The sequence below is a fragment of the Labeo rohita genome, chromosome 13 (assembly GCF_022985175.1).
Source record: "Labeo rohita strain BAU-BD-2019 chromosome 13, IGBB_LRoh.1.0, whole genome shotgun sequence".
Classification (NCBI taxonomy): domain Eukaryota; kingdom Metazoa; phylum Chordata; class Actinopteri; order Cypriniformes; family Cyprinidae; genus Labeo; species Labeo rohita.
In genome coordinates this window covers 28,341,875-28,486,053 of record NC_066881.1, presented here as the reverse complement: position 1 = coordinate 28,486,053, position 144,179 = coordinate 28,341,875, and the positions used below count along the sequence as shown (strand labels likewise).

General features: G+C 35.1%; 3 protein-coding genes across 5 annotated transcripts; all 3 read right to left on the bottom strand.

Moving 5' to 3' along the window:
• Positions 1-31,468: 31,468 nt before the first annotated feature.
• Positions 31,469-34,030, bottom strand: dkk1a (dickkopf WNT signaling pathway inhibitor 1a). The gene is made up of 4 exons (XM_051125243.1): positions 33,692-34,030; positions 33,425-33,566; positions 33,175-33,333; positions 31,469-32,355 (listed from the first exon to the last, which is right to left on the bottom strand). The coding sequence occupies exons 1-4, from the start codon at positions 33,908-33,910 to the stop codon at positions 32,105-32,107; spliced, it is 771 nt and encodes a 256-aa protein (XP_050981200.1). The 5' UTR covers positions 33,911-34,030; the 3' UTR covers positions 31,469-32,104.
• A 3,480-nt stretch (positions 34,031-37,510) lies between these two features.
• On the bottom strand, positions 37,511-109,002 carry prkg1a (protein kinase cGMP-dependent 1a). Of its 3 annotated transcripts, none has more exons than XM_051125233.1 (18): positions 108,314-109,002; positions 94,707-94,873; positions 84,622-84,735; positions 69,065-69,170; positions 65,539-65,602; positions 58,871-58,948; positions 58,685-58,779; positions 49,748-49,813; positions 49,091-49,165; positions 43,408-43,504; positions 43,087-43,226; positions 41,455-41,544; positions 41,222-41,363; positions 39,984-40,147; positions 39,730-39,852; positions 39,586-39,648; positions 39,436-39,502; positions 37,511-38,651 (listed from the first exon to the last, which is right to left on the bottom strand). In XM_051125233.1, the coding sequence occupies exons 1-18, from the start codon at positions 108,565-108,567 to the stop codon at positions 38,553-38,555; spliced, it is 2,004 nt and encodes a 667-aa protein (XP_050981190.1). In that variant the 5' UTR covers positions 108,568-109,002; the 3' UTR covers positions 37,511-38,552. The 3 variants fall into 3 exon arrangements, with proteins under 3 accessions (XP_050981190.1, XP_050981189.1, XP_050981191.1); XM_051125232.1 differs by lacking the exon at positions 108,314-109,002 and adding an exon at positions 103,252-103,821; XM_051125234.1 differs by lacking the exons at positions 58,685-58,779; positions 58,871-58,948; positions 65,539-65,602; ... (2 more) ...; positions 94,707-94,873; positions 108,314-109,002 and adding an exon at positions 51,594-51,895.
• A 19,720-nt stretch (positions 109,003-128,722) lies between these two features.
• Positions 128,723-131,666, bottom strand: nkx1.2la (NK1 transcription factor related 2-like,a). The gene is made up of 2 exons (XM_051125242.1): positions 131,435-131,666; positions 128,723-129,315 (listed from the first exon to the last, which is right to left on the bottom strand). Exons 1-2 carry the CDS (start codon positions 131,664-131,666, stop codon positions 128,723-128,725), a joined length of 825 nt encoding a protein of 274 aa, XP_050981199.1.
• Positions 131,667-144,179: the final 12,513 nt, after the last annotated feature.

Sequence of the window (144,179 nt, the reverse complement as noted above, 5' to 3'; positions counted from 1 at the left end):
CCAGGTTTTGTTTATGTGCTGTAAATTAGAAAAAAAATACCTAATTGGTTAATAATATGCTTAAACTTTCAGCTCTCGTGTGTGTGTGTGTGTGTGTGTGTGTGTGTGTGTGTAAGACAAACCTTTCCAGCTGTGCTTACTGTCACTCTTTCATCTCTATTTCCTTAGTCTTCCTTCATATTTCTCTCTCTCTCGCTCTCTTTCTCGCTCTCTTTCTCTCTCTCCGTCTCTCTGATGCGGATGGTGCCGGAGGGTCTGTCTGCAGGCCTCGTGATGCCACACAGACTGAGGGGAGAGTTTCCGCTGTGGCATTTGCACTCTGAATCTGTAGGAAAGCCGCCACTGCTCTCGTCTTTATGACTACAGTTAAATGTCCACTAAATGATGTCTCAGCCAGTAAAAATAGCTTTATGAAGATGTCTGGAGAAAGGCTTGGGCTTTTGAATATAGTATTTTTGAGTGCCTGTCATTGCATGCATCAGTTGTTTATTGCTGGAATGTGTTTACTGGTGACAATGTGTCTGTAATGATTTGTCTTTTTAATTTGTATCCATTGCATGTGCTCTGACATAAAACAATTTTTAGGCCAGAAAAGTATTGCCACAAAGCCGCTTACACCGCACTCTTTTGTAACTTAATACTTTATTTTGGTGCATTGATCTATTTAATTACTTAGTATATGAAACCATGATCCGCACTCACATAAAATGGTCTTCTTTTAGCATTTTATTTAAACGTTAAAAGAAGACTATTTTTGTGGGATCATGGTTTCATAGGCCTGAATAGCATGCAATTACAATATGCAACACAAACATGAATTAAAAAATACTACAAAATACTTTTTTTTTATTTTTTTCCCCTCCCTCCCTGAGATAATTGGATGTCACTGTCTGAACTTATATTATTTTGTTCAATTAAAAAAAAAAATCAAGATCAAGATGAGTTACCAGTATTTTGATCCATTTTCCTAGAAGAGAAGGCTATATATTTCGAATTAGCTTCAATTGTTAATTTAAAAGACTTACATTTTTGTAGCATTTCAAGTTCAGCAAGTTGAACATGAATTCAACAATGTGAGGTAATTCATAATGAATGAACATGAATTAACATGCAAGTTGATTTGGGTGAGGTCATCTGAAAACAGTGTTGCTTACTGTTACAATTTCATAATGTGCACTGTTTTGCATAATATAAAAAAAAAAGTATGCAGGATACTGACTGTGCATTATGTAACCAGTAGTCTAACCTATTTTTCTAGTTATATGCAGTGCAATAGTGTTAAGACGTCTAGTGCATATCCCATAAGAAATTGCCAATTATTAGCGCTTAAAATATCAGTTGTACATTTATATACTGCTTTTGTTTTCATTCGACTTAGCTGACACAATTAATGATTCCCTGCCGTTGGTCTCAATTACACAAGGCCACTAAAATGACGACAAATTAGCTGCAGGCAGCTTAACACAAAGAGAGAGCGAGGCATGTGAAATCCATTATCATGAGCTCTCTGTGGTTTGTCCTGTGAGGAGTCTGGCTGCACTCTCTTCCATTATCGCTATGATGAAACGTCTTTCAACTTTCCCAGATCCCAAATCACTCACGCTGCCTTCCTTCTTGGTTTCTTCCCCCTTCTTTTTTCGCCTCCCTAATTGTGAGGTTTCCTCAAATCCTTCTGCTTTCATTGAATTTCTCTTCAGGGATCAATAAAGCATTTGTATTCTATTATTGTGTGAATTACACAGATCGTGGCTTATTCAAACACCGTCTAAGAGCTTAAGTCGACAGTTCTGCTTCATCTGAAAATGAAATCGCACACGACACGGCTGGAAATTGGCCATGATTAGATATTAACAAAAAGTAATAGGTTTTTATCATGCTGCGTGGTTACTGCACTGTTCTAGGTGCTTGATAGGTGTCTAGGTGCACCTCTCTATGAATTAATATGTCTTTCAGTGTCGTTGGGGTTTTTAGTTCATCTTGTTGTCTATAATGTGATAGCGGAAGCTCCGGTGTGAATATGCCAGTCTCTTTGTTTTGTACTTCTAATTCTTCTGCTAATCTAAAGCCATACGCTGGAACGCCACTCTCTCGTAAACGCGTCTACGACAGTTAGCGGAAGCTAGAGATTATGGGTTATAAAGTTTTAAATATGGATATTTTTCCTACACAAATGCATTGATTCACTTCGAAAGGCTGTTATTAACTCCTGGAGCCATGGTGGAGCACTTTTTATGATGGATGGATGCACTTTATTGGGCTTCAAAATCTCAACACCCATTCACTGCCATTATAAAGCTTGGAAGAGCCAGGACACTTTTTAAAAGAAGAAAGTCATATACACCTAGTATAGCTTGAGGGTAAGTAAATCATGGAGTAATTTTAAATTTTGGGTGAACTGTCCCTTTAAGAGTATAAGGGGTTTCTTCAGATCCCAACTTCTAAGTATGAGCAAGACTAATAGTGATGTTAGCAAGCACTACTAACTTAAATTCGGGTATGCTGAGAATGCTCAGAGCTTCTGCTGAATATTTAGGACAAAGATCAGGTTGTTCTGGTCACTCAACACACCCCAGATGGCACTGATGCTGCATTGTGTGTAGAGTTAAGCATCAGTCGGTTGTTTGCCAAGGGTCACGGCGGGCGCTTTCAACACACACTGGTGAGGGGACTTGTGCGTGACAGGAAATGATCATTGACTTTTCAAAGCGAAAGTTAGAGCCACTACACTGAGATGAAAGGAGGGACGCTCATATGGATGCAGGTGATTCTGTCCTTGTGGAAGCACTTTTTCTAGATGAGTGTTGTCTAGTGAAAGTTTTGATCTAGCTTTGTGGGAAAGTCTCTTTAATATCGGAATTGTTTTTCCGAGGCAAGATTAAAAAAGCAACTTTTTTTTTTTCTTTTTTTGTTTCAAGTGTAGTGACACATCTATAGAATTGATGCAACCTGCTGTCCCACAACCAAAAAACACATTTAAAAGCATTCAAGTATTCAAAACTTATGTTTATTAAGATCCTTCTATTATCTATTGAAACCCACAATAATATTAAAAATATTAGTGCGCTTAATAAATAAATAAATGTTGTTTGTCGGGATGTTTGTCGAAAATGAAGTATACTGAATTATTAACTATGTTATGATAGTTTTTGGCTCAATGTGTGTTCAAACAAATGAATTCTTAACTTTAAAATTGGTATGATCAACTTTTTGCCTTTTACAAAGAAAAAAATGGATTCAAAATACAAGAAATCAGTTAAATTACGCTTGAAATATTGTTTTCAATTTAATTATGGATTTACCTCTGAAAACATTTTAACAGGTCAATATAACTCTTCTAGTTAAACTCTTTCGGAAGTGAAAAATCTGAGCAGAGAACAAATATTTCAAAACTTTGTGAAAATGCAATATAAGAATTAACTGCACAATTACTACAAATGTGTAGATTGGATATTATACAATTTGCGTACATACAGTTGTGTGTGTTTTTTTTTTTTTTTTTGCAAAATCTGTTTGCAGAACATTGGTAAATGTGACTATATTTTTTCATTTTGTCTCTCTTGTATACTTCCATTAACTGATGAAATGTACATCTTTAACAGAATATAAGTGCTTTTGGATAGAGCATCTGCAAAATACATAAAGGTAAATGCAAACACGTGCTTCTGAGTTGTAAAAGAGCAACTTCTGAGCAATAAAACGTTCCCCTGGGTTTAAGTGATTTAATGGTGTTAATGTGATTGAGGTTTGCGAACAGGTGACGATAAAGATCGACTGTGTTTTCCCTTGAGTGCTGTGAATCGCAGCATTGTTCTCTGGTAATGTAATCTACTGATGTAAAAGCTATTGTCTTGTAAATGGCACTCGAGCATAATGAGCTGTTATCAAATTCTCTATAAAGTGTAAATGTTGTTTTTTTAATGATGTGTTAACTGGAAAGGGTGTTGATGATTAAAATGAGAACCACATGCTGTTGATGTGGTGGGTGCAGCAGGTTACATAAAAGAAAGGACAGGAAGACTGACAAGGTAAACAGCCCTGACGTCATGGGATTTCCAATGAGGTTAATGTATCGTGCTTCGACTTGATGGTTTTCAGTTTATTTTTCTTTCAGATCAGTGTAAAATTTTTTTTTTAAAAATGGATTGCTTTTTGTTACTCCAATTTTTTTTTTTTTTTGCTGAAGTATTTATATTTTAATATTTGCATTAACTTTTATAATTCCATTTAATTTCATTTTAATATTAAGTTTTAGTCATTTATTTTTTTCCTTGTTTGTTAAATTTGTTCATTTCACTTTCTCGTTTTTATTTAAATTAATTATTTTGTCTAATAATTATATCATATTTTATTTCAGCTTTATTTCAAATACAAAACGCAGATTTTTAATAGCTGTAGTTTTAGTTAACAGTATCGACACTGCTTGGAAGAGATGAAAACAGACATAAATGAGACAGTTGCTGACATAATGTGCACACTGTAAAAAAAAAAAAAAACCTGTAACATTTACAGTAAAAAAACAACGGCAGCTGAGGTTGCCAGAATTTTACTGTTAAAAATACGGTAGCAATGTTTTTACTTTTACGGTTTTAACTTACCGTAATTTCATTAACTGATATAATGTTAATATACCTACTGAACTACTGAAATCTGTTTTGTACCTTTGAAAGTCACATGACAAGCCAAAGCCCATCGCAAGCAGATTTTAAATATTGAAATACATAGAAGGTGCAAAGTGTCATTCACACAAACACTAAACACCATCACGGTAACCCACATAAAATTGAAATAAAGAAATAAAAATTCATTTAACAACATTAGATGTAACATACACTCCTAATGTACAAAACTGGTAAGAAAAAACTAAGAAACCGTTATTTCAATTTCAAAAAACCCCATCAAATTTGAAATGTAACACAGGGAATTACAGTTATTAACCGTAAATTATACCTTCTTTTTTACTTCCAAAAATGGCATGTTACTGTAAAATTACATGCAATCTCCAATATGTTTTTTCACTAGTAGGGGAAATAACTTTTAACCATCTAATAGTTTTTTCACTGTAGCATTTTTACAGTCTTTTACCGTTAAAAAAGTCCACTTCCAGAACAACAATTTACAGATAATGTACTCACCCCTTTGTCATCCAAGATGTTCATGTCTTTCTTTCTTTCAGTTAGGGTATGTCAAAAAACTCAGATCATATTTTCTGCCTCAACTTCAAAAATCATTTCAAAATCATCCTACATCGCTGCGGAAGTTCCCAGTCTTTGCAACGTGAACATGCAAAGAAGATCAAACACCCTTAACAAAAAAGGTAAAACAGCGAGATATATATATATATATATATATATATATATATATATATATATATATATTTATATAGGACAATTTTGAAGTTGAGGGAGAAAATTTGAGTTTTTTGACATACCCTAACCGTCTTGAGTCAGAATACACAGAGTTCAGGGAGAGCAAGACAAGATGAGCATTTGAGATTAAAAAGTATTTAAATTGTATTTTTTTTTTTTTTTTTTATGAAAATAACCAATCGTTTCGCTAGATAAGACCCTTCTTCCTCGGCTGGAATCATTTACAACTGCATTTGGGATCGTTTGAAGCCACATTTAAACTGCATTTTGGAAGTTCAAACTCGGGGCACCATATCAGTCCATTATATGGAGAAAAATCCTGAAATGTTTTTCTCAAAAAACATCTTTGTTTACAAGGGGGTGACATCTAGGATGACATTATCTGTAAATTGTTGTTCTGGAAGTGGACTTGCTGTTAAATTGACGGTCATTATTATTATTTGTTTTTTTTTTACAGTGCAGTAAGTGTACTGATCTATTAAATGTGATGCTATCTGTAAAATCCAGGCTAAAGTCTCAAAATCTAATTATAAGATACAAGAAGACCCTACAAGATACATGATTTCTGGGATCTTTTTTTTTTTCAGAACAAAAAATCGAATCTCCATTTGTTCTTGTGTTATCTCATGTTGTAAAGAGAAAACAGTTGAGCACAAAAGGTTCTTTCCTAAGGGTAGTCTGTTGATAGATCTGTCCACCATCAATTTGGTGTAAATTAGCCGTTCTGATTGAATCTGGATGTGACGGTATATTTATCCTTTCACTGAACCAGGCATTGTTGTTGATTAGGTTGGCAGAAAAGCATGATGGGACGGGGTCTGCCGTGGCCTCCCTCGGGCTGTCGGTTCCGCTGGCTGACTGGAGCATGTGTGATCCCGCAGGGTCAAAAGGGCACGATTTAAATGAAAACTTTAAATAACTGCCAGGCTCTGTCATTACAAAGTATTACTGGCCATGTGCGAGCGGGGCCCGAGCCACAGTAATGACTACATCTCCTTCATGTGCCTCTGCCTCAGAGGAGACAGTACTGGCCTTTAATAGAACTTCTGTAATTACACTGCGTCAGGAGAGAAATGCCGTGCTAACAATCACATCCTCCAGAGAAACATGGAAATCATCCTGTGTTTCTAAATAACTGAACATATTATCTGTTTTCTGCACTCTTTAAAATGGTTGCAGAATATTAACTCTCCCAACTAGGGCTGTTCATTTCAGAAATTTTTGGAATCGATTCAAATTTCAAATATGTGAATTCCGGAACACGTTACTGGATCTGGAATGAACTCTGGAATTCCTTCCTCGTTTTTTTTTTTTTTTATTTATTTATTTATTTTTTTTGAAGGTGCAGTATGTAATATTGACAGCTAGCAGTTGAAATTGGTACTGCAGTCCAAATTCAAAATATTGTTTCTCCCGCCCCCTCCATAGACGTGACACTCAAGTAAATTGTCAGAGTGAGGACAATAAAGACCAAAGTATACTTCATTTTTTACGCATACGTGAGGGACAGCATGACACGAATTTCTTCATCAAGAGTATGCGTACAACCCAAATTACGTACTTCGTACGTGCAGGTCGCACATACGTATTTACGTTATTTTCCATTATTCTATGGTCTGTCAGAATACTGGATTCTGATTGGCTGGCAGGTATGTAGTAAAACCATTTAATGCACAAGTATTTCCAAGTCAGTTTAATCACTTTTCTAAATTAATGCACTGCTTTAACTGATGCACACAAACGCGCACAGAAAGAGAGAGAGAGGTCGGAGATCGCATTGCACTGCTCACACACATAAGCTCATTGTCAACGCTTCCCTGTGATTTTTATTAGTAAAATAGCCTAGATACTAGATCGCTACATTATATTCCTCAGCAACGAGGTGGTAAAATTGCCGTTTTTAAATTAAAGGGTTACTCCACCCCAAAATGTACATTTTGTCATTAACCACTACTGGTTGTTCTAAACCAGTAAAAGCTTCGTTCGTCTTTGGAACACAATTCAAGATATTTTGGATAAACCAGGAGGCTTTTGACTGTCCCATTGACTGCCAAGTAAATGCCACTGTCAGTGCCCAGAAACGTCTAAAAGACATTGTCAAAATAGTCCATCTGCCATCAGTGGTTCAATCTGAATTTTATGAGGCGACGAGAATACTTTTTGCACACAAAGAAAATAAAAAAAGTCAGAAGCGGGACTCAACACCTATTGTGGACAACGAGCATGGCAATTTCACCCATTATGATAAATCTTTGAGCTTGTCTAATTTATTCTTTTTATATACCTTAGGCACCTAAAACAAATTCACGTTTGTGCCTCAGTAGGTGAAAACTTGTGTAAAGTATGTTTGCATGTTGTTAGTCAAATGCTATTCGACATGCAGGATAAAAAAAATGGAAGGTAATAATCAGCATTATATGCAGTTTAACATATGGATTTGTTTTAATCTTTCAGGCACCTAGTTGTTAGAAATACTGATGCAACAACATCAATACACAATGATGTGACAAAAAAAGAGAGACTGCAAACACTTTTTTTTTTTGCAAATTAAAATTGCAAATTACTTAATTCCGAACATTGGATTTGATTTCTGATTCCCAGCACCTTGGAATTGAGAGGCAGTTTTTTCCCCCCGATCCTACTCTCAATTTCATATATCCAATTACAGATGTTGAATTTCTGTCAATGGAGCCTAAAGTTGGACTACTGACCTTATGTTTTACCAAATGAGGCTAGTGCATTACTAATATGAATATGAAACCTTTCAGTCTTCTTGTTTGCAACAGAAAATCTTTGCAGTTTCTACTTTATGGGTCGTTTTTGTGTAACAATAACAATTGATTTTTATTTAATAATTGCAATTCTAAAATATTCAAAAAATGTATGTAGATTAGAGCTAATATTTTTCTTCTTCATATTTCATTGTGTAAAGTTGAGTAGCCAGTTTAATTTGAATAATGTGTTTCACAATGCATATTGTTTCAAAGCAGCTTAGAAGCAGCTTTAATGCCCACCCTGATCCAGCCAAAGAGGATTGTCGGAAGTAAAAACCTTGTTAAAAAGCCTTGAGAGGAACCAGAGTCAGTCCATCTGGTAAGGGGCACATTACAATAAATGTATGCTCATGTGCCAAATATATCTAATAATAGTTATGTAATATACATATAGCTTTTTATTATAGTATTAGTATTAGCCATATTATCAAGTGACAGCTGGTTTTGTGCTAAAATACCATTGGATGCATGCCTTTGACGTAAAAAACTAAGAAGGGAAATCTCTCATCCCTTCTAAAAGCTGATAAGCCTTTTTTTTTGTTTGCATAACTATGCACAATTATATGGTTAGTTGCATTTTATTATGCGCCTTATTTTTCGCTGCTGTCCACAACCCTGTCAGAACAGATTTGGGACACATTTTTGGGTCACAACCCGCCAGCTGAAAACAAATAGCGTAGTTGGAATGGAGCACAGCGGGAGCCATAAGTGCCGCTCTGAGACACAACGGCAGTGGATTAAAGAAGGCATGAGCCAAAGAAGCATTTGAGCCAAAGTCTCTCGCATGTTTTGCAGCGCTGCGGTCGGCCCACAGAGCCATCCAGACCAACTTTACATTAGCATGAGTGACTGATGTGTTCAGCTTTCTGACACAATGGCAGTGGTTATTTCTCAGGCATGGGGTTTGTTAAGATGCGAGATCGCTTTTGCTGTCATCGGTATGGGTTAAACTCAACTATTTATGATGTGGGAAGTGCATTATGTCAAATCTTAGATATATTTGGGTTTGGTCAGTTCTTTATCAGTGCTGTCTGTTGGTTGACAGCAAGATGGGCAGAAATTAGTCATGGCTTGTGGCGGAAATGCCACTAAAAGTGACAAAAAATGCCTCCAATATTTAAAATGTGGAGTAAAAAATACCCCATAGTGCACTGTATAATGTTACATGGTGATAGCTATTTATTTAAAAGATCTTAGCAGAGTGTTACAAAAACTTGTGCATCAGCTGAAATTGTTCCAATTTGGAATTTGTTTCAGTTAATTGATTTAATTGAACCATTTCAATTAAATAGATATGGCGTGTGTTTTATTGTTGTTTGAATGCTAAAATGTCCTCATAAAGATACAAATGCTTCTGAAAATCAGTTCCAGGTGGCAAATTGGTGGTAAAAAGAGCTTCTGACAGTGCAGCAAGAATTTTTGTGTGAGGGCGTCAGATCAGGTGCCCTCAGCTTTAATATTTGGACTTACACACACATTCAATTATATTCTCCTTCTGTTGCGTGAAGTTCTGTTTGTTGTTGAAATTGAAAGTGGCATGCTTCACTGGCTATCAGGACAGAGGGCTCTCTCTCCGTCTCTCATACACACACTCAATTCCCAGTGAAGGAAGCCATTTCTCTAAATGAGTGTGACTCGCTGCTGTTTCATATCCTCCCTGATAAGGAGAAAAACAAAAGGGTCTTTTATTCTGATGCAGAGGCTTCAAACAGCATCATCCATGCCTTTAGATAAAAGACACTACAGCATCACTTTTTAAGTGCATTTCTGCTGCCTCATTTTCAGTGAGACTGAGGGAGAAAGACAGAAATGACACATACGTCAGCTTTATCTTCAGTCATTACAAAATCTTTCCTTCTAGTATGTTTTGTACAATTTATATATATCAGTATAATTACCCTAGTATATGAGACATTAACGCAATGCGTAATTCAGAATACGGGTAAAACACATTTATATGAACACGGTACATTTCATATTTCAGTTCTTTCTAGTCCTTGAATCTGATTGGCTGAGAAGAGTGCAATATTCTAGTAATATCAGAACCATTTGTAGCACTCCGCTTGTGGTTTTTCTTACAGCGAGTGTCATGGTTGATGCCCAAATCCACTATAATTGTAAAAATAATACTTTTTGGTATAACGGAATGTAGTTTTAAGAGTTGTTTTTTTTTTTTTTTTTTTTTTTAAGACAAGAATGTACTTGTTTAGACTTCAAATATGCAGTTTGTTAATAAAGATAACGTCTATTTGAAAATTTGCTTTACTGTTTTTGGAGATGCGAGCTCTATGGCATCAACAGCAGTACAGTGCACATGAACTTGTCAAGAGCAGCCTCAACTCAGGCAAATCTCTTGGAATTTGCTGCTGGCTCTGATGAATCTATAGTGGTTAAACATGAGATCTAATTCATTTTGGGTTAATCCAATGGGCAGTCTTTGGTCTCATTAATCTGTTATTTGTTCCAGAGCAAATAGTTTTGGCTGAGGGCAAAATCTCATCACGTTATATTTGATGTAAATTTAATGCTGCATATCAGAGCGCTGCCTATGTAATTTTGACTAAATTGCCTAGAAACTTTTATGAAGGCTGTTGTTGTTTATTAAACATTATTCAGTAAATAATATTTTATATTAATGATAGTGGTGTTTAATAATAGTATTTAGCATTGCGTGTTCGTGGTGGTAATTTTAGTTACATTATTCCGCCATTAGATGGCGACGAGAGTTTTTATGAGTGAGTCAGCAGTAAAGATTTTTATATTGAAAGAGACTGAAACAGGGTTGTAAACAAGGAAGTTGTTTTTACTTTCAACAACTACTTGTAAGACGCAGCCAACAAATGCACTGAGCAGCGCCGTCAGAAATCACCCTTAACAGATGAAAGGATAGTACGACAAAGATATTGTGTGCCTCAGTGGATGTTCAAACAAATGTTTTATTGTGAATATGAGACTGAGCTGAAAAATGAATGCTGTATCAGATGCAGGTAATCACACTCGCTCAGTCAATGTCTCTCTCATAATACTCTACATAATACAGTGAACTTTTAATACAATAATACAATAAGCTTTCAATTAAGCAACTCAGAGTTCAACAAAATGAGATCTGAATCCATGGTAGAGGAAGTCGTTCGCACATAGTTTATCTTATTTTTCTTTTTTTTTAATTTTTGAAACCGTAATTATATTCCAACTTGTATTTAAAATAATTTAGCTTGAGATGGCAATTTACTGCCACTTAAACACCTGATTTGTCTGATTCATTTTTAAATCTTGCAAAATGTTCTATATGAATTATCTTGTAAAACTGGCAAAGGCGCCTATTTCATAGCCCAATTCAATTCATCACCCAGTTTCTGTTAATTTTTTCTGCTCAGCATCACGCTCTAAGTGAAAGTCTAAATACAGCGTATGTCAGATAAATGCTTTTCTGCGTTACCACATTTGTAAATGCGTTCCAGAGTGCGGTTCTGGGAAAGGTCCACATCACACTGGTATGCTCGAAATTATCCTGGTAATTGGTGTGTGAAAATGAGAGGGGAGAAAACGAGCGAGGGCAGGTCACATTCTGATTTCCAGAAATGCTGATTCGAAGCCCAGAGTGAAAACATTGACTTAGCAGTTTTCATAATGTCAGTTTACGCAGCGCGCGCACACACATGCACACACCGCATGGGGCCGAGGGAACAAATTTAAAGTACATAAACTCGACTGTAAATCACATGCAGAGAGAAAGAAACACAATGCCGGAGCGCTGGCATTTGCCATCATTTTAGAAAGCAGCTTTGTGGCTTTCTTGGATAACTAACAACTAAGTGTTCAGTAAAAAATACTGCCCTGGTATTCAGACCCAAACAATTAGTGTTGAACTGAGGCAGCTGTAGTGGTCTGGATGGGTCCCAAACAGGACTGCAGGAGAAATGTTTGCTCCTCTTCGAAAGGTTAAAGTGTGTGTAAATATGTTTGCGTGAACATGACACCTGTAAACAGGCGAGGTGACGAGTGCGACGTTTACATGTTCCACATTATGAGATATGTGAATGCAGCTGCTCTCTTAATGTGCGATACCAGGCGCTCTTTGTGATAAGTTGTCCTCAGAATCTCTGCTAGCTCAATAGAGCAGCATTATTATTCATAAACCCTTCAAAAATGAGCTATACGGTTCTCATATATATGGTTTCCATTAAAATGTCCTGGATGCTTGTGGTGCACAAGTCAGAAGCTGAAAACCACTTAGCAGAGCAAAACAAATCCAACATTTCTACCCAGACAGAGTTACTGGCAGCTGAGGGACCATCAGTGGCATATTAGTAATTACCCTCCAACAGAACGGACGACATCGGGTGACCACACATCAGAATTCTGTTCGCTCAGCTGTTGGACGATTATAGAAGAAAACCACAACTTTCACACCTCTGAACTCAGAGATTATTCTGTCCGTTTCAGTGTATGCGAAAAACTTTATGGTGCTTCACAGTAGCCTCATAAAATACTTAGGCTACTCTTAAATTTATATTAGTCTATATATATATATATAATATTTAAAGGTGCAGAAAGTGATTTCTGAGAAACACTATTGAAATTTGATTGGACCAAGCGCCAAACAGACTTCTAGCGTATCACCAGTAATGGGTGTGTCCACTCATGATGGGGAGGTGCCTGTGTTACATAGCATGTTAATTTGGGGGTGGAGTTATTAAGATAGAGGTGTGATCCTTTTGGGTAGGGGTGTTTTTGTTTTGGTGATTTCAAATATCAACAGTGTTGATTACTGCACCTTTAAAGGAGTAGTTTACTTCCAGAACTAAAATTTACAGATAATATACTCATCCTGTTGTCATCCAAGATGTTCATGTCTTTCTGTCGTCAGTTGTAAAGAAATAATGTTTATTTATTTATTTATTTTTTTTTTTAGGAAAACATTTTAGAATTGTACTCAATATATTGGACTTCTGTGGTGCCAGTGAGTTATGCACTTCCAAAATGCAGTTTAAATGCAGCTTCAAAGGGCTCTAAATGATCCCAGTCGAAGAAGAAGAGTCTTATCCAGCAGAACGATTGGTCATTTTCTAAAAAAAAAATATATATATATATACTTTTTAGTCTCAAATGCTCATCTTATCTAGCTCTGCGTGTGCTCTGTGCATTCTGGTTCAGTACAGTTAGGATATGTCAAAAAACTCATGTCATTTTCTCCTCCAACGTCAAAATTGTCCTACGTTGCTGCAGAAATATTGACCCATTGTTGACAAAGTGAACGTCTAAGGAGGGTCAAACGCCCTTTACAAATAAATGTTAAAACAGCAGTGTTCATTGATTTTGAATTTGGAGGAGAAAATGAGATAGGAGTTTTTCAACATACCCTAACTGTCTTGAACGGCACTGCACAGAGTATGCATGCAAGCTGCACTGAAACTGCATTTTGGAAGTTCAAACTCGCAGGCACCATAGAAATCCACTATATGGAGATAATTCCTGAAATGTTTTCCTTTAAAAAAAACAAAACAATTTCTTTACGTCTGAAGAAAGAAAGACGCGAACCCGGTGAGTTCATTGTCTGTACATTTTTGTTCTAGAAGTGAACCACTCCTTTAACTAATCTGTCACAAGGTGTTTTTCAGTGTACTGTATTTATACGTTCAGTTGCCCTAAACCATGAGTATAGTTTGTCACATTACAGGTCAACTGAAGTGCCTTGAAACGCACAGTGTTATTCAATGTGTTGACGTCATTTAAACTGAAACAGAAAGACAGGCCTGACATATCGAGCAGCTCCATCCCAATTTTTAAATAGCCAATTAGCGTTTTGTTTGTATCCCAGCTTGGACCAGAGCTGTTGAGCTCAGTAAAGCCGCATTTGAAAGCCTAATAGATTACTCATTTAGATTCAATATGAAACTGTTACTAAATCAAAACTGATTATAATCATGCTGAGGATGTGTAGTTTGAAAACTGGTGTTCTCTCTTCTATTCGTCTGTTAATCTCAGGGATGTAAGTTAGATAAGAATATCTCCGATTGAGCGACTGAGGTGTTGTGTTGCTGGATGTAATAATGAACATAGTGGTCATCATTTACTCCCGACATCTGAGCCGCTGAAGATGCAGTAGATTACATTTGTTTGTGAAGGGAATGCGTCTCCCGATCTACATATATCTGTCTATGTTTGCGCGAATCATTCATGATCCAGCTTCACTTACAGCAGAAGTGAGTATAGAGGGTTTTTCTTTGCAATCGCCTTTCCTAATAATGTGCTAGTTAGCAAGTTTAGCAGCTAAATGCGCCTAAATGTGGCTAAAGTAAACAGGCTCGTCAATCCACAGAGAGAAGAGAGAGGCGGGGCGAGCAGAGCTCATTTGCATTTAAAGCAGCCTTGACCAGAATGAGATGTTTTTGCAGAGCTGATTTTGACATGATAAAAAGGGTGTTGTTTTACACAACCATTGAGAATTTTTAACCAAAGTATATTATAGACTTTTCATTAAGACCTTAAAGAATCATATCAACTTGTGGAAAATGGGCATCCGATGACCCCTTTAAGAAATGTGCATTTTACACAAGTAAAGTTAATTTTATATATATCGTTTTAGGAAGTCTCAAGCGATATGTCAGTAAATATGTTAACAGACTTGAACTATACTTCGTATAAAATAAATGCACATTAAATCTATTACTTTTTCACTAGGGAAGGCTTGGAATAAAGTGCTTACATTGTATCACACAGGCTTTTATTTATTTATTTATTTCCCCCCCCTGCCTTTTTAGAGCTTGGCCATCTTCCTTCCCTTCTGTTAGATGAAGACGAGAGAGTGAATATGTGATGTGAATAGGAGGCTGCTGCCGACTAAAATAATGACATATTTCCAACTAAAATATTGAATAGAGGGTGGGGTTTTATTTTGGCACACCTCCCTGCCATCTCTCGCTCACAGCAAACTGTTCCAGGGGAGTGGTTAAGGATATTCTGCACAAGCGTTCAAAATTACGTCATCAGAGAGGGAACGCCATTCCAGAGTGGATTCAAATTTTTTTAGATTTTGATTCAATTTTACGATTTTTTTTTTTTTTTCCCCTCAGTGGATTAACTTGGATTAATTGTTCACCTCAAGACTAGCAATGTGTGAGTAAAGTAGGTAGTTTGCTGATACAATAGCTCTCAGTTTTAGCCAATAGCTACTTTTTAACTGGCTTATCTGTTCTCCCTGTTTGAAAAGTCCTCCAAATTATTGTTTAGTTATTTTATTTTGGTTTGGTTTATCATTTGGATACTGCTGAAACCGCTTGAAATTTCATGTTTTTAATATTAATAATATTATTAATTTAAAAATATACAAATATATATTTTAATTTAAATATCTACATATATCAGTGGCTTGAAAGCACTGCTGTAAACATTCATCTTGATTTTTATCTTTATTCAAGTCTTGTTCCTGACTGAATTATAGTCGGAAGGTACCAGTTAGCAGAAAAGTCTTTTCATTTTTATTTATAAGTACCCTAAATTATTGTTTGGTTATATTTTTCTAGTTTATCGTTTATATTTGTCTTTTTTAAGTCTTTGATAAAATGTATTAATTTAATTTTTAGTAAAACTATTCTAAAAACGTGCAACAGACCAGCATGAGCATGCTGAAAAACGATGGTTTGGGATGTTTTCTTCAGCAGGGGTGTGTACTGTTATTTTACGTTATTTTGTTTAAAGCGTCTTCTCTTTTCTTATCGCTCACCCCCCCCAATATCATTCTATTCTGGACATGTACATCATGATCAGTCGTGTCTGATGCTCTAGGGAAGAGCAAAAAACAGAACCAATCTGTCTGGCAAGTGTTTCCATATGGACACTGAGAGGGGTGCATTCCTGTGGAAATGAAGGCAGTTCCTTTCATCACAAAGACATGATCGATTCATGATAAGGATGCCAGGAGCACTACAAAGTGAGGGAAGAGAGAAAGAGCGCGAGAGATAAAGAAACAGAGGAAGGGAGGGATGAGGAAAGATTAAAAAAAGCAGGCTTGAAGTATGTAGACAGAGGGACAGTGAGAGAGAATAAGTGGAGGATTGAGGAGATACTTGAGGGAAGGATGCAGAGAGCGAGAGAACAGGAAGAAAGAAATTGGCAGTGTAAAGAGAGGGCACACAGATGTGAATTAAAACATTATGCAGCAAGTTTCCCTCTAATCAGGAGATGCCATCAGGCCCTGAGGTCACTTCCTTTGAGGCCAGCTTCTCTCTGTCCAGTGATCATCACTTTATCAGGAAGGAATGCAAATTGCAGTAAAGATCTACAATGGCACTGCTGTGGTATGGTAATCACGGACAGCAGCGTGTCATGAGCGTTCCTCGGGATCAACAGAGCTTTTCACGACAACCCCAAACACCACAGCCTCACTGGTGGAAATTAGTAAATTCATGGCTGAATATACTTCATTCTTAGATGGGGTGTTTTTTTTAGAATTAAAAACCAATGGTAAATTCTTTTAAAATGCGTATTTTGTCTGAGAAGCCCATACACATTTGTGTGGTTAATTTACGTCCACTACCATTCAAAAGTTTGGGGTTGGTAAGATATCTTTTATATGTTTTCAAAAGGCATCTGGTTTTTAAGTCCAGGGTTGTTTTTGATGTCCGCGGGTTGCAGTAACCCCAATAACGTCATATTTAGCCCCTGGAATATGAATTTACCAGAGGAACCCCCAAAAAATAATGTGTATTTTACACCCCGGAATGCAATTTTTAACGACGGACCCCCGCTAAACACGATAGTTTAGGGCTAGTTTTGAGTAGCAATTAGGTGGGTTTTGTTGTGAAAACCTGGCAATCCTGGCTACTGTTGAGAAAGCATGCACCTTTACATAAAAGAATAATACAGTGCTCCAGTCCGTTCCTAAAATAATTACATAAAAACATTTATGCAAGCGAATCATGCCCAGAGCTAAAGCTTAGCTGCTAAACTGTGAACACTTAACAAAACCATAATGGTGGATACGTTAGCTGAGTGCTAACATGACTACTGAAACAATACAGTTTGTAAACCAAAATGTCTACATTCTTTATTATTACACAAAGTAATTAGAACAATGTTAGTATACATTAATCGACACATTCTTAGGAAATAGTGGGTTCACAGCGAATTATCAGAACTATTTCGGTAAGACAGTAATATTGTGGTTTACCTGGAAACCTAAAGCTGTGCTAGGTATACATCACAAAAAAATTACACTCAATTGAAAACGTACACATAACGTATCAATCGTATTTACAGGTTGTGGTTTGGAGATGCTTGTTATTCCAAATAAAGAAGATTAGAAGCCAACAAAGATAAAAGGCAAGATTAGAAAAGCATTTCTCGGTAAAATAAGCACACAACAAAAGGTTCGACTTGTATTGCTGTGGTATCGTGGAAAAAAATAATTTTAACCACTCATTCTTCACATCGTCGTCTTTCATCAAAAAAATTATTTTGACAGCGCACATGATGTAAACACTAACTAGCGGAAGTGTTTGTGGGTGGGTCAGAGTTCTTGTATTTTGCAAGCAGGCAGAATTATGCTAATGTATTACCTAGTGGCATAGATCGGTAACAGGCAGGTGATTTGAAAATATGATGACTCGTTAAGGCAATTCAGAGCGACGACTTTTTTTTGAGAGACAATATTTTAATTTATAATGCACTTTTTTTGATGAACAACTTTGCAGCCTGTTTACATTGAAGTTACAAACTGCGAAAAATATATTTTTCGAAAACCCATATGAACCACTCTTTAATGCCCTCAGTAGTTCATTTTAAATAGTCCTGTGGTGTGACAAGTAATCCATGTAATAGCTTTATGTTAGGTTATAAAAACTGCACATGCTAGCAATTATACCGTATAATATTGTATAAAATGCCGTTTTAATGATTTATAGCTTGCCACGTTGCAGTATACTCCTACCTGAAACGGCTTGATATGTCATGTTCATGATTACTAAGATGCAGAATTATTTAAATATCACCTTAGCTTGAAAGCACTGCTGGGGTTTTATGTAAACATTAAACATTCATATTTCTTCATGTCAGCAGATTATTTTTATATATCAAACATGATGAGAAATTAGTATGCTAATGTGCATAGTCGGAAAAATTTCTTCAATATTTCCTCAAGCTTTCTGTAGTGATGCCATAGAACCATTTTGGGTCCCCAAAGAACCTTCCAGTGAAAAGTTTTTAAAAGAATCATTTTTGTTTAATCTGAAGAACATTTTAATAATTTATAGAACCTTTTTTCACTATATAGAACCCTTTTTTTGCAGTGGAAATATTCTGATGATTGTTCATAAAACATCAAATGCCAATAAATAACCTTTATTTTTAAGAGTGTACAGAGGGAAATATAATCCATATGACATTATGAAGGGAGAAAGTGAATTTGGGATTGATACAGCACCTAAATTGGGGCCAAACGGTTCTAGCCTGCCCTGATTTGTGTGTTGTTGCTCTGTAAATGTATGGGCCACACTTAACGTGTCACGAAAGATATATAATTCAGCCACCCAGGGTGACAGAACACACACAGGCAACAAAACCTCAACACGGAGGGACACACACAGACCTCCGCCTCAACCCCCACATAGCATTAGACATTTACCCATCACATCCAGTTAGAAGACGCAGCCAGACAACAGCTGGTGCTCCTGGATCTCTGGGAATTTTCTCAAAGGAAGTTCAGCCACATTTCTGCATTATTTACTGGGTCCCATCTTGAGGCCAGTTCTGGGAATAAGCATCTGACTGTACTTTCTGGGAAGTCATATTTCTGTGTTTTCTTGGTCAAATACCTCAGTGTTTGGACAGGAAGCTCTCCTTTTGATGGGTTTTCTCAATGTCTGACCCATATTTAATGACTTCTAGCTATGATTGAAGTGAAATGCCCTCTTGAACGTGTCTCTAGACTCATATGAACTCGTGGCGCCTCTAATAGTCTCTGATCACTCCTGACAAGGGCTGTTAGCCAGGTATTTCCAAAGCAGGTGTGAATGAGCAAATGTTTTTACAGCATGATGAGATGGCGATGGCCTCTCAGCAGATAAACTCCTTTGATTTAACCTCTCGCTTCACCCCTTGAATGAGCGAAAGTAATCCAATCGGCTCCTCGCGGAGATCAAAGCCGGCTTGTGCCTGTCATTCTCCTTACTGCTCAGACATGCCAAACAAAAGGCAGCTAATTTTGTGGCCGGAGCCGAGCGTTATGATGTCATGAAGGTATTAAATGTGATGAGTGATGAGAGAGTGCAATGTTCCTAATTAAACCTCATCAGTCCACACTGTAATTACTTAACAAATGGCAGGCCGTTAGGTGATGTAGGTGCACAATCAATTGAATTGATTATGATGAAGAACATGTGATTGGTGTTTTGTGTGTGGTTGCTTTCTATGCGGTCACACTCGGGCCTTCACAGATTTAGATGAGTTAGTTTCTTCATCAGAGCTGATTTGAAGAAATTTAGCATTGCATCACTTGCTCATCAATGCATCCTCTGCAGTGAATGGGTGCCGTCAGAAATGAGTCCAAGCAGCTGATAAAAACATTACAATAATCCACTTAACTCCAGTCCTTCAATTAATTTCTTGTTAGGTGAAAAGCTGTGTGTGTTTGTAAGAAATCCATTATTAAGATGTTTTAACTTTTAAACCACCGCTTCTGGCCAGAATATGAGTCCATAATCTATAATAATGCTTCTTCCAGTGAGAAAGTCCATCCACTGTTGTCCTTTCGCTACAAAATCCACCCACAATTTTTTTTTTGGACCGTTTTTGCTTGTTAACGGTGCTTGATGTTTGCATATTTCTTTCCTGATTCATATGAGACTGTTTTCACTAAAGAAAGTATTATTATGGATAGAGGATTCGCAGTTCATTTTGCATTCTCTTATCTACCTACTAGGAAAAACAAAAGGCATCTTTTCTGCTGGCAAGTATCAATCTATATCACTGATGACACATGGAATTTGAGGACAGATGAATTTTATTATAATCAATCATGTGTTCCTTGCTCAGTTAAATGCCTGGATGAAGTTTTGGATGGTATGTGAATTTTTCACATATTTTTGTAACTGCTAAAATGATGCATATTTAAAGATGCACTTAAACCAACAGCGTCATGTATCTAATTGCAGATTTATGTTAAGTTTTATGTCAAAATCAGAGTAGACAGAGGAATGCAGTGTAATTTAAATCAGTTCCAAAGCTCTGTTCCAAAACATTGTGAGCCGTCTACCTACATACATTGCATATATATTTTACAGGTCCCACAAATTCTTTGGTTTTCCAGCATTTTTGTGTATTTGAACCTTTTTCCAACAATGACTGTATGACTTTGAGATACATCTTTTCACACTGAGGACAACTGAAGCACTCATACACAACTATTAGAGAAGGTTCAAACGCTCACTGATGCTCCAGAAGGAAGCACAATGCATTAAGAGATTTATGCATTCAAACTGAAAAGTTCTTGAATTTGAAGGTCAAGGTAAATTGAACTTTTTTTTGTCTCCTGGGAAACATCTGAAGGGCAGTACTAAATGGAAAAAAAAAAAGAGATTTAGGCAAAATAAGAAAAATCTCCATTCAGTTCAAAAGTTTTCACCCCCCGGCTCTTAATGCATTGTTTTTTTCCTTCTGGAGCATCAGTGAGCGTTTGAACATATGTGTTTCATGTAATATTTATATTTTATTTTATTCAAGCTTTATTTCAGTTGCCAAAAACAATTTTAAGTTTTAGTTTAGATAACATTTATTAGACAAGCTAAAGAACACCTTATTCCAAAACACATCTTAAGGTGGATTTTCCAGCTAGGAATTATGTCTTATAATTCAATTTAAGTAATTATAACAGAAGATACAAAACTTTTTTTTTTTTTTTTGCTCCATGTCCCCCTTTTTGGGGGACATTTCTTTTTCTGCTGCCTCATTCTTCCTCAGAGAGAGAAAAACATGCTCATTATCTTCAAAATTGGCACATCTATTCTTGTACTGTTGTGAAATTGACGTAAATTGCGGTTAGGAAACAGTCTTTCTTTGATTCATTCCATTCCGATCAAGATATTTCAAAATACAAAGTCTACATCATAAACCCCAGCTAAAAACAGAATTATCTCAATCAGGATGGAGTTTCCTGTCTTACATTTGTATATATATTCCCATCACGACATCTGAGCATATCTCTTCATTACTTCAGCTTAGCATCACACCTCGGCATCTGCGCCCGTGTAGGCAGCAGACAGCAGGGCAGCTCACTAGGTTTTGGAACAGAGCTGCTATGTGAACTTAAGCTGAATTGTGTGGGTTTTTTTAAAGCTGGGATGGGCTCTTAAAACACTAAATGTTGCCCTGCTCTTGGCCAAGCCGAAACAAATGTGAAAGCGTGCTAATTCACAACAGGCCTGGCATCGGCGGACCCCGGGAGTTCTTCATTTGTTCTGTTTTGTCTGGCAACAACTCCAGACGCAGAATATTGTTTTATTATTTCGGTAAACAATGGGCAGATTGTTGCAGGGAATAAAGAGGCCAACACAACCGTAGGCAATGCACCAGACTCACCTGAGGACAGCAGGTGGGTCAGCGGGTATGTTAGAACCCTGGGAATAAATCCAGGATGGATGCAGCGGCTCCAGAAAGTATTTGAGCACTCAATATACGCTGAAGTATTGGAGTTTTATTGCTTTGGATAATAAAATAACCAGCTGTTCCCAAAATGCTTTTTAGAGTTTTCCAGGAAAAACATGTCACAAAAAAACATGTTTGTTAGTCTTTAAATGCTAAAACAGTATTTTTATATATATATATATATTTTTTTATATATAAAAATACTGCATTAACAACTATTTTGAAACTTACACCAAACATAATTTTATTTGACTACACTATTATGATACAGAATGTCATGGATTATGCCTTAAAGGAGAACTCCACTTCCAGAACAACAATTCACAAATAATTTACTCACCCCCTTGTCATCCAAGATGTTCATGTCTTTCTGTCTTCAGTCGTGAAAAAATTATGGTTTTTGAGGAAAGCATTTCAGGATTTTTCTCCATATAATGGACTTCATTGGTGCCCCGATTTTTAAACTTCCGAAGTGTTGTTTAAATGCAGCTTCAAAGGGCTCTAAACGATCCCAGACGAGGAAGAAGGGTCTTATTTAGCAAAACAATCTGTCATTTTTTTTTTTTTTGGAAAATAAAAATGTTTATACTTTTTAAGCACAAAAGCTTGTGTAGCACAAGCTCTGGGATGCACGTTCACGACGCTACATACTATTGAATCACGTCGAAAGGTCACGTGGAACGTAGTGACCAAAATTGGGGCACCAATCAAGTCCATTATATGGAGAAAAATCCTGAAATGTTTTCCTCGAAAAAAAACTTAATTCCTTTACGACTGAAGACTGAAAAACATAAACATCTTGGATGACAAGGGGGTGAGTAAATTATTTGTAAATTGTTACAAGTGGACTTCTCCTTTAATATCACAATTAAAGGAGTCTGCCATCAAAAGTCAGTGATCTCAGTTGTAAAGAAACAAGACTTCAGCTCAAATATTGAAGTCCAAATATGATAAAATATCAAACTTTTAAATGACTGATCCCAAAATAATTTCCAGTTGATGTATATATGAAGTCACATACTGTAGGTGAAGGTCATCACATTGAGCATGAGCATTATATTTTTAATACAATATTTACTGTTTTATCATTTAAATAAGTGTTATTTTGTGGTGTTTTGCATGGAAAGTGCATGCTTTTTACATAAATGGCTCTTGGTTTACTATTCGTTATGTAACAAAATTACATTCACACATTTAAGTCTGGCTGAAGTGAAATACTTTTTGTTTTCATTTTCAGTCTGTTGTTTTATCATTTAAAACATGTTTTTGTAGTATCTTTTGCATGGAAAGTGCTCCTTTTTTTTTTTTTAAAGACACCTTGGTTTATTATTTGTTATGTAATACAATGGTGTTCACACATTTTAAAAAAAAAGTGTGTTTTTGTGGTCATGTAAATTTCAAAATCTTCAGATTTTGGTAGATGCTTCATAGTTTTAATATTCAGGTGTATACATAAAAAGAGAGTGTTGTTGTGTTTTATGGTACATGACAGGAGAAATTAATAAGTGTGTTTGCGTGTGTGGATGCATCAGACAGTGACGCCAGCATGGATCAAACCAGCAGTCGGCTGTCGTCCCAGCACAAGCTCCAGTGTCTGTCTGTCTGCCTCCTGGATGCCACATGAGGGTTTTGTATCACAGACTCCCCACCAGACTTACATTCCACCATGACGACTACACAGCGTGCAGGGTGAGTTGCAAGGGATGATGGGTAATAATGACTTGCTACACTGACACCCTTAGGATAGAAAACGTCACAAATTACATCTCATTAAATGATTAGTTCACTTTCAAAATAAAAATTTCTTGATAATTTATTCACCCCCATGTCATCCAAGATGTTCATGTCATTCTTTCTTCAGTCAAAAAGAAATTAAGGTTTTTGAGGAAAACATTCCAGGATTCTTCTATATATAGTGGACTTCAGTGGTGGCCAACGGGTTGAAAGTCCAAATTGCAGTTTCAATGCAGCTTCAAACAGCTCTACATGATCCCAGTCTAAGAATAAGGGTCTTGTCTAGCAATTAAAAACAATTTTTATACTTTTTAACCACAAATGCTCATCTTGCACTAACTCAACTCAATGCATTACATAGTAACGTGTGACGTAGGCGGAAGCACCGACCTAGTGTTTCCCTTTTAAAAAGGTAAAACAAAGATATTAGACGTTTTTGAAGGTGGAGGAGAAAAGAAGATGGAGTTTTTAACCCTATTTTCGCCCTTCCCAATGTGATTACATAATGCATGAAGACATGAACGAGCATCATAGAGCTGGTGCAAGACGAGCATTTGTGGTTAAAAAGTGTATACATTTTTATTTATTTTTTTAAGAAAATGTCAGATTGTTTGGCTAGATAAGACACTTATTCCTCGGCTGGGATCGTGTAAAGCCCTTTGAAGCTGCGTTGAAACTGCAATTTGGACCTTCAACCTGTTGATCCCCATTGAAGTCCACTATATGGAGAAAAATCCTGAAATGTTTTCCTCAAACGCCTTCATTTCTTTTTGACTGTACAAAGAAGACATCAATGTCTTGGATGACATGGGGGTGAGTAAATTATCAGGAAGTTTTTATTCTGGAACTAATCCTTTAGCATTGCAGTTGTGTGCAATGACATTAAATGGAGTGCAAATGAAAAAGTCAACCAATTTTCAGATGTTTCTTCTGGATAATATATCCCGGTATAATTGTAATGCCTCCTCTGAAGTCTTAAACTTTGCTAGGATCTGCTAGAATACTGCCATCAAAAGTCAAAGATCCCAATTGCCCTGTATATCGATTCTTACACTGTAAAAATGTCCTGTTAAATTAATTATAAAAACTGTCAGCTGTGCTTGCTAGAAATTCATAGTACAAAACACTGTGACTGTGTTTTTGGTATTACTGGATGGCTTATTAGGGCCCATATTTTATACTGTATCACTTAGCCATATTTCATTGAGTGATATTGTCAACATGTTTTCACCCTCATATCATTTCGAACCCATAAGACTTTGGTTAATCTTCAGAATGCAAATTCAGATGTTTTTAATGACACCTGAGAGGATTCTGTCCCTCCATTGAAAGTCCAGGTAACCAAAAAGGTCATAAAGGCATAGTAAAATGCATCTGTGTAAATAAAGCAATTTAAACTAATTCTTGTTACGAAAAAAGATTTAAAGGGATGGTTCATCTGAAAATGAATGTTCTGTCATTAATTACTCGCCCTCATGCCGTTCCAAACCCATAAGACCTTCACTCATCTTCGGAACACAAATTAAGATATTGTTGATGAAATCCAAGAGCTTTTTGTCCTTGCATAAACAGCAACGCAACTACCATGTTCAAGGCCCAGAAAGGTAGTAAGGACATCATTAAAATAGTCCATATCATGTGGTTCAACTGTAATGTTATGAAGCTACAAGAATACTTTTTATGCGCAAAGAAAACAAAAATAATGACTTTATTCAGCAATTTCTTATCTTCCGTGTCAGTCTTCAATGCGCATTCACTAGAGTAACACAGATGTGTGTGTTATGCTGCTGACGCAGGAGCCGGCATTTGTAGAAAGTCATTATTTTTGTTTTCCTTGCGCACAGAAATACTCTTGTTGTTTCATAACATAATGGTTAAACCACTGATGTCACATGGACTATTTTAACAATGTCCTTACTAGATTTCTGGGCCTTGAATGTGGTAGCTGCGTTGCTGTCTATGCAGGGTCTGAAAACTCAGATTTCAATAAAAATATCTTAATTTTTGTCATGAAGAAGAACAAAGGTCTTACAGGTTTGGAATGACATGAGGGTAATTAATGACAGAATCTTCATTTCCCTTTAATTTAGGCTTTTATTTAAATCTAAATTATGATTGATATACATACGATAAACACAGTGCATCACACTCTAGAACAAACCTCCTTGGTTTCAGAGATAAACTAAAGCCATTGATGACAAAATTTGTTTTCTACTAATATGTACTTTCCCAGGTTGCTCATGAGTATACCTGAGGCTCTGAGCTGTTTATTGTTCACTCATAACAAAAGTCTTTTTAATTGTTTGTTTTGATAGGTTAGCTCAGCTAGCTGCGGAATGAAATGAGTTTAATTAGCGATGCCAGTTCCGTCTTTGCGCAACCGCTTTCCTCTGACCGTCACAGAGGCGGCGGCACAAAGATGAATGGAGCATATTGTTTAAAAGCAGATCAGCCGGGTGTAAAGAATGACACCCGTTCTGAGACTGTTTAGATAAGCGTGGTAAAAACACACTTGTGCCAGGTGAGAAGCTGCTTTGAAGTCTCTAATGAACACGGACATTCCCACCGAGAACAAGGCTCGCTTCTTCTGTCAAACATTGTTTTTGTGCTGCAACCAATAACATTGAATTGCTGTGCACCTGTGCCAAAGAAATCAACCGTGAATCAATTATTCAGAGATATGTGAGAAGTTTGTTGCAACATTATCTCTGAAATCAACCATCATCTTTGTAATTTCGGCAGCGCTGTATGGAGACGACAAAAACAACCCACCCATGTTTCGCGGTCGGAGAGGTGATGCAATTCTGTTTTGCACTCCAACGCTTGCGAAAAACGTGCGCTGCACAGATGAATGAGATAATTGTCGTCGTGCAGACGTTGAGTATGATGCTGTTGGCAGTCAAGATCTCTGCTTCGGCTCAGTTTCGGAGGGCTGGAGTTTAACTGGCGTATTTAGGAGCAGATCCCTCCCCTCTACGCCATCACCACAAACACACACACACTCATACATACACACACATGCCTGTGGCCAGCAGAGGTTTGTGGTCAGCCCAATAACGAGCGGTTCAGCGTAAACACGGTTTCTAGACTGCCCCAAACCCCACAACCCTCTGCTGCTGAAATATTACTCACAAAGCTGTCACCGTCTGTGTGTGTGTGTGTGCATGTGTGTTTGTGTTCATACAAAGCGCTAGACTTGCTAAATGACATATGAAAATATTTAAAATGCACAGCGCTGAGCAAAAACAGATTTCTTCAAATGCCAGTTTTGTTTGTGAGCTAAAAAAAAATAACGGTCTTGACTCAGCTGTTGTGTGCTGGATTTATTTGTTTGTTGTTGAGCCTAAAAAGCTGTGTGAGGTCATCAGAAAACTGTAATTTTATACAAGACTTTTACTGTACTTGCATGACATCTTGCTTTAATTAAATATAAATAAATGAATAAGTAAATAAATAATATGTGACCCTGGACCACAAAACCACTCTTTAGTATAGACAACAATACATTGTATGGGTCGAAGTTATCGATTTTTCTTTTATGCCAAAAATCAATAGGATATTAAGTAAAGATCATGTTCCATGAAGATATTTTGTGAATTTCCTACCGTAAATATATCAAAATGTATGTTTTGATTAGTAATATGCATTGCAGAGAATTTTGGACAACGTTAAAGGCGATTTTCTGAATTTTTATTTCTTTATTTATTTATTGCACCCTCAGATTCCAGATTTTCAAATATTTTTCTATTGTCCTGTCAAAAAATGGACCCCAATGGCTGATTTTGTGGTCCAGGGACACATTTAATTACACGTATTAATTTTAGATCTATTTTAATTATATGTCATATAGAATTTTATTTGTAATGTTTTATCTTCATGCTATTAATATTTATTTAAATATTTTTTAATAATAATTTATTATTTAAAAACAATTTTTAAAACAAAACTGCACTACACTGCATTAAATAAATGAATAAATAAAACTGGATATCTTTTTTCCTGTGTTTCTGGAAATAATGAAAATAAAAATAAATCAGTGGGTTTGGAACAACATGGTGGTGAATAAATAATGGATTAACAATTTTTGTGTGAACGGAGTGTATCCAAACAGTAAAAATATGTATTGCACACAAAGATGTTCACGTTCACACACAGTTGGCAAGCTGTACTGCAGTGTAACTGAATGCTCTTCTGCGGTTTTGTTTGGACTTGTTTCTGAGTAATTTGCTCATTTGGCTGAGATAGGAGGTGAGTAACTTTGACAGTTACTCAGAAGAACAGCTCTGAAAACCAAAACTACACATTGTGAGAGTGGACATGATTTGTGTGTGTGTGTGTGTGTGTGTGTGTGTGGAGGCTGCCTTCTCCTCTAGTCTCCATGCGCACAGTTAAAATAGTTAGTTTTCGTGAGCCCTCGAATCTGTGACGCCTGACATCATTAAACAGATCTCCCTGTCTGTAATTTTCAGCCACAGTGTCTGTCACCAGAGAGAGAGAGACAGACTGGAGGAGAGAGACAGCAGGGTCAAGGGATGGAGAGAAAGGTTACGTTTAACCGTAAGAGCATGAAGGAGTGGAAAATTCACTTTTTTATGATCCTGCTAATGAAGAGTCTTGTTCTGACATTTGCCAGCTGCTGTGGAGATGTGAACAGCATCTTGTGATTTGATTTGTAAAAAGCAGCCCCAAAAAGACATTGGCAAATGCCACACTTAAAAATGAATGAATGCTGTTGTATTATGTTACAAAATCTAATAGTGATACTTTTTTTCTTCTCTGATTTGTTTCTTTAACAGTTCACTCAAAAATGATTCTGTCATCATTCAATCACCCTCATAATTTTTTTTTTCTTCCATTGAAAAATGAAAAACTTTGGAGGAATGTAGTTACTTGCTCTTTTCTGTGCAACTGCACTGAAGGACAACAAAAAAATGGACATAAAAGTACTCCATAAAACGTATGAAAGCATATCCTTGTGTGAGGAACAGACTGAAAATTTAAGTTATTTACTAATCTTGACATCCGTTGTAGCTCTCTAGCAGGTTCACAAGTGTTTATTACAGGGTTCGGACAAGGTCCTTGAAGTACTTGAATTTGACTTTTTTCGAAATTTAAGGCCTGTAAAACCCTTGAAAATAGCAATATTCTTGAAGAGGTACTGGAAAAAGTACTTGAATTATTTAAAGACAATGTATCTATGACGTGTTTAATTTTTTTTATACATCTTTAATATCTTTTCACACAAAATTTCAATTAAACTATAAAAAAAAAAAAATAGTAATAAAAAAAAATGAATACAACAAAACTAGCGAGCTAAGCTAGTAGTAGTACTGACAATATTGTATAAACATGGCTGAAGATGTGAAAAGAGGAACAGATGAACCAAGCCACTCTGATTGATTCAAACTTGTGACTTCATTTTAAGATTCACTAGCAAAAAAAAAAAAAAACAGATCAAATTAAAAGAACCAATCATTTTTTAATTTCGACATTGCTTGTAATAAAAAAAGGGCGTAGTGATGGGTGAAACTGAGTTTTTCGAAACTCCGAATCAGTTAAACCATTGCGTCGCCAATTGGGTCACGTATCATGACTAATTTGATTCAAATCGGGACTTCAGATCGCAGGTTCACAAATCTTTTGCTTCACATCAGAACTTTGGAGAAGTTGAATCATTTGATTCAGATTGAGACTTTAGTGTAGGTTCGTTGATCATTTGACTCAGTTTGGGACGTCGGAGTGTGTATCGCAAATTATTTGGTTTAGATTGGCACTTTGGAGCAGGTTTGTGAATCTTTTGCTTCACATCGGAACTTTACAGCGTGGATCGCATATCATTTGATTCAGATTGAGACTTTGTGCAGGTTCATGAATCATTTGATTCAGTTTGGGACGTCGGAGTGTGTATCGCAAATCATTTGATTTAGATTGGAACTTCAAAGCAGGTTCACAGATCTTTTGCTTCACATCGGAACTTTAGAGTGTGGATCGCGAATCATTTGATTCAGATTGAGACTTTGTGCAGGTTTTTGAATCATTTAATTCAGTTTGGGACTTCGGAGTGCATATCGCAACTTATTTGATTTAGATTGGAATTTCGGAGCAGGTTTGCGAATCTTTTGCTTCACATCAGAACTTTGGAGTACGAATCGCAAATAATTTGATTTAGATCAGAACTTTGCATATCACAAGTCTTTTGATTCAAATCGGGACTTTGGAGTGCATATCATGAGTCTTTTGATTTAGATTTGGAACTGCGGAGCAGGTTCGCGAATATTTAGCTTCACGTCGGAACTTGGATCACGGATCATTTGATTCAGATTGAGACTTCGGTGCAGGTTCGCAAATAATTTGATTCAATTTGGGATTTCAGAGTGCATATCGCAAATTATTTGAGTTAGATTGGAACTTCGGAGCATGTTTGCAAATCTTTTGCTTCACATGGGAACATTGGATCGGGGATCGTGATTCATTTGATTCATATTGAGACTTTGGTGCAGGTTTGTAAATCATTTGATTCAGTTTGGGACTTTGGAGTGTGTATCACAAATTCTTTGATTTAGATCAGGACTTCGGAGCATGTTTGCTAATTATTTGTATAGATCGGATCTTTGCATATCTCAAAACAAAGAAAAAAGAAAAGAAAATTTGTCTACACAAATACAAATTCCTTAAGAAAATTAACTGTGGATTTAATTTCAAAGAGAAGATATTGTTTAATAAGCAAGATCTCTGATTGAAGTCCTTGAAAATGCTTAACGTAGTGTTTAAAGTCCTTGAAAAGTCTGTAATTTCAGCTTAGAGTATCTGTATGAACCCTGTTATGAGAAAATGAGCTATGTCTGATTCATGAACAAATTGTCATGTTAAGAATGATCTGTGTTTTTCAGTGCTTGTTCATTTGAACTGTGTGGAAAAAAGCAAGCACATTATTCAAAAAGCCAATTTGGAATGACATAAGTGTGAGTAAATATTGACAGAAAGGTTATACTTGAGTGAACTATCCCTTTAAGTACACTGTGTTTCAGTCATGATTATACCTCCCTGAATAGCTTCAGATCGATCAACTATATTGATCAGGTGCAAAACATCAATGGCATCAACTACAGATGGCACTAATAAAGTTGCTTATCGTCGTGAATCCTGAACACGCTCTATACTGCTCTATACATGCTGTGTGCGTGCCAAACAGGCTACATAATAAAGTAATTAAAGGGTCAGATATCTCTATGATTAACCTGCAATTCAGGCCTGACTGCAGGACTAATTAGAAGTTAGCCAGACACACCAAAGGTTGTTGCTGCTGATCCTCTTGTACTTCCTCGGGATTCTTCTTGTTTGATATCCTCCTGTCGGCTTTGTACTTCCCTGCTGTTTGGGCCCATTCAGGCTTTCATGTGGTCAGGTGTTTTTCTGCAGACAGGGATATGGCTACACAGAGGATTGCCGCTCTTCAGCAGAACTCAGAGCTTGTTTATTTGCCATGATAGCTTCCGCTAGGGAGTCACAAAGCAGGCAACTGCATGAGGAACATGTGGTAGAGAAGATTTTTATGTTAAGAGCAATGCACATCCCATCCACCTGACCTCAGCCCACATGCTTCAAGTCATATATATGTATATATATACACTAAGATGTGTTGTCATGCAGCACATAAAAAAAGTGCACAGTTAAAATTAAAATTAAAATGAAATTTATGGTTGCCTATGCAGAAAGTGTACATAGGTTGTCCAAAGACTTCCATTTTAAGTGCACTTGATCTTGTTTTTCTGGTTATTTTTACAAACTAGACTACAAGTTGAAATTCTTTTCAATGGCAGTCGACAATCATGCAAACATAGACAGCTTTTGTTTTATACCTCAGCTCTGTGCATTGAATTAGGACACTTCTTCACATTAACGTTTAGATTTATTAATTTAGGAAACGTTTTTATCCAAAGTGACTTTGCTACATAGAATACATTGCGTATTTTGTCACGATGAAGTTCTAGATGATGCTAGAAGCATAACCTGCTGAATAAAGCAAACAGTGTATGTCATTAGACTATAAAAGCCTCCCTAAGTGGTTTCTTTAGATTGCAGTTGTGGCAGTACAAATCGTAAAAAGTCCATTTATTGTTATCATATCATTTATATACTTTAATCACACAAATATCTTTACAATTTGCTTAAAATAAAAATAGAGTACTGATAACTAAATCATATGGCTTGCAAATGTACAATATTGATGTTTTTGAATCATAAAACGCTACTTTTACAGGATCCATATGCTCAGTGTTAAGTGCAATTTCTGACTACGTATTTACAATACAGTAATTTACTGCAAGAAGAATAAGAAGTTCCTTATAAAGGGAAACAAAAGCAATCTGCCTTTTGTGATGACCCAGGGAAAAAAGTCTTAAATAGCAGAGTGTACAACAAGAAACATCCCTACGGTGCAGTTTCTCTGCATCCGTCCAGGAAATACGATCAGTCCTTATATTGGCGCATCCTTCCGTGGAGTCAGTTTTCCTTTGCCGCCGCTGCATGTGTTTCTGCATGCGTGCACATGGTGTGTGTGTGTGTGAGAGATAGAGCGGTTCTGCGGGGTCAGCGCGGTTGGCAGGTGTGGAGGTTTCGGCTTTCTGCTCCGGGTTTCTCTCTCTGGCCTCGGCAGGTCAGGCCGGAGCCGCAGTCGCATCGCTGGAAGATCTCCAGACTGTGAGCTCCTTTCCGCCGGTGACGCGTGCACACCTGCCCCTCCGTCAGCACGGGTTTACAGATCCGTGACCAGAAGTGTCGGGCGCAGCAGAGCCCTTCCAAACAGTCGGAAGACCGGAGACACGTCTCGCCCTCGCCACCTGACAGACATGAGAAATCAGATCAGCATCCTCCAGATTTGGGATATCAAGCATGTTGGAAGAACTGGACGTTTTGAAATCAGACGAGACTAGACGAGACCCTGACCATGGACCACAAAACAAGTCATAAGTAGCACAGGTGTATTTGTAGCAATAGCCAACTGTAACCCACTGTATGGGTTAAAATTCTCAATTTTTTTTTTTTTTATGCCAAAAATCATGAGGATATTAAAGTAAAAATCATGTTCCATGAAGATATTTTGTACGGTATTTCCTACCGTAAATGTCAAAACTTTTGATTAGTACTATGCATTCATTTGGACAACTTAAGGCTGATTTTCTCAATATTGATTCCAGAATACAGATTCCAGATTGTCAAGTCATCTGAAAGCTTAACCAACAAGCTTTACATTGATGTATAAATCTCAATTTCGAAAAACTGACCCTTATGACTGGTTTTGTGGACCAGGGTCACAATTAAGGGTTTTATTTTGGAAAAGAGACAAGATGAAGTCTGAGAAGAAATGAGCTAAGATGAGAAAAGAAACCGAAAGACAAAAGAAAGATCAGATCAGACACGATTTGAAATAAGCCAGATCAATATGGAGAACTAGAAGAGAAGAAACAAGAAAAATAACGGAGAAGAGATGAGAAAAGAAGAGAAACGAAGACGGGAGAAGAGACAAGACAAGAAGAAGATTAATAGAAGAATAGAGATGACAAGAGAAAGAAAGGAGGAAAGACAATAAGAGATGATGAAAACAAGAAATGGGCAATCAAGAAGAGGTGAAATCAGAAGGAGAAAGGAAGATTTGACACCTTTGAGTGACTGCTGTGGTTTTGATAGGCTTGTGGTTCTTTTAGGAAGTGTGGAGTTCTGCCCACGTGTTACAGTCAAACTAGGCTCATCCGTGTTGCCAACCGGTTGAGCGGCATCTACCGCACCGACAGCATCTGTATCAGCAGGTTGACATACACCTGAGAGAGAGACACGAATGGGAAAATTAGCCTTCATACAAACTATAACTAGACAAACTAGTGAAAACATAAGAGGATCTCTGATTTGTACCATTGATGCATCGATTTCCAGCGCAGCACATCCCGTCCCGAGCGCAGCGCTTCCTCCGCCTGCGGCAAGACAGACAAACTCCCCGAGAGCCATTACAAAACTCACCGAGTTTGCACTCATCATCGGCGGCGCAGTGCGGCGACTGTGGAAGAGTAAATAATCACAATAAACTTATTTAAATGGCTCCTTTAAAGCACATATATGTACTTAAAATAATCTGAGTCCTTTTAAATCCTCTGTGCGTTTCAGCATCCTGTGCGCACGTACCGCCGGAGCGTGGCTGTCTGCGGTGCCGGTTACGCGCGGGCTTGCGCTCACCGCGTCACTCGGACTGGATGCTGCGGGCAGATGCCTGATGGAGTTCCGTAACACAGGTCCAACTTGAGCATCCGCAGTGATTCCTCCCCAAACCGCGAGATAAACAGTCACAACGGTGAGTAGCGAGAGCATGTTCCTCATGTTCTTCTCTGTCAGTATGTCACGCATAATGTCCAAACTCCACGGCACTTCATGTGTCTCCAAGAGTTTTATACATGCGGGACTGTTTGTATATTCCCGCCCCTTTTAAATGACTGTACGAGTGCATCAAACACGCTCTCCACCGCCCCTCTCATCGCCTGCGCAGACGTGCTGCTTGAATGAGAACTTACGTCTGCGCAGGCGATCGGAACACTTCTGCTGAGGCGCGCAGCATCCCCGGCTCATGAATATTAATGAAGCCCTGCCGGCGCCGCGTACTACAGTTCTATTGCGTAACCTCATGAATATTCACAAGCCACGCCCTTGTTATAATAGTGATCCAAGGTTACGTGTTTCGCAATAGTTGTGCGTAATTACCGTCGCGCCCCCTCAGAAACAGACTGACAACTTAAAGTGCTTAAAGTGGAATTTAAGGGATATCATTATACACGACGGTACCTGTCAGCAGACCTCTGTTAACTAGCTCTAGAGAATGAACCTTATCATTTTTCTGTCAGCACATAAAAATAATATGCACGTTAATGTTTCACGCGTTTATTTAACTTACTGCAATGAAAACAGATCTTCCTCTTCACTGAGGTGAAATGGATTAAAAATACAGAGTTTAACAGAGTTTAGGATTCACTGCGCTTTTTGTCTACTTTAGGTACATTAGTTATGATAATAGTTTCAGACTACAAGTCTGAAATGCGAGTGGAGGAAAAAAAACTACATTGACCTAATTGTAGACTCCTTATATTTGCTAAACAGATTTTGCTTTTGCATACATTGTAAAAACACCTAACCATGCTTATTTTTTTTTCTGCTGTATTTTTATGAAATCACTTTAGTTTTAACAATTTCTTCCTTGAGCGATTAGATATTGCAGATAGGCTATATTAAAACAGCAACACAATGTGTAACTCTATTCAATTCAGTCTTTTTCATAGTTTCATAGAGCTGACATTGACTGAACGTGTAGACACCGTTAGTGCTCTTCATTCACATGAATCTTTGGTTTTGCTTGCGCTTTGTGCGAAATTAAATGGTGAATTGCTGCCCCCTACAGATCATGAGGCGTTATTTAAAAAAAAAGATTAAAATGAGTGTTTAATTAATACAGAATTAAGGTTTAGAATATTTAAATATTTCTTCTCTATTTTATCCACATAATTTTTAGTAGAGGCACTCGGCATTCAACTTTGTTGTTGTTGTTAGTTTCCGTAAGCATATTTATATGCAGATCCATTAATGATGGAACAAATGAATCTGTGATGTTATTTCTGCTTTGAGGCTGAATGTCTCTGCCTGACTGCGCAGTGAACTTACCGTGAAACTAATTTCTAATTTCAGTGTCTGGGAAAACTAATTTCTCTAGGGTAAGCAGATCTAGCCTATATGGCCTTTTCCGTGTGAAAATAGCAGATCATCATCATCATTATCATCATATCCTCTGGTGATGCCAGACCAATTGTAATTTAATTGCGGTAAATAATCAGTTTTGAGGGTCTACCCGTGTTTTCTTATCAAGGAAGTGTTTCGAGAGGAGAGTAGAGGAAATTTGTAGGTCTGAAGGAACTTGACAAGAACATGTTTTGGTCATATTTCATTCCAAAAAGACATTTAAAAAATATATATTTTAGTATATGAAGCATTTGGGACATTTCAAACCATATATCTTCTGCTATTTCCCTAAACAATTCACATTAATGTAATGCAATAAATATTTAATTATTTAAATTGTAACTACGTCATAGTATTTGATGTTCTGCCTATGTGTATTTAAATACAAACCATTTTATTACGATATTTCTTACAGTAAAAACGGTAATATTGCTAAACATTACAATTTAAAAATGTTTTCTATTTGAATATATTTTAAAATGTAATTTATTCTTGTGATGCAAAGCAGATTTTTTAGCATCATTACTCCAGTTCAGTGTCACATGATCCTTCAGAAATCATTCTAATATGCTGATTTGCAGCTTAATTATTAATGATGGGCATTATTATTATCAAAGTTGAAAACTGTTTTTGCGGCTTAAGATTTTTTTGGAAACTGATATTTTTTTTCAGCATTCTTTAATAAATGCAGAGTGGAAAAGAACAGCATTTATTTGAAAAATAAATATTTTGTAACATTATAAATAGGTTTACTGTCACTGTATTCACAAATATATTAAGTAGAACTGTTCAGCACTGTTAATAATAATAAAAAAGAAGGTTCCACCTAATCGGTTCATATGTTACGCATGTATAAATGAGTAAATTGTATAGTATATTAAAACAGTAATTTACTTTAAATTGTAATATTTCTCAGTACTACTGTTCTACTGCATTTTAAATCAAACAAATGTGGCTTTGGTGAGCATAAGAGAATTTAAAAAAAACATTAAAAATCTTACATTTAAAATCTTAAACTTAAAACAACAACAAAAAAATCTAAATAATAGTAATAATGGTGCTAAAGGAAGGCTTGACTTTCTTTTTGCAGAATTTAATTTCTTATATTTATTCTTTTGATTTTGAAGTGAAATATATTCATTTTTGTAGAATGTCACGATCATGCTTTTTCTATATAAAAATGACAAGGTGCAGTCAAGCTTCAAATATATATATATATATATATACATATATAATTTATATATTTACAAATATATATATAAATAATAAATCATGTAGCACTGAAGACTGGAGCAATGGCTTTCATTGCAGAAATAAATTACTTAAAATATAATAAATTTTATATACACTACCAGTCAAAAGATTTTTGATGTTTTTTTAAGAATTCTCTTCTGCTCACCAAGCCTGCATTTATTTAATCCAAAGTAGAGCAAAACTGTGAAATTATCAAATATTTTTACGATTTAAAATAACTGCTTTCTATTTTAATATTTTTTTAAATGTAGTTTATTCCTGTGATATCAAAGCTGGATTTTTAATATTTATTGTTTTTATTATGCTGAAAACAGATGAGTAGAATTTTTTTTTTCCAGGTTTCTTTGATGAATAGAAAGTTCAGAAGAACAGCATTTATCTGAAATAGAAATCTTTTGTAACATTATAAATGTCTTTATCATCAATTTTGATCAATTTAGGGTGCCCTTGCTATAATTGTTATAATAAGAAAAAATGTTTCATGAACAGAAAATCAGAATATTAGAATGATTTTTTAAGGATCATGTGACACTGAAGACTGGAGTAATGATGCTGTAAATTTAGCTTTGATCACAGAAATAAATTACATATAAAAATATACTGAAATAGATTTCACATTATTACTGCTTTTTATGTATTTTGGATCAAAGAGAGACTTAAAAAAACATTAACAGTCTTACTGTTTAAAAACTTTTGTCTGGTAGTGTATGTGTTTATAAATGTGTGTACATATAATTTTTCCTCAATGTTCTATCAATAACATCTTAAATTGTACTGCGTTGGTTTGGTCAGTGTGGATATTATGATACTATTTTGTCAGTTTGGAGCTTCGTACAAGTTTAACATCACAAGGGTGAATAAACAGGACAGAATTTCCATTTTGCAATTAAAAAAAAAACAATTCACATTTAGAATATTTCAGCTGCACAAAAGACAGTGGAAGATCATGTGAGGACACAGGGAGTGTCTAAAACAGTTGCTTTATTGTGTAAAAAAAAAAAAAAAACCTAGACAGAGAGCGTCTGATGGACAGCAGCAGGCTGAAGGGATCGTATTCTGACATGCAGCATGAGGAGCGTCGCAGAATGCCGTTGATTTAAGGCACTAATACTGTTCATGATCTGATACGGCTGAATCTCTGGAGAAATCAGGATTATGTTCTTCCTGCATTTGATTAGTCGGGTTTAAGAAATGGCCATAAAAGGCAAACCAATCCTGTTTGAATGACACTCCTGTTTTAATCCGGCCGTTCACAGTGATCAGTACTTATCTCCTAATTCTTATAAATCTGAGACAATAAATACAGTACACTATTAATGGAGCTATGAATTTGAGGCACATCATTTCATGGGATAAAGTTTAAGAAGACCAGCGCTGGGCTCAGAATATCATAAACCGTAACGGCCGTCCACCAGGACAATAAATTAACAGCGAAGAGAGGCGAGAAGATGCGTCTATGGTGTCTTTGTGAGAAACCGAGTCTTACGATTGATGTATTATGATGCACGTGACAGATAAACCGATACATGTCAGGAACGCCAGCGTTTGCGCAAGTTTTTCAGGGTAGTGATGCTATGCTATTATTATGTACATGTGCTATAACGAATGAGTATTACTTTAGGAGCAACATTCAGGTCTGTCTGGACTCCTGCGACATACAGTGTGGTCTTCTTTTGAGTAGTCTGCACACGGAACGATGAATGAAGAGTTCGCAGCCAATCAGGGAGAAGAGCAAATCACTGAGGTCACAAGCTTTTCCCTAAATGGACTGTCTCCTCAGTCAACTCACAGTAAAGGTGGTTATTACGGGTCAAAGGTGAACGCGCACACAGACACGTGCTCACGCAAGAGATTCACGTTTTGTCTCCGGGTCTCGACAGTCCTTTTAGAGTCACTTCATTTCATCCACCTCTTCTCCTTCAGTCCATCCAGTAGTGCAGCATGTCTATCCCAGGCAGACGTCCCATGTGAGCAGTGTTGTGTATGTGTGCACGTGTGTATTTAGGCCTGTTTAAAAGTCTGTGTCCCAGCCTGAGTTATCATCAGGTGGTGGGTCTTCATTGTCCTCTGGAAAGCTGTCAAAGTTACTGGTGTCCGTGGATGATGTTACCTACATGTGCACACACACAAACAAAAAAAAAAAAAAAAAAAAAAGAGAGAAAACCTGTTAGCAAATGTTTTACAACGTCTCTTATGCTCACCAAGGCTGCATTTTTTAAAATTAAAAATACAAAAAGTTAAAATGTTTAAAATATAATTGTTTTCTATATTAATATATTTTAAAATGTCATTTATTTCTGTGATGACAAACATGAATTTTCAGCATCATTACTTCAATCTTTTGTCACATGATCCTTTAGAAATCAGGAATCTCTTTTTAAATTTTTTTTATTTGAAATATAAATCTTTTGTAACATCTTTTCTTTGTTTTTTTTAACAATTTAATGCATCCCTGCTAGATGAAAGTATTAATTTATTTTAAGAAAAAAAAAATACTCCAAACTGTTAAGTAATGTACACACAACACAATATTCAAACATGTGTCTTCTTATGTTTATTAGTGTGTGTGGTTTTTTAAAGCAATGTTTTATAGAGAGAAAGGCAAGTTTGCTAAAGTATAGTTATAACTAGCTGAATTAAAACATTCAATTAAAGGGGACACGGGATGCAAAATTTACTTTTAAATGGTGTTTGGCTATTAAATGTGTCTTCGCAGTGTGTCACAACCAAACTAACCTAAACTCTCTCAATTATCAAGCTGTTTTGATTTTCTGAGCTGTATAATGTCATAGAGACAGAGCGCATTTAGGCCATTAACAGTTTTTGTGACCATTTACAGTACTTGCACAGAGTATGTTTCTAGCCAAACATCATGCATGAGTGTAAGCACTTACATTAGGGATGATAGGGGGCGTCAGTGTCCCCTTCCTCAATCCATCCCAGTTAAACCCTTCAAACCATCTGCAAACACATTCATGATGTGAGATGATTAATAAAACTATATCAGGTTATTTTGCATGTTTTAAAGCGAATGTCAAACTCACTTGTGCTTTTGGATGTCTTTGACACCGTTTTTCAAGTTTCCTAGTCTTTCAGATGGTGTGTCTCTGAGAAAAACAAACAAAAAGAAATTGCTTTAGTAAGAACCACTAAGAAAGAGCCAATGTGTTTTATAGTGATGGACATACCTGCATAGCTTTTTGATAAGATTGGCAGCATTTTTGGTAATTTTTTTGGGGAATTCTATCATGTCGATGCCTCTAAGAATGATGTTGTATGTTTTCATTGGATCCGGGCCTGAAAAAGGAGGACTGAAAGATAAAGAGTAAAAAAAAATGATTTGAAAACCATGTCATGTGCTGTATAAATGAAAAATTCTGATATTTTAATATTTAATCTGTCTGAAAAAGTGTTTTCAAACATGTGAAGTCCTGTGTCTCACCTGCCGGTCAACAGCTCGTACATGAGGATGCCGAGGGACCAGTAATCTGCGGAGATGTCGTGACCTTTATTTAAGATGATCTCTGGAGCCACATACTCTGGTGTACCACAGAATGTCCACGTCTTCTTCCCAAAGCCGATCTTCTTAGCAAAGCCAAAATCCACCTTTAAAAGATTTACACAAGACATTTTAATTTTCATGCTTGAGTCTCCTTCGACATAAGCAAAATCTGACTTCTTCAACGGGACAGTCCATCCATAAATGAAAATCATTATTTACTCACCCTTATATTATATACTGTTTTGAATAATTCTAACATTTCTCAAAATATCTTTTATGTTAAAAAAAAGACTTTGGAATGACATGAGGGTGAGTAAATGATTTTTGTGAGAAATACACCTTTAAGAGGACCAAAGGGTGTACAGAAGAAGACCATCCATCACAATATTTTTTTGATATGCCCCCTACTCTGTCTAATAAAAATTAAAAAACACCTACAAATGGTTACCTACAAATTTTCATGGAACATTTTGTGTTCAGACTGCATAGTGAACTCCACTTGAATGAATGTCTGCCTTTAATTGTCTTTATTTGTTTAGTTTACAACCAAACAAACTTATTTTTGTGAAAGCGCTATCTTTTTGTTAAAAAAAAAAATGATATTTTATCTAATGTAATAAGTGCATTAACTGTAGATTTAGTCTCCAGATGTGACCCAGGACCACAAAAACAGTCATAGAGATTATGCATCACCTGAAAGCTGAATAAATAAGCTTTCTATTGATGTATGGTTTGTTAGGATAAGACAATATTTGGCCGATTTGAAAACCTGGAAACTGAGAGTGCAGAAAAAAATCGAAATATTGAGAAAATCACCTTTAAAGTTGTCCAAATGAAGTTCTTAGCAATGCATATTACTAATCAAAAATTAAGTTTTGATATATTTACATTAGGAAATTTACAAAATATCTTCATTAAAAACATGATCTTTACTTAATATCCTAATGATATTTGGCATAAAAGAAAAATTAAATTTTAACCCATACAGTGTATTGTTGGCAGTTGCTATAAATATACCCATGCTACTTATGATGTCTTGTGGTCCAGGGTCACAAATACTTTTTGAGTTACTGAACATAAACCACAGTGTTCTAAAATCTAGATGACTGCAGGTTATTATTGTTTTTATTATCCTCCTGAAACTAGTAGAGAACAAGTACTGGGTGTCCTGTTCTCACCAATTTGGCATAGCCTCTGTGGTCTAGTATCAGGTTCTCTGGTTTGAGGTCTCTGTATATGATGCCTTTGGAATGCAGGTAAGCGAACGCCTCCACCACACATGCCGTGTAAAAGCGTGTAGTTGAATCATCAAAGTTGCCCCTGTGATTAGGAACAAAACAGGACTGTTGTGAAATTCAGACAGCAACTGTACGAAGAAAACACTGATCGAGAGTGAATTGGAGGGTCTCACCTGTCTCTGAGAATAGTCCACAGTTCTCCACCTAAACACGCCTCCATCAGCATATAGAGGTATTTACTGTCCTTAAACGTCCTATAGAGCCTAAGAAAGCAAGAGGGGGGGATCAAGGTAATATAATTTTTATTATATTATTATTTTTTATTTTATATAATATTATAATATTTTTGATTATTATTTAGAATTCTAGGAAGATTTTATGATACTATAAAAATGTAGGTTTTTTTTTTTTGTATTTCTTTGCATTTCCCATTCATTTCGTATGTCAGTAATTTTTTACAATTTTTCCAACATATCTGAGTCACGTCCATGATTTGTGTGTGTGTTCTCATAGCTAATGTGACAAGAGTCACCAAGTGTCATCTCATTCTGACAAAGCAAAAATAAATAAATGAATAAAATCATTAAAATTTGAAATGTTAAACTTAGTTTTTGGTCAAAAGTGACTGAAGACGCAAACAAGACCGAAGGGACAAACAGGGTTGTTAAAACTAAAATTAAACCATAAAAAATTTAATTACTTAGAAAATAAAATATTTACATTTTTAAAAACTTACATTATTTCAGCTAGTTGTCATGGCAACATTCAAAAATTTCATGTAAAGTACTGAAATAACAAAAATAAACTAAAACTACAAACTTCAAAACTAAATATACATTTAAAAAAACAGAAAAAAACATGAAAATATGAACTATATCGATATATAGTTATATAATGATCTTGTGAACGATATATAGTATATTACTATATAACAGTATAATATTAAAATAATACTGGATATAAATCTGAAGTGTAATGTACACTGCAGTTTGAAAGTTTGGGATCAGTAATATTTTTATTGTTTTTTAAAGAATTCTCTTATGCTCTTCAAGGCTGCATTTATTTGATCAAAAATCCAGAAAAATAGTCATATTGTGAAATATTACAGTTTACAATAATAGTTTTCTATTTTAATATATTTTAAAAATTAATTTATTTCTGTAATGCAAAGCTGAATTTTCATCAGCCATTACTTCAGTCTTTAGTGTCACATGATCCTTTAGACATAATTGTGATATGCTTATTTATTACTTTTATTATCAATATTGAAAACATTGTTGTTGTTTTTTTGTTGTTTTTTTGGACCTGTGATTCTTTTTTTCAAGATTCTTTGATGAATAATAAGTTAAAAGGATTTATTTTTTAAAAATAGAAATATTTTCTAAAAATATAGTCTTTGCTATCACTTTTTTTTTTTTCAATTTGACACATCAGTAAAAGTAAATAAAAGTATTACTTTCTTTCAAAAAAAAAGAAGGGTAGTTTATATTGTTACAACAGATTTCTATTTTAGAATAAAACAGCATATTAGAATGATTTCTGAAGGATCATGTGACACTGAACACTGGAGTAATGATGCTGAAAATTCAGTTTTGCATTACAGGAATAAATTATATTTTAAAATATATTCAGATAGAAAACAATTATTTTAAATTGCATTAATATTTCACAATATACAGTTTTTTTTCTGAATTTTTGATCAAATAAATATAGCTTTGATGAGCAGAAGAAACTAATAAAAATAAATAAATAAAACTTTTTATTTGGAATGGCAGTGTAGTAGTAGGTGCTCATCACTGGAGTACCTGACTATAAAATCTGAATGCGCCTCCTGCATGATCAGCTTCTCCGAGCGGATGTGCTCCTGCTGCCTCGTGTCCACAATGTGGCGCTTCTTAAGGATCTTCATCGCAAATGTCTTCATCTCATCGCTCTTGAGCTGCACCTGAGAACAAAACAAGGTGAGTTAAAACTATTACTTAAACTTTTTGTTTAAAATGTCTATAACATAACTACTATTGAAATACACAATATGATCTGAAATCCATACTGACATCATGATTTGCAGAAAAATACACACACCTACATAACAAAAACAATGCACTGAAAACACAACGTTCCGTTACCAGCTCAACACGTCCAAATCCTCCAACGCCAAGAGTGTCGATGATGTTAAAGTCAGACAGGTTTAGATTGGAGAAGAATGCATTCTCTGCCTCATATCTGCATTTCGACAAACAGAAAGAAGTGGCGGATGAATGGAAGAAAAAATAGTGGGGCAACTTGAATCTTGATAATACAAATCAAAAAGATCAGGTTCATTTTGAATGCAAACAACAGGTTTTTGACTGTAAAGATCAATGAGTTTGCATCAGTTAATGACAACAATTAACAACAAAAATATGAAATTTAATAGCAATTATTGCAAACATACAGATGATTCATTAGAGGTCAGACTGGCATAACGATTCTGTAACATTGCAAAAAAAAAAATGTTGCTGGATATCTGTTTGCAGACTGTCCTGTGACCTGTGATATGTCATATTTTCCTCCAGTCAGAGTGCTTATATGAGCCCATCATACAGAACTGGCCAATCAAATCCCTTCGCTTCAGCCATGGCCAATGACACGATTGAGCTGCTATTTAGCTTGGCAAAAACCGCTTTGCTGTGTCACACTGAGGTTACGATTTTCCATGCACATTGCCAAGGGTCCTAAAAACCAGTGCACACACACTCAAAGCGTGCTTTAGTTATTATTCAATCCCTTCCACATAATCAGTTATTAGGCTGGCAGGGTCAGAGATGTGCAGCGCTGGCATGTTCTGCAGGAACAGAGCAATGCACAAACAAGAGTGCAGTTTTGGAAAGAGGCATGGATACAAGCCAAAACTCCTGGCTAAGACAATAAACAGAAGATATTCATTCCTCAGCTGAAAGCTGGAGATGTTTAGCGTCTTGAGAGCTGGCAGATTCTAACAACAGTGTCAAAGACCTATTAAAAATAATATAAAGTAAAATATGCCAACTACTTTTTTGTTAATAATATGTCACTTTAAGTAAAATTATTATTTTTAATAAAGTAATAAATATTGTAATAAATTTGGATTGCATAATCCAAAATTTCCAATCCAGTCCTCTTAGCCATGTGAAAACATCCCCTGCATTCAAATGCACGTCTTAAGTCAATCAACCGAAATATAATTGAGATTAAAACTCTCAAGGAGGAAACAGAGATTTGTGTGAGACCATCAAGGATGAAAAAAGTGAAATTTGTGACACTGGTTCTAGCTTCCAGCCTTCTTTGTGCTCCTGCGTGCTGATAAAAAGGTCTGGGCAGCTAGCAACACTGACATGAATTTCACATTTCTGCTGGACAGTTTTCTGATATTTTATGCCTGAGGAATCAACAAAATCAGTTTTAAAACTGCTTTGATTAAAATATAAACCTGGGAGGCATTTGCTGATTAAGCACATGATGCTCCGGGCTCATGGATTCTCTAATTCATTATAGCTGAAATACAGAGTTAATCTGATCGACCACTAGGTGGCAATATGAAGCTTTATGGACAGCATCTACTGTATTTGCAATACCTTGATTTCCATTGTACATGCATTACTGACACTAAAAATGTATTATTTTTGAACGGGAGGACAAGTAAAAATAAGATGTATTATAAATAATAATTAAAATTAAATGATGCACATTTAAATTAAGTTACAAGTTTAAAAATAAGTTATACGTGAATATATTAATTTATAAGTAAAATATGGCAATTTAAAGTAAAATATCTGTTTTTTATAATTATTTGTAATCACGTTTTTAAACTAATAAATATTTTAATTTCAATTGCATAAGGTGATATTTTCTTTTGTCTTTGCAATTTCCTTGATATCAATTGTACAAGCATTATTAAATATATATTATTACTGACACATTACTGCATACATATCATATATGAAGCAGCAGTGTGCGGTGGTGTTCTGCAATGAGTTTTTTGTTTTCAGTTTTTATTTATTTATTTATTTTAAATCAAATGTAATGTTCATGTCCTAGTCACATTTTCTTGGTTAAATAAACATTACATTACTACTATGAGGGAAGAAAAAAAAATCTATTTTATCATTTTACATTAACAATTTCATCAATATTTTTATTCAGTATTAAAGCTAAAGTATGAATCTCATCAAGTTAGTGTTTTTAAGCATTTTACAATTATTCTAAAATAACAACTCAAGGCAGCAACAATTTAAACAACATTTTATTTGTGAACTCATGTTCAGCTATTCTTTTTAATAGTTAACTTTTAACTTTTTTTAAATTTTTCGGATCATCAGTCATCAAAGCTAGGTAAATACTGGTCACAGACGCAGACATTTACTTTAAATTTCGCAAAGCTGATTACTCACTTAAAAACCACAGATCATGTTTTCATGCCATTTCAAGACTCATTTTGATGTAACAAAGCAGTTATATGTAAGTGTGAGTTGTTTACTTACTTTTCTTACTATTAACGCCTATTGTTTATTCAGACTGATTCACAAACGTGGAATGTGCATGAACACAAAAGGCGAGACTTATCACATGACTTCAGACATATTGTGATGAAGGCACTGCCTCCTCTCATGTGACTTTCTCCCATTAATTCTCAGTTGCCCCCCACCAAACCCATGGCACGCTTTAGGTTGTCTGTTATACCTCAATGGGCTCAGAGGAGACGAGAGACAATGCTTCTTTAGAAAAGCGAGTAATTTATACACTTTTGAAAAAAAAAATTCTTATCCAATATTTGATGAGGCATTGCCTCCCTTGCCTGCTCAGAGTAAACGCACCTGATATGAAGTCAGGGGAATGTTGAAAACTTGACTGATAACAGTCAATATTTTTGCAATTCTGTTTGGTGCCAGTAGTGATGCAAAACTGACAATTTTAAGTACCGGAGAGCTGAAGGCACTCATCTCATTAGAGTGTTCTCTATCTGTCAGCCTGGCAGCTGGAGATTTATTTACAGGTTTGTAGTTGAGATCACGGGGGACGCAGTGCAGGAGGTGACAGCTGTAGATGTGTCTTAATAAGCTTTAATCTATGACAGTCACACGGGCCACAGACACCTCTTCATTATTCATCAGAGCTCATTTACATTGCAGATGAGCAGATAAGAGGAAGAAAAGTTTCTATTTTGGTGTGATTTTTGAAGTGGGAAATGAGTTTCTGAACTATCCCAGAATCCCTCTTTCTCTCCCTCAGTGTCTGATATTCTATGTGTGAAATGTGATAAGGTTTCACATTTCTCAGAGCGGATTATTTTCTCATCGGCACACAATGATCGCATCGCTTTCTCATCGTGTTTCTTCACATCATGAACAGTTGCTGGTTCTTATGTAACATGTCTTCTGCATGCTAGCACAGCCTTTTCTGTTTTACAGCTCTAGAGTTACAGTAAACATCCTTGAGCCGCCCTTTGACAACTGCATTGTTATTGCTGCCATATTTCTAGAATTTTGTATTTTACTATCACCAACATTAAGAGGAAGAAACTAACTAACATATAAGAGAGACCAACCACATTTCACTTGTTTTATGTGATATCTGTAGGTGGTGAAAATCTAAAATCAGACATATGTGACCCTGGACTACAAAACCAGTCTATTTGTAACAATAGCCAAAAATGTATTATTGTATGGGTCAAAATTATAGATTTTTCTTTTATGCCAAAAATCATTAGGATATTAAGATCATGTTCCATGAAGACATTTTGCAGGTTTCCTGGCATAAATATATCAAAACTTAATTTTTGATTGGTAATATGCACTGCTAAGAGCTTCATTTGGACAACTTCAAATTGTTTCCAAAGTAAATATTTAGCAAGGATATAGTAAAGACATTTATAATGTTACAAAAAAAGATTCTATATCAAATAAATTCTGTTCTTTTGAACTTATATATAAAAAAAAAACTTAAAAAAAACTTAAAAAAAAAAAAAAAGTAAAATGGTTTCCACAAAAATATTAAGCAACTGTTTTTAACATTGATTATAATAAGAAATGTTTCCTGGGCATCAAATCAGCATATTAGACTGATTTCTGAAGACTGGAGTAATGATGCTGAAAATACAGCTTTGACATAACAGGAAATAAATTATGTTTATATAATTATTTTAAATTGTAATAATATTTTATATTATGTAATTTATCATTTTTATATCTGCATAATATATGTATTTGTAATTATTTATAATTGTAATAATACTATGCATGTAGTACTGTTTTTACCCTATCTTACTGACCAAAATCTTTTAAATGGTAGCATAACCCTGTCACAACATCTTGTCACAAACAAAACTCAAATGAATGAATAGATAGATAGATAAATAGACAGATAGATAGATAGACAGACAGATACATAGATAGATAGATAGATAGATAGATAGATAGATAGATAGATAGATAGATAGATAAACACATAAATATCGTTTAGAAGTGAATATCTTTCAGAAACCCATTGCCTTGCACAAAATAACAAATACAGTCTCTACTATACTTCCTCAAAGGTGGCCACTGTAACAGCTGGGGAACTTGTAAACAGGAGTGTGTGATAATGGCAAACAATTATATTTTCTGGAATTTTGTCGATAACAACAATTAGACAATATTTTGCTGAACGTGTGTTTGCAAGAGTAACAGAAATCAACTTTTCCAATGAGTTTAAATATAGTTTTACCTTTCATTGGCATTTATACCTTTATAAGGCTTTTTTACACAATAAAATGTATGCATCATTTTCTGTGTTTCAATTCAAATTGTAAGACACTACAGGTCTTTTACCAATAAAATGAAATCAGTATCAACCAAATTTGTTTGCATTTAACATGTGGCACAGAATCTGCATCTGCATCAAAGTTGAATACTGATATTTAAAATGATTTGGGGGGTTGGGGGGGTATACTTTAAATGTAAACCTAAAATCACCAGTAGGTGGCGACTGCATTAGGGAGTCCATGAGTCATTTATTCAACTGATTTGTTGATTCGGCTGATTGATTCAGTAGTGAAACGCCGCTGTGTGTTGATAAAATCGAGCAAAAATAAGAACTGTTATGTCTAAAATCATATCAAAGTCATACAGGGGCATTTTTGCCCCCTTATCTTGAATTCTGGGGAATTCGAAATGCATTTTAATAGACAAAATCATGCAGTGAAAGCACATGCAATAGTCTAACCTACATCTTGGTGTATGCGTGCACTCTCTGGTGTGTTTTTGTTTGTTTTTTGCAATATACTCGATAATGTGAAATCACATATCCTTTAAATAACAATTACCATATTATCATAGACAATATACTGTAGTCAACATTTTAAGTGAATCAGAAACTTTCATCAAAGTTGTCCTAAAACCAAAACAATACCCGTTGTTGTTTTAGGACAACTTTCAAATGTTGACTACTGTATATATATCACACACCCCTACTTATAAATATGACTTTGTTTGTCGTCACATATAGACTGATAAACCTGGTTTACATTTAAAAATTGTTTAAAAAAACAAAAACAAAAACAAAAAACCCTAACAGATTAGAGGAACAATTTTTGGTGTAACATGCATCAGATTCTACATAAACTGATATGAACTAGACTAGCATAATACTTTTGATAGTGTTGTGCAATATCATAAGAATTTTTTTTACTTTGTGTAACTTCAAAAACTAAAAGTGCTGATCACACGCAAGATGCTAATTTTGTACATGCAAGAATCATCGACTACTATTATGAATGAACCTCAGGAAAGAAAACATAATGATAATTTCACCTACTTTGCTTTTGCCTCTGCGTCTTCACTACCTTTGTTGGATACGTCTTCCAGACCTCCAATCAGGTGTTTGTATGAACTGAAAACAATGGCACAAACAGCATATTTAGAAAGATCGATCTTTATGACAAGTACACGACTGTTCAAAAGTTTGGGCTTGACATGAACTGCCATTTATCTTTTGAGAATAAACTCAAGTTGAAGATCTTTTAATTACTTCAGGTCTCTTCCTTAATTCAGTACTAATGTATAGTGAAATTTTTATATCTAAATGAAATACTTCTCCATCAGCTGTCACACAGATGGCTGATGGTTTGAGTCTTAGTCAGACAGGAAAGAGATTTTTCCCCGCCGGAGGGCACATACGGGCTTCTCTCTCTCTCCCTCCGTCTGTCTCTCTCTTTCCAGCTTATTGACACACGTGACACTTTAGCTATTTAGGTTGAGCTTGATTTATTGAGTTCTATAAGGGAACAGATAAGCACTTCAAACCCACAGATTGTGTTCCAAACACACAAATAGAAAGATCAGTGTAAAATCCACAGATGTTCAACTGGAAAACCTGGACTGAATTACTTCTGATGGAATGTCAGCGACACTTGTGATGTTTTAAGCAGCGTAAATAAACTCATGGCACAGGATAAATGTGACGTATACTCACTCTCTGTCAATCACAAGGCAGGTGACAGACTCTGACGCAATGACGTTAGCTGTTCTGATATCCTCCCTGTTCAAAAGACACAGATGCAATACAGAGAAAAATCATGTTATAATGTGATACTTTCAGAATCATTAACATATACGTGATGTGATCTAGGAAAAGCCAACATGTGAAATTTTACCTTTTTAGGTTTTAATACCATATAAAAGCTGGGTTCAAGCCCTTTCCAAAACTGTTTGAATGTAGCAAATCTTAAAGTTGGTTGATAGCTATGATTTTCAGGAATGGAATTTTGAGAAAAACGGGTTTAAAGTGAGAGAAGATCCTGTCTTGACAGACAAGATGAAATAGAATATAGAACATAAATAAAAAATGTATTAAAAAATATATGACTAAAATAATATTATTTTAACTATAAAATAGTTTAATTATTTTAAATATGTAATTAAATGATAATAGTAATATTCAAATAAGCTAGCATTAATTAACATTAAAGTTATTAAATAAATTATAAGTATCCTCAATATAAATAATTGTCAATTTATAATATTAAATTAATATGAATTATTTATAGTAATAAAACATCACAGATAATAACACAATGTTATCATAACTATCAGTATTATCATATTCAGAAATGAAAAAATAATGATTACATATATATGCATACATACACAGAAATACAAATTTACAATAGTGTATGCACACAAATATATATCATTTCATATATTTATCATTTATTTTTCATATGCTTCATATTTTTATTTTCACATACTTCATATATTTATCACTTATATTTTGTCTTCTTTAATGCTGTCCTTCAATTTCATGAGACGCGATTTGACCTCTTTTAAACTGTAACAATCATGCTGTAACTTAAACCAAATCATAAAAAAGGGAAAAAATATGATGAATTATTTGAAATATGTAATTAAAATTATAATAATACTAAAATAATTATATATAAATATAAATCACATATAGATAAACAGATAGGTTAACATTAATTAAAATATTTAAATTATTAAAATAAATGATAAGCATACTCAATATAAATGATTGATGTTGAATACTGATAAATTTATATCAAGTAAATGTATATCAAAGTATTCTGAAAATGTTTAATACAAAAAATGTATAATAATATTAAAACAACATTAATTACTAGTAATAAAGCAATGTTTTATCTTCTTTATTGGCTTCCTTCAATTTCATAGTGCTGTTTAAGTTTTTTTTTTTTTAACTGTAACAATCATCCATTATAAAACAAATCATTAAAAATAATATATATATATATATATATATAGATAGATAGATAGATATATATCACACACACACACAAACAGAAATACAAATTTAGAAGAAATTGTGTATGCATAATTTATATTAGTTCACTATATTAAAATTTATTTTCCCTTCATATATAATGTATATATAATATTGTGAAAAATAAATGAGGTATATGAAAAATACATGATAAAATATATATTTATTTTTCATATACTTCATACTTCATATATTTATCACTATCATGTTTTTTTTTCTTTAATGCAGTCCTTCAATCTCATGAGGTGCCATTTGAGTTTTTTTTAAAAACTAATAATCATCCATTTTAAAACAAATAATTAAAAATAATAATAATAATAATCATTATATATATATATATATATATATATACACACACACACACACACAAAATACAAATTGTGTATGCAGAATTTATATTAGTTCACAAAATTGAAATTAATTTTGTCTTAAAATCATGAGTCAAAGAAGTTCTTAAATAGTTATTAAAATATCAATATTTAGCAGTTTCAACACTAATTACAGAATTAAGTCAGCGTGCCTCGTTTGCTGATTGTCCTCTTCCCCACTGTCACCCCAGTTGCAGTCATCAGAGTCTGAATCCCACTCTGACCTCATGATGCTTTGTATGTTCACTTACCGTCTGACCTGAGCACAGCTATATACGCGCATATACTACTACAGTACACTACACTTCTATTACCGCTAAAACAATCACTGTGTGACATCTGTCCCATCATTGGCAGTTCTGTCCAGAGGAAGAGCTCTCACACACAACTCTCGGAAAGCAAAATGGGCTGGACGCTAAACGGTAGACGCACACTCGAATACACATGCACGCGCAGCGTCTGCTCCTGTGTCCAACTGCAAATACTGCCGGATACCACACACACACACACACACACAGCCGGATCCAGTTCCAGCTAAACACACTTGTACTTTGCAGAGGTGAGAATTCTTCACAACACATTGGCTCTAAAGCTGTCACAGCACAAATACACAATAACGCAACTGCGAAGGTCACAGCTGCTGCACAATAATACCGTACACAGAGAGAGACGGAGAAGAGGAAGAAAATCTGTCATCATTTACTCACCTTCACTGACGTGCCAAACCCATATGAATTTCACTCTTCCGTGGCACACAAGAAATTTCGCAGCATGTTGAAATTGCTTTTTTGCTTAAAATGGCTACACAAAAGACCAAATGTACCTTTATATTAACACTTACATAATTCTCTTTTAATGCTTTTTGTTAATTTTTATGGTGCCACTGATCCCTATTTATATGCAATGCATGGAAAAAATACCTTTAATGCTTTTTGTAGGGCCCTATGAAATCCGTTTAGTTTTTTTCCCCCACATTCTGATTTTCAAATTCCGTTTTTTCTGTTTTCATTTTTCTGGATTCTGTCTTTCTCTGTTTTATTTTTATAGACTCTCTTTTAATGGTTAAATTAAAAAAATTAATTGAAATCATGAAACTTTTAAATGTTTAATAAAATTTAAATTTTTAAGGCCCTATGAAATACATTTCACTTTATTCTCAAATTCAGTTTTCTTTTTACCAAATTCTGTGTTTTACATTTCTTTTCTGTATTTTCATTAAATTTAAAAATTTTCATTAAAGTTTAATAATCAAAAGCATCTCTAATTACCTTGATATAAAAAAAATAATAATTTATCACTATTTTATTTAGATCATTTTTCCTTTTTTAATTTTTACATTTTTCTGATAAATAAATTCTGATAGTTTTCTGGTAAATATTCCTTTTAAAAAAATCATGATTTAATAATAATTTTATTAGTGGTAGCAGTATAATTACATTAAGTAATATATTTCTGTCACAGTTCCTTCAAATTATTTTGATGGGTTGTTTGACGAGTATATGATATGACGACAGTTTTTCTCAAAAGAAATGGTAAAATGCTCATGAAGTGACTCAGAGCAGTTCTAAAAACTATGTTTATGTGCTCATGTACTCATATATTGAGGCTGCAGAGGCTGAAATCACAAGCATCACACGGGCTTCAAAATGTGTGTAGTAAACAAAACCGCACACCTGTGTCATTCATTCATACAGAGACACAGAACATGCAGGATTCATATTTAAATAATAAAATACATATTTAAATAATAAAATCTTTTTGCAGCTTAACATTCACAGACACTAGTCCATATCGCATTTTGATTTAAGTCTTTTGATTTATTGATCCAAAATTTGGCAAATTTTATGACTATACATTAAATTCCATTTTTATCACTGGATTGCGATTCCATCTGTGTTTTCTGCATTGTGCAAATCATAGGGTCCTATTTTTGTCATTTTTATGGAGCCAGACTGTCCTAATCCCTATTTATGTTCAATGTGTTTAAAAAGATGTTTGGACATACTGCTAAACTTGTCTTTTTCTGTTTTATGATAGTGTTAACTTTGTCAGCTGTTTTTACATTTAGTCAAAACGTTCCTAACCATGTTAGTCTTTACCATGTCAGTCTAGTTTTAGTCAGTGAAAACATTAAGTCATGCTAGATAGTAGTTAAACTGATTATCACAATTTGCTTGCCCAAAGTTATAATGGTGAATACTCATCATGATTGTGTCATCTGAGAAATAAGCAAAACCTCATCTAGTTTACTGATGTATTAAATGATTATAAATTAACACAGTCTCTACATTATAAAAACCTGTAAAACTCAAAAGCTTCTACCCAGAGGTAAAACTGTGAAATTCCTAATATTAAATCCAGTAATTCCAAATTATATATTTGCTTTTTTACATCAAAACAACAACAATATAAATGCAAGTGCATTTATTCAGCAACTACAATCGCAAAACCAGTGATAAGGGTCAATTTTCTGAAATTGAGACTTATACATCATCTGAAAGCTGAATAAATAAGCTTTCCATTGATTTAGGATAGGACTATTTGAAATTTGGAATCTGAGGGTGCACAAAAATCTAAATATGCAGAAAATCACCTTTAAAGTTGTTTTAAATTAAGTTCTTAGCAATGCATATTACTAATCCAAAATTATTTTTATATATTTACGTTAAGAAATGTACAAAATATCTTCATGGAACATGATCTTAATATCCTAATGATTTTTGGCATAAAAACAAAATGTTTTCATTTTGACCCATGCAATGTATTTTTGGCTCTTGCTACAAATGTACTTGTGCTACTTATGACTGGGTCACATATAACCCATGTTTAGATGTATTACAGTTTGTAACTGAGAAGGTCTGATGGTGGATTTACAGCTCTTAACTGGCAACCCAAAGCATGAAAACTTGTGGCCTTTTTTCTTTTTTTATTGATTAAAATCTAAAGATTTTGGATATAGAAAGTTTTTTTTACATTTTAAACTACATTTTTAGTTTCACCTTTTTTATCTGTGATATTGTAAACTGACTATATTAATATAGTCACAGATAGTGTTTGATAATGTTGGTGTCATCTGGTCTTATAGAATAATATTTTACAATGTTTTTTTTTTCCATCACCATTTTATGACAAGTCGGGAGGTTTGGAATGACATGGGAGTATAAATAATGACAGAATTTTCCTTTTTTGCTGTACTATCTCATTCATTGTATTGTGTGTGGGTCAGTGTGCTGTAAGTGGGACACGTTCACCTGCATGAGGAAACACAGCCTGAAAAAAACGACACCCTCAGCGCTGCCAAACGTGTCTGTGAACCAATCAGGTGTCAAATGCTTCAGAATGCACATGCACACACGCATGGATTTAATCCCCAGGATCAAGTGATTCTTTTATCAAGTTCTGGACACTGTTAATGATCTCCGTAAAGCGCGAGCCAACCACAAGGTTTCTGCCGTATACAAGGGCACAGTGGGACCTCTTACGGGACAGTGTTTAATTGATCTCAGAGGAATCGGACTGACCCTGTACAATGTTCTGGCCTATATTTCACCTCCGATCACAGCCTTGCAGCCCGCATCAGAAGACTGCTGAGCTGGACACCTGATACACAACGGAGCATATCAACATGCTCTCAGGATCACTGTTTCCTAGTAACACAACCAAACGCAGGATTATAATCAGGGTAAACAGTCCCCTTAAACCAGACACCACTACAGAAAAAGAATAGAATAAGCACACTTAAATAGAACCAAACAGAACAGAATAGAGCACAATGATCATGAAGAGAGCAGAAATTAATAGAACTAAAAGGATAGTTTTTTAAGTCATTATTAACTTACCCTGCTGATGTTTTCACCTTCTTTCTTTTTCAGACCACAAAAAGAGACATTTAAAAAAATGTCCTGTTTGTGTTCATCCATATGATGGGAGTGACTAGCAACCAACTTCAAAGAAAAAAAATGATCCCATGCAGGTTGTGCTGCATTTTCCAAGTGTTCTGAGGGCATGTGATAATGTTTGGTGAAAAATGAATTATTATTTATTATTATTTAGCAAAAATCCTGACTTTGGCCATTGGTCTGCTGTGCATAACTGCACGCTTCATGAGACTATATTAAAATTATGAGACTATATTTGATGCATCAGGTTTCCTTCTGGGGCATCAGTGAGCGTTTGAACCTTGTGTAATAGTTGCATATAAGTCCCTCAGCTGTCCTGATGGATCTCAAAATCATACAGCATATATATATATATGCATAATTTAATAATTTTTTAGGACCCCTATTTCATATTGTGCTTTACTAAACTTAATTTCTCAAAACTGTGCACTTGTTTGCAGACCAACAGTAAGATTTTTTTTTTAAGTTTTTTAAAAGTTTTATACCAAACCCAACTGCTCTCATAACACTTGCAAAATAATTCACTAGGGATCATTCTGTTTTGCTTCTTTTGCATATTTTACATGGACAAGCATAAGCAGGACATTTTTAAAAAAGTTTCCATTTGTGGTCTGAAAAAGAAAGCGGTCATTTGGAAACAGCAAAAGGGTGAGCAGTAAAGACTGAATTTTAATTTTTGGTTGTACCATTCCTTTAAAGGATTAGTTCACTTATAGAATAATTTTTTTTTGAAATTTGCTTACCCACAAGTCCAAGATCTTCATGTCTTTCTTTCTTCAGTCGTTGTTTTGAGGAAAACATTCCAGAATTTTTCTCCATATTGTGGACTTCAATGATAGTCAACGGGTTGAAGGTCCAACCTGCAGTTTCAATGCAGCTTTAAAGGGCTCTACACGATCCCAGCCAAGGAATGAAGGTCTTATTTTTAAAAAAAATTATATATACTTTATAACCATGAATGCTTGCGCATTACACACTGGAACGGTCACACGTGACCTAGGCGGAAGTACCTACCCAGCAAAGTGAAAAAAAAGTCAGCCTTTGCAAAAAAAAAAAAAAAGGTAAAACTACAATGTCTGACGATTTTTAAGTTGCAGGAGAAAACGAGCGCATAACCTTTCCAGCATGATTACGTAATGTGTAAAGTCATAGATGCACACATCACAGAGCTAGTGCAAGACGAGCATTCGTGGTTAAAAAGTATATGATTATTTTTTTTCCTTTTAGAAAATAACCGATCACTAGACAAAACGCTTATTCCTTGGCTGGGATCGTGTAGAGCCCTTTGAAGCTGCACTGAAACTGCAATTTGGACCTTCAACCCATTGATCCCCACTGAAGTCCATTATATGGAGAAAAATCCTGAAATTTTTTCAAAACTGTAAAAATCTTACTTTCTTATCAACTGAAGGATGACATGGAGGTGAATAAATTCTCAGGATTTTTTTTATTCTGGAACTAATCATTTAAGCATGTTAAATCAGAATAGAATAGAATAGAATACATTACAATAGAAACTCTAATAATGCATAAGAATAATTGATGATTTCTGACCAGATTATAGCTACATGCTTCATATTATCCTATTCTTTCCTCAAGTACTTTTGTCCCTTAAAGGAGAAGTCCACTTCCAAAACAAAGATTCACATATAATGTACTCACACTCTTGTCATCCAAGATGTCCATGTTTTTCTTTCTTCGGTCGTAAAGAAATTATATTTTTTGAGGAAAACATTTCTGCATTTATCTCCATATAATGGACTGCTATGGTGCCCTGATTTTGAACTTCCAAAATGCAGTTTAAATGCAGCTTCAAAAATCACAAATGCGATTGTAAATGAGTCCAGCCGAGGAAGAAGGGTCTCATCTAGCGAAATGATCGGTTATTTTCATCAATTAAATACAATTTAAATACTTTTTAATCTCAAACGCTCGTCTTGTCTTGCTCTCCCTGAACTCTGTGTATTCTGGTTCAAGACAGTTAGGGTATGTGGAAAAACTCCAATCGTATTTTCTCCCTCAACTTCAAAAATCATTTCAAAATCATCCTACATCACTACAGAAGTACCGACCCAGTCTTTGCAAAGTGAACATGCAAAGAAGATCAAACACCCTTAACAAAAAAGGCAAAACAGCGATATAGGATGATTTTGAAGTTGAGGGAGAACATGAGATGGGAGTTTTTCGACATACCCTAACTGTCAAGAATCAGAAAAAAACAGCCAAGGCAGAGTAAGACAAGAAGAGCGTTTGACATTAAAAAGTATATAAATTGTATTATTTTTCTGAAAATAACCAATCGTTTTGCAAGATAAGACCCTTCTTTCTCGTTTACAACCGCATTTGGGACTGTTTGAAGCCGCATTTAAACTGCATTTTGTACGTTTAAAATCGGGGCACCATATCAGTCCATTATATGAAGAAAAATGCTGAAATGTTTTCCTCAAAAAAACAATTTCTTTACAAATGAAGAAAGAAAGACATGAACATCTTGGATGACAAGGGGGTGAGTACATTATATGTGAATCTTTGTTTTGGAAGTGGACTTCTCCTTTAAGCCCTCAAATTCATTTTAACGTGTCCCTTGCTATTGTTGGTTGCTCTAATGCATGTGTAACTGATCATAATCATAGTAGCTGATTCTCTAAACAAACAAAAAAAAAAACTGGAAAGCTCCCTGGAAAAAGATGTGGTCTAATATAATTTCTGAATAAACCTGTTTTCACTCAGGCATAAGAGGGAGAGGCTGAGCAGTGCTTTTAAAGATGTGCGAATGTAATGTCATGTGTTTGCTATGCAAGCACAGCCACTCAGTTCATGATTATAAACAGTTTATGATTCCAAAACTTCTTACAATTCCAAGAGTGCTTTTAACAGCAGCCACAAGATGGCACCAAATCCTTTAATAACTAATAGGGTGACTCTCATAAAAACCTTTCCAGCTCACATTTCACCACATAATCAAAAAACATTTTTTTCATATTTCATGTTATTATTATAATAACAGTCCTCCACATTTTCAATGAGGAATTTTCATTCCCATAAATCTTTTCATAAATCTCAATAGTGATTGTTTTATTTTCTGTATTGTATTTTTTTCTCATTAAGTAACAAGAATGAGATTTTCTGCATGCTTTTGGAGGGTGTAAATGTCAAACCAGGCATTAAAATAATGTCAAAAAGACAAAAAGCTGACTTTTTTTTCTTTAAGCATATGTGAATCTTATAAAACCTTGAGAGGTAATGTGAGATTCAGTGTATGAGAAATCATCCTGGATGTGCCTCCAAATATCCAGTTTAAATTTGGTATCTGACTCTAACAGTTGTGTAGAGGGCAATCTCACCCTTGTAGGGCTTTTTCCCCAAATGAGTCTCCTTTCCCCATAGAACGCAAGTAGACGGGCTCCTGGCCCGGACAGTCCTCTCGAGTCATTGTCACCTGGACAGGGGTGAGAACAAGAGGAAGAGATATTAGCATGGGATCTTCTTCACAGCATCACTGCTTGCACTCTGCACTGAAATAGACTTACCTTTCCTTTACTGATAATGAAGAATGTGTCTCCTCTTGCCCCCTGGCGAATGATGTAGTCGCCATCCTCATAGTGGGTCTATAAGAGAGAGAAAATTGGTTAGAGGACGTGAAGATGATATGGAAACAGATGATGGAGAAAAATACAAGTGACACCTTCTACGAAGAGGGTATGAATAGAGGATGTACAGGCACAAGATCCAGCAGATTTCTAAATGGAAAAGAGACAGCACAACATCTCTCTGACCCCCGCTGTGCTATCTAAGACCTTGACCTCCAGACACATCAGTCTGAAATCAGATATGACCAGCAGATAGGAAACCGAGCCCACAAAGTCTCTGACACAAGCAAACACTTTGTTCCAACATCACCTAGAGTCTGACCTCCAGCAAAACACCCACATACACACTTGCAGTCACAGGAGAGAGATTTTAGGTTTATTACTGATATATTTATAAATGATCAAAAATTATGAAAATAATAAAAAAAATGATTTATACATTCCTGTCATTTTATATATATATATATTAAAATTATTATTATTATTTTTTTTTTTGTTTTACAAATTTTATTATTTTCAACAGATTTCACAATGACAGATTTTTGCAAAAAAAAAAAAAAAATTTCTTTGTTACTGTAAAATTACATTTTCAGTATTTTGATTTTTAGTTTACAAAAATAATAAAAGCAAGCATTTTATAACAAAACCCCTATATATCCATTACTACAGATGTCATCTTGTAGACGTCAAAACAAGCAGACTTCACTGCATTAATGCAGTTTTGAACATCCATGTCTTAAATTTACAGTACATATACAGGAGAAAGCTTTTTAGGTTTGATATATTTAGAAATGATTAAAAATGTATTATTTAAAACAAAAAAATTATTTATACATTCCTGTCATTTTTATCTCAATGAAACCTCCTTGTTTAATAAAAGTAGGTAGGTAGGAAAATAAATAAATAAATAAATAGATACAACTGTGAATGCGCTTTAATCATACATACATATATACATACATATATACCTTTATATATATATATATATATATTACATTTTAGTTTGCATTTTTATTCTTTTACAGATTTCACAATGACAGATTTTTAACAAAAAACATCTTAACGGTCCTTAAAAAAATGTTTCTTTGTTAATATAAAATTACATTTTCTGTATTTTGACTTTTAGTTTACAAAAATAATAAAAGCAAGCATTTTATAACAAAACCCCTATATATCCATTACTATAGATGTCATTTTGTAGACGTGTTTCAAACCAAGCAGACTTCACTGCATTAATGCAGTTTTGGATATCCGTGTCTTAAATTTACAGTTCACATACATCGGTTCCAAAACTTAAATCATACTTGAAAAATTATGAATGTCATAATATAACTAAACATCAGACGTACATATAACATGCATATAACATTTGAGAAGAAAGTGTCCAAATACTTTTTGTCTTCACTTCGAAAATCTATTATTTTATCGTTTAACAACTTTTTTTTTCCTTTTTTTTTTTTTTGCTTGAGTGTACAAAATTATTTTTGTGTTGTCTTTATTTTAAATGCATGCATCTTGGTTTGACATGCATTCACTAAGTTTATCTTAATTGTAAAAGGGCTGTTGTATCTAAACAGTTTGATATAAGTAAATACTAAATTAGTATCAGTGTGAATATTCAGTAATGTTAAGATTTTATATATATGGACTCTAAATGCAGGCAGCTACACTGTATATGTGCAATTAATGGAGGAGTTGCATCAAATATAAGACACCACAAAAATGATGACGAATGGACAGATTCTATTCATGTGTCCAGATTTTCATTCCCCAGAGCCTCTGGCATAATTACATATGCAAAATTAACATTTAACTTTAAAAAGCTTCAGCAAATTTAAGGTCAATTATTAGCTGAAAAGACTCCCTCCACTCACTGCAAATTCATAACATTTATTTAACAAATCACGTCACAAAAAAAAGAGCTCAGGATCAAGTAATGAGAGTTTGACCTGAATTTAAATATTCACTGAGAAATCATGATTGACAGGAGAGTTATTTTAATGGCGCAGAGCTTTTAGTGACATTAAATACTCTCATTACTTGATCTTACTTCCTTAGAAGTAAGAAATTTGTTCTGAGCAGTCAATAGAGCAGATCAACTTTATAAAATTAAAAAAAAACAAAAAAAAACACCTATTATTCAATGATGAAACTGATTGATGGAATTAATGAGAATTTATACCTATTTAACTTGCAAGTTGGTACCCTACACCTCCTACCTGACGGCATCAGCTCATACTCCTTATGAAGAATATGGCTTAGATCACCAATAATCTTTAAGACTTCTCAAAAATCTCTTAAAGTTAGGGGCACCATACCAATTATTTTTCCAGCTCTCCTAACCACACATTAACATCACACAATCTCAGATTAACATGATAAAGGTTGGTTTATATCTCAACCAATGGGTCGAGGTTTGCCTGGTTATAATGAACCAGCTAACCCCTGCTGGTAGATGCTGTAAATACAGCTCTCCATTAAAAAAAACTAAAGGCTGAAGGCCATTTTAAAGTAGCTGTATTTTGACAGAAATAAAAACATCAGCAAAAAGTGTTGTTATTGTTAACTAATATTGTTAGCCAAGAGAATATTAAAGACTATTAAAGACCATTTTTGGTAATCAAAGCTGAAATGCATAAAATATAAATATTAGATGAAAACTTGAAGAACTTGGAAAAAGTTAAAAATTAGAAGTTTTGCCTTGGAACATACCTAAAAACAAATGAAAGCCTGTTTCCGCCCCATAATAAAGAATCAAAAAAAGGTAATTGCCACATTTTATCTCACAAATCAGACTTTTTTCCTCACAGTTGCGAGATGTAAACTTTTTTCTTCCACAGAATTACATGATAAACTTGCAATTGCGAGTTATAAAGTCAGAATTGTGAGATATAAACTCACAATTGTGAGAAATAAAGTCTGAATAGCCTGATATAAATTCACAATTTCGAGTTAGAAAGTCAGAATTGCGAGATATAAACTTAAATAAAGTAGGATAAGAATTGCTAGTTATAAAGTTGCAATTCAGACTTTTTTCTTGCAAGGTTATAACTTGCATTTCTTATTTTTTTAAATAATGTAATGTTTATATATGTCTAGTTATAATGTCCAGTTCAGACTTTATATCTCACAGTTCTGAGAAAAAAAAGAATTGCAAGTTTGTATCATGCAATTCTGAGGAAAAAAAAACATAATTGCAAGATAAAAAGTCAATTACCTTTTTTTCATTTTTTATTCAGTGGCAAAACCAGGCTTCCATAGAAAGAAATTGAATTTTAAGTTGTAAAATTACTAAAACTGAAACATAAATGAATCAAAGCTAAATAAAAATGTTAAAAATTAAAACTAATAAAAATTACAAAATTGAACAAAAAAAAATTAAAATGAACACTGAAAATATAAATCTTGTTCAAAATATTAATACTGCAAATATATAAATAATACTAAATGAAGAAGCAACATAAACAAAGTGGATATTTCATTATATTATAGATGTAATGTAGCAGTGACCAACTTTTGTATGTCAGAAACTGAGCTGTATCCACTCAATCCTCTTTGTTTATACTACTGTCAGTGTTTTTCATGGTGGCTGTCTAAACAGTACAAATCTGATAGACTTATTAAACATAAATGTAATTAATAACAAGAGCCAAACCAATTTCTGTGAGCTGTTGTGTTATTATGAGGCTGTGAATCAAAGGAGAATCACAGCCACTCCAAGATGATCAACAAATCCACACAGAATAGAAAACAACAACCTTTCACCCCTAAACACAAGGAGCTGTGGGGCTTCATCACTCACTCCCCAGTGATAAATGTCATATGTTGACGAGGTGAAGAGAGGTGATGTGGACCATCATGTCTGCGAATGACAGACTGACTGATGACTAACATATTCACAATGTCTACGACTCATCTTCTCATGCTATTCTTGGATAAAAACATTGATTTTTCTCCTTTGATGCTTTTGTGTGAAGTGGACCTCATATGTCGATTGTCTGAGAACTGGTTATTCTCCATCTTTTACAGAATAAACAACTCTATGATTCACTCCACTACAGCTTATTAAACAATGTGCATTCACTACAAGACAAGAAAAGTCTAAAAAAGCTTCCAAATTATTCATGGTATGAATGAAGAGCTTTTATAACTTGAGTTGTGAGTCTTTCTTGCCGATGGAATCTGCTGATTTTTTCCTCACATTTTCAACACTTAAAGGTGAATAAATCAACATATTTCAGCATAAATGCATTTACATTTTCTTGGCAGGTGTTTTCTTAAAGTGTGTAATTTTTCAGTGTTAAAATACTTGCAAAGACAACAATAAGTGGCCCTGAGGTGTTTTTTTTTTTTTTTTTTGTAAAACATTGCCCTAAAACATTTGTTTGAGTTTTCTGAACTTCCAGCTCAACCAATGGTGTGATTTTAGGGCGGGACTACCAGTTTGTTTGAACCAATAGGTTGAGCTTTGCCTGGTTAGCGTGAGACAGTTAGCCCCTGCTGATAGATGCCTTAAATATACCCTTCTGCTAACCAAAACGACTCCTTTCACCATTTAAAAGCAGCTGTGCATTTTGATAGAAATAAAAAAACAACAGCAATTTGTTACTGTTAAAGGAGAAGTCCACTTCCAGAACACCAAGGAAGAAGGGTCCTATCTAGCGTAACGATCGGTTATTTTAATTTAAAAAAATACAATTTATATACTTTGTAATGTCAAACGCTCGTCTTGTCTTGCTCTTCCCCACCTGTTTTTGTTCCGATTCATGACAGTTAGGATATGTCGAAAAACTCCCATCTCATGTTCTCCCTCAACTTTAAAATCGTCCTATATCACTGTTTTACCTTTTTTGTTAAAGGTGTTTGATCTTCTTTTGCATGTTCTTTTTGCAAAGACTAGGTACTTCTGCAGTGATGTAGGATGATTTTGAAATTATTTTTAAAGCTGAGGGAGAAAATACGATTTTCTACATACCCAAACTGTCCTGAGCCAGAATACACAGAGTTCAGGGAGAGCAAGATGATCATTTGAGATTAAAAAGTATTTAAATAGTATTATTTTTTATGAAAATAACCGATCGTTTTGCTAGATAAGACCCTTCTTCCTCAGCTGGGATCGTTTACAACTGCATTTGGGATCGTTTGAAGCCGCATTTAAACTGCATTTTGGAAGTTCAAACTCGGGCCACCATATCAGTCCATTATATGAAGAAAAATGCTGAAATGTTTTCCTCAAAAAACATAATTTCTTTACGACTGAAGAAAGAAAGACTTGAACATCTTGGATGACAAGGGGGTGAGTACATTATCTGTAAATTGTTGTTCTGGAAGTGGACTTCTCCTTTACCTAAAGCTATTAAAAATAGCTTTTGGTAACTGAAATAAAGCGGAGATAAAATATAAATATTAGATTTAAGGCTTAAATTTAAAAAACTTAAATGAAAACAGAACTGTTGCCTTGGCAGCTGACTGAAATTAAAAATACATAAGCTGAAGTACTAGAAAAAAAATAGAAATAAAGAAATAAAAATAAAGCTAAATAAATAAAAATAACAAGAAACTAATAAAAATGATAAAAACAAATTTACTAAAACTAAAATGAAAATTAATAATATAAATTATATAAATATAAATTAAAAAGTACAATTTTAATTAATATTACAATAGTATATTACAGAAATAAAACTAAAATTACACAATTGCAAGTTAAGAAGTCAGAATTGCAAGATATAAACTTGCAATTATGACTTTTTTAAAATAAAGTTATAATGTTTATAAATGTCTAGTCATAATGACTGATATTTTGTCAGAATTGCAAGTTTATATATTACAATTCTAGCTTAGTAACTTGCAATTGCGTGAAAATAATTTAGAATTGCGATACAAATGAGCACAATTTTGAGAAAAAAAAGTAAGAATTGTGAGATAAAAATTTATAATTACCTTTTTTATTTTTATTTACTGGCGTAAACATGCTTCCATAGAAACAAGTTGAATTTAAAGTAGTAAAATGACTCAAATTAAAACAGAAACATGTTAATGTTCTGAATAGAAATATTAAAAAACTAAGACTAACCTTTTTTTTTTTAAATTACATTTAAATTTGTAATTAATATTACAATAGTATATTATATAAATAATTCTAAAATTACACTTGCAAGCAACATTGAAAAAAAAACTGGGGCATTTCTGGGAACAAAACTACACACTTTTTTGAACAAAGCAACTTTTGAAGAAAGTATACTGACAGTGACTTTGCTAAAACAGACATTAAACCAACAGTTTAAAAAACAATGTGTTCAAAAATATCATATTGCAGTAAAATAATGCAACATGCTACATTTTGCTGATTTGAATGAACAAAACGATAAGGTTTGTGAATCAAAATCGATTTGAAGTGTCAAATCTTTAAATAAAATAGGATCTTTTGGTTCCTGAGATTTGATGAGTTTTATGAGCTAATCTAAATAACAAAAATTACAAGTAAATAAACTATAACCTAGAGTGGTTCTTGTAAAGTTTGAATGTTGAGCGATCAGTGCACAAAGATGTAAATGTTTAGATTTAATAACAATTGTGTTTGCTTAATGATTAAGAAGATCTCTAACCTCCTCAAGGACATCAGCCAGCTTACTCAGTATTTCTTCTGGAAGACCCCGGAACGTCAGGACACTGTCAATGAGAGACAACGTACGTCATTACATAGTTGAAACAATCACATCTGTAAACGTGTGATGGATAAGATCCTTATCCTAAGCTGAAGAGTCTCTTGGTGTTTGTTAGTGTTACGTAACTTCAGTGTTTAAGCATTCAAAATAACACAAGCATTTCATTATTATCCTCAGAAACTTAAAACACTTTTTAACTTCATTTCTCACACCTGATGTAACTCAGTACTTATTTTCAGTACTTAATTTTTCGTCTGACCCGATATGGTCAAAACAGCTGGTCACCATCACACTGAAAAAAACCCCAGAGCTGCTCTCTGCCACGGAAACAACAATAATACCCCTCAATCACCATGATACAACATTTCTAAACATATCTGGTCATGTGTTGCGTAATGGAGGAAAAGGTTTGCGTCTGGCTAATCGGTATAGGCTGAGCTAATTTGCCACGAAGCCAAGGCATTATCTACATTACGTAATAAAAGCTGCAATTTATCTAAATCTAAATGAATCATGTTTAGGACGAGATGGCAGGAGAGGCCGACTGAACCGTCGTCCTGAGGGACCGTAGATTGTCCTTGATGAGATCTGGGCATCTCTGTCTGTTGCACTAGCACACGCACACACGTTTGCGGGCTGTGTCCATGTTTTACTGCCGTTTGTCATGAGATGATCATACATCAATAACTGCTCCTGCATAAATATTTCACATGCCATAAAAAATTCAAGAGTCCATTAAAGTCTCCTATTACAGTTTAGTGCAAGACTGCAGCAGAGAAACCTAAAGGTGTTATGGATATACATGAGCCATTCTGAGCAAATATTTGGTCTGAAAATGACAGGACCTTACTTTCTTTATCATTGGAAAAAGCTGCTAATGTAAGTGCCATATTAAGCATTGGGTGACCACCATAAGGCCACGCACCCGCCCAATATTAACAACCGTAAATAAGCCTTGCAAAGTACCAACAAATATTATATATGTTATTTATGTACAGTAATATGAATAGATTCTTATTGTATTCATCCATTAAAAATATATATATATTAATAACCCAAAACTCTTCTCTTTCAAAACATGTTTTGTACCAAGCATGTTACATTTAAAATGTTAAGAGATTGAAGGTTAGTACAAAAATGGATAATAACAGCCTTCGCTGCCAAGTACCATCATTATTCTTGAACTTCATACCAAGAACAAATTTTCAAAAAAAAAAAAGATCACTACGATTTTGAATTTTTCACCAGAGATCAGTTATAATAGCAGTGGTGTTTAGTGCTGTTTGAACTATGTGATAAAAAAAAAGCTGAAAAAAATGCATGAAAAAAGAAAATGCATGAACCACGTCGGTAAAAAAGGTGAAAAAGTAAAAGCATGATTTTTTTATTATCGATATATTTATTATTATTATTATTATTATTGTTGTTGTTGTTGTTGTTTTTTGGAAAGGAATGGTGATAAATCTGGACATGCAGATTAGCTGACCTGATGAAAAAAAAATATATATAATAGAAATATTGCCTTAAAATACTGATAAAGTACTAAAATTAGAAAAATAGATATTAGATAAATTAAAAATAAATATAAAGCTAAACAGACATAAAAAACTAATAAAAATAATACAATTACATAAATTTAACTAAAACTACTAAAATGAAAATTGACAACATAAAATTAAAAGTGAATTTAATGAAAAGAAAAAAATGATTTATTATTATTATGATTATTCATTGTTGTTGTTGTTAAAAAAACATAATAAAAATAATAAAATCACATACATTTACTAAAACTACAACTAAAATTAAAACTGACAATATAAAAAATGTCAACGAATGTAATGAAAAATATTATTATTATTATTATTGTTATTCATTTTTGTTGTTTTATTTGTTTTGTTGACTTGATGAAAAAAAAATTAGCTAAATAGAAATAACAAAAAAAGAAAATAAAAAATAATTAAATCACATAAATTTACTAAAACTACAACTAACATGAAAATTGACAATATATATAAGAAGTTTTGTTTTGTTTTGTTTTGTTTTGTTTTGTTTTGTTTTGTTTTGTTTGTTTTGTTTTGTTTTGTTTTGTTTTGAAGGAATGGTGACATGCAGATTGACCTGATGGGGAAAAAATGAAAATGAGAAATATTGCCTTGGCAGCTAACTGAAATAAGTTAGTAATAACAAATAAATAACAAAGTACTAAAATTAGAAACATAAAGCTAAATATATAACAAATATATAAAAATAATAAAAATGATAAAATCTCATATATTTACTAAAATTACACCTAAAATGAAAACTGATCATATAAAAATAAAACCAAAATTTATGAAAAAAACCTTTATATATATATATATATATATATATATATATATATATATATATATATATATATATATATATGTATATATATATAAAATCAACATATATGTGTATATAGATAGATAGATAGATAGATAGATAGATAGATAGATAGATAAAGATAGATATATTCATTCATTCGTGTAAAAATGATAAAATCTCATATATTTACTAAAATTACACCTAAAATGAAAATTGATCATATAAAAATAAAACCAAAATTTATGAAAAAAACCTTTATATATATATATATATATATGTATATATATATAAAATCAACATATATGTGTATATAGATAGATAGATAGATAGATAAAGATAGATATATTCATTCATTCGTGTATATATTCATATGTATTCATGTATATATTCATATATATTCTGAACTAAACAGTTCAATGAATAAGAGAAAAATGGGTCAAATGGGTAGTTAGTATCTGGGTTTAGTAGTCTACATCAGCAGTAAATCATAGCACATGCACATTGTTACATAATAAGAATGTTTCTCCGTGAGTCTGGATTTGCTCATGACACCTAAATTTCATATGGTCTAAAGACCAGATCAGTAAAATGCACACGTTCAACTCAGTGTCTAACGCATTCACATGCACTCCGCTTACGTTTATAAACGGCTGTTAGTTCAAAGCATAATTGACAAAATTAGGTCTAATTATTCAAATAATAAGTACAGCAGCAGGGACGGGGTAATATCATTAACATTAGATGAAACCACATTAGATGATTCATTAAAAACGATTGCATTACTATTCATTTTTCTCATGTTAATACATTAGACAGAGAGACTAAGAGAGGAGAGAGAGATCATGAAAGGAGGAGAGGAAGGAGATCGGGAGCTATAGAGAGTTTCTGTGGCAATGAATTGCAGAAGCTTCCAAGAAACTCGTCTGTTCTGCCTCAGTGTCTTTAAAGTCTTTGATGAAGACTTCTTTCATCCAGTTTGGCTCAGGAGCCCAACAATGCAGAATTCGGTCTTTAATATGTAAAATATGCCCCATGCTCTCTTCTCTGGGTACCATTATGCAAATTAAGATGTCAGATGATAAAGAAAGACATGCACTTCTATAACAAGACAGCTGCTCACCTTTTCAATAACTCCATGTACTCTGCATGTTTGATGAGTCCCGTCCTCATCATGATGGTCTGGAAGCACTGTCTGTCGATGGCCCATAACTTCACACTGGTCACAGCTGAAACGCACATCAGAAGCAGGCCATCAGCTTGTGAATGCAGTTTAAAAATCATCAGCACCCATAGCTTTTCTTGCAATGAGCTGATCATGAAATGTTGACATTTTTTGTCAGATAATTGTAATTCATAATGTAATAACATCTAACTGCTGAATCCCAATCATAATTATAAACAGCAGTCATGTGCTAAACACTTACAAATATTGCAGCATAGACTGCTGGGTATTTCATCATCAAAGAGTGGACTTGAAGGAGCAACGACATTTCTGAGAAAGAGGCGACATTCTAGGAAAGCGCGTTTGATTATTGCCTCTCGGTCTACTGAACTCTGATTTCTGTAAGGCTGTGCACTTTTTTGAGACACTCGATATATTGAAACCTTGTTTTTAAGAGGGCCGGACTGCTGTGAAAGTGACAAACAGGTTTTGTGCATATTATAGTCTTTGCTAAAGCAATAAAAAACAAGGTGACATTGATGTATGTGAAAGTGACTTTTTGAAAAAGATGCTTATTTTGTCAAAATGTGTTTGTTGTTGATTTGCATTTGCAAAAAAACATACTGAAGTGCTTTAAACTGCACAGAGAGAAAAGTTCCAGCAGTGATGCAAAATAATCAGAAAACACTGAAGCATAAATAAACAGTGAGCTGCTGCATCTGAATGCCACTGACTCACCTCGTGAGAGGAAATTCATCTGAATTTATGATAGGCTCAAATCTTTTAATAGACTCTGATAATAACAGGAAATAAACAGCCTTTCAAAATATACTAACTTGGCACATGAAGTGTAAATATATTCATTATTTATCACACTAAGATACACACCCAAGTATAAGAACCAAAGGATCTAGAAAATCAAACTAGTTTTTAGATATAGAGCATGAATGTAGATTCCACATAGCAAAATTTTCAGCATCATTACCTCAGTCTTCAGTGTCACATGATCCTTCAAAAATCATTCTAATATGCTGATTTGATATTTAAAAACAGTACATTTCTTTCAGGATTCTAATAGAAAGATCCTAAGATCAGTATTTATTTGAAATACATTAGATACTACTTTTATTTTAACATTTAGCAAGGATGCTTTAAATTGATCAAAAGTGATGATAAAGACATTTTTAATGTAACAAAAGATTTCTATTTCAGATAAATGCAGTTCTTCTGAACTATTTATCAAAGAAACCTGAAAAAAATCTACTATAATAACAAATGTTTTTTGAGCAGCAAATCAGAACATTACAATGATTTCTGAAGGATCACGTGACTGGATTAATGATGCTAAAATTTAGCTCTGAAATCACTAGAATAAATTACATTTTAAAATATATTCAAATAAAAAACAGTTATTTTAAATAGTAAAAATATTTAAAAAATGGCACCAAATGACCTCAGCAACGACTTAATAATTTCATAAAGTTTTGCAAATTATGTACATATTTGAAATGTGTATCTGAACACCACATTTGCAATAAAAATATAAAAATTAAAAATATATAGCGTTTTATTCAATAGTAAGATCAGTCACTGTAAGACAATACTTAATATACTCAACACTGCATGTCAGTACTTTTATTGTTCACTGTACATTAAAAAAGTAAAAAAAAAAAACTAAACTAAAACTAAAAATTACAGTAGAATTTACAAACACAAAAGGCCATTTTTCAAATGCTGCAACAAGATGGCGAATGTTGTCTGTGGTGACCGTGTGTATTATTTGCACATTGATTTCTTTTGTTTGCTACATTGTAAAACGTGACAGGGAACCAGTGGGAAATGTCACAGACAGTCAATTATTTGATTATTCCCCTTCCATTTCTAAATGTTACAGCCCCCACTGTTATGAAGATGTTTGAGTGGAGATTTCTGAAGAGCTTGCTAGAATACATGCCTACACTCACACACAAAATCAAACAGTGCTGTTTTCTAAACTAGTATGTACAATTGACAATGTTTGCCAGCATGGGCTGACAATACCTAAACAGTCTGAGGTTGTGTACTCTAAAACAAAGACGAACTATTGCTTAAAAATAATATGACAGGAAACAATTAATGCAAAGTAAATAAATGGCTAAAACAACATCTGGTTTTGAGAACATTAAACTGTTTCCTCTTGCTTTGTATATTTAAAAAGCTCTGATGTGACTTTGGTTCTGTAAATGAAATGCTTTCCTGTAGCACAAACAAAAGTGCATGGCTTTAGCTAAGCCAAGGTTATGGACTAAATTCTCAGGGTATGCAATGCAAGTGTAAATCAATGCAAATGCGTAAATGCATAAATGCAAATGTTGGCTCAGTGCCTTCAAGGAACAGTTCACATAGTCCTCCATCTATAATGTCAGAAAATGATCTTGTCTGAATCAGGATCAAAATATGCACAGATCAACCACACTTTACAAGCAAAAACAGCCCAAAATCGAAACAAATATGTAAATTTTGATGTGAAAGAACAACAGGGCAAGTTTTCATTTTTGGGAGAACTGTTCTTTTAATGAAATCTTTTGAATGCATTTGTGACAACAACATTCAAAGGTAGTCAAATGCATGTGCCCTCATCACATTGCTTTGTAAACATAAATAACAAGCCAGTTGAAAGATCTGCCCATACACATAGCTCCAGCTTCTTCAATATGTCTGATATCAGCGGTGCTTGACAAAAATAACAGCAAGCATGTTTGTGCTGAGAATACAATTCAGGTATATTTAGAAACAAAAGTGTGCAGACTTCTGTGCTTTTCCCTTTTTGGCACTTCATCAGCATGCAGTAAAACACTGATGTAGGAAGTGTCTGTAGTGACAAAAATCATAGACTTTCTCCTCGACAAAATGCCCCAGCGGCTGTGACAAAAGTAAACTCAGCTTCACTAATTATACATCACTAACAACACTTTTTACAGCTGTGTCTCAGTCATATTTTCAAATCTCAACAGGATCAATAGTTTTACAGAATGTTGTTGTAGTTAAATGCCTAAGGAAACTGTCTTGTTGATAGCAGCAGAGCCAAAAGGATTGTTGTGTGTTCCTGTAGGTTTTTAGAAATCATCACCTCTGACAAGTCAAGACAAGCAGCCTGAATGGACAGCTATTATTCTCTCAAGACCACAAATCAGTCTGGCCAGCAGCAGTTTTAGGACTGCAGGTTATATTGGTGGCATCACAATGCAGATGTTGCTTTAAAGAGAATTGTTTGACTGTCCCATGCTCAAGCAGCATCTATATTTATCTGTATTTACACAGGCATCATAATCATGATAGAAATCTAACGCACAGTCATGTGAACGGTAATGTTTAAAAGAGTAGTTCACATAAAACTGGAAATTTGCTTAAAATTTACTCACCCTCAGACTAGGAGTGTGCAATATATATTTTCTGCAATTGTAATTGTTGTTTAAATGAACGTGATTTGACATTATCGCATATCGCACAAAAACACACCCAGTCCAATAAACAAGAAGTTAATATTGACTAACCTTTTAGACACAACATTTCCTGGTTTTGCTTTATTTCAGAAAAAAAAAAGTTCCAAACAAAGCCACAGCAACTGTTTAGCATCTCTGAGCAACACATAACAGTGTTTCTTACTGAATCAATCAGCCATTTGAACGAATAAATTGAATGAATGACTCAATGACTCACTAATGCAGTAATCTGCTGCCATCTACTGGCGATTTTAGGTTTATATTTAAAAAATCATTTCAAATATCAGCATTTACCATTTTTTTGTTTTATTTTTTACATCAAAACATTTATGTAATTGTAACTGCAGGTTAAATGCATTCTGGATTCTATTTTAATCGTTTCATTACATTTTTATAATCAAAAGCATGTCTAATGGATTTATAAACGATAATTAAATTTGATAAAGAATTAATTTATTATAGGCTATTTTTTTCATTTTTCAGAAATACTGTGCTGTGTATTTACAATTTTCTGGTAAATAAATTCCAATAACTATTTTTTCTGGTAAATATTCCTTAAACATTGTTTGAATAACAATACTACTATCTTGTACTATCTTTACATTAAGTAATATATTAATATATTTCTGACTGTCAAATTAAACTTTTATTTTGACGGGTTGCTGTGAAGAGGGTCTTCATTATATGAAGATAGAAACGATGAAATGCTTATGAAGTGATTCTCAGAACAGTTCTAGAGATTATGTTCATGTGTTCATGTACTCATATATTGAGGCGGTAGAGGCTGAAAACAAAGCGAGTGTCACGCATATGTGTGTAGTAAACAAAACTGCGCGTCTACGCCATTCACTAACACAGACACACAGAAATATGGCTCTTATTAATATGCATTCTTAAAGTACCGGTACTAGTAAAATGCGGAATCGCACCGTTTCTAAAAGCAGGGTATCGTGAAACTTTTTAAGTACCGATATATCGTGCAACGCTAATTGCTATTTACACTTAGTGCAAATATCCGCTGCCTACATTAATTTGGGTTAGAAAAAATTGGCCTTATTAAAGGTAAAAATGCCCATAAAAGGTAAAAACCAATTTAAACTTATTACTCCTGCAATCTAACCACTGCACAGAACATGAAGAATATCAAAAGCTTTGGGAGTCAGCTGTCCTCTGAAGATCGAAACCCGCCGAAATACCAGCACGATAAGACACTCAGAAAAATATAGTCTAATTATCGTTACCAACAAAGTTCCAGAAAACATCCAGATATCATTTTTTGTCATTATCGCACAACTCTACTTCAGACTAACTCACACATCCTAATTTGCTTTCTATTTATAGTCTAGGATGTTTGAATAGATTTTTCATAATTACAGATACAGCTACAAATTTACAGATGTGTTCAGATCTATGTTGATCGAAGTTCTTCAGACTGATGGATAAACAGACTGAATTGAGTTTTGCGTCTGACTGACTTCACTGGGTCTAAGCTAAATACTTTAGACTTTCATCTGACACCTGTAGCTTCTTCTGCCTGGAGGGAGAGGAAGAAAATGAGAGCAAATAACAAAAAAAAGAGGTATGACAGACAGCCCTGGCAGATTTATTATGTAGTGCAAAACAGCCCTTATGCAGCGGTGACTTTACTGTTTAAAACACCCACTCTCTGCTGTGTATTAAAGAGAGAGAGCAAAATCAGCTCCTGTTTGGATCCGTAATGACATTCAGCCCCGTGGCAGATCAGAATTCATCAGATACACACAACAACTTAACAGCATCCACCTACACAACCGCCAACATATGTTCATGAAGACAAACATTACTTGTGCTGCATTTCAAATTTACTCCATATTTACCTCATTCTACATCCCTCCTTAAAGCTAGATCAAATGTCTATTTAACAAAGCCCGGCACTATTTCCATTCTCTGATTCATGCGTGTATTTCAGGCGCCGGAGGAAATGGTGATCGCTACAGCTGGACGCAGATCTAATTTCTAATCAGGGGTTATGTATGGGTCTGCGCAATCTACTGAATATTCACAATGATTTTCCTTGTAACATAAGTAACCAGGAACATTACGCACCCAATAAACTATATGAAATAGATTACAATAATAACATAATATGCTTTAAGAATATTTGCATAATATATTTGCATATCCTTAATAATATTAACATTATTATTAAACATTTCACACAATATGCAAAGGACTACAATAAAGCAAAAACATTTAATAATATTTAAAAATAATTGTATAACAATAATAATAATAATAATAATAATAATTGATATGATTATTAAAAAATAAAACCATTGTTTTAATAAAATAATATTTTGAATTATGAATTTATTAACTAAAAATAAATATATACAAATACTGAAATAAATTAAAATACTGAAACCTTAGGTAACATTATAATAATAAGCAAATAATAATAATATGCAATAATATATTATATGCTAATATGCAATAATATATAATATGCTTTAAGAATGTTTGTTATAAAATACAACTATAGTAAAAATAATACTAACAATATGCTATAATAATTATACTTAGAGCTTATGTTTTGTTGTTGTGTAATATTTTTAATTATTATAATAATTATGTAATAATATTTTTATTTAATACAATATAACCATATCTTTTAAATATTATTAAAATAATTATTTACAATTGTAACATTATTAATAGTTATTTAAATATTACTACAATAATAATATAATATTATTTACTAATATTTTTTGTTTTTATTTCATAACATAACTATATAAATATATATTAAAATATTTTTTAAAGATATTACTATCAATAATTATTTCAATTATATTATACTACCATTTAATAACATGTTTTGTTTTTATTCAGTAATATAGTATAATATATTTTTCATTATTATAATAATTAAATAATTCTTTAACAAATTATGTAATAATCATTTTTATTTAATAATATAATATAATTTTATATTTAATTATATTATAATAATTATTATTAATAAAATAATTATTTAAATATTTATTACTATTAATAATTATTTAAATTATATTATAATATTATTTAATAATAATTTTTGTTTTTATTTAATAATATAATATAATATAATATAATATAATATAATATAATATAATATAATATAATATAATTTTACATTTTTGGGTGGGGGCTACATCTGACTGTTTCTTAGTTCAGAATGAATGACTGTTAACCAAAACCCAGCCATTTGTACTGTATCATACAGGGAATGTTTTGAGCAGTAGGGTTTCCCTGCAGGCCATCAACACCCAGAGAATCATCCCAGCAGCACTGATAAAAAATGATGTTCTCAATTAACATGGAGATAGAAGCTGTGTGGTCAGAGGGAACACACGTCCCAGCATGCTTTCTGATAGCACATGAGTTAATATTATTCATGAGGGAGAGGAAACGTATCACTACCACACTTGCCCTGACACGACCCGTTCTCTTCCAACCCTATACTGACAGATTCATCTCCCTATAAAACCATATCCACTCTCACGATTTGCAGGCAGATTTTACAGGTGACAGTGTCACGCACACAGGTTTTTTCATTTAAAGATAAATCAAGAACAATCAGACATGAAAAAGAATAAACACAATACAATGTTTTGACTGCAATGGTACATCTGGAAGATGCCTGCATTTTCAAGGCAGCAAAAGAAGTAGTTTTATGTTAAAAGATTGATTGTGAGAAACTCTGACCTGTCTCTCTTCACATCCGTTTTTTATACTTTAATGGAGTTTGTAAGATTAATTCATTTGAGATAATGAAGAATAAAAAAAGACATTTCCAGAACACTTTGTCTTGTGGTCCAGAATAGACCAGGACTGCATGAAGGAGCCACACAGGTTTCATGCTTTTAGCAGCAGGTCTTCTTCAAGTGCTGTCTGCTTCAGTGAATCATTCTAGAAAGATGACAGACAACAGAAACCTCAGGGAGAGTGAACGAATGCGACTGCAAGGTATTCTCAAAACACGGATGCACTGCAACTAATATAAACAGCAGTATCCAGGAAACAGAGCAGAGATTTCCATTTCTGCTCTTTCTCCAGAGAAATTGTGCCATCACTTCAAATTTTACAACATTTTCTCAAGGACAATTCCTATTCATTTCAACAGCGAGAAGAAAAACAAATATATGCAGTCCGAGTCTGGAAATGAAAGGGAGTCGACAAACACAGGAATTAGAAAAAGATCGTCTTGACTTTCAGTTTTACAGAAGACGGCAGCAGGTGGCAGGTGAACACACACTAAAGGCTGTTATTTTTTGTTATTTTGTGGTGTGAGTTCACAGACTATTGCAAAGAACTCCATGTATTATTATCATCTCAAAACATGCTCTTTTGAAACACAAAAAGCATCAAATATAGCTGCAAGCAGCAATTAGCCAGTCAACCCAATGGCACTATGTAAAACTAAGCAGATCTGTTTCAGTAAATTTGTTCAGCACCACCAGTGGCAAATTTATAAAAAGTACTTCAAAGGCTATGAATGCACTCATCATTGTTCAAAACTTTAAAAAGCATTTTTAAGAACTCAATAGCCAGTAGTTACTTGCAAGCAAAATGTATATATTTTGAGGACAATGTGGCAAATAATTACACATACAAAATTTGATGCCAATATATGCAATTTCTATATTTTGTCTTTAAAGAGGTCATATGATATTATTTTATTGTTTTCTTTGTTGCTTGGAGTATTACGGGCCGTTTGTGCATATGTAAGAGCTGTAAAGTTGCAAAGAATAAAGTCTCAAACCAAAAGAGATACTCTTTATGAAAGATAAGACTCAGCAACACCTTCCTAAAATGCCTCATTCAAACACCCCCCCCACAAATTTACATCACTGTGTGGGAAGATTTGCATAACACTGCTCAAATGTATATGCAAAGAAAGAAGACACAACTTTTATTCTGGCAGTAGTATTGTTGTCGCCGCCGCCATATCGTGGAGACGCTGTGTGTTTTATTGCGAAATATAGAAATCAGTAGCGCAGCACATTTTACGGAGGACTGTTTCCTGAACCTGGGGGAGTAGCCTAGAATGCTGGCTGTGCACACTATAAAGTGGGGCAGTTCCAACTTTGCAAGGACAATCTGCACTTCTGACTCACAGTCTGTAAGTACATTTTCATATTTAAAGAATTTGCTACTGACTATTCAAACTCGAATTTTGAGTAATGTAGAGTAGTTTTTGTTGTTTGTTTTATCTACGAGCACAAATACAGGCATAGTTTTATGTTTACGCTGTGACGCGACACAACACAACGCAACGCATAAAAAGACAGTACAAGCCATTATAATCAAAAATTATGTCCCCACTTGATGCAACAAATGTCTCATTTATAATGAGTTTTATTTTTGTCTTGTCACACCTCACAACATGGTAAAGGGGCGTAACAATTCCGTCACAAGCTTGAGATATTCGGCCAATCACAATGCACTGGACAGCTGGCCAATCAGACATAATGTACAATATGTGGGAAATAATGTGTTTTTTGAACCTTAAACTGTGTATACACATTGCGTTATGCCAAATACACAAAATAATGTTCTTTTCAGCAACATCATATGACCCCTTTAACAGCAAAATCTCTTCGTTGCCATTCCAGACTTTGGGATCAGTAAGATTCTTATTGCTTTTTAAAGAAGTCTCTTATGCTCATCAAAGTCCCATTTATTTGATCAAAAATACAAAAAAAGTAATATTATAAAATATTACTGCAATTTCTGTTCTAAAATACTTTAAAATCTCATTTATTTCTGTGATGCAAAGCTAAATTTTCATAAGCCATTACTCTAGTCTTCAGCGTCACATGATTCTTCAGAAATCATTCTAATATGCTGATTTGTTGTCAATGTTGGAAACAGTTGTGCTGCTTAATATTTTTTTTGGAACCTGTGATACTTTTTTCAGGATTCTCTGATGAATAAAAAGTTAAAAAGAACAGTATTTATTCAAAATAAAAATCTTTTCCAACAATATAAGTCTTTACTATCACTTTTTATAATTTTAACACATAACATACACAGCAGTGTATGTTAAACGCCAAAAATCCATATGTTCAGACCTTTGTATGCATTATCTTAATATGATTTGAGTTCATTTTTGATTCCACAAACACTGTATGAAGAAATAACACAAACAAACAAACAAGTTCATAAATATAAAAAGGGGTATGATTTATATTATTAAAGAAAAAAACTTGGCCATGTTCTAAGCTTTTCAGCCAGATGGTTTTGCTATCACCAAATTGCTTTTATACAGTTGGGGCATTGTTATAGTGTTGGCTTCATTTCAATACATGAAAGTATTCCAAAAATACGGCTGAACTTCCTGTATGGTGCCCTTTTTTAGGCATTACAAAAGATACTTCAACCCACATGGTCTCAAGATGACCTAACCAAAATGTAGTGAAATCTAATTAAAAGTTGTAGGGAAATTTGAAAAAAAGTAATTGCAGTCAGGCAGAATTTGGTTGCAATGAAATTTAGAGGAGAAAAGAATTTTGTTTTTACGGCATCATGCAAACTGCCAATTAAGACAGCAAACAGCCTTCTAATTTTTCCAATTCCAGCAATTAGTTCTTCCTCAGAAGAGCTGGTGGATCAACCTAATAAAATCCTGCTGGAAACTGCTAGAAGCCAGTCAGATTACAACTGGTGATTTTAGCCAGCATGTGCCATTTGTGTGTGCAGTTTGCATTAGATAGTGAATTGAAATGGCACTACAAGGCTGCTGGCTCATTAGGTAAACGTTTTATCAGCAAACAAAACACCTTCAGCATCAAGTGTTTATATCTCAGTTGGATGGCTGCACAGAAAATGCCTCAGAAAATAAATTTCATTTTTGTTCCTTACTGATGGCCACTGCTAAATTCATCTGAACCAAAGCAAGTTGTGTCTGAAATGCAAACTGATTACTACTGGGTATATTTTCCATAATCAGCGAACACAAAAACACATAGCAGAACTAAATTTCCTGCTGTTTTATTGAGTTTTCATCAGACTGCTGTAGGAGCACAGTTTGAAGTATCTAATGCATAAACTTCAAGGTCTCATCCATGAGCTCATCACTCAAACTCAAAGCATTATGACTTTCAAGCTTCTTGGATGGAAGTAAACAGATTTTAAATCTATACTAGCAAAGCAGCAAATGGGTTTGTCATGTCAAACTGCCACGTCTGGTTTCCCCCTTGATGTGGGACAGGGACGACTCTACACATGACTTCACACAAACTTGACTGTATTACCATCTAGAAAGGCTAGAAAATGATAGCAGCTTTTGTGGTATACTTTCAAATGTTTTTTTGGGGGGGGGCTATATTTCCCTCTTGTACCTACTGCAGATGTTTCAGTTGTCCTGAACTTGTCATACCCTCAGGACTTTAAACACAAAATAGAACCTCTTTAAGATGCACTTTTCATATTGCATCAGAAAAAAACTTTATAAAGTGTGGGGAGAAAACGAAAAAATTGTTGAACCAAAGCTAAAGGAACAGACAGCAGTTCAACTGGAATCTATCAGCATGTACACTGATTTTTAGGTTGGAACTGAAGCTGTCAGAAATCTTGTGCAACTCACCAAATCTAATGACAATATATAGCTGCAAGCAGCGATTACCGAGGTTCAACCACTGTAAGGCATTTAAGTACTTAAATCCAGGTCATTAACCATAGAAATATGATGTTTTTTAACATCTTTAACACCTGTCACATGTTCTCACCAGGTTTCGTTTTGCGTTTAGGCTTTATGGGCTTTTGGGTATATTTGGGCAGGACCCTTTTCTAAACGACCCCGTTATAGTTTCCCAAAGGGTAAATTTCAACTTTTTTTTTTTTAATAATTATCCAGAGAATTGTGCTGCAGTGTTTTTTTCCAGATTGAGTGAAAAACGTAGGACTAGCTTGTAAAAGTAGGTTTTTTACATCTTCTCAATCATTTAACGAACGGTTTGAATGACAGCAGTGGTTGCAGAGGCAAAATTGTTTGGATAGAGGAGGTCTATCGTATGATACAAATATTGTGTGTATGTGTGAAAAACCACACGATATATAAACGTTTATGCCCTTAAAAAAAAACGATATGGCTCCTCCAGTGGCCGATTTAAAAAAAAAAATTGTACAGACCTTTAGGGCCGTGTGTTAAACAGACCCACCGAGTTTCGTTCCAATTGGCCTCCATTAACCTTGTCTAACAGGTACTCAAAGTTCATCGGCCTATGGCGGCCATGTTTTTTGTGATGCGAAAATGTCATTATAGACACTTGTGGCACTTTGGACCAAGACCGTGCATTTCGATTTTTACGTCGATAGGACAAACGGTTGCGTAGTTATGACGTTTTTATTTTTTTCCCCTCTTTTAGCATTACCAAGTAGCCAAGCTATGCGACTTTTTTCATGTGACCTCAGATTCAGCTCTTACATACGCTTTGTGAGTTTGGCAAAGATATCTCATTCTGTTGAAAAGTTACAGCCTTTTAATGAAGGCAGCCTTGCCCCTTTTCAACGTTTTTGTGTCCCTTTGTGACAGAGGGTCAAAAGTTCTCAAAAGTGCTTTTTGATAATTAATGATATTGATACTGGTTCGGTACCGATCGGGCAAGGATGGGACTAGTTTGCAAAATTAGGTTTTTCAAAAAAAAAAAAAAAAAGCAAAATACCCAAAAATGGAGGTGTGTGTACTTGTTTGCGTTTTGTCTGGCATGAGCCAAAGATTCCAACAACATAAGACACTTGAGCCTGTGTTATGGGTGAGTTAGTACTTTTGATCACTGTACCGCCCCAGTCAGGCCAAGGGCGAGCCTTGGTGATGTTGAGTACTACCATCCCTCCAAGTTTTAAGTCTCTATAACTTACGGTTTGGTCTGATCCTACCGATCCTTGGTCATTCTAACAATTACAATAGGGTTTCAGCAATACATGCTTGAACCCCTTAAAAAATAGATTAGATTAAAATATATAAATATATGCATAATTGTTCGGGGTCTGTAAAATGTACAAAAGTCTCATATGCATGCCAAGGCTGCATTTATCTGATCCAAAATACAGTAACATAATATGTAGTAATATTGCAACCTATAATTACAAATTAAAATAATTGTTTTCTATTTGAATATATTTTAAAATCTAATTTATTCCTGTGATGTCAAAGCTGAGTTTTCAGCATCATTATTCCAGTCTTCAGTGTTGCATGATCCTTCAGAAATCATTCTAATATGTTTTGCTGCTCAAGAAATGTTGAAAACAGTTGGGCTGCTTAATCTTTTTGTGATTATCTATTAAAATATTGTATAAAAATAAATGGAAAATGAAAATAAAATCTTCAGGATGAACATAAATTTGAAGGCTTTACTCCACAAATACAGATATGTGAATAATTGTGATTAATTTGATGAATCAGCATTTAATGTAAATTTTGTATTGCTTTTAATAGACAACTTATTTAGTTAAAGTAAAGATACTGAACATATGTGCTCTGATCTCATTCTGTAAAGCAACAAATATAGATGTATTTTCTTTAATAATGTTCTTAGTTTTCCCACAGGCTTATAATGTGTTTGCTTGAGTATGTTACTGTTTCTCATAATATCTGTTGAGCATCCACTTGGGTTCAAAAATTACATCAGAGGATTGTGATAAAGAACCTTCATCTAGCATGTCCTGTGAAACACTGGATCTGCTCTTTCTTTCCCTGCTCTGTTGTTTATAACTACTATTTTTGGATTTATAGTAAGATTTATAGCTGAAAGGACAGGGCAGCTGTAGGGTGTCTAAGACCACAGCAGGTCAAAACCACTTTAAGTGCTGACATATCTGTGCCGTTTCCCCTGTGCATTCTAATACTCCAAGCCACGGCTTCTCCAGAAGACTCATTTACATGCAGACACCACTGGAAACCAACTACAACAAAAGGTGAGTGTTCGAAAGAAACAGACAGGGAGAAAGGCATGAATAACCACACATGCATCTATGCAAACACTCGAATGGCAATACAAATTCTTTTTCTGAGAAAAAGTGTTGTCTGCCACTGGTAAATATGTAGTCGCGAAATGTTTGAAAATTGTCAAATCTTTGAAATGAAATTACATTCAGTGAGCCTCGCAATTTGTGGTGTCATTCATATCTCTTGCACAAACAGTGCAGTGGAAGTTGCATTTTGAAGTTTAATACAGTAATTCTGTGTATGCTATTGCATACACATAGCTTATAGCTTATATTTTTGTTGAAGTGCTTACATTTGAGATGTAACATTGCCCAAATCATCCTTTTGAGGTTGGAAAATGTATCTTGGTAGATGACCTTTTGTTTAGCACATCCCTTTTCTGGTATCTTGTGCATATTTTGTGAAAATGACTGGGTTTGTTCATTACATAAATTTAAATACGCACAAACAAGGATGCAAAAAAAAAAAATGCAACATATTTTCAAAACAACCTTATTATTGCATATTTGAAATGTTTATCTGCACTGCTGCACACTTTCCTGCTAGGCAATTCCCACTACAGGAATTGTGGGAAAAGTTGTAATTATAATCAGTTATAATCAACAACGTGCAACAGATGCTTAAAAAGTGGAAAATTCCTTTAAATTTACATTAACTAAGCAGAAGCGATTCTTTTCTGAGTGAAATTAGAGATGGATTTGCTGGTGGCAGTTGTGCACATGGGACATGTGTCGCATTAAGCCATGCATTGAGAGATCAGACACATGCATGTCCCTTAGTCCCAGTCCAGCTCACTTCCTGTCCCAGACGCTATCCAGAGAACCAGAGACAGAGAGCAAAGGAGCACAGGAACACCATAAACACAGCCAGAGGAGGAGAGAAAGAGGAAGGAGAAAACGAGCCAAGCGGAGGCAAGAAGAGAATATGCATGACGGAGAGCAATGGTACAGAGGAAAAAGAAAATGAGAAGAAGAATGGAATAATAAATGAGAGAAAGGCATGCAAAGAATTCAGAAACCACACAGCACACAAGCTTGTGCATATGAGATGATCTGGTTAAAATCTGGCTAAATGTTTTTCTCACAATTCTGAAATTATATCTTAGAATTCAGTTTTTTCCACAAAAATCCGAAGATTTTAAATCACAGAATTGCAAGATATAAACTAAATTCTGACTTTCTTGCTCATAATTACAAATTGACATCTCACAAATTTCACAAATATTTCACAAATTTATAAATTACAATTCTTTCCTGCAACTGCAATTTTATATATCACAATTCAGACTTTTCTTCTCAGAATTGCAAGTTATAAACATCTTGCAGTTATGCCTTGCTAGCTGTTTATATCTCACACTTCTATGTTTATATCTTGAATACAGAGTCTATACCACTGAGTTAAAAAAAAATTCTGTGAGAAATTCTGTGTGAAAGTCTGTGAGATATAAACTCAGAATTGCTAGAGAAAAACTTCAAATTGTGAGATAAAAAGTCACAATTACCATTTAATTTTTTTATCCTGTGGTGGAAAAAAGCTTCCACAGTGGACACTAATTATGGCTTATTAACTATGATTAACTATGATTATGATTAGAACTAGATTTGGAGCTAGATTTTTGGGGAAATTTGGGGCTTTCATAAATGTGGGAAAGCCTAACAAAAATGTGGCAATTTGAAAACAAAAAAGATCACCAAAGTTTAATATCTAGGGTTAGGGGGGTGTTTAAATCACAAAATAACCAATAACATTCTAGTATATTCAAGCACAGTTTTCCACTCATTTGTTGTCTCCTAATATTAATACAACCCTCATATTTCTCTCAATCTGGCCTCCTGTCTACCATTGAAATCACAGATTATCATCACAGATGGAGCAAATGGTTGTCTTGAGTCATACTGAGAATTATAATCCTATAGTGGCAGATTGGGAAACGTGGCCTAGAACAGACTCAATCTGAGTTAATCTATGTATGTAATTTAAAAAAAAAATCCAAAATGTTGCTTAAGTAATTAGAATCAAAGTCAGGGTAATTTTATTTATCATCGCGCTGTGTTTGTACTCACTTCTCACAGTGGCTGTCCTGGTGCAGTTGTAAAGGATGGCTAGCTCTCCAAACACCTTCGCTGGTCCCATAGTGCACAGCTTCAATCCTTCTTTAGTCACTTCAACTTTTCCCTCTGAAAAAAAAGAAAAAACACCACAACTGTAAATATCACATTAAATACTTCTATATTTATACATACTGAAACAGAGACACGTTTAATGATGAGCTCAGTTTAGAAACAAATTACAACAGTCAGAAATGGTGAACTTCAAGACACCTGGGATAAATGTCACTGCCATTTTAATACCAAAATCATATTATATATTAGTAATATTTAAACTAAAAATTATTTTTGTACATACATACATACATATATATATATATTTATATATATATATATACACACACACACACACACACACACACACACTAGGGGTGTAATGGTATACAGATGTCACGGTTCGATACAATTTCGGTACAACAGAAAAAAAATCTACTATGCTAGGTTTCTTTTCATTTATTTTAAACAGACAGTAGTACAAACTACAATTTTTTCCACCTACATGTGAAAACACTAAATATTATATCAAATTTATATCATACATAGGCTATAAAATCTGCAGTACATATATACATAGAAGGAATAAATACTTAATTTAATTTAGTTAACTGATAGACAAGGGAAAAAACTTTGCGACACGTAAGGTATCCTATAATTGCTGAGTTTCAATTCCGTTTTGTGACAGAAAGGGAAGTCAAATGGCAGAAAGCGACATTCTATTTGTTTTTTTAAGTTGATTTTGCTGGTATGAGGAAAGTTGAAGTAATTGCGCCGGTGCACACAAACACAAAACATCAGTTCCAGGCTTCTAGCATTGCTAACTTGACAGCGCAGTCAAAATAAAACACAGTGAACCAAACATCAGCGTGCCCACATCACTGCGTCACCGTTAGAATGTGACTAAAGTACAAAGTCTATGATTTACATAATAAATAATAGTTTAGCATTTGGATACATCGTAAATATGGAAATATTATGGAATATTTGGATTTGTGCCGAATGAGAGAGGTAGGATACAAGAGCACAAAGCTCCATTTCGCAGACAGTTGAGTGTGCAAGCCTTTAAAGTAACTTTAAAGTAACGTATACTCTATTATCAGTGAGAGACGTGTTTAGAACCAGCACATGGTCACAGTCTAGTGGTCTGTGTTTTCAAGTGCACAACTCCTGGCATTCTTCTGCTGGCGGTTCTCAAACAGCTTTGTATTACTGTGGGCGTCCCCTTCTGGATTGAGGGTGAATTGCCTGTATTCGTTGTAAGGCCTCATGCACCGTACCGAGATGCCCGTACCGTGACGGTTCGGTACGAATACATGTATTGTTACACCCCTAATACACACACACACACCAAATTTTAATGTTTACTCAAAACTTAAGCAGCTTCATATTAAACACTCTCTTAAAAGAGAAGTCCACTTCCAAAACAACAATTTACAGATACAGTACTCACCCCTTTGTCATCCAAGATGTTCATGTCTTTCTTTCTTCAGTCGTAAGGAAATTGTGTTTTTTGAGGAAAACATTTCAGGATTTTTCCCCATATAATGGACTGCTATGGTGCTCCGATTTTGAACTTCCAAAATGCAGTTTATATGCGGCTTCAAACGATCACAAATGCGGTTGTAAATGATCTCAGCCGAGGAAGAAGGGTCTTAGCAAAACGATCAGTTATTTTATTTAAAAAATACAATTTAAATACTTTTTACTCTGAAACGCTTGTCTTGTCTCGCTCTGCCTGAACTCTGTGTATTCTAGCTCAAGACAGTTAGGGTATGTCGAAAAACTCTGATCGTATTTTCTCCCTCAACTTCTAAAATCATTTCAAAATCATCCTACATCGCTGCAGACGATCCGACCCAGTCTTTACAAAGTGAAAATGCAAAGATTCAAACACCCTTAACAAAAAAGGTAAAACAGTGATATAGGATGATTTTGAAGTTGAGGGAGAAAATACGATCCAAGTTTTTCGACATGCCCTAACTGTCTTGATCCAGAATACAAGAGTTCAAGACAAGACGAGCGTTTGAGATTAAGAAGCATTTAAATTGTATTTTTTTAATGAAAATAACCAATCGTTTCACTAGATAAGACCCTTCTTCCTCGGCTGGGATCGTTTACAACCGCATTTGGGATCATCTGAAGCCCCTTTTAAACTGCATTTTGAAAGTTCAAAATTCGGGGGAACAATATCAGTCCATTATATGAAGTAAAATCTTGAAATGTTTTCCTCAAAAAACAATTTCTTTACAACTGAAAAAAAGAAAGATATGAACATCTTTGATGACATCTTGGGGTGAGTATTTTCTGTGAATTGTTGTTCTGGAAGTGGACTTCTCCTTTAAAGAACAGAGAGAAGCGTTTCATCGCCTTTAGTGTAAATGCACATTAAAATACACCTGTCTCTCGCACTTGCTTTCTCTCTCTCTCTCTCTCTCAGAGGTGTCAACTGTAGATAGGCTGATATGATACATTGCGAGCAGAATAACAGGAAGTCGAGCAGCTTTTCTCACTTTACAGCAGCTGATCACACAGACAGGTGACGACACAGGTGAACGACCATGTGAGATGAGAGGGAGCAGTGCAGAGAAAGATATTGAAAAGGTGTGAAGGGCATATCAAGGTTGCAGAGAGAAGAGACAGTGAACAATGAGAATGCAGGAGAATGAGAGAAAAGACAGAGAGAGTTGATGACCCTTCCCTTATGATGGACTATTTAATTTATCATTAATATTCAGCTCTGGCAGAACAGGATTATGGGGCAGACTGACTTTCATGTGGCCTTGACCTAATCAAACCTTTCTCTGCATTCATTATTATCATGGTTCAAAATTAACTTTTTTTGCCACACTTGCCAATGGCAAATGAATTCAGAAAATTTACAAGCCATAAAAACGATGTAACATCTGTGGACAATAGAAATATTTAGATGTTTTTATTCTGCATGCTTGTGACAAACAGTACAGATCATTCAGGAGCCAGTCTCCGTCTGTCTGCAATATTTCTGTTTTAGTGGCTTAATGCGAGAAATATTCCACATACGTGTCACCACATGGACTTCTTCAGAAAATTAAATTAGGCATTCTAGATAAACTGATAATACCATTTCCTCTGAGGTAAATGACGCAACAGATGTTTTCCTGAGGAGACGCTTTATGTCTTTGATTTGAAAAATGCACATCACTTATATCATAGAGAGTCTCTAACGTTCATACAGTTTGATATAAATCATGTAATGTTGCAACCTGTTGTATTTACTAACCAAAGCCCAATTTTACTAATTTATGGATTTTATGCTTTTAATGTTATCCCTTGATTATGACTTCTTGATTATTGAAATGAGAACAAGTACCACCTTTTTTTTTTAAAGACTGAACAAACTGACATCTCTTTGCACACAGCTTTAAGAACTATAAACGACATGCATAATGTCATGTTTGATTAATAACAATATTCATGTTGTCAAGATCATGGTTATCAGGGATTTATTTATATTTTATTAATAATTTCATTCAGCAAAGACACATTAAATTGATAAAACTGAAGGAAAATCAATTTATAATGTTAAAAAAAAATTTCTTAGTCTTTGTTCTTTTGAATTCTGAAAAAAAACTATCATGGATTCCACAAAAATAACAAGAAGTGACACTGATAATAATGAGAAATGCTTCTTTAAAATATATTAAAACTACTATTTAAAAGTTATTTTAAATTGTAATAATATATCACAATATTACTGTTTTTACTGTATTTTCGATCACGTACAGTACATGCTGGCTTGGTGAGCATAAGAGACTTCTTAAAAAAAAACAAACTTTTAAACACTAGTGTAAGCATGTATACAGGAGAGAAATATAATCATTATACCAAATGCTGTAAGATCATATTAAAATAAGAGGTTAGAACATGCAAATAACTTCTCGGGTAATGTCAAAGCACAAGATAATATTCAAAACAGGCTAAGACAGGCTAAGTGACCTGCAACAAGTCTGATATAAAACTATTTATAGAATAAAGAATCAAATATTAAATATGAACACAGCTTATTATCACCGCAGGGCATACTCACTTTGAACACTTTGAACAAGGCATTCATTAAGTCATAAAAATATTTAGGCTTAAACATCTACAGCACGTCCATTCATTAAATAGAATGACATTAATGTAGTGCTGTACAAATACAGTCATTAATGAAATACAAACAAAAGGACCATGAAGACTGTGAGCATGAACAGGGTCACACTGAAAAACTGTAGTCATTTTAAGTGTCTCAAATGTTTTTCCCAAAGCTAATACACCCACTAGCACAACAGGAAGTAATAATGTCCAATAGCGTGACCTCCAGTTCCTCCTTGGACAGACACAGGAAGCTATGACCCAAAAGGTCAAGGACATTGCTGTGAACAACTGATTACATTTCCTAACATGCACTAATGTGCTTTGATGGCAAAGAATGGAAAATTACATGCAATGCCACACAATGCACATACACACACTGACATGTTAAGGGCTGGCAGTGTAAGACAGGTAAACTTTGCTCGTACTGTTTGCACTGTCATGGTTATTAAGCACTATTGTTCAGAGAAGCTCCTATTAATGCCCTACAGCCAATCGTATATTACCCATGATTCACAGAGATAATAAGTAGAGGAAGAGCGAGAGACAGAGATGTTCCCCTGACGTGGGCTCTACTAAACAAACATTAATAACTCAGAGACAGATGCTAAGTGATCAAACAGGCAGGAATGAAATAATGCATGAAATGAAATAAAGAGAGTGGACTGCAGATAAGGCCACTGAAGACAGATATTAAATGATGGGAGATTGTCTTGTGTTTACTCTGCAGGCTGAAATGGACTCTGCACGCTGTACATCTGAGTAAAACAAAACATCGAGCAGAAAATAATGCAGGGCGGACTGGATTTTAGCCCCTGGGACTGAGAAAATTTCAACATGTTGCGCTATGATATTATTGGTTTATGTTATTTCTTCCTACTGCTAATGTGGATAAATATGTATGTGTAAAACTGATCAAAAGTGACAGTAAAGATAATGGCTGCTGAAAATTCAGCTTTGCCATCACAGAAATAAATTACATAATGTACATGTACATAAAAAAGAAAACAAACTGTGCCAGTAATTTTCTACTTTACTGAAAAATTACTGTCATTGTCATTTTTTACTCTCTTTAGAAGTACTGTCATGCTTCTATGCAATATTTACCATGCATACGCTCAAATCATTGAAAATGTTTTATTTATTGATGTATTTATTTATTTATTGAGTATTTAAATTTGAAGTGAACATGCCTCTATATACATTTCTGCAAAACTGAAAACTGCAGTAAGGTATGTAACTGAACACTGTAAAAAATTATAGAGGCAAGTATTTTCATGAGCCTGGGTTCTACACTCTAAAAAATGCTGGGTTCAGCCTCTTGGGTCATTTTATTAGGTTATTTTTAATATGTTTTAACCGGGTGCTGGGTAGTTTTTCTGTAACTAAGCTGATGGGTCAACTCAAATGCTGGGTTCAGCCTCTTAGGTCATTTATTTGGTATATTTTTATTTTGGTATATTTTTTTTATATATATTTTTTACTCAGGCACTGGGTAGTTTTTCTGCACTCTAAAAAAATGCTGGATTATTCTTTTTAACCCAAATGCTGGGTTCATCTTGTTGGGTAATTTAATTGGGTTATTTTTAATATTTTTTAACCAGGTGCTGTATAGCTTTTCTGCACTCTAAAAAATGCAGCTCTTTTTTTTTTTTTTTTAACTCAAATGCTGGGTTCAGCCTCTTGGGTCATTTTATTGGGTTGTTTCTAATATTTTTACCCAGGTGCTGTGTAGTTTTTCTGCACTCTAAAAAATGCTGGGTTATTTTTTTAACCCAAATGCTGGGTTCATCTTGTTGGGTAATTTAATTGGGTTATTTTTAATATTTTTTAACCTGGTGCTGGGTAGTTTTTCTGTAACTAATAGGTCAATTCAAATGCTGGGTTCAGCCTCTTGGGTCATTTTATTGGGTTGTTTTGAATATTTTTACCCAGGTGCTGGGTAGTTTTTCTGCACTCTAAAAATGCTGGGTTATTTTTTTTTAACCCAAATGCTGGGTTCAGGTGCTGGGTAGTTTTTCTGTAAATAAGATGATGGGTCAACTCAACTATTTTTTTTATTTAACCCAAATGCATATTTTTTATAATACTTGTTAAAAGAGTTTAAATGTATGTAATATTGTAAATTATGCTGCACCCAAAAAATTCAATTTGTCTTATATTTTTGTCCATGGTTGTTCTTGCTTATTAATAAATGTTCATTTTTTTGATTAATGCTGTTGCCTCTAGTAACTATGTGTGTGATTTTTAATTTTTAACCCAAGTTGGGTTGTTTTTTAACACAGCATTTTTTGTGTGTACTAAATATCCATCTTTTAGACATATTCCCACAGTTGAGGATAAGGGCTGTTAAAGGAAATAATAGCTAATGAGAAAGAGAACGGGAGACAGAGATCTGAGAGAGAATGTGGGAAGAGAAACAAGTGCACACCTGTAGACCAGTGGAATAATTCAAGGGACACAGTTCGTTAAATTGGTTGACCAAATCACAAGACGGTTTCTGTTGTCTGTCACATTGAGTGATCAGAATAAAAAAGAAGCCATAGCCTGCAGCACAGTGCCAGATAAGACTAAAAGCAAGAGAAGTTCCTCCGACATGTCACATAAAAAATACCACATGCTACAATATTTACATACTGAAAAAAAGAGTTCTGATGTTATAAGTGATCGAGAATTTACAACATTCTGAGAACAGAACATTCACACATCTGTGAATTCTATTTCATTTCTTAAAACCCCAAATAAATCCATTCATCAGCATGAAGCGATGAAGCTGTCTGGATGTTTGGAATGAGTCATTGTTGAAAAAATGGTTACAGCTTTAGGCTCTCTTAGAGGACTTTGTGCCCTGCGGTCAATCCATTCCTATTCATTTTGTCATCATTAAAGTCAGCATGAAATCAAAATTTACCCCATTGGCTTTTTCAAAGCACATTCCTAGTCACATTGAACTTAAATCATCAGTGCATAAAATGTAACTTGCTCGGCCTGTGAAATTGCTCCTTTATGAATGACTCCTTCATCCACATACTGTAGCTCTGTTCTGCTATGTAACTGACACTTTTTCAAAATCCTATATTTTTTCTTACTAAATATCCAGTTTCACTCAACGATGCTGTATGTCGGAAACGCTTTCCATACGGAGGATTTTGTGGTTGGATTCTCCAAATGGTTACTGGTAAATGACTTCGGGCTAGTATGAAATCGTGCATCAGAAACACAAGCTGCAATTTTAGAGCTGACATTATCTACAGTCATTAAGCGTGCCTTTATTTATTCAGATTGGGGCTAATTAGCATGGCGACTTCAGCACACAGGCTAATATGACATTCAAGGCACAATAATAGCATGGCATCATTTCCTGTCTAGGCTCTCCTATCATAAGGCCGAACTAATTATCTTAGCTGAAACGTCCCTCTTGTGTGACTGAAAGCTTAAATACTCCATCCACCCCTGATGTATCTCATCAACAAAAGCTTCTTCGGGGCACATAAAAATACAGGATTCGCTTAATGCGATTTTGGGCTTCAAGTGGAAATGCTGGTCAGTTTAGTTTGGATCACTATTATTGATCCTCTAACCTCCATCACTGACCTTTTACTCTGAAATGGAGATCTTCGATTTTGATGAAAGGATGATCTGAATAGAGCATTAAAGTCATTCTGTATCTTACAAGCTCTTCACTGCTCCGCGTTTGCCATCTATATCGTTTATTTCATCCAGTCTCACATGTAAATAATTAATCTGAAACAGACAGAAACCCTGCCATGAAAAGTTTGTTTCTTTTTCTAATAGAACGTCCCAAAGGAAAAGTCCCCGTTCCCCCTCTCTCCCATCTCTGTTCTCTCTAAATCCTTTGCTGTTTCTATGGAAATAACTGAATGTGGCAGAGCTAATGTTGAGAGAATAGATTTGATGTATTAAAAATTGTTTTTTGTCTATGTTTATACTATTTGTCATATTACTACGGGAAAACAACACACCGTAATGTGTTCTGGGACTGTACGCAGCCAATATCCACTTAGTCTCTCTTTCTAATTGGCTTGTGCCCGGATATAGTGTGTTGGGCAGGTGCCCAATTTGTACCACAAAAGCATCAAATCTCTGGAGCATGACTAACGAAATCCCTTAATTCAAACCAAGTGTTCCTCCATTCCCTCAGGAACGCAAAGAGGAAAGACGGAGAAAATCCTGTGATCCTAAGAAAACACAACAGCTCTTTTCTCTCATTAAACCACAGAAATTGACAGATGTATTGACAGATGTAATGACTTCGAAGACAGGTGGCCCACACAATCTTAACCCGACTTCTGCAGGTGTCACCAAAACAAGATCAAATATTTCATGAAAATTGCAAATGAGTATCAAATAACACTGATGCTTAAAGAAATACATAAAAATTAGCGATAGACCACATCCACAATGATTTAAACAATCGCATGAACAGAAAAATATGCTTGTATGTATTTTGACTAAGGACATACTTTCATTTATAACACTGTTTAAATATACTAACAAGTCATGTCTGATTATTCACTGCACTGCATACAAGCACTGTCTTATTATTTTCGTGCAAAGAAATGTGAAGCATTACTGAACTTGCATGTATTTATTTTAATTTATGTATGTTAAAAAGTCTCTTTTTTTGGTAGTTTTGAGAGATTACACTGTCAAAGATATGTGCTTTAGTAAATCTTATGTTCTTCCCCAGTTTCCTAATTGGAAAACTACTACAAAAAATGTTAAAATATTATGTTAATGTCTTCAAATTTGAAATGTCTATTAATTACTCAAATTTCCTCAAATTTCCATATAGCTAATTTGGCCCTGAAAAAGTAAAAGTAGTTAAAGGGCTGTTGTAAATTAAATAAAATAATAATAATAATAAATGTAAAAAAATTATATATATGTCCCTGGACCACAAAACCTTAAGTAGCACGGGTATATTTGTAGCAATAGCCATCAATACATTGTATGGGTTAAAATTATTGATTTTTCTTTTATGCCAAACTTTATTAGGATATTAAGTAAAGATCATGTTCCATGAATATATTTTGAAAATTTCCTACCATAAATATATAAAAAATGCATTGCTAAGAACTTCATTTGGACAACTTTAAAGGTGATTTTCTCAATATTTTTATTTTTCTGCACCCTCAGATTCAAGATTTTCAAATATTGTCCTATCCTAAGAAACCATACATCAATGGAAAGCTCATTATTCAGCTGTGTATAACTGATGTATAAATCTCAATTTCAAAAAACTGACCCTTATGACTGGTTTTGTGGTACACGGTCACTTGTGCATTATAGCTCAGCCAATCGACTCTGCATATCAGCTTCAGTTTTAGCTGTTTTAAGCCCATATCAATAAAACTTATAAAACTAATGTAGTCAAGAGTTGATCTGTAGTCTGACAGCTCTCAGAGGATTTGGTTGGTCTGAGTGGATCAATTTAACAAGCACATAATCAATACAATCTAATGACAGGGTCAATATTCTGGATCCACTCAGAGGATCTACAGCAGAAACCCAAATGTGACTCCGTTTGACCCCTGGGATTGGCGGTGCACTACAGATAAACTAAGTGGCTTTGAGCCATAAAATGAAAATTTTGGTACACTTTTGGACTGTTAAAAACAAAAAAATATTATATGGCTTTAGAAGCTTTGAGAGACAGTACATAGGTACTGTTTTGATAGTTTTATGGAACTTTTTGGAATCCTGACACTGAATTCAAATAAACAAAGCAGCTCAGACATTCTTCAAAAAGTTTCCTTTGTGTTGCTCAGAAGAAAAACTATTCATATTTCAAAGACATTACAGTAAGAAAATGACATTTTGGATGAACTATGCCTTGCTAAACATCTTTAAAGCACTTTTTCTTTCTCTCTCTTTTCAAAAGAAACTTTTCAGTTCACGTCTCTCACCTTCCATGACGTAGACGAGGGAGCCCACATCCCCTTCTTTAATAATACAGCTGTTTTTGTCATAGTCCACTGGATACATACAGTCCACTATCTCCTGGATCTGAGACATCTCCAGGTTCTTCATGAAGTCATTGTCCAGAATAGCTGACTTGATCAGCTCCTTTGACCTGTACAATGCAGAAAAACATTGTTAAAAACGTCCACGTCATTAAAGAAACTTGCTGCTTACAGCTCAGAATACACTAAATATTTAAAAAAATGTTTGTGAAACAAAATGCATTATTCAAACAGTATCATACTACAATATGACCTCATGACCACATTATGATTATGTGCAAATTTAATTCCATGAGTGGAGTCCACTTATCATTATTAATCTTAACTTTTGGCAATTCAATCAAACTATGAGTAGAAAAAAAAATAATAGTAAAAACAACAGCTGATACTATTAATATTATTATGCATGGCTGGCAGTTTCATTCATCACATGAGTTAGGAAGGTAATACAAACACAATGCATTGTGGGATACAGCATCCAATGCACTCTACTCTGTTGTATACACATTGTAGAACTGCATGATAGTACCATAAAGCAAACAATGTGATGCTTCAGGAATGTGGGTTTAAAAAAAAAAAAGATGAAGAGGATATTTCAAGAGATGAAAGTAAATACAGAAAATCTTTTAATCGCTGCTGGACTTCACAGCAAACAACAATCAGAAGACTTGCTGAAAATGAGACATAGACAAATACACACTTTTTAAGCAATTAAAATTCAATATAACCTCCCACACAGGGACTTAGTAATGAATATTTTTGAAACGCACCTCATAGCAAAATATTTTCAAAGATTAATCTGCTGAATATCAGACGTTCTTTATTTTTTTCATGATAAAATACTTCACTAATATGCAGAGACTGACTTTGAGAAGCGTAAACACTGTGCCTCTCAAAACACTACTTTGTTTGCCAGACAGAACTTCTTGCTCAACCATTTCAAATTGGATCGTTTTGACCGAAAAATGGAATTTGGAAAAATGGTTTGTATTTGTCATTATGCAAATCCATTTAGGTCTGCTAATGACATTTAATTGTTCAAGTGCTGGTGGATGGAAAAACCTGGTCTGATATGGTGGATTGTGTTTTTTAAATGTCATCATCACTGTTTATGTGACATTTCCGAGCACTCCCCAACAAAAAGCCTATCATTGTGACAGCAGCTCCTCTGTTTTTGTGGACCTGGACTTAAGCCAGACCTCTGATTTATTTGCAAAAACCCACAAACGCTCACCTATGAACCACAGTGTGTTTACATTCCACAGACATGCTCCGCCGTGAGCAAAAACAGACCTTTTTTTTTTTTTTTTTTTAGATGTCTGCTGTACCTTACGTAGAGCTTCTTTCATTTGCCTCAAACACACAAGGACAGTCTCACCCTGAGGAAAATTGTATTGACTTAACGATATAAAAATAGAAACAAATGAGACAACTGTTGACATACACTACAATAAAATTAAAGAGCAATAAAATAAAAGTGAATAGCTATGCTCAGGTGTAGGAATGTTGTAGGAATTTGACGAAAAATATTTGAGATCATACTGAGATTAGCAGGGTCTTAAGGAGAATTAATTAAGAAGACATTTAATCTTCATTTGTTTTCAATATATTGGAGAAGTTAATCCCCCAGGTCATCCAAGATGTAGATGAATTTGTTTCTTCATCAGAACCTATTTGGAGAAATTTAGCACTGCATCACTTGCTTACCATGGATCCTCTGCAGTGAATGGGTGCCGTCAGAATGAGAGTCCAAACAGCTGATAAAAACATAAGCCACAAGTAATCCACACGACTCCAGTCCATCAATTAAAGTCTTGTGAAGCGAAAAGATGATTGTTTGTTAGAAAAAAATCCATCATAATGCCATTTGAACTTTAAACGGTCACTTCTGGACAAAAATACAAAATACAAGTTCGCTATCCATAACAACACTTTTTCCAAAAAAATTCCATTCTCTCATATTAAAAACAAAAATTTGTTTAGAACAGTTTTAGTATGTTTTCACTTGTAAATGACGCTTGATCCGTGCATATTACTCTCCTGATTCAGTCAAGACAACCTTTTTCAATGGAAAGCAAAGATTCACATTTTAGCCTGAAACAAGAATTTTAAAAAGTTCAAAGTTAAGAATACCTTAATGATTGATTAGTTTCTTATGAATGCACAGCTCTTCACAAGACATTAGTTGATGGAGTGGATTACTTGTGGAATATTGTGATGTTTTTATCAGCTGTTTGGACTTTCTTATGGCACCCATTCACTGCAGAGGATCCGTTGGTGAGCAGTGATGCAATGCTAAATTTCTCCAAATCTGTTCTGATGAAGAAACAAACTCATCTACATCTTGGATGGCCTAAGGGTGGGTACATTTTTAATTTCTGGGTGAACTATTCCTTTAATTCCTCTGATATTTAGGATAAACATTTGGGATCTCAAGCTACACTGGCATAACAAGTGCACACTAACATTCAGTTGCAAATAAACATCAGCTTCATCACTTATTTGATGCAACTGGGAATAAAACAGTGTTGGGCAAGTTTACTCCTTTTAAAAGTAATCAAATTACTGTTCTGATTACTTTATTCCAAAAGTAATTAGTTACATTACTAGTTACATTACTTTTTTTCTGTACATCCACGCAATTTATGTGAAAAATTAAGTTTGTGTGTTGCACCCCAGCATAAACGCTCCCGATAAAAGATTTGTTATTAAAGCATGAACATTCACAAACCACTGTTATTTTTACTAAAAGCAATAGGCTGCTGCATGAGTGGTTGCAGAATGCACGGCATTTCGAGCGGTGAGTGGATTCTCTGATTGTCCATTGCATTTCAGAAATCAACATTTTTTTAACGCTGCAAACACGTGTTATAAATAGAAACTCTGCCTATGCTTACGCGTGTTAATTGTTTTTGTTTTATATTAGTTGTTCTTGTTGCTTTTGTGCAATACATGAATAGCAATTCATTTGTTTTAGATATTTTATGTTTAGATATTTCTGTTTTGCGGGAGTCCCGCAAAACATTTTTTCTATTGCTTGCCGCACACACACGAGACTTTCCTCTCTGCATGCTGACTTTGTTTTCATTGGTAGTATCCGCCTCACAGGCGCTTACCAGTCACAGTAGGTCTCAGGTAGAGGACGTCGCATGTGCTAGCCACACCCTTTTACAATCTATATGATAAAACACATTCTGTCAGCAATGATGTAACGCAGCAGTAACGCATGCTTGTAACTATACTCTAATTACTCATATGGAAATTATAACGCATTACTAAAAAAATAATCAAATTACAGTAATACGTTACAAAGTAATGCGTTGCTGCCCAACACTGGAATAAAAGACAGCAGGGATATAAACAGCCGATGAATTAGCCAGTGCATTTGCATGCCATTTGAATTGACAAGATATGAATTTTACATTTTTTTGGATGTTAAAAGAGACATTTACAAAGTAAATAAGCCACCAGAAGGTCCATAAAGGTGTTTACATGCAAAGCGAAATCAGAGTGATCTCTGCAGGACTTGGTATTTTTGTACGACAGCCTAGAGGACATTGGCTCTCTGGAGGAACAGTCAGGGGAGATGTTTTACATCCACTAAAAGCACAGAGATCACTGGCCTCATTTACAGCAGACAACCTCAGGATCATCCTGTAACCGGCCTCTGTTTGACTTAGAATTTTACTCACTGCCTTTTTCAGGAGGACATTCACATCACACAGGTCGACAGACTGTCTCCCTTAAAAGGACAAAGTATGCTAAGGCCTAAAGCAGAGTAAATTGAAGAAAGCTGTGGACATGGAGCCACAATGGCTGAACGTCTGCAAGAAAGTTTCTTATTAGTAAGCCTTTTGTTTGTCTTGCTACATTTTTCGTCAAGGGAATATTATTTAAAATGCTTTAAGCTGGAGTGAATTTTGCAACATTAGCACTGATATTGAACTGAAATGAACCAACATTGAACTGACTCAAGCCAAATAATGACACTATTGTCTTCTGTAGGGCTGCTTATGGCTGAATTAAACCTGTTTCAAAATTAATGAAGTTTGCAGTTATTGAACGGAACAGAACAACGCTAAACGTTTGAGATGAATAATGACACTATTGTTTTGTTAGACAATAGAATTTGAATATGTCTCTCATATTTGATGAAGACTGCCATGAATGATTCTGCTATTTCCTGTTTGTTACTGTGAAGCTGCTTTGAAACTTTTCTCTGTTGCAAAGGACCGTCCTGAGCATCTGTATTGATTTACATACCCTGGCCTCACTGCAAGATCACTCTGGCCACATTGGAAAGCCATCGGCAGCTCTGTGGTCGCCTGTAGATGTGTGTGCTAATGAGTTAATGACCATATCTTCCTCTATTGTTTGTTCTGTCTGTTTTCTGGCCAGAATGCTAAAACAGGAAGCAAATTCTCACTGCAGATAATGGCTCATACTGCACATGACAGTACAGAATAACTTGAGAGAAACGAATGACCAAGTTGATTTATTTTTTTCAGTAGATTTAGGATTACTCTGCAGAATGAAGCAACAATCTGTTCTGGATTTTTTGTATGAAGACTGCATTGCAGATATAAAAATGTTGATGCTTATGTCTATAAATGCAAAATGCATTGTTGTGGTTGGTTTTAGCCATAGTCTGACTCAGTGGAATAGAATAGAGTCTTTATTTATACCCTCACAACCGAAATAAATAGGTTCTGCAACTTTTGTACAAAGTCGCCACAGAACAACCATGAACTTTATACAGGGACAAATTATCACCCTGAATCAGTCTGGTAAGGTATAATTCTCTAGTTACTCCACTTTGCAGGTGTATTGGCATTTTCTATTGCTGTAAAAGGTATACAAGTACTAAAATTATAACTAAATCTATTGAAAATATACAATAAACTAACAAAAATGGCAAAATCGCAAAACAACATTACTAACACCCAGTGTTGGGGAAAGTAACTTTTAAAAGTAATGCATTACAATATTGAGTTACTTTCTAAAAAAGTAACTAATTACGTTACTTAGTTACTTTTTATGGAAAGTAATGCGTTACTTTACTTTTGCGTTACTTTTTAAATCTGGGCAGGGCTTGATTGTTTGTTTTTAATATAAAAAGTTGTATTTTTGGCAAATGTAAAAGCATTTTTACACTAAAAGCCTCAGGCTTTGAGAAAAGTAAATTTATTTCTGTACAGTAGACCGCAGAAGAAAAAATATCAACTCTTCAGCAATAAAAAAAGGAAAACAAATGTTAGATTATCTTGAGTAATTTTTGCTTATTAGTATGGTTGAATTGCATCATCGAAGGTCGGCAGCAAAGACATTGTTTAATAAAATGGTATTAAATGCATATTTATTTGTATTATTTTACATATTTAATTATTGCAGGTTTGCGTCATATTCTGAGTTGAACTTCACGGTTTTTATTCATTTTGAGGAATACTGAATTTGTTTTTTGTGAGTGAGATGAATTAATGCATGTTCACATTTATTCTAGAACTAAAATTTTACTCCTGATTTCTCTCAACATGGGGACAGGACAGCTTTTAATTAATAAATGGGGAGAAAAGTAACTGGTGTTACTTATTTGAAAAAAGTAACTCAGATAATTAAAAAGTAATGCGTTACTTTACTAGTTACTTGGAAAAAAATAATATTACATAACTTGCGTTACTTGTAATGCATTACCCCCAACACTGCTAACACCTAACCTCTTAACTGTCACCCATCCCCTCAGTGGGACATCTGAGTTTATTTCACTATATTACAAATAAATCCTAATCTAATCATGACAAACTATATATCGTTGAAAAGGTCCAAGACTCCTAAATAGATATTTTACCACAGTTTTGTGTTACAAACAATGTATGAATATTTATGAAATGTATTTATATTATTGATTGATTTATTTTTTTATGTGCAAGAAAAAGCAGCGTCTTTACCAAAAAGTCGATCAGTTCTTTTCCCACAGTTGACATATTGAACCATTCGTACCTTTCATTTTTTACAAACTCATGGCCCACTCTTTGTGGAGATCCAACCTGCAACCTTGCAACTTTAACCACTACTCTAAGAAACATGACAAGTTTTCAGACGTGTGACAAATTCTCATATCCAAAGGACAAAGGGCCCAATGCAGACATTCCTATTTCAGCGCAGAACTTCTGATCTCTGATATTTCAAAAGACCTCAGACAGCCCAAGTGTCAAAGATGAGTTCAGAAGAGACATTTCAATCAAGACTTCAAAAAAAAAGTCTGGTCTTTCATCATTTTAAGTATATCAAGTGCCACTGCAAAGGTAAATGCGAAAAAGAATCAGAAACAGGAAGAAACAAGATGCAATTATGAGACAGAGACATTGTGAATGACATTCAAATGGCACAAGCACACTCTACTGAAAGAAAAGAAAGGGGTACGTCACTCACTATTATGAATTGTACACTGGATAAATTAATGCATCAGCAAAAAAGACATGCAAAATAAAGATAAATGGATTTTCATCTAAAAATAACAGTCATCTCCCTGACCACACACAAAGATATCCTTTTCCAACACATTATGAGCTTTCAAGGAGTAAAGAAATATTGATGCCAGTTTGTTCCCATCTGGCAGCCCAACACAAGCTGTTATGGACGTTTCTTCTTTTAAATCTTCGTAATCATTCCTTAAAGTGCAGATGCAAGCAGAACAGAAGAAAAGACTTTACCGCAATAGGGTTCAAAGGGTATTTTTGTACAAAACAAGGTTAGTTGTAAATTAGTACAGTGTTAAGCTGTCAAATGTCAGATGCAGAGCAGATGGGGGAGGCCATGCTGGTCAGAAACAGAAGAATGATGTTCCTCTGCTGTCAAACCACTAGATGCAAATGAATTAAGGGTATGTGTGTTCATGACAGCAGGCTGAAGCACAAAAATCCTTCACTTCCAGGGGAACTGCTTAGTCTGATTAGGTCCTCTGGTCTTGACAGTGTCTATTTCAATTACAACACAACACACTATTGTGTGCACAACAGCTGAGCATGTAAATAGCTTTCGTGATCCACCTGCTGCACGATATCACGCTGCTTTGATAAGCAAATCACCAGTCCGTTAAACAAAGCAGTTATTATAGTCTTTGGGTATTTCCCACGTCACTGCTCCTATAACTGCTCAGTACGGACACATTATTCCTGGTTCAGATGTTTCCTTGTGGAAAATCAAACTTTCTTGGAGCGTCATCAATGAGATGCTTCTGCAAATGTCAATGAATGCCATTTTGAACAGAATATAATTAGTTTGTCTCTCTAAGTTTACAATAGACATTATAATGATTTCAATTATGCAACCTGCACAGCCCATGATCTTGCTGTGCTTTTCAAGAAAGCTACCATAGTAACCATTGCCAGAATACCATAGTTACTCCAGGTATTGGTTCTACAATTTACTTGGTATTCACATTTTTCTTTAACGCGGAAGTAAGCATATGGGCGAGACTTCTGGTTCATTAGCCCCTATTGGGAAATAAAGAGAAGAATAACAACATGCAGTAAACGGTAAAACTGCACTACAAACCAGTGTGCTCATAATTAAGATAATACATTAAAACAATACGGTAAGCAGCAACATCAAGCAGCAAAAACAGCTGTTTTGTACAGCTAAAATAGCTGGACGCAAAAGAGGCCGAAAGCCAGACCCATAAAATTGACAAACGGCCACGCCCACTCTTATGGGAAGAAAAAGGTGGATAGCCACCAAATTCTTTAAAAACAAACAAACCAACAAAAAATTATATGGATGCAAATCTTTGTAAAAAAAATAAAGCATTTACTAGTTACTATTTTAGCAAAAACTGGTCATTTTTATGGGCATTATTATTTATGTTCTGATGAACAACAGGTGAGTTCAGTAAAGTATACAGTTTGCATTCTTGTCTACAATACCTATGCAAAACGCAGTAGGTCAAATCAGTATACAGTGTCCGAATACACAATATGACACACTACGCAAATATTTGGTGTATTGAAGCGTCTTCTGAAGTGAAGATTCTTGTCTCCTTGTAGGGATCCAGCCTTGTTAGAGGGTTTAAGCTAACCTTGGGTTCTGTGGGAATGGATCTTGTCAGATTCAAGAGTTGAACAATTAAAAAAATACACATTTAAAAAATCCCTAAGATCTGTGATCCGGCCGACGTTTAAGTGTAAGTGCTATAGACACCAAGAAAGTTGTACTTGCAGTCGAACTGCTGTTGTTTCCTGGTGGCTGTTGTTAGTAGGCTACTTAATAGAGGATTTAGATGACTTTAATGCTGTATTTACAGAGCTTTGGGTAATGTTTGCCGGCTTTAAGTTCTAAATACAAGATTAAATTAGTCAAATAACATATCATGTGGTATGTGACTCTAACTGAAAGCGGAGTTTTAGATAGTATTTCATGCTTTTTGAGATTTATGATTGTTTAAATGTCGCATTTTATGTTTTCATCGTTATATTTTATCGAGTTAACCTACTTGGCACTCTTGGGGACGTTGGGCAGGGTCACGTGACTCAGCTGCTGGACGTTGGCGGGTTCGGCGCTGATCGCCTGTCGCTTGGTGCGGTGATGCTCCTGCAGCTCCGTGCGGCTCTGGACCTGTTGTGTCGCCGGGCGGATCACGGAGCGGTACTTATCCAGCTCGTTCTGCAGTTTCTGAATGAGTTCGTCTTTCTGGTCCAGTTCGAGCTCCAATTCGTCAATGAGCGCGTCTCTCTGTCTCAGCTCTTCAATTTTCTCCTGAAGCGCGTACTGGAGGTCGCGTAAAGTCCCCATCATCATCCTTTCCGAATCGAATGAAACCTCCCAGAACTGCACTTTTAGTAACTTTACTGAAACGAAATGAACACTGTGCACTAAAAGAGCTTCTGTTATACTCCAAAAGGACATATAAAACTACAAAACGAGAAGAATGTGTAGGGGGAAGAAGTCTCTTAGTGTATCCGTGTAAAAAAAAGAAAAAGGAAAGAGGCAGCGCTCAATCCCACAGAGCCGCTGAAATCCTCACAGCTCTGACAGGAGCGTATCCGTGTGAGCGCGCGTCGCTCGTGGGCAGTGACGTGATGAATGAGTGGAGCTCGAGACTGAACGCTTGCTCGCGAGCGTCACTGAGGAGCGCGGGATTCCTGGACAGTCAGTATACGGATGTTAAAATTTTGAGACAAACACTTTACAATAATCCAGAACTATATAAAACATCTCAAGTTTCATATTTTTCTAGCAGTGGCTTCAAAACACAAACAGTTTTGAATGCAATTACAATTCCTAAAGAAAGGGAAATTCCAAACTAAAATTTCAAAATGGTATTTTTTTTTTTTTTTTTCTTTTTCTTTCTCTTTCTGTAAAAGCGGGCGTGGCCCTTGTACATTTTATGGGTCTGGCTTCCAGTCTCATCCACGTCCAGCTATTTTAGCTGTACAAAAAGCTCCTTTTGCTCCTTTTTCACACCCTGGTTTGAAGTGTAAACAGTTTTACTGTTTACTGCACATTGTTATTCATCTCATCAATAAAAATGGAAGCCTCATCATACGTTTACTTCCATACTAAAGAAAAGGGTCTATAACTGTTGGTTAAACAAACTAACATATTAGCAAAATGAATGCAAAAGTCAACTAATGAAAGCAGAAAGGCATTTCTGAGGGCAAGACCAGGTAAGCGGTGGCATATTGTTATTTAAAATATCTGTCAGCCAAAGAATCATGCAAAATGTGTCTGTGACCACCACAGACACCTTGTTGAAGACCCCAAGTTTTACTTTTACAAAAAGCCTATCCACCTTATTTTTCCTGTAAGAGTGGGTGCAGACATTTGAACTTTGTTTTTGCGATGCTTCTGGTCTCATCCACTTCCAGCTATTTTTAGTTGTACAAAACAGCTCGTTTTGCTGCTTTATATTGAAAACTGGTGTGCCTTACCATATTAAAGGACAAGTTCTCTTCCAGAACAAAAATTTACAGATACAAAAATTTGGATAACTTTTTGTCATTCAAGATGTTCATGTCTTTATGTCTTCAGTTGTATAGAAATTGTTTCTTGAGGAACACATTTCAGGATTTATCTCCATATAGTGGATTTCAATGATGCCAGTGAGTTTGAACTTCCAAAATGCAGTTTTAATGCATCTTCAAAGGGTTCTAAATGATTCCAGCCGAGGAAGAAGGGTCTTATCTAGCGAAAGATCTGTCATTTTTTTAAACAAATTGACAATTTATATACTTTTTAATCCCAAATGCTCATCTTGTCTATTCTCTGTCATATGCATGTGTAGTCTGTGTAATCCAGGTCAATACAGTTAGGTTAGGTCGAAAACTCCCATCTCGTTTTCTTCTCCATCTTCAAAAACACCCTACATCACTGTTTTACCTTTTTTTTTTTGTAAAAGGCATTTGATTTTTTTTTTTTTGCATGTTCACTTTGTAAACACTGGATCGGTACTTCTGCAGTGATGTAGAACAATTTTGAAGTTGGAAAAGAAAATTAGATTTTCAACATACCCTAACTGTATTGACCCAGATTACACAGACTACACATACACTTTGCAGAGAATAGACAAGAAGAGTGTTTAAGGATAGAAAGTATATAAATTCGCAATTTGTTTCAAACATGACTGATTGTTTCATTAGATAAGACCCTTCTTCCTCACCTGGGATCGTCTGAAGCTGCATTTAAACTGCATTTCAGAAGTTCAAATTTGGGGGCACCACTATATGGAGATAATTCCTGAAATGTTTTCCTCAAAAAAACAATTTCTTATTGACTGAAGAAAGAAAGACATGAACATCTTGGATGACTAGGGGGTGAGTAAATTATCTGTACATTTTTGTTCTGGAAGTGAACTTCTCATTTAATGTTTTATCTTAATTACAAACGCAATGGTGTGTAGTTTGAAGGTGAATAGGTTTCCTTTGTGACAACTTACCTCAAATAATGTGACTACGTTATGACATTTAAATGAACGGCATTCCCAAGAATAAGGTTCTTTATCAGTATTCCATGTAGAAACTTTAACATCCATAAAACCTTTCTACTGGACAAACGGTTTCTTATAGTAGAAAGTTTACATTAATAAAAAGTGGTTTGTTTAAGAACTGCACTGAAGCTTCTTTGAGGAACCCAAAATGGTTATTCTATGGCATCACTGTGACAAAAACATTTTAAAACCTATTTTATTTATGGGCAGTAATGCCTGTATTATTTATGAGCAGTAATGACCTGAATTAATCAATTGCCAAGACTTGTGGTATGTGTTTACACATATATTGCTTTTAAAACTAAACCTATCTGAGAAATATTCATTTATTGGAATAAAATATGGGGCAGTTAGCCCTAGCCATCTTTATTACTCACTGACATCGCTTAAATAGCTGGACTCATCTCCACTGTGGAGAGCTAATAGAGATGCATCATGCTTGATTTTGTTTATAAAAGGACATAAGGCGCCCTCTGGTGTCAGACTATGAAAGACACACAGGAACAATGAAATTACGTGAGGGCTAATGATGTTTATAGTGACAAGCAGAATAAACAGTTGTTAACCTTCACAGCCATGCTTTAGAACAATGATATTTGTGTATGGATGCTTTATCTATACTTATATATATAAATAAAGTGATAATAATTCTCTTCTCTTAACAAACAGCAGACAATATTTACGCACCACTGGGCATCTACTATGGACCGGGTGAATTTTCTGGGCCTACAGTGTTCTCTTTGCAAGGTTTAGCTGATTAATAAATTAAAAGCTGATGAGGACAACAGCCTAAACAGACACAAGACAGCACGAGTAAAACAAACACTCATCTTTGGTATCTGAAATGGCTTGTGATCCCAAAAGCCCACAAGAGCACCCAGATGTCTACCATTCTTTGGATAGTTATAGAAGTAAAAACTAACACACAAAGAACAATTCATCTAAACAATGCCTGAAAATAACAAACGAGGAATGCATTACTATTTCTTCTTTCTGCTGCTTGTTTCCATCTCTTTCATCACCGTCACTGTCCTTGAAAGGACATCTCCCAGAAAAACAGGCTTTAAATTTCACCTCTATAAACTCTTCCTGCAGGGTTCTTCCTCTGTGGATCGATGGAAAGAGGATCTGTTGTAACATGACTAGTGTAGCTGCTCTTTTCTGCCACAGACTACGCCATTTTGTCTCTTTGGGACCCTTACAAGTACACCAGCTCTTTTTATAGATGACACCAAGATATCACTTTCAACGATAATTCCAGCACAAATCTTGAGAAAGCAGTCTTGACTATTCTCTAATTAAACAACACCACCGTTCACTGGGAATTCTCCTCGGAAAATACATGTTACGCTTAATTTAAATTAAAGTTATTAACTCGTATTGGGAATTCTAAATTGTAATACAGCATTTCTCCAACACTAAAAGTGCTAAAAGTAGGATTCTCATTGTAATTATTGTCATTTCTGTAAAAACCGAGAGTCAGATGATGCATCATAAGGCAAAGTTTGTTTATAAGCATATGGTCTCAGCGCTCATTAAGGTACAAACAGCTTCTATCCCTCTGCTTCTTCCATAATGAAATCATTAAGGTAGAAGTCATTAGACCAACACATCTGTCTTCATACTAACTTCACACTATCACAAATACATAATTGCACATACAGTACTATGCTCCAAGGGTAGCATTCCTAAAATGCAATTACGAAGACTATAATGTTCTTTTGGTTATTAGTGATGTGATGGCCCTTAAGTGATGGAAGGAAACAACAACAAAAGAGCTTCTGCCCTCTTGTGGGCACTGCTGCATGCAAATCAAATGTGAGGTTATGCTGATATGTTTTCCACAGGGTCTTCTGAGATTCAGCCCAAACACAATTTGTAACTTGGAAAGCAAGGATTTCCATATAGACAGAGTCTGTGGTGACATTTTGACGATGCAAATGCGTTGAATACTAGGCTGTAAATACAGATGCATGCAAGACTTTGAAATATATATATATATATATATATATATATATATATATATATAAGTTGTAAGTAAGCAAAAGTTGAGAAGCCAAAAGCAGTAAGCCAAGTCCTAAACTTCTAAATTATTTTTTGCAACCTTTAAAAAGTTCATTGAGATCCAAAGATGCTTAGAGAATCGGATGGATAGGGCTGATGGGAGGGTAAGCATATGGTCAAACAAAGCACTTTCTAATGGCGTATTAAATATCCTGAGACAGGCTCTTGGGCGCTACGCGTTCAAACCCTAAAAGCCGATAATGCACGAAGCTTCCTGTGCTCGGAGCCCTCAGGGAGCTGATGATGATGATGATGGTTTAGATCAATGATACACTCTATCTCCCCCACCTCCTCCTCTCTCTCTGAAGCTTCACAAAGATGCTCTGTCATCATGAGTGTTTCTTCATTCACGTCCTGAATCCTCAACCTCAAATACTACACTTAATGATCTACAGATGGAATCAAATCAAATAATGCCAAGGAAGTGTCAAACTATTAAAAGTCATTAAAAGTCAAGAACCATCAAGCATCAGTCGCATACGGTTAAACACTTGCGAAACCTCACCTGTCAGATTTGGCAACTCTCCTTAAGCTTTGGTTTGATAAATCCTGGTGCGTTTGCGGTTCGGCTGATATTCCCTGTGCGCGGTGCGTCCGAGGACCGATCTGCGCGGACGGTAAAACGGACTGACATTTGTGCAGCTTTCTCTTCAGCTCGTGAATTTCGTCTTCTCGCTCCAGCAAACGCCTTTCCAAATCTCGTATCCTCTCCTCCTTCAGCATTAAAATCTTGGCAAAGTCCTCCTCTAGATCGCTCATTCTGAGGTAGTAAAAAAACTTTAATCCCCTTGAAATCAACCAGGCGCGCTCTCAAACTGTATCAGGCGCCCAGACGAGCTCTGGTTGTGAAGCTCCAGTGTAAAACAGCTGATCTGTCCACGTGTTTACAGTTGGAAATGGGAGTCGGTGTCGGTCCCGCTGTCGGTCACTTCTGTCCCAATCATTCCCTTGCAAAAACACACACCATACCGGGTACAGACTGTCTCCTCACACACGGGGTCTTCAGAATAGGCGGAGTTTCACTTTTGTGCTTGGGGGGGCTAAAGTGGGGGAATGAAAAGCCACATCGGAAACTGTATATTCTACGTATACCACGATAAGGTGCGTTTACACTGGCATTTTAAAGCACCGAGGCGGCATAAACGTACTTGCACTCGAATCACAACCGCGGAAAACAATATGTGAACTGTACAGTCAGAAACCAAACGCGCACTGATTGATATGACAACTTGCAGTGTCCGGTATGTGTCCGAATCGTTCTTCGAAAGAGTCGGATTCACTTCAATGAATCGGTTTAACACTCAATTAGAATTGAATCTGTCCGGGGAGTTACCGACTCACTAAACCGAGGACCGCGAACAATCCCGATTTGACCCAGATGAGTGAGCCGATATGGACTGAATCAAGGTTTTGAAACCTTAGTTATGCCTACTTTAATGCCTAATAACAGAGTTAGTTAGTCACGTCAACACATATACTTAGAACTGTATTATATCCTTATACACTCTAAAAACTGCTGGGTTAAATAGAACCCAATCGCTGGGTTTGTCCATATTTTACCCAGCACTAGGTTGTTTTTAACCCAGCAGTTGTTAGAGTGTAACAGATTAATTTTAGCGTTGTTAAAATGTACTTTTTAAATATTTTTTATGAAGTGATTCATTGCTGCAACAAAATAAACTAGGACAAGAGAAACTACAGTAAAATCCTTATAATAAATCTTTTAATGCCACGTCGGAATGTCACGGGACATAAAGAACAGAATCGTTTCGTATTGAACCTGTTCTCTGAAGCGAACTGTTCGAAAGAACCGATTCGTTTAAATCAACCAGAGAAGAATGATGGACTAAGGCGACGCGAGTCTGAAGTGGCAGTTTAAAAGCAGACGTGTAATGCAAGTATCTGGTGCCTCAAGTCTGTAATTGCATAAAATATAAAATAAAGAGTTGTATTTAGGTTTTTTCATGTGTTTTTCCACACGCTCAAAAACGATAAAACAATTTCAGCTTTGCACCTCCTGACAGTTTTAAAATCAACGCAGCTCTTCATCACAGTCATGTGATGAATGGATGACGTAACTTCGTGCAACCTGACACGTGAATCACATCCTGTAATATTTAGGCATCTTAGATCATTATTCAATCTATAAAGAAGAAGAACCGTTTTAACATTTTATCCTGTGAACTGAATGAAGCTGATTGGTATTATGATAACACAGTAGCAGCATTATTTATTTCTATGAGCACTCTGAGAGACATACAGTAGACTATTGTGCATTCATAACCATCCAGCCATGATATGAAAGCATCATCCCTCTTCACATACGAGAGAGGGCTGTAATTCAGAAGCTGGGATAGAAAGAAAAGGGTGACTAACAATCTATTGTTTTTCTTTGAAAGGCACCCAATGCACAGAAAACTTATTTTAATCTAAAAAAGAAGCCCTAGCCAAACAAAACGGTACTCTATTATAAAACAAATTGCTCAGAGCCAAGGCACTGTGAATGTGCATTCTATATTAATATTATATTCTATAAAAAGTCAGCCTATAAAACAATAAGCCACTCTAAGTTGCAAGTTAACAGTTCTTTACCTTGGTTAAGGAAGTTTTAGCATTTATCAGAAGTAAAACCACTGTAAAACAAAACCTAAATCAGCTAAAGCATGTTACAGTAAGATTTCGTGCCTGTGCATTTACCTTACTTTTGATCTAATCACTAGATATTTATTATTGTTTTATGTTATCATTATCAGTTAAGCAGGATTCAAAATCTGCCGTCTTTGGTGTGATCACAGAGATATGATAGGAACTCATTCTCTGGCTCTCCTGCTGTGCGAATGATGACACAGTGATTAGCGCAGGACTGCTGTGCACCTGAGGGAGGGATTGGATTACAAGCTAGGTGGGGTGGGGCTGGTGGGTGGTGCTGGCGCAGACATTACTCATCCCATTCCTGTTATACAGTCTCTCTCTCCCTCCCTCTCAGTGAAACCCAATCGGATGTCTCTGAGCTCCAGGACCAGAGGACGTTCTGTCAGTCATTGATCAGTTCTGCCGCTATGCTCTGAAATCTGGGATACAGGAAGTCAGTAAGAAGATATGGCCAATACAGCAGACTTGATCAAGAGTTCAGTGATCGAGTGTTATTGGTGGTTCTTTGCTAAGGCATGGGACACTATTATTATTGATGATACATACAGCGTGCGCTACAGATATGAAGAATACCTCAATTCAAGCAGCTTAGTTAAGAAACATGTGTTTCTAGTTATCCAAGCGACCAAAAAAAGTGCAAAGAAATTGCCATAGACTTGCACTGTAGTAGGTCCCTGCAATATCAGAATATCATGTTCACACAGTAGTCCTGAAAGGAGTGCTAAAACATTTCTGTTCAGTTCTGTTCATTTAGATTAATTTTATATTCCCCCCCTTTACATTACATAGTATAAGCAGTACATTTTCATAGTGAAAATTAATATATTTCCATAGTAAAATTAATAATACATTTTCTAGTTTAATTTAATTGTGCTATATGAACAGAACTGCAGCTGGTAAATAGTTGCCTGTCACATTATTGACACATAAATGGCATGAGACACTGTGAGTTATTCTGTGGCGTTAATCATTAACATTAGAGTCATAAACCTATTTCAGGTTATGAAAAATGACTAAATAAGGGTATTATGCAGGTGCCAGTGGAAATCAAGACACAATTTCTGTTAAATGGGGAAAAAAAAAAAAAAAACTGAACTGGAGAGTTTCTGGATGAATACTCAGGAGGATGAAAGCAGCAGGAGCTGCCCAAAATAGTTTAGACTAAAAATTAAATCCCTAAAGACAAAAAGTCTTTATATTTACTACTGCCATCAGTTGCTATGGTTACAGGCACGACTTAAGGCTATAAAAGCAGATTGATTTCTGTTATGTGTCCATACAGACCAATCAATGTCTGTATGTACAGAACAACTTGTGAGTCACAGCTCTTCGTAAATACAGTTGTATTAGCGTAAACGAACACTCCAGCATCAAGAAGACAAGTAAGCACAACTCATATTTTCTCCAGAGAATGCAAAAGTAGTTTGATAAAGACCGGCATATTGTAAGCTTCCTGTGCTGATTTATTATGCAAACATTTCTGTTTTTAAACGGGGGAGTCAATTTTCTGAGCTTAGAGGTGTAGACGCCCTTCTCAGCAGCTTCCAGATGCATCCTTACAAAACAAGGCTTGAGAAATGTCACAACGTAGCAGTCGGCTCAGAGCCTGTGTGAGAGTCAAGCTCACGCTAATTACTGTCTCTCTGTCTGCTTATATTTTATCGACTGTCACTTCACACGGCCTGTGCTCACATTCTCTAAATGAGGAGATTCAGGTTGATATAAACTGAACTGACTCCTACTTTCATCTTTCTCCGTCTATGTGTGTGTGTGTTCGCTTCTCACTTATTCTCTCCGTTTCTCACGCTGTTGTCTCCCCTCAGGTTAGGCATGTTATATTTTTAGAGGAGTGTTTTTACACGCTGTTCTCAAAGGGGAATTATTTTCACTTACTCAGGTGTCTTGTAGAGGCATCTTATTAGACCTCATTCTGTGTGGAAAACAGTGAGAGATTGGACGCCATCCAATGGACTATTTAAATGTGCTGATTATCTCTTCTCTTTCTTAGAACTGTGATGTTTTCATTTCATGGACTTCAATTTATTACTTTAAGTTATTGTTTAGATGGTACCAAGCTGTTCCCCCTTTCTTATTTCTTGGCCTTTTAGGGAAATAGTTTGTACACTGTATTTAGTGTGAACAACCAGATCGTTGACTCAGGTTCTTACTCATTCATTTACTCTCAGTGCAGTCAGGGACATCAACATGCAGGGACAAAGCCAAAAGATCTGCTATGTCAGACCGTCAGATTTCCTCTCACGGACTGCCCACATCTGGTGGAATTTATAGGTCTTAACTTTGGAGTCCTTTCCCTGTTTTAAATTTGGCCTTTCGTTCTTGACCTGTTCCTTAAGAGTCCAAAAAACAGCTTCTCTGATGGTAGCCAGACAAACTCTGTTGGTGCTCCTTTCTTATCTTAGGTCAAGACCAGTTAAATCCAAATGTCTTATCACTATACTGGGTCATGTTATTGGATCCTTTAAAACCATCGGTGAGAATGGAGACCATGATAGCTAGAACAAAAGATGACAGATAGGCAGATAGAACGATAGAACAATAGATAGATAGATAGATAGATAGATAGATAGATAGATAGATGGAAGAACAGAACGATAGATAGATAAATAGATAGATAGATAGACAGATAGATAGATAGAGCTAGAGTTAGATCAATAGATAGATGGATAGATAGATAGATAGATAGATAGATAGATAGATAGATAGATGGATAAATAGGTAGAGCATCAGATAGATCAACAGACAGAATGATAGAACAATAGGTAGATAGAATGATGGATGGATGGATGGATGGATGGATAGATAGATAGATAGATAGATAGATAGATAGATAGATAGATAGAATAGATAGAATGATAGAACAATAGGTAGATAGAATGATAGATAGACAGATAGACAGATAGATAGATAGATAGATAGATAGATAGATAGATAGATAGATAGATGGACAGACAGATAGAATGGTAGATAGATAGATAGATAGATAGATAGATAGATAGATAGATTAGATAGAACAACAGATAGAATGGTAGATAGATAGGTAGATAGATAGATAGATTAGATAGAAGAACAAATAGAACGATAGAAAGACTGACAGAACGACAGATACATGGATAGAAAGTGAGAACGACAGACAGAACAATAGATAGATAGATAGATCGGTCACTGTTTCAATTTTGCCATTTTTTTTGGGGGCTCAAAGGCCAGGTTATGATGTATGCGGTGTAGAGTGATGGTGTGTGTTTACACGTGTGTGAGTGGAGCATTACAGACCTTACATGGTGTGGCTGTGCTCTATAACGCCGCGGTGGGACCCTCTTCCTGGCAGGAACCTAAAGACAGCAAACAGATCCCCCTACTTCAGCGACAGAGCGGCATAGACCGCAGTCACAATCCTTCCTCAGATAACCTGATCTAATTGTAGCTACAGTGGAAAAACAGAATCTCTGTCTACATCGCTGCCCCTTCCTGTGTGTGGGCGCTACGGTGTATAGGGTGAACGTGTGTATGTGTGTGTACGTGCGTGTCTGTCACTCAAGTGGGAAAGGAATCGTTGGAGAAAGGTCAGCAGGCAGATGTCTAGTTAGCAGACAGTGGCGGGAAAGGCTGTCAGAGAACATAAGTTGCTGTGTATTTTTCAGGGGTGGAAAAACATGTGGAAGTTAATGAAGGCTTAATCCTTACTGAGGACATCCTGCACACGCACTGGAATGGATAAGGCCTAATCACAACCATATTCCTTTTTGTGTAGACTAAAGGGAGCACTTTTTAATGCATCCATGAGGGGTAAAATGCAAAAATGTGTAGTTTATATTGTTGTTAATGGGAACTGTTTACTCAAATATGACAATTTGCAATTGTTTTTTCATTGGAACAAATCTGAATGGGTGTCGTCAGAATAGGAGTCCAAACAGCTGATAAAAACATCACAATAATAAAGTAATAAAGTAATTCACACAACTCTTGTGAAGTGAAAAGCTGTGTGATTGCAAGAAACATCAAACTCATCAATTAGTTTGAATTTTAAACCATCACTTCTGGACAGAATACCAGTTCATAATCCATAATAACACTTCCTTCAGTGAAAAAGTCCATCTGTTGTCCTCTCACATCAAAATCCACCGACATATTTGTTTAGAACCGTTTAGAAAGAATTTTGCTTGTAAACGGTGCTTGATCTGTACATATTTCTCTCCAAACTCCAAACTGAAAAGGAACATTCAAGATTTTTCAAGTCTGTCTGGTATAATGAAGATACTGTACATTACATTCAATTTATTAAAAGCAGTGAAAAAACTAGAACATTTTTGTTTTCTGAAGGAACATAACATTTGCTGATTCTCCATTATTTTTGTGGTATTATCATCTGCAGTAAATCAATGTAAAGGCTGAGGTTAGCAGTGTCGAAACTTTGTTTAAAAATAAACCCGTTCAGATGGGATCTGGGCAAACCGGTCCAAAGCAGATTTTGAGAATCATATATTTCTAGAGGAGCGAGATGTTATTTTCTTAAGCGTTTATGTCCTGAACAATGTCCCTCCACAGCGTGACTCCTCAAACTGATTGGGCTCTGGGGTATATTTCAGCTGGACTCAACCTGTACCAGCGTGTTTTTCTGGAGATGCTTACCTCACTGTTTATTTTTGTTTTTATTTTATATATATATATTTAGAACTTTGGGTTTGAGAAAAGCACATTCTAAATTTAATTTATTATTCTAAAAATAATTAGACATTTTAAGAGTGGGGTTAGAGGTTTACACACACATTTGTTTTATATATATATTCTAAAAATAATTAAACATTTTATGGGTGGAGCTTGACTTTACAATTATTCTATAAAAAAAATAGCAGTCAGTGGTATGTGTTCATTTAAATAGCTCAGCAAATATGTGTGTGAATGTATGTGTGAGTGTGTAGAGACCTCAGGCAGGTATGTCAGGCATGACACTGTGGCATTATGGAGAGTCAGTGTGTGAGCACTAGGTCAGCTGCGGTCAGCTGTCCCACCAAAATACTGATTCCCTCAAACAAAATTGTCCTCGTAAATGTCCGGCTTCCTAAAGATAGATGTAGACTGCTCTAGGGGCTTCCATAAATCACTGCATGACGGACCCTCTTAAAACAAGCCTTAAACTTTGACTCACAAACAACATCACCTCTGAAACTCAAGCCCACATGGTTTAGACTCTCTTCACAAAAACCCTAAACACAACACACTATTTCCAGTAGTCCCAGCATGCTCAGTATAGCTCTGTTATGTCACGTCTGTCTGCTCTGTTGTTCACTGCAATGCTCACCCTGAGTAAACACGCTCTGGTCCACGTCTCTGACGGAAGAGCTGTGCCTCAGGTGTTTTAGTGCTCAGGAGGGCCCTCTGACCTCTGACCACTGCCGAGTTTGATCTAGTAGGGCCTCAAGATGTACTGCCGCTTCCGGTCACACATTCCAGACAGTTAACACCTGTCGAACATGCTGAGAAAAACAGAGAGAAAACAAACAGAACAGAAATTATAAAGAAACTGGGGAGAAAAGCAATTTATGACATAAGGACAAAAATGTGAGGTACTGAATTAATGGATTATTTGAGTTTTTTTTATTCACTGAGGGCTTGTTGACAGTCACTGGAAATGAAAGTTAGTGTAGTGTAACATACACTGATAAATTCAGTTTCACTATTTTTAATTTCCTATTAGCTGTTGCAGGTAATTTAAAAGACTATTTAAAGACCACCTGAGTAATACGAGGTCAAGAACTCCACATACGATCATGATTAAAAGAATTAGAATATAACATAGTGCTGGATAAAGTGTAGCCTGTCACACTCCAGGACACAGCACTAAAACAAATCCAAACAATTCACTCAGTGGAACAAACACTCAATGGGGACCCTGCTGGCAGAACTTTGCAATAACATCCAATAAATCTGATAACATTGAGTGCAGAATGACTATGCCCACTAATTAAAAAAAAAAAAAAAAAAAAAATTTCTGGTTCTCGGGAACATAACACACAATGAGATTGATGAAAACATGTCATTTTCAGTGCAATTATGTAGATAATGAAACGTGTTGCCTGAGGAACTGCCCTATCAATTAAATAAACACAGATAAAACCATTTCCAAAACATTTCCATAAACTTTTCCTTCTCACGTTCTGCCTTTCTAAGGAACACAGTGTTACTGAAACCCTCAAACCCAGTCATTAGAGGCACTAAAACAGATTTTTAGTCATATATACAACAAAGATTATTGGACTGTTTTAAAAGAAAATTTTATTTCAGTCTTTCTGCTTCAAAATTTCATTTTTAGCATTACTGTTTCTCTGTAATTATTTGTGAAAACTGTTTTCTACACCAGTATTCCTACACCAGTTTTTTTCAGTGTAAAGTAACGTCTCATGCGTTACAGATTGAATGATGGGATTCGAGGATTTGCTGACGTGAACTAAATAAACTGCTATTACTCTTCTAAATGACCACACTAACAATAGTCACCTTATAGCTATTAAAAGAAAAAAATCACTTCTAGAATGAAAATTTCCTGATAATTTACTCACCCCCCATGTCATCCAAGATGTTCATGTCTTTCTTTCTTCAGCCACAAAGAAAATACTTTTTTTGGGGGGGGGGAAGTCACACACGTTAGTTCTTCGTCTGAGTACTTTGGTTCAAAAATGTAGGGTAGGGTGAAAAACTCATTTTTTTTTTGTAAAGGGTGTTTGACTTTCTTTGCACGTTCGCTTTGTAAATGGTCGGTATGTCCGCCTACGTAATGTGTGAGGTCAAGCTAGTGCAAAACAAGCATTTGTGGTTAAAAAGTATATACATTCGTATTTTTCTTAGAAAACGATGATCATTTCATTACATAAGACCCTTATTCCTTGGCTGGGATCCCTTTGAATCTGCATTGAAACTGCAATTTGGACCTTAAACCCATTGATCCCCATTGAAGTCCACTATATGGAGAAAAATCTTTGAATGTTTTCCTCAAAAACCCAGTGTTTTCCCTGCCATTATATTAGGGGGTGGTGGCGGAGTCTATTCAAGTAGGAGTCTATAAGATTTACTCTAAAGCGTTGAATGCCACGGAATTCATTAATTTTTGGATGAATAAATCAAAAGCAGGTCTTACTTAATTTGAATCATGATATGGACTAGTGTCTGTGAATATTAAAACGCAAAAGGATGGTTTAAATATGAATCCGGCATGTTCTGTTTGCTTCTCTATCTATGAATGGCGGAGACACGCGCGGTTGTGTTTACTACACAAATACTGAATCACACGTGACGCTTGTGGTGATTTTCGGTATCTGCGTCTCACTATATGACTACATAAACACACTAACTTAATCTCCAGAGCTGCTGTGATAGTCACTTCATGTGAATTTTACCGTTTCACTTGAGAAAACAAGCATCATATCATAGTGTATAAACACAAAAACTTCCGGGCAACCTGTCAAAAATAAAAGTACAGTTTAACATGTAACAGAAATACATTAGTCTTGTGTTACTTTTGTACAGTATAAAGTTGGTGTTTATATATTCCTATTTCTGGCCAATTTAAATAAGAATTAAATGCTAAAAATAAATATTACAACAAGATTAACCACCTAACTGTAGAAAAAATACTACAATTATTATTAAAAAAAAATTAACAGAATATTCACACAATTTTTCAGTAAAAAAAAGGAAACCTCTGTTTGTTTGGCAAAAAAAGCGTGTTGTATTCTTTTTATTAAAAATAAATAAATGTTTAATGCCTTCATTTGATTATCAGAAAAATTAAAACACAAGAATCTCTGAATAAAAAAGAAAAGATAAAAAAAAAGTGTAGGGCCCTATTGCTCAAAATGTTGAAAGTACTCGGTACTTTAAAACAGGCAGTGAGTTGGACCACCTAGAGCAACCTAGCAGAATGTCATGAAAAGACCACTTATATTTTCTGTGAAATGCAATAAATATACCTTTACCTGTTGATAAAGATTGAATATTAATTGCTGGAAAGAGGTGAACATCATACATGCCTGTATTCAAACACATTCAGTACTTATGCCTTCTGTTCTCTCTCAGCTGCCACATAAAGCAGTGTCGTGTTTTGTAACAAGACACGGGCACAATCAAGCGATCTGACTCTCAGTGTGAATCCCAGCAGTCAGAAATTTTCAATCAGGGATCGTTCAGAGAAGCATCGGCACATAACAGCAAGTGCCGCCTCAGAGTGCATGAGGAAGAATAATTTACTACAAAGATATCTCGCACAGGATCAGTTAATCTCATACAAAGTTAATTTAGGGAAGGCAATTCATAAGATATCAAGACAAGAGGCCTCATCAATGTGAAGGATCCTAGAGAGTTTCTTCCATCACAGGGGCAAAATCAGCAGCTTTAGTGTGACATGTTCACTGACGGCGAAAATTGCATTTATATGATGAATCCTTAGCCTGCGTCTGGCATTTTGCTCACAAAATGAAAATTTGCAAACAACAAAAAAATGAAATGTAAATGAGATTGTGTTTTCTTCTGAACATGTTTGGAAAAATTTTCCATTACATAACTTGCCCACCAATGGATCTTCTGCAGTGAATGGGTGCTGCTGATAAAAACATCACAATACATGTTGTGTGGATTACTTGTGGATTATGGTGATGCTTTTATCAGTTGTTTGGACTCTCATTCTGACGGCACCCATTCATTGCAGAGGATTCAGTGAGCAAGTGATGTAATGTTAAACTCATCTACATCTGAAATGTCCTGAAGGTAAGCAAATTTTCATTTTTACTATTCCTTTAAGATGTCGGAACAGTATTAACTAAAATGAATAATCACACATTTTGACAAAAGACAGTCGAAGTAGCGCAGTCTGACTTGGCGGAGATGCCAAGATGCCACTGCGGTCACATCATACAATCTGAAAAGCAACAATTCACAGAACGGAAAGACAAAAACACCCAGCTTGAGTTATTGTTGAGGTGAGTAAAAACAGAATGGAAAGAAAGACAGAAGCTAAAATCTGAAGAACACCACACATGGAGGGAGGCTTTCATATTTTGTGTTTAATGGTCCTCTTACTGTTCCCCACTGCGTCAGACTGTGTAGTTGCTCGCAACGAGAGCTCACACAAACAAGAACGCTAGATGTGCGAGTCAGACACGAGAGTAAACATTGCCCTAGGGCTGAAGACCAAAATAAAAGCATGATTTAATGTACAAAGATCTCTTCAGACAAAACAAAAAGCGCCAAACTCCTCCTGAGAGTCTGCGTCTCATCTTTGTCTGTACATGTTTGTGTAGGAGCCTCTACGTGAAGTGGTCCTCCTTGTGTTTAAAGATGTCTACAAATGGAATGTACTGCACACTCACAAATCACATTTTAGGGAAATAGCTATCAGGCAGCATTGCTTCAGCTTTTTGTGCATGACTGAACTGCCCCACATTAGGCCACATGTATCCCAGCATTCCATGAAACAATGGGAGAGGAACAGGGTGACTGGAGAAGCCCTTGGCATACACTCACAAGCCATTCCTTGACCAAAACACTTCACTGTTTTCCCAGCTGCCTCAAAATAGAGCAGCACACTGTAAATCTCCCACCCTGCCATCTCTCTCACTCACAGTATTCACTATATGCTCCTCCCACACACACTCTTGTGCAAAAAAGAATAGACTATTTCTTAACAGTAAAGTGTGTAATTTCCACACCATTACCTTAACTAAACATAAATGGAAAAATAATGACTTATCAAATTATGTTGAACACGTTCCCCTTTAATTTTAGCATGCAATTAATATACCTGGAGAGGGAAATCCATTAGCATTTCCATTCATCTCAGTTGGATCGTGCTAAAAGAAAGTGGATGCGACAAATAACTTGACTGATTGTCATAAATCAACATCTTGAGAAATTGTTATGGGGTTTCAAATCAAAATATGACTTTCTGTTACAAAACAAGACATTGATTTCATACATGCTCACTGTAGAGGACACATTAAACCATGTTTATTACGCATATTCACAACAAGTGAATAGGGAAAGAAATTACATGTGACCCTGGACAACAAAACCAGTCTTAAATAGCACGGGTATATTTGTAGCAAAAATACAGTGTATGGGTCAGAATTATCGATTTACAAAATATCTTCATGGAACATGATCTTTACTTAGTATCGTAATGATTTTGGGCATAAAAGAAATATGCCAAATATCATTAGGATATTAAGTAAGAATCATGTTCCATGAAGATATTTTGTAAATTTCCTAACGCAAATATATCAAAACTTAATTTTTGATTAGTAATATGCATGGCTAAAAACTTCATTTGGACAACTTTAAAGGAGTAGTTCACTTCCAGAACAAAAATGTACTCACCCACTTGTCATCCAAGATTTTCATGTCTTTCTTTCTTGTCTTAAAGAAATTATGTTTTTTGAGGAAAACATTTCAGGATTCCAATTCATATAATGGACTTCCATGATGCCCCAGAGTTTGAATTTCCAAAATTCTATTTAAATGCAGCTTTAAAGGGCTCTAAGCGATGTCAGCCGAGGAATAAGTTTCTTATCTAATACTTTCTAACCTCAAACGCTCGTCTTGTCTAGGTCTACATGAACTCCCGGTTTTTCCCAGGTCAATACAGTTAGGATATGTCGAAAAACTCCTACCTCTTTTTCTCTTCCAACTTCAAAATCGTCCTATATCGTTGTTTTACCCTTTTTTGTAAAGGGCGTTTGACCTTTGCAGGTTCACTTTGTAAACACTAGGTTGGTACTTCTGCAGCGATTTTGTAGTATATAAGTATATACATTCATTGAAGTATATATAAATTGTAAAAATTTTTAGAAAATGACAGATCGTTTCGCAAGATAAGACTGTTCTTCCTCAGGTGGAATTGTTTAGAGCCCTGTATTTTGGAAGTTCAAACTCAGGGGCACCATATAAATCCATTATTTGGAGAGGAATCCTGAAACGTTTTTCTCAAAAAACACAATTTCTTTACGACTGAAGAAAGAAAGAAAGACGTGAACATCTTAGATGACATGGGAGTGAGAACATTATCTGTAAATTTTAAATAGTTGTATCTCTGACAAATATTGTTCTTTCCTAACAAATATATGAATGGAAAGCTTATTTATTCAGTATTCAGGTGATGTATAAATCTCAATTTTAAAAAACTGACACTTATGACTGGTTTTGTGATTATTTGTTATGCGTAGGTATTAATACGTAACATTTACCAACACAAAACGTACATTTTGTACTTAAGACGTATTTCAACGTTCAAAACGTACAAATCGCTACGTATTTTTAGCTAAAAAACTTCAACTAATTACATATCCCTTATTTCAAAAGATATTCGCATCAACGCTTTATCATCACTTTATCAATAAGTGATATAGATTTTTAGATGTCTTAACCTACCCCCAAACCTAAATCTACCCATTTTATAGCGAATACAAAAAGATATAAAACGTATTTGACCGAAATATGCATGGAAATGACCATTTTAGTAAAAACATAGCATTAAAAATCTCTCTCCTACCTCTAAACCTAACCATAACTATTTCTGTACAGTATGAAGAACGACAGTATAACATGACAGACAGATAAATGCAATTACAATCATTTATTTAATGCAAAAATGTCAAAAGCAGTAACTTACCAAAAATAAACCAATTAACGATGCGTTGCAGCCGCAGTACTCTCTGGCGGAATACAGTAGTCTTGTATGAGGTGCAGAGCAGATTTTAAATTGTTAATTGCCGGTAATATACCGCAGTAAAGATAGTTTGCGGTTTGATATTCGAATTTCTTTTGGCTATAAATATATAGCGCGCTGTCATAAACATGCAAATAATCCCGAATGTTGTTCTCCATGATTTGTGAATTCTGGTGATGCTGTGCCTTTTGGCCGAAATCAGTTTTTTTCGATGCGACTCTTAATTTTATAATGCTTATAGCTCCGAAAGTTGGAAACTTAGCAGACTGAAACCAGTGTCATCTTAACCAGCTTGATCTGTGAATTTTTTCACAGCAAAGCTCTTGTGCGTAACCCCCTTGGTAAGTCCGCTATAGTAAGGAATGTGAAAAATAGGCGCTATTCATGTTTAACGTATTTTACTATTAAACACGCAGACTGCATGAGTACAAAAACATTGTTTTTAAGTCAAACTCGATTTGTGAAAACTTTCACAATCGCTATTTATTGCGTAACAGTGTTTCTTTATGCTCTGCTCTCTTTTTCTTCTATCATAATATCACATGGTGCTGTTCCAGTGAATGACGGTTTTCCAAGCCCTTAGATAAATCATATACATCTCTAATAAACGTTTCACGTATGAGGAAATGATTCACAGTTTATTTTTTGTCAGTTGATCCTTCCTGTGCCCTTATGTACTATTCTGATTTGTGACAAATTTCACAGAGCAATTTTGGACAGTTAACCCTTCACTGATTCAATTACATCACAATTTTGATTTGTGAAAACTTTCACAGATCAGTACTGGTCAGCTGACCCTTCCCTGAGTCACGTACATCACTATTCTGATCCGTAAAAACTTTCACAGATCAGTACTGGTCAGCAGACCCTTCCCTGAGTCATATTAATCACTATTCTGATCTGTGAAAACTTTCACAGATCAGTACTGGTCAGCCGGTCCTTTCCTGGGTCAGTAACATCACTATTCTGATCTGTGAAAACGTTCACAGTTCAGTACTGGTCAGCTGACCCTTCCCTGAATCATGTACATCACTATTCTGATCTGTGAAAACTTTCACAGATCAGTACTGGTCAGCTGGCCCTTTCCTGGGTCACTAACATCACTATTCTGATCTGTGAAAACTTTCACAAATCAGTACTGGTCAGCTGGCCCTTTCCTGGGTCATTAACATCACTATTCTGATCTGTGAAAACTTTCACAGGTCAGTACTGGTCAGCTGACCCTTCCCTGAGTCATATTACTCACTATTCTGATCTGTGAAAACTTTCACAGGTTAGTACTGGTCAGCTGACCCTTTCCTGGGTCATTAACATAACTATTCTGATCTGTGAAAACTTTCACAGATCAGTACTGGTCAGCTGACCCTTCCCTGAGTCACTAACATCACTATTCTGATCTGTGAAAACTTTCACAGGTCAGTACTGGTCAGCTGACCCTTCCCTGAATCATGTACATCACTATTCTGATCTGTGAAAACTTTCACAGATCAGTACTGGTCAGCTGGCCCTTTCCTGGGTCACTAACATCACTATTCTGATCTGTGAAAACTTTCACAAATCAGTACTGGTCAGCTGGCCCTTTCCTGGGTCATTAACATCACTATTCTGATCTGTGAAAACTTTCACAGGTCAGTACTGGTCAGCTGACCCTTCCCTGAGTCATATTAATCACTATTCTGATCTGTGAAAACGTCCACAGTTCAGTACTGGTCAGCTGACGCTTCCCTGAGTCAGTAACATCACTATTTTGATCTGTGAAAAAATTCACAGTTCAGTTTGGGTCAGAATAGTGATGTACATGAAACAGGAGAGGGTCAGTTGACCAGTACTGAACTGTGAAAGTTTTCACAGATTAGAATAGTGATGTACTTGACTCACGGAAGGGCCAGCTGACCAGTACTGACCTGTGGAAATTTTCACAAATCAGAATAGTGATATTAGTGACCCAGGAAATGGTCAGCTGACCAGTACTGACCTGTGAAAGTTTTCACAGATCAGAATAGTTATGTTAGTGACCCAGGAGAGGGTCAGCTGGCCAGTACTGAACTGTGAAAGTTTTCCCAAATCAGAATAGTGATATACATGACTCAAGGAAGGGTCAGCTGACCAGTACTGATCTGTGAAAGTTTTCACAGATCAGAATAGTGATTTTAGTGACTCACAAATCAGAATAGTACATAAGGGCTCAGGAAGGATCAACTGACAAAAAAATAAACCGTGAAACATTTCCTCGTATGTGAAACGTTCATTAGAGATGTATATGATTTATCTAAGGCCTTGGAAAACCGTTATTCACTGGAACAGCACCGTGTGACATTATGATAGAAGAAAAAGAGAGCAGAGCATAAAGAAACACTGTTACGCAATAAATAGCGATTGTGAAAGTTTTCACAAATCGAGTTTGACTTAAAAACAATGGTTTTGTACTCAAGCAGTCTGCGTGTTTAATGGTAAAACACGTTAAACATGAAGAGCGTAATTTTTCACATTCCTTACTATAGCGGACTTACCAAGGGGGTTACGGACAAGAGCTTTGCTGTGAAAAAATTCACAGATCAAGCTGTTTAAGATGACACTGGTTTCAGTCTGCTAAGTTTCCAACTTTCGGAGCTATAAGCATTATAAAATTAAGAGTCACATCGAAAAAAAAAAAATGATTTCGGCCAAAAGGCACAGCATCACCACAATTCACAAATCATGGAGAACAACATTCGGGATTATTTGCATGTTTATGACAGCGCACTATATATTTATAGCCAAAAGAAATTCGAATATCAAACCGCAAACTATCTTTACTGCGGTTGAAAACCCGTATCCAGATTGTTATCCCTCCTATCCACTCCATGAGGGCGCGCGCGCATCATTCAAAAGCAATTTACCAGAAACACTACGTGTAGCAATCTGTGACAAAGGCAGGCGAGAGCCAATGAGCGTTCGAATATCCTGCCGTAAAACCTGTTGTTTAAAACTGCAACATTGTAACATTGAAACTGCGACGCTTCATTCAGCGCGGGCCCATGGCAAGCAAAGCAAACAAAGCAAACATTACGTGACAAGTAAAGGTTAAATGATTGCAGCAATGTTAATCATTTTTAAAGTGTAGTCTTGTTTAACATTATTTAGGCCTATTCTTGGAAACTAACTGGCAGCAGAAATCACACAGAGCAGAACGATATGTTATTTCATATTAAGTAAACGAATAAACAATTTAATAATGCAATTGAAAACATAAGGCCATTGGTATGACAACTAAAACAACAATAATAAAATTAATGCCGCGATTTCAATATTCATGAGGGTTCATTTTTAGGTGTCGTCGTCAATACGTTAATATTGTACGTTTAAATGCTGAAAATACGCATGTATTCGTACGCTTAGATGCTGTAAATACGTTAGTATTGTACGTTTTAATGTCCGTAAAAACATAAGTAAATGTACGTTTCGTAGAACCACTTAACCACGTAAAATATATACGAATTATGAGATCACGTTGCAGCGCCACATAATATTAATATTCTTATGAAATATTAGATCTTATTATGAAAATCTTTTAAATTATTACTCCCGTTATTACACTTCTTTTTTCAGTACGTTGCCCCAAAAACACAATAATATGCAGATTAATTACAGTATATAGATACATATAAAATAAAATTTAAAAAAAATTAAATCCCAGTGTTTTTGCCTTTTTATGTCTATTCATGTATTTTTATTTATTCATTACAAAGTCCTGTTGTCCTCTATAGCATAACATAAAAATATATATAATTTTTCAAAAATGTTATTTTTCCAATTTTTCTTGTGCTATAATATTTATAAAAAATATAATTACATGAAAAAAAAAAAAAAAAAAACTAAATTCACAAAACGTTTTTTTCTGGTAGTCAGGAGGACACACCACACACTTATTTATTTAAAAACTACTTTTTGTCAGTAGCCAAAACTACATTGTAGGGGTCAAAATTTATGGATTTTTCTTTTATGCCAAAAATCATTAGGCTATTAAGTAAGAATCATGTTCAGTTAAGATATTTTGTAAGTTTCCTACTGTAAATTACTGTACTTAATTTTTGATTAGTAATACGCATTGCTAAGAACTTAATTTGGACAACTGGTGATTTTCTCAGTATTTTGATGTTTTGCACACTCAGATTCCAGATTTTCACATAGTTGTATCTCGACCAAATATTGTCCCATCCTAACAAACCATACAAACTCTTATGACTGGTTTTGTGGTCCAGGGTCAAACATAATGTCAATAAATATTATATATTTAGTTAGTTCTCTATTTTGACTAGTTTAAATGGCCATCTTTGGAGGGGAAAAAAAAGTTTTTTATGCATAATGGAACTAGAAATAATTATTAATATATACATATTAAAATATGTATTAGAAGACAGTTTAGTTGATCTCACTACTTTTATGAGAACCTCGAAACTTCACAATTTTGTCTTAACTTCAAAGGTAAAACAATCCAAAACAAATCAACGAAATACTGTATACAAACACTGTTTGAAAACATCTTAAGTTTTATACATGTAAAAGAACTGAAGTGATGGATATCACATGAAATCTGCAGGAGGTGGTGAGGATCGACAGGGTTCCAGATTGGAGAACAGGCTGATGAAACGAGAGCCAGGACAATACAGAATGTCACTCAGCCAGAAAAACACACAGGCCATAAGGGCTGGACTCAACTCCTACTTCACTCCTACACAAACACACACACACAACCCACATATCATGGTCTAAAAAACAAAAAAAAAACATGAACTTGGAAAACAACTTGTACAGTGTGTCGGAATCAGTTCCAAAGGATGAGAGAATGTCTGATCAACTCTGCTGAGAAAACACATGATTTGAAAGTTGAACTGAACCCTTCGGTTTATGAAATATTCGAAGATTAATTTGGTGTAGACTTGCATACTAACCCTCCAATAATTTTATCGAAATTAAAGGTGTTTAATTTAAATCTGTTAGAACAATACTACTAGCTAGTCAAATATTTCTTAAGAAAACATGTGTCAGATCCTCTGTGATGTAAAAACAGAATCTAAAGTGATATTGTAAGATTAAACAATTAAAATGAATTCAATTAAATCAATCTAATGACATCTGAGTGTGCACTGTCCTCTAGTGGTCATATTGTGTTATAGCTCTGCCTCAGTAATGTACTAGTTGCCCGCACTGCCATTTAGATCAATATTTCCCAGGCCCTCTTGATCTCAGACTCTTTAAAGCTGTTATTCCTGCTGCTCCACTGATCTAGAGAGGAAATCTGCAAACTGTGCACAATATACACACTACTCAATTTCAGTACAAATACAACTAAATACTGCAGCAATAGTAGTTGTCTATATTAATGTGTTATTCTGAACACCATAAGTGTGCTTTGTTTGCATACATCTGTAGATTGCCTGAGGAAAAAATATATATATATATATATATATATATATTATAATATAATATAATATATTGTTCATGTCACCATTATATGAAGTCTCCAACTCTTCTACAAGTTTTCATGTAACGCCATCTAGTGTTTATGAAGAGAATAGACGGTAACCTATCTGCTTGGGATGTATAGGACTGTAGACAAAATAAAAAAAATCTACTATTACAGAGATTCGGAGAAATTGATACACTGTCGCCCTATATATGTTGTCTATATCTGAATGATACAAAAAAAGAAATAACCATTAGTCTGATTTTATTGATGACCTCATTAACATGTTTCTACATATTGTAATGAACATCAATGATTTTAATTTCAAGTTATTTAAAGAATTTATGCTATTAATCCACAGTAATGTATCAAACTGCTAACAGGAACAATATATACAAAAGAAAGATACATATATACAATCAGCTTTAAGATTTACAGTGGATGTCAAGGTGGGTTAGCCCATGATACGATTCTCAGATCATCTATTTTTACAACTGCATTTGAGTGAGCAGATCTTTCAGATTTTTCATTCTTGAGGCCCAGGTTTGGATCCATCTCAACTATATGTGACCCTGGACCACAAAACCAGTCTTAGGTAGCACGGGTATATTTGTAGCAATAGCCAAAAATACATTGTATGGCTCAAAATTAGCAAAATATGCATTGTTAAGAACTTCATTTGGACAATTTTAAAGGCGATTTTCTTAGTATTTATATTTTTTGCACCCTCAGATTCCAGATTTTCACATAGTTGTATCTCGGCCAAATATTGTCCTATCCTAACAAACCATACTTCAATGCAAAGCTTATTTATTTTCAGTTAAGCTTAAGCTTTCAGTTAAGGTATAAAACTCAATGTCAAAAACTTATATGCCTAAGCCTATATGACTGGTTTTGTGGTCCAGGGTCACATATTTCTGCTCACAGCTATCAGTGTAAACAGTTACATATAAATTAATTTTAGGCCTAATTAATTAATACATCAAGCCAAGACTAATCCCATCCCGTAGAGGATGACCGAACAAGTAATCCACTTTATAAATTCACATTTACACGTAGTCTATGATCATTTCTCCTTCCAGAGTTCATAAGTGTGGTGGGAAGAATGCTGGCTGGAGAAAACCATCGGGCAAAAACGGATGCAAAAGCCCACCGGAAGATGCCAGGTGCACTGGGCCAGAATGAAAGATGACGTTCCCGGTGCTGAATGGAGGGTGGAGGGCAGTTGTGGACCCACAGGTCGGGCTGATGTTCGTGCCGGGTTGCAGGGAACTCTCAGCACCAGGGTTCTGCTTTTTCCACTTGGTTCTTCGGTTCTGGAACCAAATCTTGACTTGGGTTTCGGTTAGACTCAGAGACAGCGCGAGATTTAGTCGCTCGCATACGGATAAATAACGCGTAGCGCGGAATTTGTTCTCCAGAGCCACCAGCTGTTCGTATGTGAAGGCGGTTCTGGCGCGTCGCGGCTTCGCGCAGCTGTGATCGGAGCGACGCCGCCGCTGACGCGAAAGATCATCCGGCGCTGGAACGGTTCGCTCTTCACCTGCCTCATCCGGATCTTCACAAGGAGAAAAGCCCGATCTTAAATTTCTGAGCGAGGCTGATGAGTCCAAGTCAACATCTGGATCAGGAGGATGGAGTCTGACGCAACTTTGATGGTCATCAGTTGATCGATCACCTGTCAATAAAAAATATATATATTAAGTCTCTTTCAGACAGGTAATGTTTTTAGTAATTGTATTTAATTTCTGAGGATACAAGCGAAGAATACAAGAAGACAGTGGAAAATCCATCCATCCATCCACCCATCCATCCATCCATCTATCTAACTATCTATCCATCTATCCATCTAACTATCTATCCATCTATCTATCATCTATCTATCCATCTATCTATCTATCATCAGAACAAACATTTTTTTGACCTTGGCTTACGTTATCTGAAAGTTTACATTTGCTTTAAAGGCTTGAAATGGTAAGGATATACATATTTTCTTTCCTGTAAGAGTGGGTGCGGCCATTTGTAAATTGTATGGGTCTGGCTTCGGGTCTCACCAGCATCCAGCCATTTTTATCTGTACAAAACCGCTTGTTTTGTTGCTTGATACTGCAAATTGGTGTGTCTTACCATATTATTTTAATGTATTAGCTTAAGTATGACCACACTGGTTTGTAGAGCAAACAGTCTTACCGTTTACGTTGTTATTCTTCTGGTTATTTCCCTATAGCGGCTTACTTCCGCGTTAAAGTATAAGGTGGATAGGCCTTAAACATAGTCAGATGCATAGCCAAGGCATTGCTAGGGCGTTCTGATTGTTGCTTTGACTGGCATTGATTAAGTAAGGCATTAGTCTTTTTTATTATTATTCAAATTGGTATGAGGTCATAATAATCAGAATTACAAATTCATCAGATAATGTAATGTAAACTACAAACTATATATTTTTACACACTAGTTTTCCTATTTAATACTGTAAAGCTGCTTTTACACCATCTGTATTGTTAAAAGCGCTATATATAAATAAAGGTGAGATTTTTAATTAATAGAACAGAATTTTGGCCAATTAATGCGGTTTGCTATTGGAAAAAATTATATTAAGCCCTACAATTTCGTTAAAAAAATACAATAAACATAAGATAACATAAATCAAAATACATATTTCCTGTGATCAGCTGAAGCAAAGTAACTGGCAGCTATAAATGTGATGAGAATTAAACGAATGGATGTGAGGAGCGCCGTACTAAAGGTCCTGTACAGGAATGGGGGGAGGTTGTTACTGTGTGTGGATTTCAAGAAAAGACTGACGCAGAATGGGCCATAATCCCTCAACAATTTCAAAATCACAAATCGCCTCAAATGTCATGTTGCGGAAAGAAACCCTAGTTAAATCCAGCTCTGCCATCCAGCCATGACGCGCTAATGGAGTTTCATATTTGTCGGCAGATCGATAAATGTCATCTATTTAAAGGGAAGTTTTAATCGAACGATATTTGGGATCAGACATGGCAGGGGTTTGAAGTTTGGAGCCGCAAGCTGCTGGAGGGAGATATGCAGCATCCAGTAATGGGATATCGATCAAAGTGAGCGCAGGCATCCTCAATGGGACGATTTAAACAATTATCTGCCCTGACTGTCCCAATGGCAATCACTTACTCAGCTACGGCTGCTTAAAGAAAACGCAGTCTTGGAAATGAAGGGAAGGTCAAATTCTACAATCTAATGACACAATATAACACAAAAGATCTGTTTGGAAGAGATACACAGCCAAAAATCTTGTTTAACCGTATTATTTTTACTATGCACATGCAATGCATACAAACACATCTAGGCATATTTTACAAAATAAAAATGTAGTGTTTTTGTTCAGAATTATAGAGTATATGGCATCTCTAAAAGACGTAACCCCAAAAGACAAAGGTTGTGAAGGTCTCGAAAAATATGCATTATTTTAACAAAAGTAGACTACGTTTTAATAGCTTTTCAAAACAATGCTTTAGTAACCACAAAAGTTGGATTTCAAGTTAGCAGCGTGCGCTAAATCTACACTCGCGAAGTCAAGATAGTCAGATGGTAACCATAGTAACAACTTCTCTATCGCTGATCGCGAACATAAGCAGCATTATGTGTCACGTCATTGTAGAGTTACACATCAGAAATATATTAGTGTTTTGTTTAAATTGCAAAACAAACCCCTTAAACAAAATACAGACAGAAATTATTTAAAAAGTTCACCCCTCTGAAAGTCACTAAATAATTCCCACACACTGATTAGGTTATTATTTATCATATTTCCTCACCTATATTTTTGCAGATGGAAAGCGATTCCTCTTGCCCAGGACTTTCTTTCCCGTTGTGCCGTTCTTCCAAACTTCCAAATTCTGTGTTTTCTGAAGGTAACGTCCGTTCTTTCTCCGACACGGCATGTGTTTTTTTACTTGTGAACTTTTTAGGATCCAATATGTCAATAATCGAAAAGGAAATCCGATGACCTGATGTTGTTTTCATTCCGGACTCCTGATACTCGAGCATTTTCCAAATTCCAGTAGTATTTCTGATATCTTATTGCTGTATTCTCTTACTAAGCAGACACGTGAAGTGGATGCAGCTTCTGGTCGGATCTGAGGCTCTTCGGTCAGATGTCAGTGGATGAAGGTATGCTTGAGCTCTTTAACAGGTCCATTAGAGGAGACGCGTGAACGCGTGAGCGTTTAACGGGATCCCTTTCGATTGGCTGAGAGCATTCGGTACTTAAACCTGCGCTCATTTCAATCAATACAATAAGGACAAGTTCCCAGGCTGACAAGTGGCATAACTCAAGAAACTGTTGCATCTAATCCTTAGCATACACTCTTCAGTTTGCACAGTGTGTTTAGCCAAGACCCCTTGCATAATCATTTTAAACTGTAGGGTTCTTCAGTGAGATGTACTTATAAGAGATTTGTTTTGTGATTTATATTTCAACTGACAGTAAATGATAGTAATTAAAAACATCCAATCCTTATTATTCCTGACAAAACATTTCAGCCTTTTCAGTAACAAATGAGAAATATTATAATTGCATCTCTCAATAAAAACTGCCAAAATTGATGTCAAAGACATTTTTTCCTAGCAAATAAATGATGTGGGGTCAGTACAGAGTGTTGGCTTATTTCATAGTCAATAGCTTAAGCTAGTATCTTCACATTCACTATGTGGCATCAATCTGCCAAAGCTTGGGATGAATCAATAAACGTGTGTCCGGCACTGATAAATGAGAAGCTCTCCTACAAAGCACTACTGTTTCACTATCTAGCTAGTGTTTTACTTCTGTTAGTCTATTCCCAAAATACATACATAAAAAATAATTCAATAATACATTAAATTAAATTAAATTGAAAAATAAAATAAAATAAAATAAAATAAATATGGCATATACAATATATTAAAGCCTGAGGTATTTATAGAAGCCACACTTAAATGGATAATTAACATGAAATGTCTATCATCAAAAGAGGATATTTTAAAAAATGTCTTAGTTTTTAGCTCATACAGTGAAGTCAATGGAGTCCAATATTGTTTGGATCAAAAAAAAAAAAAAAAAAAGTAAGGATCTAAATATTGAGAAAATCACCTTTAAAGTTGTTTAAATGAAGTTCTTAGCAATGCATACAACTAATCAAAAATTAAGTTTTGATATATTAATGGTAGGAAATGTACAAAATATCTTCATGAAACGTGAGCTTTACTTAATATCCTAATGATTTTTGGCATAAAAGAAAAATCGATCATTTTAACCCATACAATGTATTTTTGGCTATTGCTACAAATATACTCAGGCTACTTAAGACTGGTTTTGTGGTCCAGGGTTACATATATAAAAATATATATGAAGAGTTCAGATACAAAACCAGCTAAAAGCCATCTCGGTCAAAAATGAGATAATGATACTGAGTAAATGCTCTCGACACATATTATATGTCCATCAAATACTTTTTCTTCAAACTCGCTAAAATACCAGCCTCAGCCCAATCAGAAGTACCATTACTTACATAGAAACCTATACATCTGAACCTGATAAAAATGCATTTTTTAAAGAGAGACATCAGATGGATTTAGCTGGTTTTGCATCTGAACTCTTCATATATATATGTAAAGATTAACTACACCTGTGTGAACTTGAAGTCAACTAGCTTCATACATCTACTAAAAAATAATTGCAAAAGACTAGAAACTTTAGTTTTAAAAAAGCATATTTCTATTAAATCTCCATGTAGTTAGATATTTTTCTGCTGCATTGAAATTCAACATGTTTAAGTGGCTTTAAGAGAGCAAATACTCACTGTAGATCAAAAAGACAAGTGCATTGTCAGAATACCACACACACACGTGCACAAACACCATATCAAACCCTTCTCAGATCACAGATGTTGATTCCTCTCCTCTCCTTTATGAATATGAGTGACCTAAACTCCCCTACACCACCATTCAATTCTATTTCCGCTTGTTTGCTAGCAGCCTGCAGTGTATATTTTGTGGTTGTAACATGGTCAGACTTCAGACGCTCACTGTCCGAACAGGGACTGTTTGCTTGCATTAGCATGTCTAAGCCCAGTGGCTTGCCCTGAGTGAGCTCCATAAGAATGGGGGCTGAAGTCTTTCCTGCAAGTTTACAACTTCCTCTCTGCAGGTCTGAGACTATGCACATCTGTTTACACAGGACCAGAGCACAAAAGTGTGGCCCAGGGGGCACAACGTAGTCTCAGGTACTGGAGATAAAGAACACACAAGAGGTAAGGTGGAGAATTTGAGGACAGCAGCTACTGGGGGCAAGAGGAGCCACACTTATGGACAAACCTCCCCACTGTTCCAGCATCCCCACCTCCTGACCCATAAACTCATCAGAGCACCAGGCAGATCTGCTAAATGTCGGATCATTCATGTAGTCGCGTATTGAGGTGGAGCTCTGTTTACGGATGGGCGTTTACTCTTTGTTTGGCTTTGTCCCTTTAGAGTACAGATGGACAATAGAATGGGAAACTACAGAAATGTCACTCTTTTGAAGATTACAGCTTCAGAGCACTAAAAGTCTCATGGATTCCCCTCTTTAAATGGGGAAAGGAGACTTTAAAAATCTTATGAGGGGTGTAAAGAGTTTAACTTATCTGTCTCTGAAAAGCTATGCTTTTACAGTGAAGCAGCATTGCTTTGATATTTCTAGGTAAAATTCTATTTATTCCAAATACAGATTTCCATGCAATTTTCATTTAAGAATAAAGATATTCAGCATTAAAAAAAAAGTACTGACGATGATGCATCATCATCAATATTTTCATAGACAATTGTCTACTTTTCTACACCTATTTACATAAAGAATTGGGATTAGTCTTATCTTTGCATACACTGTACTGAACTATTTACAGCTGCCTTTACACTGTCATTAGTCAGCTATGATTGTGGATTGTTGTGTGCATTCATTTAATTCACATAGAACCGAAGCCTAAAACTTTAACACTATTCTTTTTCTGCTGCCTATTTACTTCAGACATTTACATTGCTCAGTACTTGTAACAGTGGTCACAACTGAGAAAAGCCTCTGAATCCTATATAATTTATGGACACTGAAGAATTGGAATCTAGTTGCTGTGCTCATATGGTGGTGTAAGTGTCAAAAACACATTGGACAGAAAGCATTATGCCAAAACTTTTGGGTATTACATGAGAGTGATGTTTTAGGACGTTTAGGCGAGCACAAGGTCGGCAGCATTGTTTGGTAATTGCACAAACGGTTCTACCTGTTCAGCAGCAGGCGTAATGAAGGCTTGCTGGCAGCGTCCGGGACGGGTGAGCGCGTCTGGCAGATGCTGACATGCAGCAGATGTGGAAAGTGGCTGGGTGATTTGTTAAGGGCCTGGATCATAGCAAAAGAGGGCAATTACACCAGGGGACACTGTCACACATTCATGGACATTGGCCCCCTTTTTACAAACACACACTCTTCCCCTGAGGTAAAGGTCAGTTCACTCTACAGACTTTATACATGCTTACATTACAGCTATCACTACAGCCAAATCATGTAAATGACAGAAGAAACAACTGATTCCAACCATAATATATTAGTTGAAGTACAACTTCACATAGTTCCCAAATAGAATAGAACAGAACAGGACAGAATAGAACAGAACAGAACAAAACAGAACAGAATAGAATAGAATAGAATTTCAAACTGGGGCTGGTGGAAAATTACATTATGGTTAGAATTTTTCCTAAATAAAATTCCTTAAATAAATAAAACAAATAAAATATCTTTAAACTTAACAGAAGCTAAACAGAATCTCAACTTTTCAATAAAAACACAAAAGTGGTGAATGAAAAAATACATAACAGAATACAGAACAGAACAGAATAGAATAGAATAGAATAGAATTTCAAACTGTGTATAGAGGAAAATTACATTATGGTTACAAATTTTCAAATAAAAACAAATAAAATTCCTTTAAACTTAACAGAAGCTATTTGTAAAGGAAATGGCAAAAAAACCTTTGTCAATAAAAACACAAAAGTGGTGAATTAAAATAAATAATTGACACTGGCCCTAAAAAAATAGAATTAAAAAATTGAATAGAATAAAATAGAATAGAATAGAATAGAATAGAACAGAATTTTAAACTTGGGCTGGAGGAAAATAACATTATCGTTACATTTTTTTCCTGAATAAAATTGTCAAAAAACCCCACAAAAGTGGTAAATGCTAAAATAATTAAAACAGACCCTAAAAAAATAGAATAGAATAGAATAGAATAGAATTTCAAACTGTGGCTGGTGGAAAATTACATTATGGTCAAATTTTTCCTAAACAAAATTTGTCAATAAAAACAAAGTGGTGAATGCAAAAATAACTGACACCGACCCTAAAGAATAGAATAGAATAGAATAGAATAAAATTGAATAGAATAGAACAGAATTTCAAACTGGGGCTTGTGGAAAATTACAATATGTTTAAATTTTTTCCTAAATAAAATTCGTCAATAAAAACACAAAAGTGGTGAATGCAAAAATAATTGAAACTGACCCTAAAAAACAGAAAATAGAATAGAATAGAATAGAATAGAATAGAATAGAATAGAATAGAATAGAGATTTTATTTTCAGCTTGGGCTGATGGAAAATTACACATCTTTACATTGCCAATATAAACACAAAGTAGTGAATGAAAAAGGATTTTACAGTGGCCCTCGAATAGAATAGAATAGAATAGAATAGAATAGAATAGAATAGAATAGAATAGAATAGAATAGCCACACAACTGAATTGAGACTAATGGAAAATGGCATAAAATGAGACGATGGTTAGAAAAAAAAAAAATCAAACAAAATGATCTTCCTTAAAGCCTGATTTCCCTTATTATGTGACACTGGGTAAAGGGAAATCCCATCTGAGAAGCTGAATTTACTTCTGTCTTTCACCATGTCTGCCGTGGTCTTTCACCGTCAGTAGAAATGACAGGACTCTGTGAGCAGTGTAAATTTCTATTGGCGGCTGTCACACTGGAAACGCACACACATCTATGTTTTGTGTCAGGTGTTTAGAAATGCACATACTAAATGCATGCAGAGGTGCCAGACTTCACTGGCTGAGATCAAATGCAACCCCAGATGCTATACAGCAAGACTGGATGCCTTTAGGACTGCAGCATAATTGCAGAGTCTTCTGTGAATGGACACTCGGGTTAGTGCACTGCTAATGTAGAGTGTAAAAGAAAGAATTACACACGGTCTGAGGTTATGGGCCGCAGTCGATGTGATGTTCTGTCACTCAGCACTTGCATTGATTGCTCATTGTTCGCAGAAGGTCGCATCATAATTCATTAAATCTTAACGAGTCCCCCTGGAACCACCTGCACGCCTTTCCTCAATTGCCCCTTTAAATTACGAGCGACTCTCACGCTCAGCGAGCTCAAAAATGAAGATATATTCGCCATGTAAAGAAGAGAGCTATTAGTAACATTATTTAAACAGCCCTCTTTAAAGCCAGGGGGAGGCTGACTTTATGAAGGGCAATTAGGTACTCACTATAATTGATAATTCATACTCATCACAATTAGGCAGTATAAATAGGGTGTCTGGGATTAATGGTTATGGCTGTTCGGAGAGAGAGACACTGGGAAGAACTGGTCAGGCATGGCTGATGGAGTGGAAGGAGGCAGAACTGAATTCATCTCTATTTGTGGAGGAAACAGATTGTGTTTGTCCCTTCAACACACACCCGAATTATCCAACGGTTCCCTCACCTTCAGATTGTTCTGTTGGTGATGCTTTTGCAAAACTTTGCTACACCTACACTTGGCAAGTACAGATTCTTGACACGTGACAAAACGTGTCCCACAGTCTTATCTGCAATTATGTTGATATAAAGGCAACATTTCCATTCTGAAATGGTCAGAAATGATCGCTAGAGTTTTCTAAGCACAAATGTACCTATTAATTTTATCACTCATTTTACTTACTACTCCTAAAACCAGCTGTCCTCAAAATAAAAACTCATTAGTTAATTTATAAATTATTTATTCAACAAAACAATACACTACCAGTCAAAGGTTTTTGAACAGTAAGATTTTTAATGTTTTTAAAGAAGTCTCTTCTGCTCACCAAGCCTGCAATTATGTGATCCAAAGTACAGCAAAATTTAAATATTTTACTATTTAAAATAATGATATATGATATAATGATATAAATAAATAATTTTCTATTTAAATGTATTTTAAAATGTAATTTATTATTGTGATTTCAAAGCTAATTTTTATCATCATTAATCCAGTCACATGATCCTTCAAAAATCATTTTAATATTCTGATTTGCTGCTCAAAAAAAAAAAAAAAAATATATTATTATTATTATTATTATTATGCTGATTAGAACAGAATATGAATAGAATAGCATAGCATTTATAAAAGCATGTATCTGTAAATAAATATTTTTTTTAGTAATATTATAAATGTCTTTATGATCACTTTTTCACTTTTGATCAATTTAAAGCATCCTTGTTAAATAAAAGTTTTCATTTCTATAATTTCTTTTCTAAATAATAAAACCATAATACTGATTCCTAGCTTTTGAATAGTATAATGTATAATGTTACAAAAGTGTTTTTTTTTATTTTAGATAAATGCTGATCTTTAGATCTTTTTATTTGTCAAAGAATCCCAGAAAAAAATAAATAAATAAAAATAAAACGTTTCTTGAACAGCAAATCAGCATATTAGGAAGATTTATAAAGGATCGTGACACTGAGGACTCGAGTAATGATGCAGAAAATTTAGCTTTGATCACAGGAATAAATTACATTTTATAAAATATTCAAATAGAAAACAGTTATTTTAAAAAGTAAAAATATTTCAAAATTTTATCGTTTTTGCTGTACTTTGGATCAAATAAAGGGCTTGTGAGCAAAAGAGGCTTCTTTAAAAAACATTAAAAATCTTACTGTTCAAAAACTTTTGACTGATAGTATATATAAATCTAAATTCTTAAATAAAACATGCTATTTCTACATTTTTTCGTTTTATTTATTTTATTTCTTCTTGGCCAGGTCACTCTTGTAAAAGAGATTATCTTAACGCATTTTATCTGGGCTAAAGGTTACTAAATATGTCCAGACAGAACCTCTTTTATGAGATTTCACAGCTGTCCCTATATTTATGAAAATATATATAAAATCTGGTTACATCTAAGTCTGTCTGCAACCGAAAGGTCCTGATATGAGTTACAGTAAATTAGATAAGGAAGTGGAACGAAACATAAATAATGAAGTTTAAAGTTTAACCCAAACCTTCTTTTTATCTAACATTCAGTGTGAATCATTTAATTTCAATTGTCATGAAATGCCCATCAGTAGTTTCATGACGAATGGATGTACTTTACATGTATGATCATATTCTGTGTTTAGACACTAGACGGCCGAGGTCCTTTCGTAGCTTTGCTCTCTGTTGACACCAGCATAATTGCTATACTGAGTGCTGGATCAGGCAATCCTTACTAATCAATAAAGTCTTCACCAGCCATTTCCCCCAGTGATTCTGCCCTCATTTCTCCTCTAATTGTTCTTTTTCACCTAGGAAGGTCTACGGCTATGCCATGAGCAAAAAGTGTGTGTACGTGTGTATGTTTTCGCTACTGTAAAATGTAATCTTAAAACAACACTGCAGAAGAGACCTTAACATCACACACACTATTTTTTTTTCTCCTCCAAACCCAGTCTTGACCTTGTGCTTCCTCATGTAGTTTAAAAACATTTATACTTTACTCAACATTTATATTTTTGCTGTATGCATGTCTAAGGCACAAAGTAATTCGAATGCCTTAAAAACAAATTTCTAAGATAAGCACTATTGAAAAAAAAAATCTCTAATCATGACATATAACTCCGATAAAATGTCCCAAATGTGATACTGAATTAAATCAAGATTTAAGACATACATCTGAAATATTACACATATGATATAATAATAAAACATTTCATATATAACTCAAAAATATAATATTTTATTTTTTACAGCATCTGCATTTATACTCAACAGTATGACGTTATCTGTATTTATGTGTAGTAACAAATGAGTCTATATAAAATCAACTAAGAACATCCACTCAGGTTAAACCAATTTATGAATACAAGTTATCCTAATTTCTATACCACCTAATTATTGAAAACCAAAGCTATAAATAGTAACTGACACTATGATTGGTTCTGGCCTTGACAGATGAAAGTAAATTTTGATTTGCAGCAACAACTACGTCATTTAATAATCCTATCTTTTTTATCCCAAAGCGGGACAGATTCATGGATAATGCAATTGCTTATGAAATAAAAGCCTCTCTCCACTTGGGGGCTGGAGATTTAGAACCGAAGCATGATAGGTTGACTTCTCTAACCTTGATGTTGGATGCAGCGATCACGTATGACAAACTTTCCTCATATGTTATGGCTTGCAGAGAATTATAGGTCAATTTAGGTTCGGTCAGTGAGACGACCCTCGTCAACAACCTCTGTTCCACCATCCTTCCTCTTTAGAAGTTGACCTTTGCGATTTTTCTTGCAAGGAGAGCAGACTCTATATTGCAATGATGTGTGCTCGTAGTGTGGTCAGTCCTCATGTTGTGCTGGAAGGGCACTCATGTGTACTGATGCTTGCAGGGCCCATCCTGTGACTCTGGGGCATATGGACTCTACTGCCCATTTCCCTGGGGCATTATTGCCATGCTGATTTACTACCAGTGAAGGACAATCATCAGAGACCAAATTATCCCCCAATCACAGTGTGTGAGTGTTTGTTCATGGTCTTTAGGTTAAAGCAATGAAGGGTGAAAACCTCAGTAGACAATCAATTACCTTACAATTAGTAGGGTTTTTTAGCTACCATTCCATATTTTAGTAGGTTGCTTTAAAATATACACATCCAAACAGAGATAAATTTGGAAATGACTCCATGCACGGTCACATTTGCCCGCTTTGCACTGACAGCTTTTGACATACTGCACCATATTTAAGAAATGGGATTCTCGTTGTTTGGAAGCGAGAACCACTTATCTTCAGCATTAAAGGTAATAGATCTCCAGGGTGAGATTTTTATCGACATTTCTCATTACCAACCTATTGGTGTTTATAGCGACGGTCACAAATGGCTCCCTGTGGTGCTGTGTTTTATGAAGAGATCAGCTGTCAGGGCATATGCGTTCGAATCTCTGCAGGATGCAGTGACACCGGTCAAGTTTAAAGACCTGAGAAAGGAAAAGAGAGAGAGACTGCTTTACTATACAGAACACTGGGACAGACAAAAGTCAAAATAAAGACACACTCAAAAGAATAAAAAAAAAAAAAGAAAGCAAGTTAAATATGGCATAATGTACTGTATTAAAATGAAGGAATTTTTCGTATGGATTTTTACAGGTGTTTTATCTGAATTTTTAATTTTTCACTTCAATTGCATTGTTTTTTAACAACAGAAATGTCTGTAAAATTACAGGGTAGGCAATACAGTTGAAATCATAAGTTTACATACACCTTGCAGAATCTGCAAAATGTTCATTTCTTTTTACCAAAATAAGAGGGATCACACAAAATGCATGGTATTTTTTTATTTAGTACTGACCTGAATAAGATATTTCACATAAAAGACATTTACATATAGTCCACAAAAGAAAAAAATAGTTGAATTTATAAAAATGACCCTGTTCAAAAGTTTACATACACTTGATTCTTCATATTGTGTTGTTACTGTAATGGTCCACAGTTGTGTTTTTTTTTTTAGTGATAGTTGTTTATGAGTCCCTTGTTTGTCCTGAGAAGTAAGCTGCCTGTTGTTCTTCAGAAAAATCCTTCAGGTCCCACAGATTCTTTAGTTTTTTTTGTGTGTATTTGAACCCTTTCCGACAATGACTGTATGATTTTACGGACAACTGAGCGATTTATATGCAACTATTACAGAAGGTTTAAATGCTCACTGATGCTCCAGAAGGAAAAACAACACATTAAGAGGCAGGCTTGTGAACGGAATGCGTCTTATTTTATTATTTTATACAATTTCATATTTTTTTCCATTTAGTAATGCCCTTTAGAAGGTACAGAAGATATGCACATGTTCCCCAGAAGACAAAATAAATCAAATTTACTCTGGTCTTCAAATTCAAAATGTTTTCAGTTGTATATGAGTCCCTCAGTTGTCCTCAGTGTAAAAAAATGGACCTCAAAATCATACAGTCATTGCTGAAAAGGGTTCAAATACACTAAAAATGCTAATCTATCTATGGATAGATTTTAATCAAAAGGGTGTTTTTCCAAAAATTTCAGATTGGGGCATTATGTTTAATATGTTGTGACATCATTAAAAAAATCATTAACTAAATTTATGTCGGCCAAATTAATAATCACGTAAAAATCACTTAAATAGCATGTAATGCATATTAAATGCAAATATATATTGTACAAGATTGCTGTTTGTCTTAAAGTATATAGTACATCCGGTCTGAGGAAGGCAGCGGGCCCAGATGGCGTCAGCCCCATGCTCCTTAAGACCTGTGCTGACCAGCTGTGTGGCATTTTGTTATACATGTTTGGTCTGAGCCTGAAGCTGGGGAAGGTACCACAGCTGTGGAAGACATCTTGCGTGGTGCCTGTACCAAAGACATCGCGTCCAAAAGACTTTGGAGACTATAGGCCGGTGGCGTTGACCTCACACCTGATGAAGATGTTGGAGAGGTTGGTGCTTTCTCATCTCCGACCTGTGTTGAGTCCATTAATGGATCCACTTCAGTTTGCTTACCAGCCAGGTATAGGAGTGGATGACGCTGTTATTTTCCTCCTTTATAGAGCTCTTTCTCACTTGGAAAAGTCAGGGAGCACAGTGAGAGTCATGTTTTTTGACTTTTCTAGTGCTTTTAATACTATTCAGCCTGCTCTTCTGAGGGATAAATTGGATTACATGGGGGTGGATCATCATCTTTCGACCTGGGTACTGGATTATCTAACAAATGGACCACAGCATGTGAAGGTTCGGGACTGGGAGTCTGACATAGTTGTTTGCAGCACGGGAGCTCCTCAGGGGACGGTTTGGCTCCGTTCCTCTTCACTGTCTACACTGTCTAGACTTTATGTTCAGCTCAGCAACCTGTCATCTGCAGAAGTTCTCAGATGACTCTGTCATCGTCGGTTTGATCACGGATGATGATGACATGGAGTATCGAGAACGGATCCAGGACTTTGTGGATTGGTGCCAGCGGAGCTGCCTCCAGATAAATGCAGGAAAAACTAAGGAGCTGGTGGTGGATTTCCGCAGGCACAAACATCCTCCACTATCATTGGTTAATATCCAGGGAAAAGATATTGAGAGAGTGGATTCTTATAAATATCTGGGCTTTCATTTGAACAATAAACTGGATTGGACAGACAATACAGCTGCAATTTACAAGAAGGGACAGAGCAGACTTTTTTTGTTGAGGAGATTAAGGTCTTTTGGTGTGCAGTGTGCACTACTGAAGACCTTTTTTGACTGTGTGGTGGCTTCAGCCATCTTTTTTGGAGTGGTCTGCTGGTGTAGCAGCATCTCTAACGCAGACAAGAAGAGATTGGACAAATTGATCAGGAATCTTGGTTCTGGGGATGCCCCTGAATACAGTACAGGAGGTGGGAGAAAGGATGATGGTTGCTAAGCTATCATCCTTGTTGGAGAAGGACTCCCATCCACTGTACATCCACATCCCATCATATAGTATCATCCCTGAGAAGCTCTTTCAGTGACAGGTTGTTACATTCTAAATGTCTGAAGGAGCGATACCGAAGATCTTTTCTTCCTACTGCTGTAAGACTTTACAATCAGAGCTGCCCCCAGTGATTCATTTATTATAATATATATTGTCAGTTACTAAAATATGCACTGGTGGCATTGCTATTTAAACTGAGTAATTAGGACTTAACTTAAATTGGTGTAATAGTAATTTATGAAATGGTGCAATAATATAATTTAAGCTGTGTAACTTGTAATTTGTTTGTATTGGAATGGTATTTGTTCGTATGTTTTTTGTTTTTGGCCTTTATATTTGCACTTCTTTGCTGCTGTAACAGAAATTTCCCCTTTGTGGGATGAATAAAGGTTTATCTTATCTTATCTTATCGCATTCCATATTTTACTAAAAGGTATCTCTTGAATCGGCGTCGAAAAACAGCACAGGTTCTGTGACAACTTACCCCGCATAGTCTGAACACATGCCGTGCTATAAGGTACAGTTCAACATATTGTGCTAAATACCTGCATCCCTTTTTTTTTTTTTTTTTTTCGGCAAAAATTGTATATTTTGAATTGCATTTTGAATTGCATCTAGACTGCAAGACTACACTGTGAGGATCAAGTTCCTCAGATAGATAATAAAATGTCTGTCCTCATTAATAGAGTAATTAAAAATAATAATAATAAATAAATAAAAGGTTCACTTATGGGCCAAGTAATGATTTAAATTAAAATGTCAAAAGGCACAGGGTAGCTGCTGTAGTTGTAATTAATCTGTTGGAGGCGTCACTT

Excerpts from the sequence above, each read along its gene's own strand:
- dkk1a (XM_051125243.1), bottom strand. The coding sequence starts at position 33,910 with ATGCGTGACATACTGACAGAGAAGAACATGAGGAACATGCTCTCGCTA. Across the intron at positions 33,567-33,691 it reads CAGACAGCCACGCTCCGGCG|TCGCCGCACTGCGCCGCCGA; the intron begins GTACGTGCGCAC and ends ACTCTTCCACAG. Across the intron at positions 32,356-33,174 it reads ACCACAGCAGTCACTCAAAG|GTGGCGAGGGCGAGACGTGT; the intron begins GTGTCAAATCTT and ends CATGTCTGTCAG.
- prkg1a (XM_051125232.1), bottom strand. The coding sequence starts at position 103,664 with ATGTCCTTTTGGAGTATAACAGAAGCTCTTTTAGTGCACAGTGTTCAT. Across the intron at positions 43,505-49,090 it reads GACGCAGAGGCAAAAGCAAA|ATATGAGGCAGAGAATGCAT; the intron begins GTAGGTGAAATT and ends GTCGAAATGCAG. Across the intron at positions 41,364-41,454 it reads TGGACTATTCTCAGAGACAG|GGGCAACTTTGATGATTCAA; the intron begins GTGAGACCCTCC and ends TCCTAATCACAG.
- nkx1.2la (XM_051125242.1), bottom strand. The coding sequence starts at position 131,666 with ATGCTCGAGTATCAGGAGTCCGGAATGAAAACAACATCAGGTCATCGG. Across the intron at positions 129,316-131,434 it reads TTCCATCTGCAAAAATATAG|GTGATCGATCAACTGATGAC; the intron begins GTGAGGAAATAT and ends TTTTATTGACAG.